Source organism: Mauremys reevesii, linkage group 10 (genome assembly GCF_016161935.1).
Source record: "Mauremys reevesii isolate NIE-2019 linkage group 10, ASM1616193v1, whole genome shotgun sequence".
In the NCBI taxonomy this organism is placed as follows: domain Eukaryota; kingdom Metazoa; phylum Chordata; order Testudines; family Geoemydidae; genus Mauremys; species Mauremys reevesii.
Window position 1 is genome coordinate 18,631,814 of NC_052632.1, and position 125,139 is coordinate 18,756,952.

At 41.2% G+C, this 125,139-nt stretch overlaps 1 protein-coding gene across 4 annotated transcripts; it reads right to left on the reverse strand.

The window, feature by feature from the left end:
• Nucleotides 1-855: 855 nt before the first annotated feature.
• On the reverse strand, nt 856-110,590 carry TRPM7 (transient receptor potential cation channel subfamily M member 7). Of its 4 annotated transcripts, none has more exons than XR_005585331.1 (44): nt 110,194-110,590; nt 77,601-77,680; nt 69,204-69,242; nt 65,130-65,328; nt 63,840-64,053; nt 63,208-63,332; nt 61,719-61,890; nt 58,959-59,133; nt 57,723-57,846; nt 56,963-57,035; nt 56,503-56,603; nt 55,598-55,732; nt 54,026-54,079; nt 51,345-51,485; nt 50,812-50,946; nt 49,918-50,198; nt 48,382-48,610; nt 46,952-47,107; nt 46,724-46,867; nt 45,916-46,044; nt 44,941-45,225; nt 43,156-43,330; nt 42,453-42,579; nt 37,095-37,279; nt 35,275-35,407; nt 33,395-34,113; nt 31,226-31,302; nt 29,515-29,574; nt 25,319-25,415; nt 24,593-24,663; nt 23,585-23,622; nt 22,315-22,340; nt 21,695-21,745; nt 21,535-21,600; nt 20,557-20,840; nt 20,147-20,229; nt 19,609-19,814; nt 18,919-18,970; nt 18,717-18,823; nt 6,709-7,455; nt 5,842-5,956; nt 2,587-2,613; nt 1,325-1,422; nt 856-932 (listed from the first exon to the last, which is right to left on the reverse strand). XR_005585331.1 is itself a non-coding variant. In XM_039490761.1 (40 exons), exons 1-40 carry the CDS (start codon nt 110,194-110,196, stop codon nt 7,325-7,327), a joined length of 6,096 nt encoding a protein of 2,031 aa, XP_039346695.1. In that variant the 5' UTR covers nt 110,197-110,590; the 3' UTR covers nt 5,958-7,324. The 4 variants fall into 4 exon arrangements, 1 of the variants encoding a protein (XP_039346695.1); XR_005585330.1 differs by having other exon boundaries at nt 32,981-34,113; XR_005585332.1 differs by lacking the exons at nt 69,204-69,242; nt 77,601-77,680; nt 110,194-110,590 and adding an exon at nt 66,944-67,174.
• Nucleotides 110,591-125,139: the final 14,549 nt, after the last annotated feature.

A 125,139-nucleotide genomic window follows, 5' to 3' on the forward strand; every position in this document is an offset into this window, starting at 1 on the left:
ACATTTACTATCTAATTCATCTGCCTACACATCTGCCAATGGATTTAGCGGTCCTAATCTGGGCCTCCTCTCTCCTCACTGTGATGGAATCCCCTTGATGACACTTCTGGTTCAGTGTAACAGCACACAGCTTTGACAGCTTAATGCATCAAGTGCTAAGTAGCAGCACTATTTTTTTAAATCTCACCTTATAAAACATCCTTTCTTCTTCAGCCTGGGACTAAGGTGTATATAGCATTTTGTGATGTATGCGTAATAAAAATAACTACTTATTGTGACTGGCCAGGAGACAATTGGAGCTAGCTGCTAAGCTGAATGCTACTGGTAGGGGTGGGAATGGCAGTGAGAAGAGCATGTGGTGTAGCTGACACTGGGAAGGAGGCTGTGCACAGGCTATGCTGGGAGGTGAAGTAGCCACCACCAAATGCTGCCGGCCGGGGAAGGAGAGAACTCTGCTGAAAGGGAGGGGAAAGCAGCCTGCAACATCTGGTTTGAGGAAATTGACTGTTCAGCTGCAACAGGGGTGTGGAACAGCAAAAGGCTTGCTTCTGCCTGGTAACATCTTTTAGGGGTGGCCACCCAGTGCTTGTCAAAAGCACTGGAATTTACTGATGGTAACCCTCCTAAAAAGGGTGGGCTGCCATTGGCTAAGGGCTGCTGACACCCATGAATGCAGGAATATGACTAACCCTTCTAGCTTCCCCCCCCCCCCAAGTCTGGGCCCTTTATCTGTGACCATATTTTTTTTTTTGGCAGTGGGTCAGTCAAGCTGCTGTCTTTCTGTGGGGTGATGCACAAGCACATTTGCTATCCGAGACCATAGTATGCAGTCTAACACCAACATTCAGAACTTACATCTTCTGAAAAAGGAAAGCCAGAGGTTTCGATCTTAGAAAATATCAGCTTGCCATTTATTTTCACTTCAAAGCTTCCTGCAAGAGAGAGATTTTCAGGTGCTATTCTAACAATGTTTGTTGGGCCCATTTCTAATTAATAATGGTCTACCTCAATTGAAACCCCACCTCCCTGCCCAATGTTTTGGGGAAAATCAACTTTTGCATGTGAAACTGAACTCTGGGTTGGATCCGGTCTTTTATACAACTAATACTTTTTCCATGTGACCATCAGCATATCTTACATGTTAACACACTAATGATGATGCAGCATTATGGCATAAACAGCAAAAAGCAAGATCAGGACTTCCCTATGATTAATATACAGTTTAACTGAAACTCCAATTGACGATCGTGCTTATACATTTTCTACACGACTTAGTAGCACTTAGTACTATTAATAAAGCCTGTGTATTATTGCAATATCTTACCTTTCCTGCCCACTTCATCTGAAATCTCCGCATCAGGAACTTGCTCCTTGATTTTCTTGGCAAGCTCCTGATAACGGGCTGCGTACCCTCATCCTCCACTATAAAACAAAAGACAATAAAGGTTGAGCATCTATAAATTGCTAATTAGCTTTAGGTTGGCAATTATGGATTAAGGATACATAGTTATATTGGAATTTCTAGCATAAATTTACCAAGTGAAATTCTGGCCCAATTGAAGTCCGTGTCAAAACTTGCATCAACTTCAGTGGGGCTAGGATTTTACCCAAGTCTTTTCTTACAGTGAGAGTATCATCTATGGTCAGTCACACTCTAGGATCAGCAATATTGCTGTGCTACTAAACAGCAACACTACTAAACTGATTTGGGAATTTCTATTGTTTATTTCTCCATGGAGACACTTCTGTAATCACAGACTGGTGATTACAAACCTGTAAATTTACCAGTAATCTGTAGGTTTAAGGTTCCTTTAATGTTGCAGGCTGATATGTGCTAACTTACCAATTAATACTGTCTTTCTCAGTTTTATTTCTTAAAACTACTTATAAATTCCCCTCCGGTAGGATTAAGTTTTATTTTTAGAGTGTGGGTGTAATTTATTTTCTTCTCTATGAAAAAAGGTGTGGTTTTAAAATAAGATAATTAACATGTGTTAAAACCCTACTGTGTTACGGCAATTTGTATTTTAACACAAACAACAGGTTTCTTGGAAACAGAGACTGCTTCATAAAAGGAGGAAATCTTAGATGTGTTTCCAAACTGGTCTTCTGGAATTTGCATATGAGCCTTCTTTTGTGGTGACCAGTTTAAGAGGTTTTCTGATTGCCTACTCCAATTCAAGAGTCATTGCTGGCTAAGTTTTCTAAATTTTTGTGATTCTAGTCTAATGGAGGCAAAGATCTGAATATAGCAAAGATGTTGCTCCTATTGCAACTTCTTGGGTAGGATATTAGGAGAGCCCAAAACTACATTGGTTATGGTTACTTTGTAATTGCCACACAAAATGCACTTTAATTTAGGGCAGTCTATTTCTGAGGTTCTCAAGAACCTCTCCCAAACAAGACATGCATGAGAAGAGTTACATAGGCAGGAATAAGATGAGACAGACAAAAACAAGGACAATACACAAAATGGGCAGAGGGAAGAGAAATGGAAAAGGGAAGGTGTTGGTTTTAAACCATGTAGGATACACCTTAAACATAATAATTAGCATTAGCAGATCTGTTAACAAGTGATGTACCTACCAACTCTGATTCATCTTCAGAACAGTTCTGCTGAGATAGTTAAGTGCTATAACTTCCATATTACAAATAGGGAAACTGAGGGAAAGAAGTGAAGTGATTTGGGAGTAAGGGGCAGAGTGGGATTTTAACTCAGGATTTCCTGACTCCCATTCTTGTTTATTCCTCCAGCCCACACTGACACCACCTAAATTTACATCAACCAAGCAGGCAACATTATAGTGCAATTCTGGAGATATGCACAAAGTGACATATTTTATTCAGCATCTGCATTCCACAAAAGAACGTATAGCCCTTTATAGAGTCAAACACACTGTTATTCATACTATATTCACACAATGACTCACGGCAGCCGCAAAAACAAGGCATAGGGAGGAGGCAGAAATTAAGAGTGATACTGAAAGTTACTGTAGATTAAAAACTTTAAAATATGATTTTGTCCCTTGTACAAACAAGCAGAAGTCTATTTTACATTCTTCTCAATGAACTGCTGAAAAATATATACTTTTTTTAAAAAAAACAGCTAATATATATATATAGATAAATCAAAATTCTCATTGGCTAGTACTAATCTGAGATACTAAAATGTACAGAACCAGCATATGTATTAATGTTAGATGTTTAACCCTATTTTGTGAAATCCAAACTAAGGCCCAGATCCAATCAATAGCATCTGGGCAGACTGCAGAGCATGGGAGCAGCAAGTCCACCTCTATGCTGAAACCGACTGTTAATTTTCCACACAAAAAACTCAAAAAGGAACAAACATTAACTATAAAAAGAGAAACAGTTGCATAATATCCAGAAGCCTCTCCAGAAGTGTCATTAGTACAATACATTTTAAAAATCTAAGTGATCTCTTACCAGTATTCAACATGCACTGTTACTCCCATGCTTTCTGTTAAAATCTCTTTTTCCTCTTGCGGTTATAAATTGTGTGGTACTGATTTAGAAACAACCAGAAAAAACTGGGTAGCTGTGGAAAAGTGCAGCCACAGGCTGAAAAACAAGTGCCGCTCCTCTCCCAGGTCACATGGCTGCTCATCGGTAGCTAGGGAACCAGCCCTCTCGGTGGACTCACCTTTTATGTACTTTCGTGACAGTGCAGTTAGATTGTTTAGCTCTGACATACATCAGCACCTAAATACTGCAAGGGAACAGTCCTTAATACCTTCCGTCACATTGGGCTGATTGTTTTATTTTAAATTAACAAGTTAATAACATTAAAAGGTTCGGGATGAAAGTGATATTGATGGCTGAGGAAGTGAGATTGCACTTTATTTTACAGGAAGTTGAGTCAACAGCAAAGAAAATGCCTAGTCATTTTATGATCACATAGTATGCAGATTAGTCCATCAGAATACTTTTTAAAAAAACAATGAAAAATATTGGAAAATCTAGCTGAATGTGTCAGCTAAAGAATATATTCTGGGGGAAATATTTCTTTAATTGTGTAAAGTCAACAACAAATGCTTCTTCAGTATGAAGATCAATTCAGGGTTCCATATTTTCATTATAAAGGAAAAGGGAAAATTTTAATACATATCTTTTAACAATAGTTTAAGAACATACTAAAATCAGTTAATTGCCATTTGTTTTCAGATGATTCAGAATAATTCTCCTGAATTCCTGGAATAGATTTTAATCTTTTATTTTAAAAAATGTAGAAACTTGTTGAAAATATGGACTTTCAGTATTGTACCTATTTCTCCTGTCTGATATTTTAAAGTATGCTGTGGATAGTTTAAAGCAGTGGTCTGAAACCTGAGGTAAAGGCACCAACTATGGTGAATTGTGAATCTGTTTTCAGAGATAAGGAAAGGATGTTGAATATTTGCTGAATCATCTATTCAGTCATGGAGAAAAAGCAAACTTTACACCCTTAAATTTAAACCTAGTCATTTTCCTAAGTTATGATCCTGATCTCTCCCCCTCTAAATTTAGCTCAAACCGAACCAATTAGCATGGAATATCATGCACGTTCCAACGGGGAGAATTAGGTTAGATAATTTGAGATTAGTGAGACAATGCATTTGGCACTTAAGAGTATTAAAAATTAAGGGCCATTCACTTTTGAAAAAGTCCTGCTATTTTTTCACCACATCTCAAACAGCTTGGGAAACAGTTGGCATTAATTTTTGTTGTTGTTGATCTCAATTAGCGCCTTAAGGAATATTTTTGAAATTGTGATTTTCTTCTTGAAATTGGAGTTGGAGCCCCAGGCCCCGCGCTTTGGGACGCAGGGTCCAAGGTGGCCTGGGGAGTTAGTGGGGGACCAGGCGCCAGCAGCAGCGAGTGACCCAGCCCCACCCTGCCAGCTCCCGGCGTCACTTGGGGGAGGGGGTAGAAGCCAGAAAGAGGTGGGGCGGGGGCTTGGAGGAAAGGGTGGAATTGGGGTGGGGAGGAGGTGGAGGGTGGGGTTGCCCCAAGCTCCACACCCTCCCTATGGACAGCCCTGTCTGGAATTATTTTATCTGGCACTTAGAAACCTGTAAATATTATGACACAAATGTGTTCTCAAGCTGGCAATGTACGTGGGGTTAGACTCACCCACAGCTCAGTACTCAAACTCTTGCAGGGAATTCCAAGTCCTGCACGTAAGTTGCAAGCTCTGTGGGGTCCTGTCCTAATGCTTTCTCTGCTCCATAGTGGAGTGGCTATCTACTGTCAGACATCAAGGTTCCAAAAGTTCAAAAATGGACTTCAAAAAATAAATTCACAAGCAAAACACTAGTTAAGTTGGTAAGAATAAAAACTCCATATTGTCAAATGTTTGTGTCTAACTCTCCTAGCCTGCAAATTTTGTGTACACACACATGGACACACATACCCACACTCGCTCAGAGTTCTATTACATTCCCCCCCCGTAGTAACTGAAATGTTTTTATAATCTTGCTTCTATCATATGTCCTTCCAGGCCCTTGATCATATTCCTGAGGAACTGTCTGTGGTAGACACTCCCTCTGAACTCTGAAAACGTCCTTATCTGGTCCATTAAAATGTTAGTTTTGTTTGGCTAAGAATATAACGAAAGACTAGATTTACAATCATACCTACTGTTCAAGCTACCCCATAATTTTATATTTATATAACTCTAATTAAGGAATGTGTTCCTAATTCTAAATAAACATTTTAATTAGCTTTAAAATGTTATACTCATGTTTATTCATTACACAAGTTATTACATAGTTGTCCAATAGGGGAGCTTTTTACACTTTCTTCAAGCTTCTGGCATTAGCCACCTTTGAACAAGGATACCTGACTAGATGGATCACTCGCCTGATCTAATATGGCAATTTCTATGCTCCTGCATAAACTCATATTCGCCCCAAGAAATCTTAAGACATCCCTTTCAGATAAGGACAGCAGAAGTCTGTAAACAAGAATAAATTTATTTTAGATTTAAAGATATACAAAATGTATACAGTATTATATCTTTAATACACTTTACCTTTCCCCCATCAACATAAAACACGATTTAAACAGCTATTGTGTTCGTGCCTTAGGTCTGTATCTATAAGATACACTACTGAATAAAAAATTTGTTCATAGAGCTTTATATTGCCCTTCAATTAAAAATTACAAATTAGTACCTATGTAACAAACAAAATAAAAATCGCAGCATGAAACTTCAGTTGGACAACAGGTTTTTCTTGTTGAATACTCAACAAGACTTGGGACAGTTAAATTACATTTTATTGGCATAAAGTTGCATTGCAATCTCCCGTACTTTACATAATGCTAATCCAACCCTAGTCTTTTTTTAAATAAGTACCACAAACAACATAACATTAAAAGATGTTTCTATACAATTTTAAATACATTTAAAAGTTCATGTGTACATTCCGCTTTGATATACTGGTTTTACGAGATTTTTGGAAGGCATGACTTCAGAAGCAGTCATTACAAGAAAAAGCACTTCCCCGACTTCGTTGTTTGTTTTTTTTTCCAACAAGGCAACTTCTTGTTTGGACCAGTATGTACTCTGTTCTACTATATGATGTACCAGTCTATCCTGGCTTTATTTGTTACTATTTGACAGTGACTTGATAAAACTGAAATGTATAAAAATAAGAAATTTCATTACACAATTAAGGCTCTATTCCATAAAAACTGGCTTCATACCTATGAAGCTGAATCCTGATTCAGGAGACAAACTCTTTATTGGAATAGATCCATTTCTGACTTCAACCTCAGCATACTGGCACGATATACACAGATCCTTTGGATCTGTTCCCTTCCAAAGGCCAGATGAAACTACATGGCATCTAATGAGATGGGACACTTCTGACAATGCTCAGGGAAACCTCTGACAATGAAGAAGGATGCAGTCTCCCATTTCTCTAGCTGGCTGACAGTAAACCAGCTGCCAAACAGACACTTTGCCTTAAAACATCCAAAAAGAAGTCCTTTTAGTCAAGAGCCTATTGCACCACAGGATTAGAGGATTAGACGAACCTCCACTGGACAAAAGCAAAACTAAAAATAACCTTCTCCGAAAAAGACACTTTAAAAACATTTCATAAATTCTTGTCATTCAACCCTTAAAATAATCAGCTGCCAGCTCATCTCTGTAGATGGTTACCACAAGTTGTTAGGTCCTTAGATTATGGACCAGACATCAAAATTCCACTTATAACACTTGGTTCTTTGTTTTCATCTCTCTTTCATCTGATTTTAGTGGAAGACAGATAATCTACAACTTAGTGACACTGTGTAATGCCAGTGTTTGCTCATGTCATTACAGCATCAAGTGAATAGAACTAGTTGATTCTGATTCTTTGGTGCAGCTTCCAGGCTGAATTGTCAATTCTGGAGAATCATCCTGAGGAAATATAATTTTGTCAGGCGTATAATCATTTCTCTTCAGATCTACATCAACAAAAGAAAAGACAACAACAAAATAAATGTTAATATTTCTTGGTTTGGTAAAATGAAAGGGCCGTTAAAATCTTTAAAAACACATTTAAACATCTAAGTATGCCAGTGTTTCCCAAACTTGGGACGTCGCTTGTTTAGGGAAAGCCCCTGGCGGGCCGGGCCGGTTTGTTTACTTGCTGCATCCACAGGTCCGGCCGATCACTGCTCCAGGCCAATGGGAGCTGCTGGAAATGGCAGCCAGTAAGTCCCTTGGCCCACGCTGCTTCCAGCAGCTCCCATTGGCCTGGAGCAGCCATTCTACTATGGAAATTTACTCCTTTTCTTGCCAATTACAGTATAGGATATTAAAAGTTTCAGGACAAGCCTAGAAGGCAGAACTGAGATTTATCGGTTGCTAAAGTTTTCTAATTACCTGTAAAAAATATACAATATAGGCAGCAGTAGTGCAATCTTCCCTTCATTGCTTTACCAACCCTAACATGGAAGGACCATGTCTAGGATTGAGGACAGTTTAGATTCCATATCCATTTAATCCAAGACCTGTCTATTGTGATAGTTGACAAAAGGAGTAAATTAGTTCCATTTATGGCTGTGGGATTTTTTTGGGATATGGTCACCACTTCAGTACAAACTAGATAAGGAACACCAACTCATTTTACGTAAGTCATCAAACTGCTATTAGGCAGTGGTAGCTTTCAGTCACTACAAACTTAGACTGGATTTGAACTGGCAAATGAGACATGAAAGACTCCATTACACTATTCTTACCCCAACCTGAATCTTTGTAGAATTAGAATACTTACGAACTAAAATAACTCCACCACCTGGTTTAAGAGGCCATAAGTTTTTGTGCTGATTTTATGCTACTTTTCCTGACTTTATATCTTCCCACAACCTTTCCCAATAATTTGTTTTTGTATGACCTGGTGTATGTACAGGTTACTTCGCTATAATTTATGTCACTCAGGGATTTGAATAATCCGCACACCTGAGCGATGTAAGTTATACTGACTTTAAGCCCTAGTTAGACAGTGCTATGTCAGCGGGACAGCTTATTGCCAACACAGCTACTGGCTTTTGCAGAGGCAGGGGTTTAAGAGCTCTCTCCCATCGGCTTAAAGCGTCTCCACCACAAAGCTCTATAGTGGCACAGCTGCATCCGTGCAACTGTGCCACTGTAAGTGCTGTAGGGTAGATGCAGCCTATGTTTATTTTCTTTTGTGTGAAATTGTTTTGCCTCAATTCTCCAGTTTAGTTCTCTAGTTTTCTATTTTTTAGATTGCCCTCAAACTTTTCAAGCCCTTGGCCACTGTGAAAATTCTTTATATTTTTTTCAAACCACTTTATAATTGAGAATTCCCATTCTTTTTTTTTTCCCTTGGAAAGTTGCAAAGAGTGTTAACACAATTTCAAGACAGTTAAGGAATTTAACATTGTTTGAGACTGACAGACAACTTAGACAGATTCAAATTTACTTGTGTTCTTAGCAGACTTATCTTGTTGGAATAAAAAAATTGTTTCACAGTGATGAAATCATAGTCATGAAATTAGCTATTAGGTTGCCAGACACTTCCTTTTACAAGACCCAAGCTGGAGCGGGAAGGGAAAGAAGAGAGTCGGTGCCCACAGAAACACATCCATCTCCAGAGCCTGAAATGGAACCCAAGATTCCTGAGTCTCACCATTCCTCTGCCATTAGCAAATATCTGTGAAACCCGCTGGCACAGGGTGTGTCTCATCCTCCTACCGCTCATCCACATGGAAGATGACAACCTGCTATTGCGATCAGTTATTCAATTACTTCCAGTGGAAGAGGTCTATGCAGTGGATCTAAAGTTTCCAATCCTGCTGATGAACCACATGGGTGTCAATATGATGCCACATGGAGACAATGGTTACTTACCCTACAGTAAATGTGTTTCTTTGAGATATTGCAGCCAATATGGATCTCCCTGTAGGTCCGCATGCACTTCTTGTGTACAAGATTGTTTTTTGAATAGCAGTGTGCTAGTGGGCCATGTGTGCCCCATGTCTCCTCATGCTCCTATACAAGGGCAAAAAGGATGGGTCAGCCATGACCCTGCCTCAGTTCTCTCATAATTCAAAGCCTGGGGTAGCAGGGGACTGCAAAAAGCATAGATGAAGGGCAGGTCATGGAATCCATGCTGATTCTTTGAGCATGTGTCAGTGTAGGAGACCAACAAGCAGCATCTCTTCAGAATGGTGGGAATGAGAAGTTTCAGCTGCATCAGCTGAATGACGACTGTAGGACTAATATCTCAAATTTAGCATCAGATCTGGCAGCTAAATCTAATGAATAATGCTTGACAAAGGTCAGTTGGTTACTCCACAATAACACCACCTTGCAGATCTCAAGAATGTGACACATTTCTGAGGGAGGCAGAGGATGTTTCTTGAGCTCTAGTGGAGTGAGCCTTGCCAATTATTAACACAACAAGATATATTGCATTATCCATTTCAATGTCTTCTGAGAGATGGCTTCACCTTTAGGAATGCCCAGCCATGGCTATAAAATAGACAGGGAAACAGTCTGCTTTAGTACATTGATAGCACCAAATCATTCAAAGTCTTGGATATATCTAGTGTGTAATTTCTTTTCTCCAGTCCAGAGTGTGACTTCATGAAGACAGGCAAGCTAATCCACTTGGTTTACATGAAATTCTGACACTATCTTCCAAATGAACTATAGGTGAGGTCCACCATGTTCCTACTGAATGTAATATAGGGAGGCTCAGCCATAGGTGCCTGAAACTCACTCTCTTGGCTGAAGTAATAGTCACTAGAAAGCCTGTCTTCAGTGTAAGTGATGCTGGGAACAGTCCAACACAAGTTTGAATGGAGGTTTCATTAGTTTCAGGAGGACCAGACTGAGGTCCCAGGCAGCAGTAGGTTCTCTGACTGGCGGGTAAACATGCAATAGTCCTTTGAGAAACTGATATTGTGGGGAGCAAAAAGACTGAACATGACTGTACTGGCAGATGGCAAGCTGAGACTGTTGTGAGGCAGACCTTAAGAGAGCTGAAATAGGCAGTTGAGAATCTGTGGTATCTAGGCCTGGACCAGATCCAGACCATGTTGGGATACCCTTTTCAAGAACCGCTTGCATTTAGATTAATACATTCTTCTGGAAGATGTCTTCCTGCTCTGTACTAAGATTTCCTGGACCTGCAGGGAGCAAGCTATGTCCATGTTACTCAGCCACCCAAATAGCCACATAGGTGCAGCAACTTCATGTCTGGATAGAGTATCTGAGTATGGTATTGTGAGATCAGGTCTGGGTAGTCTGGGAGTTGGGTTGGAGACTGGGTGCACATTTGTAGTAGGTCTGTCAACCAAAACTGTCTCAACCAATACACAGCTACAAGAATGATCATGATTCTGTCTCCTTTGATTGTGGAAATCACCCTGAGGAATCTGTGAAAAGGTACATAGAAGGCCTTGAGCCCACTGGAAGAAGGCAGGCACCAGTAACAACCTAGATTCAGAACTGCTCTGGATCAAAAGCTCTTGCACTTGGTACTGATATTGGTGATCAACAGATCTATTACCAATATCCTCCAATGTAGGAATATTTGTTTTATGATGGATTTCTGCAACGACCCCTCATAAGTGGTGACTGTTTGCTCAGGAAATCTGTTAAGGTTGTTGATGACATTCGGGAGGTGAAGGACAATCAGGGTTATCCCATGTTCATGGCACAATGTCCATTAGTTTGATGGCTTCTAGGCAGAGGGTAGATGCGCGTGCACTTCCTTGCCTGTTCATGTAGTGCATTGTGGAGGTGTTTGTCAGGATCTGCACTGAAGAGTTTTGAAGAACTGGTAGGAAGGCCACACAGGCTAGACTGATGGCTCTGAGTTCCAGGGCTTAGATGTGAAGCCCCATATCCTCTGGGGCCTAAATCTCTTCCATTTGTAGGTGATCCAGGTGGACTCCCCAGCCTGTTCCTGATGTGTCTGTTATTAAGGTCTTTGTTATGGAGGGGCTAGAGAACAGTACCCCTCCACACACATTTCCAGGTTTCGTTCACCAGCTCAGTACTGTGACATGAAGTGGGACCACCACTTTCTTGTTCATCTGGTGTCTTGTTGGAGAAAAAACTGAATTGGAACGGTTGCAGGTAAAATCTGGCAAGAAGTGTCACGTATGTGCACACCAACATATGGCCTTACAGCTCCAGACACATCCATACTGTCATAGTCAGGCTCGAGTCTATCTCACATACTAGCAACTGCATCAACAGGAACCTGTCTTTGGGAAGAACACACTTGCTGAATGGGAGTCAATCAGGGCTCTGAACTCTATCATCTGTGATGGGATGAGACACTATTTTTTGTAGTTCACTAGGAAGCCTAATTGGGTGAACAGGGAAAGGGTGAAATTTGCAGCCTCCTGCTGGGATCTGCCATGATGAACCAATTGTCCAGGTAATGATAAAAATGAATGCCTTAAAAAATAAAATAAAATAAAAAAGTGTTCTGCTACCAACTCTAGGCATTTTGTGAAGATTCTTTGTGCCATGGAAAGTCCAGATGTCAGTATCTTGTACTGGCAATAGCTGGGCCCCACTATGAATCCTAGGTACTCCCTGTGGGCCAGATGGATGGCTGTGTGGAAATATGAAATATGAATCTTGAGAGCCACAAGCCAATCTTGAGCTTGCAGATATGGAATGATGGAGGCAAGCATTACCATCCTGAATCTGAGGAAATATATATATTTGTTCAGTCTCCTCCAGTGATAAGGAGGATTCCCTGGGAAGAGACTGGAGTTGTCCCTCTATTGTCTCCTGTTCCTGTTGGCCCACATCCAGTTCCAGTGCAAGTGGTCTTCCCAGTGAAGCTGCACAATTTTTTTCTAGACATGTGGGAGGATGATCTGCTACTCAACAGATGAGAGGATGGTTCCCAGTAAGGTCAATATGGCCATAGTAGCATGCCATATGTGTATTAACCTGGTTGAGGCTGGCCAGCCCAGTGACACTCCCACACTGATACTCAACGCTGGCAACAAGTAGTATTTTAGTGATAGTGAGGAGCAAAGTATCTCCTTGTGGAAGGGCTGATATCAATCCACCTTTTTGGTAATGGCAATGTTGCTAGGGGTGATATGGATGCTTCTACAACATTACTGACTGAGCTGAGCAAGAAACTCAGATATGAGTCTATTGTTCTGCCCAAATGCCAAGGGGCTTTGTGTTTTGAAGAGTGATGTCTCAAGTCCGTCCTCCAGGAGCTACCTGCAGTCTTGGACCTATGCTTATGTTTGGACTGACTATATAAATTGGTGTCCCCTCTATGGGGTGGTGCAGGTGCTGGCTTTATTGTCTGTGGGTGGGTGAGTCTGTACAGGAGCTGGAGTTATCTGCATCAGGTCTATGGTGCCAAGGTAATCAGTGCTGGACTGCTGACATTGAAGGGGCTGGTGCCGAGATTACTGGCACCAAGATCTTGTGCACTGGTGACTTCGCTGATGTTAAGGTGGTCAGCACTGATGGTGCTGACTCCGCTCACGTACTCATCACCTTCTTTCCACTGCCTGATTCTGGAGCTTGAGGGATTACTGGTCAATACTCATTTATCTGGTCTTGCTCTAGTCATAACTATCACCTTTGGGTCTGAAGTGATCCACATGGATCACTACAGTAGATGTACTTTGAGCCTAACATACCTGAACTTGTGCATACTGGCAGAGAAAAACTTAAACACAAAGCACTTATCCAGGATATGGCTCCCTCCTAGATAGGAGAAGCATTGGCTGTGCCCATCCTTTATGGGGATCAGTCCACTGCAGGATGGGCAGGATTTGAACTCAGAGTTTGGACTGCCATGCAGTCTGGTGGTTGGCACAAAGCACCTCACCTCACCATATCGGGGGTGGAGGGAGAGGAGGAAGTTTGACAACCCTCTTGCAATCTATTTTCTTATTTTTAGAATGATCCTTATATGTGAACTGTGCAGATAAGATTTCCTCACCAGGGATCGTAGTTTTCTGTGATTAAAAAAACTGAAATTCTCTGATTAAAAAAAGGAAACATAAAAATCCTTATTTTTCCGTGATTAAAATGAAACGCTGAACTTGAGTTTCCCCAGCCATAATATATACAGCTATCAGTTAAACACAATGTTTTATTGATATACTTACAATTTTTAAACAAGTTCAAAGCCTGCCAATGCCAATCATAATAAAATAAAACTAATAGACTGATCAAGTCACAGTGCACTTTTTTACTATTGTCAATGGCCATGCTGTTTCAGCCTCGTTTTCATCTTTTCATTCAGTTTATGTTTAAGTGCTTTTAATGTGTTCTACAATTGTCTGCCTTCAAACGTAATCTACAGCCTTGCTCCATACAGTACAAAACAGCACATTACCATTAATGTGAAATTTGTCCTTGCCAAGCTCAGCAACATGGTCTTTAGAGGTGATTTTTAAAGTTTTCAGCATCTTTTTGTAACTTCAATTACTCACTTCTAGAGGCTGAAGTGAAATTTGAGATTCATTAAAACACAAACCCCTATACACCATTGAGTAACCTCTATACCAGGGGTGGGCAAACTTTTTAGCCTGAGGGCCACATTGGGGTTCCGAAACTGTATGGAGGGCCTGTAGTGTCCTAAATTGCTCCCTGTAGGAATGTGCTACTTATGGCTGCCAGTCCTGGTGCTCTGAGTGGCATGGTAAGGGGGCGGGGAGAGGATAAAGGGTATGGGGTCCCAGAAGGCAAAGCCTTCCCTACCCGGGTGTAGTGTATTAAGTTGCTCCCCATAGGAACATGCTACTTACGGTGTACTACTTACAGCTGCCAGTGCTGGTGCTTCGTAAGTAGCACATTCCTACAGGGAGCAATTTAACACACAACCCCCCCGCTCCCACTTCCTGTGGCTCTCGCAGCCATGCTGCCTGGCAGGAGTTCGCAGCCCCACACAGCGAGCTGAGGCTGTGGGTGGGGGGCCACACAGCAGGGAAGGGACTGGGTTATCCTCCCAGTCAGGGAGCTCAAGGGCCAGGCAAGACAGTTCCACGGGCCACCGTAGTTTGCCCACCTCTGCTCTATACACTGGAAACAGCTGATTGAAGTATGTTTAGCTATGTAAATTTAAAGCACATTCAAAAATAAACCACAAGAGGAGAAGGTTGCACACACTGAATAAGTAACACTGGTACTTTCACTAAAATCTAGTTAAGGCTAATATTTGATCACGGAAGTCGTGGATGTCACAGAATCTGTGACTTCCAGAGACCACTGTGACTTCAGCTTCCAGTGATTGGGAGTTGCAGGGTCCCCTGCCACCTGTGGGGGCAGGGAGCTGCGGAGTACATAAGAACGGCATACTGGGTCAGACCAAAGATCCATCGAGCCCAGTATCCTGTCTTCCAACAGTGACCAATGGCAGGTACCCCAGAGGGAATGAACAGAACAGGTAATCATCAAGTGATCCATCCCCGTCACTCATTCCCAGCTTCTGGCAAACAGAGGCTAGGGACACCATCCCTGTCCATCCTGGCTAATAGCCATTGATGGACCTTTGCTCCATGAATTTATCTAGTTCTTTTTTGAACCCTGTTATAGTCTTGGCTTTCATAACACCCTCTGGCAAGGAATTCCACAGGGTGACTGTGTGTTGTGTGAAAAAATACTTCCTTTTGTTTGTTTTAAATCTGCTGCCTATTAATTTCACTCCTAGTTCTTGTGTTATGAGGAGTAAATAACACGTCCTTATTTACTCTCTCAACATCAGTCATGATTTTATAAACCTCGAACATATCTGCCCTTAGTCATCTCTTTCCCAAGCTGAAAAGTCCCAGTCTTAGTAATCTCTCCTCATATGGAAGCTGTTCCATACCACTAATCATTTTTGTTGCGCTTTTCTGAACCTTTTCTAATTCCAATATATCTTTTTTGAGATGGAGCGACCACATCTGCAAGCAGTATTCAAGATGTGGGCGTACCATGGATTTATATAGAGCCTATATGACGGGTTTTGTCTTATTATCTACCCCTTTCTTAATGATTCCCAATATTCTGTTTGCTTTTTTGACTGCCGCTGCACATTGAGTCCACGACTCCAAGATCTCTGTCTTGAGTGGTAACAGCTAATTTAGATCCCGCCATTTTATACGTATAGTTGGGAATATGTTTTCCAATGTGAATTACTTTGCATTTATCAACACTGAATTTCATTTGCCATTTTATTGCCCAGTTTTGAGAGATCCTTTTGTAGCTCTTCGCATCTGCCTGGAAGCTTGAGCAGTTTTGTATCATCTGCAAATTTTGCCACCTTACTGTTTACCCCTTTTTCCAGATAATTTATGAATATGTTGAATAGGACTTGGCCTAGTACAGACCCCTGGGGGACAACTATTTACTGCTCTCCATTCTGAAACTGACCATTTATTCCTACCCTTTGTTTCCTATATTTTAACCAGTTACCAACCCGTAAGAGGATCTTCCCTGTTATCTCATGACAGCTTACCTTGCTTAAGAGCCTTTGGTGAGGAAACTTTTCAAAGGCTTTCTGAAAAATCTAAGTACACTATATCCACTGGATCCCCCTTGTCCACATGCTTGACGACCCCCTCAAAGAATTCTAGTAGATTGGCAAGGCATGATTTCCCTTTACAAAAACCATATTGACTCTTCCTCAACAAATTATGTTCATCTATATGTCTGACAGTTTTGTTCTTTACTATAGTTTCAACCAGTTTGCCTGGTACTGAAGTCAGGCTTATTGGCCTGCAATTGCCGGGATCATCTCTGGAGCCCTTTTTGAAAATTGGGTCTCATTAGCTATCCTCCAGTTATTTGGTATAGAAGCTGATTTAAAAGAAAGGTTATGGACTACAGTTAGTAGTTCTGCCAGTTCACATATGAGTTCCTTCAGAACTCTTGAGTGAATACCATCTGGTCCTGGTGACTTATTACTATTTAGTTTATCAATTTATTCCAAAACCTCCTCTAACGACACCTCAATCTAGGACAGTTCCTCAGATTTGTCACCTACAAAGAATGGCTCAGGTTTGGGAATCTCCCTCACATCCTCAGCCATGAAGACTGATGCAAACAATTCATTTGGTTTCTCCGCAATGACCTTATTGTCCTCGAGTGCTCCTTTAGCATCTCAATCATCCAGTGGCCCCACTGGTTGTTTAGCAGGCTTCCTGCTTCTGACATACTTAAAAAGCAATAGCAAAAAATTTGTTGAGTCTTTGGCTAGTTGTTGTTCAAATTTTTTCTTGGCCTTCCTAATAATATTTTTACACTTCATTTGCCAGAGTTTATGCTCCTTTCTAGTTTCCTCACTAGGATTTAACATCCACTTTTTAAAGGATGCTTTTCTGCCTCTCAGTGCTTTGTTGTTTAGCCACAGTGGCACTTTTTTGGTTCTTTTACTACATTTTTAAATTTTGAGTATGCAAGTTGAGCCTCTATTATGGTGTCTAAGAAGTTTCCATGCAGCTTGCAGGGATTTTATTTTTTGCAGCCGCAGCTCCTGGCCGCCGTGGGTGCTGGGGTACCCCGCAGCTCCTGGCCGCTGTGGGAACCCTGAGACCTACCGTCTGCCACTGGTGGCGGGAAACCCCATAGCCCTCAGCCACCAGAGGAACCCCCAAGCCTCTGTGGACGTCGGGGGAACCCCCTGAGCTCTCAACTGCCCAACTGCCACAGGTGACGGAACCCCTGAGCTCCTGACCACTGAGAGCCCCCAGAGCTGGGGGTGGCAGGGGTACCATGCAGCTTCCAGCCCCCACAGGCAATGGGGGACCCCCAGAGCTGCAGGCGGTATGGGGACTGTAGCAGGGTGGACCCTGCTCCTGCTGTGAGGGGTTTAAAAGTGGCCTGGCAGGGCTTGAGAGCAGTGGCTCTAAAAGCTGGGCTGATTGGGGAAGTGGCTGCAGCTGGGGCCACGCCCCAAACAGAGCAACAGGGCCTTATAAGAAGGCAGGGAAGCCAGAAGCGAGACAGTCTCTCTCTGCCTGAAGAGAGAGAGATGGGCCTGGCTGCTTAGGAGCTTGAGACTGGATACCTGAGTGAAGCAGGGCTGGGGAAAAGGCTGAGGAGCCGGGGAGCTCCAGCCTAGAAAGCCCCAGGCTGCGGCCTAGCAGTGGGCCAACAGGTACTGGGGGTTGCAGAGGGCAGCCCAGGGGTAGGCCAGGGCAGCAGGTCCAAACCCTCCTTGCCAGTGATGAGTAGGCTGATACTGCAGTCTGCCCCAGAGTGGGGGGCTAGACAATGACTGGCAGTAGCCAAATACTGAGGCAAGGTGGGGATAGAGGGTGAGGGTTCCCTAAGGAGGGGAGACCCAGAGAGAAAGGGGTTACTGCTAGGGGGCAGCACCCCATGTAAGAGGGCACCGGGTCCAGGGAGGGACACGGGGGGCCTGAAGACAGGTGGATCACCAGCCTGCAGAGGGCGCTCCAGCGCTGGACTGAGCTAACTCCCAGAAGCACCAGCAGGAGGCGCCGCAGGGGTGAGTCCAACCCATTACAGGGACCCACAGATCCCGATTTTGTCAGGAATATGGTTAGTAAAAGTCACGGACAGGTCACAGCTTCTGTGAATTTTTTCTTTTTTGCCTGTGACCTGTCCGTGACTTTTACTAAAAATATCTGGGACAAAATCTTAGCCTTCTTAATAGTTAATGTGTTTTTATTTTTTCAAAAAATGTAAAAACTAAAGATTCTCTGTAAAAATGCAAATTCTGTATTTTTCTGCATTTTTCCATGGCAAAAGGATTTCTAGGATCCCTGATCATCATCAAATAGCTTGAAAAAGAACCGGTTTAGGGTCTCTGGAGAGAGTGGGGTGGACATTCGCTGTGTTCCACCTCTCTGCCATGGGTGGCAAGAGATAACTGAGGGACAGTCCAGGCTGCCTGAGCCTTTATGCCCTTGAATGGGAGCATAAGGAGCCCTAGACACTGCTATTCAATAAAATTCACTCTTGTGCTCATGAGGTGCATTCACACCTACATTGGGATCCATGCACTGGCACATGCTTGAAGAATTTGTTTTTTTTTTTTAAACCTACGAAATAACACACACACAAACCTACATGACAAGATTACTATGGTGAAATGCTAGAATTAATGTTACTATTTTCCATATTCTTCATTCCATATTCTTCAATTCTTTAAATTTTCAACTTGTGACATAGCTACACACAATTTAATGAATAGTAAGGGTAAAAAAACCAAACAAAAAAAAACCCACAAAAAATCCCCACGTACCAGGAAGTTTAAGTTTCCTGCAGCAAGAATTGCAATGGTGCTTAGCTCTGAAGTTTTTGATTGCATCTTCTCCTAAGTTGGCAGGACCAAACACCATATCATATGACCTTTAAAATAAAGCATACATAAGCACGGTATGTATTTGTCCAAGTCAAACATTAAATACAAGTTAATTTTTCATAACAAAACCCATTAATCTTACCTTTTTTCTCCAGCTTTTATCACAGAGGGATCTGTCAAATTTTCACCCACACCTTCACACAAAATATAAGAGTTAAATTGGATACAGTATATGAATAGATTAACACTGTAAACCAGAATCCCTCAGCAGTAAGGATTTCCAAATTTGACATCAAGAACATAAATCAAGATAGAAAGTCAAAATTTATGGGATGATATACACTCCTGTACAGATGGCTCCCACCCAAGCTCTATGCACCACTTAAATCCCATTCAAGCCCTATTTTGAAAGCTTAGGTGGTTCCTGAACAGCATTGCAAGCCCCACTACTCAAGGTGAATTTTTCCCAGTGAATTTTTCCCAGAGAGAATAAGATTCCTACATCTTAGCTGTGAGTGTTTCCATGTCTGATGGACACTTGAGGATAAATTAAGATACTACAGATATGGACTGAAGATGCCAACACATAAATGTTAGCATTTTTCATTGTGCACACCTTAAGAAAGAAAATAAGAATTCAACTTTTGTCCTAAGTTTTTCCTATAGCATTGTAATGGCATATCAACTAAACCCATTGCTCATTCAAGTAAAGTGGACCAAAAATATTATGTAGTGTTATGAACACTATTCACAATCATTCATTAAGGTGCTATGGTAAAGAGAATGTAAAGAGAACTGCCCTTAATCCCTATTTCAAAATAAAGTATATTACCTTGCAGGTCAAGTACCAGCAACTCTCCTCTTGTATATTCATAAGTCCAGTGGCTGAATGCTAGCATGACCTCTTCTAGCATGTTAGTTGGAATTATTTCATCACCGTTGTTATTGTTGTATTTTCTAAATTCTCCAGTCATGCACTCCTCAACTGCAAACCACTGTCCAGCTGAGTGGCAATATAACAGGAAAACTTCCAGGAACCTTATAAAGAATATATTTAATAAATATTACCAAAACCAATAAGATAAGGCAATTATGCAGTTGCTGCCTGATAAATCTTTTGGTTTGACAAACTTATTTTTAAATCTGGCTAGGTTATAAAATACAAGTTCAGTCTAGTCCTTGTTAAGTACCAACAGGAAATATTCTTCTCGAAGGCAGTGGCTGAAGGTTTGCATGTTGACACTTCTTAAATAGTGTTTTTGCAAAGTGTACTGAATCCGAGGACACATTTTTTTCAAATAGTAATATGCATAAAAGTATACTTGGCTAGTAGAAAGTGTGCAGTGTCATGAATAATTTAACATCCTTACCTTGGGGAATATGGAATGGATTTAGGCTTCATTTGATTGAAAGCAAACGTGAGCTTCTGTGCTGCCCTCTGCTGTTGAATTTCCTACAATTGAAAGCCCATACTTCAGTACTGTATTAAATAATGTAAGGAAAATTTGGGGAATAAAATATCAGCAAGAAGGTTAATGTCTATCCTTTTACTCCCTGTCAGAAGTTGTGTACAACTATACAACTGTTTTAATTCCTTCTGTGTCAAGAGACTGAACTATTTGACACAAAATAAAAATCTATTGAACAAGAAATATTTCAATTGGCCTTTGATTTGTGTAGAACATTAGAAGCATCAAAACTTTGTTGTATACAAGTTACTGAAAATGTATTTAATATTTTTGCCTGTCAATGTCTAATAATTGTCAAGAATAAAACTTACTCTCAAACAGAGGTGCAACACTGTCTCCTCTTTGTAAATGCTTGACCAAGTATTCACAACTTCAGGAAGAAAAGATTTGATGATATAAAGATGTCCTGATTTCAGGATATCATATTCTGACCACGTGCATGCTACTTTAACGGCTCGACGTAATCCACCTCCCATCTCCTCTTTACTTAAAAATTCAATTTTAGCACAGAGTCCTAGCTGTGACCAGGAAGACATGCTGTTGTTCAAGATGCTGGGAGAACTTTCTTCAAGGCGATACACAGTGACTGGCTCACCTGTAACATCACAGTACAGAAATGTTAATTGTAATAAACTCTGAAAAGAAATACTAACAAGGCTGCAAATATTTAAATATGTTTAGACATGGATAAATCAAGATGTTAAATTGCTAATGTAATTTGGAGCTTGTAACAGATTGGAAGAACCCTCTCTAATCTCTTTCTTAAACCAGCAGGGAACCATGATGTTTTTGCTTCTCTTATTGGAATTATTAATCACTCAGTTTAAATCAAGCAAAGCATGCCTAGTTACCACAATGATGGAAACCTTATAAAATAAGCATAACAAGGCAGAAAAAAAAGTGTCAGTTTGAAGAGCTTTTCCACACAATTTACATAATGCTTTTCAGAAAAGTTTTATAACTCTGAAGACTACTAGAATTAAGTCATAGTTTCCTTTACACAAACAAGCTGCATTAGTAAAGATGTGACATCATAATATTCTATGATAATTGAAGTCTGCATTTTGTGAGTGTCTTGTAAGATACTGATACTAGACTTCTATTTATTGTCCTGTAATCTATTTTTGAAATGCTGCCAAAATGGTTGATCAAGTTTGGTCTGCCCATTCTGAATTAAAAATAATTGAGCAATTTTTTAAAGTTTGCCAGAGTTCTTAATGAACCAACATTAAACCCTCATTCTGACCTCTCTTCCACCTGGCTCCAGTTAAAAAGATTAAGCTTCTTACCTCTTGGAGGCACAGGAGTGAATGGAATGCTCTGTGATAATCTCATCAAGTTATTCCTTTCCACAGCTGTAGGGGAAAGTTATAGAAATCATGAACTCTCAGACCTAATAAAAAGAAATGTGAATTTTTAAACTTAAACTATTTGTTTTATGATACTGACCTGAGTAGTAGTAAGTGGTGTCCATGATCGGCTTGAAAGGAGAAGCAATACCTACAAATGTCAAGAAAGATAAGAGATACTGTATACTGCATGAGCATGTGTGTTAAATCTTTATACATGCAAAGAGTGCATTTCTTCTCCTTTTTGCTTCCTATGTTCTCAAAGCGAATACTGAGCTAAAAAAAAAGTTTGCTTTGCAAATCTCAGATATTACATTTAGTTCTTGAATATCTGATAAATTATGAAGCCTGTATGTGCAATATGAATGATTTTTTAAACCTTATGACAGTTATGGACTGTGTTAGTCACTTATGTCTACGACTGAGGATAACTATTTAACACTCACTTTTACACTTTCAAAAATACAAAAAAGAGCACACATTCCACATGCAGAAAACAAAGAAATAGTTCTCTCATTAATTACTGCTTTCAAAATCCATAACCTACTTTTTTTCCTAACACTAAAATAAAAGTCACTTTCTGTTTGGTTTTCACCTTCATTCATTTCCATAGCCTATCATCTTGTAATTCCTTTCTGCTACCAAATGTTAAATATATTCTCATATTAGAATATGCGGTACATGTGTTTGTTGAAAATGTTCCTCTGCTTGTTTGCTTACCATTCAAGGTATCTTCTTCAGAAGGCCTGTAAAAGAGAGAAAAAGAGAGTGTGACACACAAAAGTATTAGATGTCACTTGTAAGATAGCCACTTTTTTTAATTCTTTATGATTTTGATACAGCAGCTTAGAGTCACTTTGTGGAGCTCGAATTATTGTTTTATTACTTTACTCTACTTTTCCAAGGACAGTAGAAAGTTTCTTAATTATTAACACACACACACACACACACACGGTATTTGTATGTTGCCAAAGCCTTACTATAAACTCCTCATGTCTGACAGCATATCAACTTTTCATTTCAAGAGCTAAATCCCACAGAGGTGTTGAATTGAAAACTACCTGTTCAGTTTCTATTTCAATTATCAGATAATTAAATCTATGGCTTTATTAGACAGTTAACTAAATGGGATCAATTATTAATGAATGTAATAACTGTGTAGTTTAAGGGGAGGATTCACAATGAAAGGTAGGTTAAGGATCCAGGAAGCTAAAAATATATAGTTAAAAAACACATTCACTAACTAGTGTCAAATTAGACCATATATGCAGTGTAGTTGTAGACCTTTCAGTCCCAGGATATTTGAGGGACACAGAGATGTGACTCGAAAGCTTGTCTCTCTCACCAATAGAAGTTGGTCCAATAAAAGATGTTACCACACACCCTGTCTCTCTAAATTAGACCATTTCATTTAGGTGCACATTCTACCCTCAGATGTGCATGTGTGGCTCCACTAACTTAAATGGAACTTGTCAATGCATTTCAACGAATAAAATTGGTCATTTATTAGGAAAAAAGGCCACAGGCCAGATCTTTTATTTAACTTACATGGATACCAGTCATTCAAATAAAACAAATCATGCTTGTAAACATTTAATGAAAACATAATTTACTCGCTTTTTCACTTTATTTTGTTTAATTGTTGCTCATTGAGTTGAAAGGAGCTGCTCTCCAGTGGCATAAAAAAATTAAAAAGGCATTAATGCAAGACTATTGTAAGACTTGATCCACTGCAAAATAGTTGACTGTTTACAATATGGTGTTTCAGTACTCCCTTTGATTTTTAAAATGCCTACCATTTTCTAGTTTTTAGAGATTCCACTTCAGAGATTCATGCTCTCATATTCATTTTTAGGTCAACTAGAATGTTTCAGAACCACTGCCATAACTTAAATGCCAAAATTAAAAACCAAAGCCCTAAAGAAAGATAACAGTGCATCAGAAAATATTTGGACAATTCTACCATTACTGATTAGAAAAACTTACTTACATTTGATTGCTACTTGAAGGTCTACCTTGTAACCAATCCTTTAAATCAAAAAGAAAGAAAAAAATCACAAGTATTTTTCCCCAATACTGAAAGCAGAATGAGTTTACTTAACCTCTCTGTATAGTCTATGTTAAGAGATGAAAATAAAAGGTACTACTAGCAGTATTTCTCAGGACTGTATTGATAAAGTAGTTGAAGTGAAAGATTCAAATATAGTGGAAGGATATCATAACATACTGCAAGGATAATATATTAAGATATACAAGAACAAATAACTGATTAACACAATAGAAAAGGTGATTATATCCATTATGATTATTTAGTGGATTATTTAAACCCTTTTACTCCCAAGTGAGAACATTATTTATAAAAACAGTAAAGCAACACAAGTTAATGCTTATCCTCACAGAACTGTACTGAAAACAAATACACTAATCTTCAACTCCTTATCCTTCCTCCCACTCAAAACAGGACCTCTGCTGTTTCCTCCTGAACCTACTGGAGAACACCCCAAACTGAGCTTTACTCTTTCTATGTTGCCCATCTATTTATCTCTCTCTGTACATCACCTTGTTTCAGCTTCATACTGATTTCCTAACAGTCATATGTTCCCAGCATCCCCATGATAATTTCTGACCCACGGTTGAGTATCAGTGGGGATTCTAGTTCTGCAGGGAGCATGTGTCAAGAGATGGGGCAATGATGGACACAGTCAGATCTGGATTCCTTTCCTTTCGCTGTCTATCAAAAGCCCTCTTTGAAATCCTTCACTGAAACTCTTACTGAGCATAATTTCCTCAGAAGACAGACAGATCCAGTTTCATAGAAGTACATTTCCTTATTTTAACTAGGCAAGCAAGTTCACAGTGAATACCACAACTGGATGTCAATTGGTTTAAATATGAAGTAAGTATTAAACTGTATCTTAATAAAATGTTTTATTTTAGTTATAATTTTATAGAAATTCTTTGAGAAATTTGATAAAACTGTCAACTGGAGTATACAAACCGTAAGCAATGCAGCCTTAGAGTCTACTTGCTGAGTATCTTCAGCTGATGCTCTTCTACTTTTGTTGTGAACTAGAAAAGAAATGAATTGACAATCTTACAAGAGAATCAGACAAGTATGTGTTTACCAAAATAGAGGATGCCTTAAATCTTTCCTAACAAAGTGAGCAACTGAGCTATTTAATCTAAACCCTAATAAAAGAATTTAAACACACAAAAATTTTCTGTGTGTTACTTGGCATGTCTTCCAAAAGGACAAAAAAAAAAAAGAAGGTTTGAAACGTATATATAAAGTAAGTTTAAAAGGAAACACCCTCACGTTTAAATCTAGTCATTTGTAAATAGATGAATTAGTTTCAAGTAGTAACATCTATATCTCCTGTAATTTTTGTCATTTTAAAGTAACATTTTCCATTTTTTATAAGACATTTGATTCTCTCCTTTGTGTAACTATGTGAAAAAGTACACAAACAGGGGAACTATCTTGGAAAAAACAGTACAACTGACTAAACAAATGCACAAAGTTAAAAACCTTTAGAATATACAGAAGATTCTTCCCTATTCTCAGTTAAGAGTACTCTGGTGTTTCAGGTAATAGCAGGTTAAATGTATATTCAGAGACAAGTTTGATTTTTATGTTGAAGCACCCTTTGAAATAATGATGATTATGCATAATTTATAAAATTCAGAGATAACATTGGACTACAAGAAAAATTAGCACACTTACATTGTTCTGAATGAACTGCCAAAGAGTTTTTGTGATATTCTGTAAATCCATCACAAGAGTTAACCTGTCTTAGGTTGCCATCAGCTTGAAGACCAGTCTGTATTATAAACACATAGATTGTTATGAGTAATCATTCCTGAAGTACTTTTCCCCTCTTGCAGCTTGGCAATCTGCTCAGTGTTCAGCATATAACTGTTATCTCTCTCTCTAGTACTATCTTTCAAATTTACAGCATAAATACATTTTAAGGGTACCTTTACAGCTTGCTAAATTCACAAATACTTTCTCGTTAATTCAGTACAAATTTTAAAGATGAACACCTACTTACAGCTATCTTGATTCTAATAATTTTAGAGTAAGTAATAAAAACTAGATATATGTTTGAGGAGAAATAAAAAGAGCTACAGTAAACAAAGATAACTGAACAATGTATTAAACATCTCACACCTCTAGAAACACTACGTTCTGCTACTCATATCTGTACATATATGGTAATATTAATAGACTATTAAAGTATAATTTAATTATGGTACAATTTATAAGTTAATTAGCATTGTATTTTTCAAATTCTAACTCTGAAGATCTGTAAAATTAAACCAGGTTAAATTTTGAAAGGAAATATGAATTTAGGATTTATTACCCCTGTCATAGGTCTTCTCCCCCACTTGGAGCTGTTGGGTTCCAAGATGGGGACCTGCATGGACTCCTCTAAACTAAAATCCTAGTTTAGATCTGGTTTTCGCTGCCACCAGTTATGTTTAAAGTGGATAACACACTGCCTGTCCCCCAAGCTTCCCCTGGGAAACCCAGATTCAAACCCCTTGAATCTCACCAGAGAGAGAGAAACAGCCAGTTCCCCTCCCCTCTCTCCAGCCTGCTCCGGAGAGATTACACACCGAGTCAAATCCTTGACTCAACACAAAGAGGGACTCACCTCCCCCTCCCCTTCCCTAGTCCTGGAGAGAGATACCTTGATTCAAACTCCTTGAATCAAACAAAGAGGGATTCCCTATCCCCCCCTCCCTTTCCCCTAGTCCTTGGGAAAAATACCTTGATTCAAACTCCTTGAATCAAACAAAGAGGGATTCACTTTTTCCCCCTCCCCTTCCCCTGAAAATCCGAACAAGGGAAGAAATCAATCAAGTTTTAAAAAGAAAAGATTTTATTAAAGAAAGAAAAAAAAGTACACTCTCTCTGTATTACCAGGATGCAAAAATACAGGGTCTAACTTATAAAAACTGGAGAGACTTCCCCCTCCCTCCTCCTCAGAATAATCAGTAACAGCAACAGAAAAATAATTTCCTGCAGCAAACACACAATTGCAAATGTAGAAATCAAATTATAAGACTAATTCGCCTTTCTAATACTCACTATACTGGATAGTCGGAAATACTCCAGGAGAACTTGGAGACATGTCTGGCCTCTCTTAGATCCAAAGAGAGCACACAGAGCAAACAAGGAACACAGACAAAGCCTTCCCTCCACAGAGATTTGAAATTATCTTGTCCCTTGATTGGTCCTCTGGTCAGGTGTTCCTCAGGTTACTGAGCTTGTTAACCCTTTACAGGTAAAAGAGACTTTAACCCTTAACTATCTGTTTATGACAACCCCAGATTCTGAATATTTACTACTAAAGAAAAGTAAATTGACACTGATATTTCACTGTTGTAAATATACTGTAGCCATATGTGAAAAGTGAATTACTAGCTCCCATTGTATAATTCAGTGTTACAAATTGAAGCTAATTTTCAAAGACATCAATAAGTCATTTAAATATTCTAAGTCATCTTTTCTGGAAAGCTAGAAAATCTTAACACTACTTCTCTACCTCTAATATGACAATATAGAGGCTGCCTATGTTCAACACATTTGATTGCCCAGTAACAAGCAAAGAGAGGGTTAATGTCTACAGGCTTAAAAAAAAAAGCCAAAATGGAATGAAAAAGAATACCCACACTGGCTCTTAGTAGACCAAAGTGGAGACATTTATTTGGGTTGATTACTAGATAGCTTGGCATTGATCAATCCAACTGTTTAAATACCTTCTCCAGCAAAGACTACTAAAGTCTTGTGCTTCATCTTAAGGATGTGAGCAGTCCCACTATTCACATTACATCTTTGCAGCATCATGGCCTACGCAGGGAGTAAGTTCATCCTCAGTTTGTGCAGGTGGTAGGTTTTACAGATAATTAAATACTTTCTGAACACATGTAGAGCCACAGCCAGCCCTCAAAACAATACTCAACTTAAAGTTTTGTTTTTCTAGCAAAAATTAGAGATACAACCTAATCACAGAATATACTCATATATATTCATGCATTTCAGATCTAGAGCACACTACCAGCCACCTGAAAGCCAAAGATTACTTGAATAAAATCCACAGATCCATGATTCTAAAGAGCAGAGGCATAGAAGTTGAAAGACTGTGATTTTTCAGGCCTATGACTGTTGGGAAGTTGTAAAGCTTTTTAAAACCAGTTCTACAGCTAAGGTTGGCTTGACAAAGATGATTTCTTTCATATTCCTAAACAGAAAATTTTATGTATGCACTCAGAGAGGGAAGTGAGTATCATCCATAGCTCCAGTCTCATTGCGGTATCTAGGCTTCAATTACTATCATCATCATATCATTTGATGTCTTGCAGCCATGGCTTTGCAGTGCTTACATTACAAGTAGGAACCCATCTCCCAGTCAAGCAAAGGCTAACTATTTTAAGTGTCCTGAAAATGCTGGTATGCTTAAAAAGGCAGTCACAGTACATGTCCTGACTCTACTGATATTGGAAATGCTCAGAGCTGTCAATGTCAAGAGGTTGTTCAGTGGTGTTTGATTCCAGAAAACAGGTGTCCCTAGCTAAATTCAAGGGCCACACAGGTGCTCACCTCTCCCCAAGTCCAGGAGCTCCTCATCCCCGGCCCCAGCCCAGAGCCCGCACCCCCAGCTGGAGCCCTCCCTCCTTGCACTCCAACCCTCGGCCCCACCCTCGAGCCCCCTCCCGCACCTTGAACCCCTAATCCTCGGCTCCACCCCCAAGGCCGCACCACCAGCCCGGAGCCCTCACCCCCCCCCCCCCCCGCACCACAAATCTGAGCCCCCTTCCACACTTTGAATCCCTTGGCCCCACCCCTGCCACACATCACCTCCATATTGATGCACATAACAAAACTCATTCCACACATGGGAAAAATTAGAGGGAACATTGGTCCCTAGAGACTTGCAGCTAGAGTGTTCCAGCCGGATATGCTGAGCTGACTTTGGCGCCTTCAAAGGTGAAGAGGCAGCATTTGCCCACAGATGAATCTGCTTTATGCACTTATACAGAATCTGTTGTCTATTTCCAGGCAGCCTCTGTTATTCAATATGCCCGCAACTGCAGGCACAGAAAGTAGAAGTTGTACAACATCCAATCACCTGTGGTGCTTAAGTATCTCTAGTACTGCAGAGGACCTGCTAGCTCCCAGCTTTACAAAACTTGCTAGGTTGCTGGGCCAGCTAAAATTCTCCAATGCTCTCAACAAAAGTAAAGCCTTCAAGAGAATGTTTTCAGGAGGGAATCCTATCTAAGGGTCAGGAGTGTCAGGCACCTAACATCCTACTTGCAATTAAACATTAACTTTTAATTAGCTTGCCTGAGATTTGGCCCTGGTCAGTAAAATTTGATATTAATTTTATATCCTTTCAGATTTTTTGCTTGTATATGGCAAACAATAATTAGAAGAATTTGCTAATTTTGATTTTAAAAAAAAAGCTTAAAGAGCATAACAATTTATGAACAGTGTCAGATTAACTTCAAATTTGGTGGGGAAATTCTCGGTTGGTCATAGATCAGACCCCTATCTGAAGGGGTGTAAGGATTTGGGTTTTTTTAGGGGGGAGGAAAGGGGAAAGGAAGTGGGAGTGTTCAGAATGGAGTTATAATGGAAAGAAATTCAACCTTAACTATAGTGCAACTGCTACTAGCAATTGCAGGGAGTGGGTCTATGGACATGCAAATCAAAAAAGTGATTCACTCAGATAAGTATCAATGTGTTTCTGCTCTTTGGTGTAACCTCCACTATCTCCAAAGTTTTCCTCTTCACACAAGGGATTCTTGAGGTTCTCTCATACTTCATTTTAGAATGTCTGCATGAATGAGAGCACCAAGCGAGATGCAATAGTTCCTCAACTGTAACAAAATCAAATGCTTCCCATATACCTGATGTTTGGTTAACTCCATGCCCTCCAGAATAGCTTTCTTAAAGTCCTCTTGTTGCTCCTGTGAAAGAAAGTGAAATAATGGATTGAGTTACACAAATCAAAAGTCTTCAAGGTCACATATTGTATTAACTGAGCACTTCAGAAAAAAACTCTTTCAGAACTCCAGTTTTCTCGAAGTGTTATGGATATACACTAAACTGGAATTCTCACAACTATATATCTAAAGCCTCACCTCATCTATTTGAGAATCCGTTGACATAACTGCAAGTGGAACCCTAGTCTCTCTCTGCTACAATGAGCAAGCTGGATCTTCCACATTAATCTACAGCTACTATAAGATATCCCTCTCATATCCACCTCTTACTTTCAGTGGAAATTCAAGTTACCATATATACACATTCATAAGCTGAATATTTTTGGTAAAAAGGTGACACATCAAAGAGCAGGGGTAAGCTTATAAATGGGTCTACACCAAAATTTGATGATTTTAAAAACTCTATGGAATCATTGAATATCTAATACATTGTCGTTTTGTTTACCTGGAGCATCTGCAGGCATGGAGCCCTTCAGCTCCTTGTGGCCACGGTTTGCCGTTCCCAGCCAATGGGAGCTGCGGGAAGTGGCGTTGGGAACGGCAAACCATGGCCACTGGGAGCTGATGGGCTCCATGCCATGCTCCAGGTAAACAAAACATCCAGGCCCGCTAGCGGCTTACCCTGATGGGCCGGGAGCCAAAGTTTGTCAAGCCCTGAAATATAGGGTCGACTTATGAAAGGGTTGTACAGTTTTTGCTATTTTTACCTAACCATCTTGGGGGGGCGGGGTCAGCTTATAAACGAATGGGCTAATGAACAAGTATATACAGTATGTCTTGAGTCTTGATTATTTAAAGTGGACATTTCCAGTACCATAAACAGATGCATACTTTGTATCAGCATTCAGTGCAATCTTTTAGTAATACTCTTGGCTAGCTCAGTGCAAAGTACATCACCTATTCACGCTCTAACAGCAAGAGTCCATCACAGGGTTGGTCACAGATAACCATCTAATCTTGAAGTTAATTCAGAAGTAAGATTTTCTCCTTGGAATTAGGTGTGAACAATTTTAAAAGAAACTGTCTGCCAGAGGAAGTGAATTACACTATGTTGTCTGATTTTATAAGTTGTAAGACACAAAGACAAATCTTCAATCTTAAATACTGCAATTTGCTTTTAAATTATGAATTTCAAATTGGTAATGTTTCATTTTATAGCAATGTTGATAATGTAATAAATCAAGATTAGATGTTTTTCTAAAAGATGTAACTTCCCCAAAACAAACCCTAGAGTGTATGACCTGTATTATACAGGGGTAAGAACAGATGATCACAGCAGACCCTTCTGCCCTTGGAATCTAAATTATTATTCTAATTAAAGTCAAGTTATCATTTTTAATTTACTTTAATGGCTAGACTAATGTTGGCCTCTGTGAGGTTACATACTATCAAATCCTGTTAAATACTTACTAGTTTCATATTTTGCAGCAACAGTAGTTCCTCTATAGTTAAGGTTGCATTGTTACTGATTGTTAGTAAATTTCTTTTCATATTAGTTTTGCAAAAATCTATTCTTACATTTTCAAAAATCTTTGGTAAACTATACATGAAAAAGATGTCTATGTCCACATTAAACTACTGATTTGCAATCTAAAAATAAAAATTTCAGTCTTACCTCAATATTAGCATTTTTTTCTTTAATTTTAATCGCTGACTCCTTAAATTGTGGTAACTCCATGCTGTCTCTGTGACCTTTGACCCAGTAAATTGAAAAATATAAAATATTCAGTATCAAAGATAACACTGAAAAAATTTGGAACATGCCAGATATTGTTGTTATGATGGGGACAAACTTTAATAAACGCTGCCAGTGTTTTCATTGAGAAAGACTTATAATGAAGAACTCTGAAGTAAATGGATATAAATGATAGGTTAGTAAAGATAAGGAACTGTTGCTTTTCCTACATAAAACGGGTAGAACACCACCACAATAAAATTCATACAATTTAAAAATATTACTCCTTCAAGAAAATAAATTAGATTCGTTTCAGAAGTAACGTCGATATACCATTTTATTTGATATTCTGAGTCTCACTATTTTTACATAAATGTGAAAAGTATAGAAAAAGCAGAGTTTCCTGTGGTAGGTTTTTTAAATATACACTTCATCCTAATAGTTACAGGAAATATTTTCAGAATTCCACCAATGTGCATGGTTTTATAATGAAAACAAACATAATTGATTGACAACATATAGCTGCACCACATCTGAATTTCTATAAAACATATATATTATGGATGAAGAGTATATTCTAAATTCCAGAAGAAAAAGGACCATATAATGAAGGTACGGCTCAAGTAAAATAAGTATACTTAATACTTAACCTTATTAGTGCTGTGGTTAATTAAAGACCTGACTGAGCTATACAGTCAGATTTCAAATGTTTTGTGTTTTCTGCTTTAAAAAAAAAAACTAATAAAGTATAAAGGTTTTTCTGTATGATAATGAGCCCTGTTAATGATTACACAATTAAATAGCTTGCCAAACCCCTACAAGTCAAAAACATATTACTTTTCGAGCACCTAAGCATCATGGCATCAGAACAAAACTCTTGTCTAAATTTAAACTCAACTTTAAATAGTAAATATCACTTGGAAAATATGTTTTGGGATCCCCTACACAATTGCTTTTGCAAGATAACACTTGCACCAGTGCCTGACAGATTAAGGCTGTGATCCTCCACTTGTATTTGGGTCTAATTTAAAGTATTTGGTCTCTAATTTACGGTATTTAGTTAGTAAACCAACACCTACTTTCAAAACGAATCTGCCACTGTTTTATTAATCAAAGAGTGTCTAAAGAATCTAATAAAAACATGCACCTTTTTACTGTTATGTAAAAGTTGAAGAAGCATGTAACATTGGATTAAAAAAGAACTTTGGAAAGTTTTTAAAAATATTACTGCACTACTACAGTATTACTGTAGGTAACAGTGGTAGATCCTGGTCACAGAAGTGTTGAGGAGGATAGCATAGTAAGGATCCCTGAGCTTGACACAGATACCACAAAGATATTTATTCATGATTCCATTAGCCAAAACAAGTTTTCTGCAATTTCTCAAAAAATAGACAATATTTTTTACATGGGCAAAAAGTAGGACCTTAAAATTAGTCCTCCTACAGTTCACCTGAGCTGTAGAACTGCTAACATTAAGCAACTTATTTGTCAATAGCTGTCCAATGTTTGTCTGAAAAATATTGTCTATGTGACAGAATTATAAAGAAATGATAATTTTAAAGTTAAAAAACATCCATGCCGTTTAGAGAAAATAGAAAGGTTTAAAGCAAAATAGCAAAGCACAATGGTAGAATAAAGTCACCTGCAACCAGAATAAACCCAAAATACCATACAATTCTTGGTAAATCAAACCTTGTGGTTTCGATTTGGTCCACAGTTTTTGACGTAGTCCTGTAATGATGTTAGAACTTAAATCTCTATTTGGTGGTTCCATTGCTTGAACATGCTGGCTTTTAGAAACTTCATCTTTAACGTTCAATTTTTCATGTGAACCAACACTTGGGTCACAGTTTACTGTTGATGCTTGGTTGCTGGATGACAGAGGTAGCTTCTTTTGGATACTGTTCTCAGAGGACTGCTCATCATATGTATCAACTCTGCTTCTGCAGTTGTAATCATTAGTGTCATCTTCATCATGAATAAAACCACAATTAACGTATCCACCACTTTCAACACAAGGCTGGGTGAAAGCAAGGCAAGCAGAGCCAGAAGCAAGAGGATAAGAGCAGCTACTAATGACTTCACAATCTACTTTGTTATACTTACCCACAAATGCACCAAATTCTACGTTACTATCTCCTTCTGTAGCCTTAGATAAAATTGCTGCTTCATTGTTTGCTGTAGATTCCAACTGACTTCTGCAACTCGGCTGAGATGGAGTGCTAACAAATAATTTAGCTGTTGGGGATGTTAGACGTGGCATGCTGTTCGATGAATTGCCTAATTTTTTATTTTTATTAATGGATTTTGAGATCTCTGAACCCTGTAATCTTTGTCGAAGTTCTGGAGGAGAAACAGCACTTGGAAAAAAGGCACTGCCTGAGGAACCTGCCTCTTGAAAGTTTAGTTCTTCCCCCCTGGAAACTGGAGCTAAATCCTGACCAATTGTCTTATGTTGAATATCTCTTTCACTGTGCATAGAAATGTTACATAATAAAGCATTACTACTCTCGAGGTCTCCTTGTGGAAAAGAAGAACCAAACACATTTCCAATGTTGTGTTTTTTCCATACTGAAGATCTCAGAGAACCATCATCAATAAGGTTTTGTGCCAAATGTTTTGAAATGCTTAACTCCCGGGTAATTTCATTATGGACTTTGCTGGCTTCTGAAGCTTTTTGTGCAGTTAGTGTTTTTAGAGTATCCACAGTGAGAGCAGAGAGATCCTGTAGGTGGCCAATCTGAGAATCTAAAGAGTTCAATGACCGTTTGATGTAGTTGACTCGATCACCAACTTCTTTTATCTGAATGCACATTTGTTCAACCCTAAAAAAAAATAATGAAAAAGTAAGCTTTTTGTTCTCAAAAACTGTAAAGAAGAAACACTTTTGCTATACTTCTTTTTGCCAGTTTGAGAAAGGAAAATGTATTATTTGTAATTTTAAAGCCTTAGGGGGACTTAATTGATTTCAGTGGATTGTTGTAGAAAAAGGGATTGTGACAAAGTTCCTCCTCTACCTTGGTGGGTCCTGCGCTTATTTGGCAGATTTGCTCACCTCAGTGATCTTCCCCACAGTCTGGGTCAACTTCTCCTGTGTCTGATCAGGAGTTGAGAGGTTTGGGGGGAACCCGGGCCCACCCTCTACTCCGGGTTCCAGCCCAGGGCCCTGTGGATTGCAGCTGTCTATAGTGCCTCCTGTAACAGCTGCATGACAGCTACAACTCCCTGGGCTACTTCCCCATGGCCTCCTCCCAACACCTTCTTTATCCTCACCACAGGACCTTCCTCCTGGTGTCTGATAATGCTTGTACTCCTTAGTCCTCCAGCAGCACACTCACACTCTCAGCTCCTTGCGCCTCTTGCTCCCAGCTCCTCACACGCACTTCCTCTCCTCTGGCTCCCCACTCCCTGACTGGAGTGAGCTCCTTTTTAAACCCAGGTGCCCTGATTAGCCTTTCTTGATTGGCTGCAGGTGTTCTAATCAGCCTGGCTGCCTTAATTGGTTCTAGCAGGTTCCTGATTACTCTAGTGCAGCCCCTGCTCTGGTCACTCAGGGAACAGAAAACTACTCACCCAGTGACCAGTATATTTGCCCTCTACCAGACTCCTGTACCCCACTGGCCTGGGTCTGTCACAGGATACTTGTACATACTTAGGCAACAAGGAACAAATGTACATCAGCGAACTGCTGACAGTACTTTTGTTTAACACCCATTCCAATACATTTGAGAAGACCTCTTTAAAGAGACTATAAGTCTCTGTCTGCTATGCACTAGTAAGTGTCAGGAGCTCTTCTACAACTCAGAAATACAGACGGCATAAAACAGTCTGTAATAATTTCTATGTAGCTAAGAAAAAGTGTCATACAACATTGTCATGAATATTTTGTACAAGCAACTACATGCACTGTACCTTTTCCTGATAAAAATTTAAATAAAAACTTTGACTTATTAAAATCTGTTAAATTTCTACATTAAATTTTCTACCGTTCAAATGTGACTCGAATTCTCTCTTCACTTCCAGAGTGGAATTTATCATCTTTTTCATTGAAATACATCTCAACACACAACTCTTCAAAGTCATGAAGTTTCTTTTGGTCTTCTTCTGTTAGGAAGAGTTCTAATGAAAGAGAAAGCAACAATTCAGGAGATCAGTAGGCTATGCTACATCACAAATGCTTGAAATAAGTAGCCACATGGATCAATGATATGGGGTAAATGAGGATGCTACCTAGCTCTGTAGAGCTGGTTGAAAAATGGTTTTACCCATGGTGGAAAACTTCAACTTTTTAACAGGGGGAAAAAAGTTGAAAACTGAAAATTTTCAGCAAAAAAAACCAAACATTTTTTGGCTGGAGACCAAAATTTTCAATTAGAAAATCCCACTGAGGTTCCTCATGGGAGTTGTAGTTTGGGTGTCTCATTTTGCCATTCCCTTCTTTTGGCTGGGCTCCCTGGCTAGACTACATCTCCCACAATATACCATGGTCTCTGTCCTTGCTGAGCCACCCTGTCCACAGTGCATCATGGTAAATTCATTTTTTGTTTCTTGGGTGTTTTTGTTTTAAAAAAAAAAATTGAAGTTTTCCAAGGAAAGCAGACATTATTCATGAAAAAATGTGTTTAACTGAAAACCCACAGTTTTGATTAAAAAAAAAATCCAACTAACCCTACAAAACACCATGAAAGTAAGATGTCTTTGCAAGATTTATTTAAATCTAAATGGAATTAAATCAGAGTGTAGAAATATAGATTTGTATAAAGTCAATATTTTTAAAACTACTTTAAAACAGGAAAACTGGACCAGTTGCTTACAAGGAACTACTACTAGCAAAATGAAACAAGAGTGTGAAAAGACAGTAAATAATGAAATATATGAAAATAATCAGTAAACAGGATGGGAAGAAAAAGAAAAAAAAATTGACCCTCATCAGAAAATTGGACACACTGATAAATAGGGCAAGGGACTATTTTATTTTACCTACACAGTGTCATGCAAATAGGCAGCTATTTTCTCCAAGTTGTCCACTGCATTTACATTCAGTTTTAAAATAATGGGACTATAGTGCTCAATTTACCAATTTTGACTCCATATGCTATAACAGAAGGATTATTTTAATTGATATGGGACAGAACTGAAATCTGAAGCTTGGCATAGAATGTTACTGGTAACATGGCAGTAGAAATTGCCAGATTGAACCACAACTATTCTGTCCCATAAAACAAGACTTACAAACTAAGTTCTTTTAAGGTATTTGTTTTATCAGAGAGCTCAACCACTTTAAATTAGTTAAAATCAGTGTTTCCCAAACTTGGGACGCCACTTGTGTAGGGAAAGCCCCTGGCGGGCCGGGCCAGTTTGTGTACCTGCCGCATCCGCAGGTCCGGCCGATCGCGGCTCCCACTGGCTGCGGTTCGCTGCTCCAGGTCAATGGGAGCTGCTGGAAGCAGCGGCCAGTACGTCCGTTGGCCCACACCGCTTCCAGCAGCTCCCATTGGCCTGGAGCAGCGAACCGCGGCCAGTGGGAGCCACGATTGGCCAGACCTGCGGACGCGGCAGGTACACAAACTGGCCCGGCCCGCCAGGGGCTTTCCCTACACAAGCGGCGTCCCAAGTTTGGAAAATGATAATAAAATATACACAAGTTGCCTGCTTCATTATTAATAAATTAAACATTATATTGTGCTCTCTGTGCATTATAATGAAGAGTAGTAACCAAACAGTTATTACCACTTTCTTGATAACTTACTTTAATAACAGAAAAACAAGAAAAACTAATAATTGCTTGGATAAAATTTGTTCTTACTTGGTCCATCTGAAGTCTTGTCTTTCTTTCTTCTTTTACATATACAACAACATAAGGAAGCCATATGACTAAGAATAATAAGAGGTGGAGGCAGGACAGGTTTTTCATGGTAGGCCATAATGAAATGATAGCGCTGATACTTCCATACAATGTTTGAAATTGCCTTTACTTGTAAATACACATTGCTGAATGGGGGGAACATAAAAATGTTTTAACAAATATTTTAGAGGTTAGTTACTATCCGAAGCAATTTTACTGCCTTTTGAATTTTACGAAGGCATAAATGTAGAGAAAGGCATAGATTGAAAATACAGTTATGTACACTTTACTGAAGAAGTAACTCAAATTTTTAAATGAGAGTTAGAAGTGCATCAAGGGAAGGCTATATCAATATGGCAAGAAAGAATTATACTCCTCTCACACTCAGGTTCATTTGTGATAAACCATAACATTAACTCTGTAGTAATTTCAGATTAAAAAGACAGGAAAGTTGGCCCTATAAATGAGAGATTTCTTCTCTCTCTCTCAAAGTTTTTTTTTTTTTTTTTTTAAATAAAACCTTTGTGCATGTATTGGTTTTAATATATTATATTGCTAGGGATAAATGTGTCCTTTTTGTTACATTGCAACTAGATTGCAATTTTATCATCATTTTAGAAGACCTATTTTTAACCTATTATCTTACATCCTGATGGTAGAGTTGTTCTTTCAGCTTATAGAATATTACAGTAAAAGCTTTTATACCTGGCATGTTGGGGGAATGGTGGGTGCCAGTAAAAATTCCAGTTACTAAAAGGGAGGGAGTTTGGGTGTTGGAGGGGGTGCGGGCTCTCGGAAGGAGTTTGGGCCATGGGAGGGGGTCAGGGTGCCGGATCGGTGTGGTGCTCATCTCAGGCAGCTCCCCACAAGCAGCAACATGTCCCAGCTGTTCCTAGGCAGCTCTGTGCGCTGCCTCCACCCACAAGTGCCGCCCCCGCAGCTCCCACTGGCCACGGTTTCTGGCCAACGGGAGCCGCGGAGCCCACGCTTGGGAAAGGGGCGGTGCGCAGAGCCGTCTAGCTGCACCTCCGCCTAGGAGCTGCTGGGACATATTGCCACATGCGGTGAGCTGCCTGAAGTGAGCGTCACCCAGATCCGGCACTCCAGAACCCCTCCCATGCCCCCAACCCCCTGCTCCGAGCCCCCTCCCATGCCCAAACTCCCTCCCAGAGCCCACGCCCCAGCCCCACACTCCTCGCAGCTGTTCCTCCACCTAGGAGCAGCAGGAATATGTCACCACTTCCGGGGACCCACACAGACCGGACTATAACCTGGACTTTCAATGAAGATCAGAAATACCAGTTAATAGAGCTTTACAGTTGGTAAAGTGCTGGATAACACAGCTTTTCCTGTATTTGGGAATGGTGCTCAGGATATTAATAATCACATGATTTTGCCTATTGGTTATTTGTTTGTGTAGACTGAGCTGGAGTGATGAAGTCATCAGGATCTGACTTCATGGCCCTATGGTTGTTTTCATTCTGTTCCTTATGGACAACTCTAACCACCAAAATTCGCAACTATGTTAGCAGTCTCATAAATGCTAAGGTCTGAAGCGGTGGAGAGAACACAGCAGGGGGCATATATTTACCCTCTCATCTCTGGGATCCCTTCTGTAATGCACTAAGAATAACTCTACTGTACAAATTTAAGTATCATAACATAACTGGTGATCATTGGGAAAGGAATAGCTATCTAGTCATAGTTACAATAATTATTCACCAGTTATTTGAGGCATTAAAGAACTAGCTGCAACAGTTTTGTAACTGCAAGGCAAAAATGCACATATGTTGGCATGCATATTTGTTGTGACTGTATGTGCAAACTAGATTAAACACACAATCAGTTAAATGTTTAACTAGCCAGTTGCACATGCAATCATCCTGTCTGCATGCACAAGTGCAGTTCACGGCGTGCACACACATACAATATCCCTGTAATTTGTGCAAGTCTGGCCCCATAAACATAATCATTGCTTGTAGTAGTTACTGTGCTCTTACTACAATCTGAACCACCTAAAGCCCTTTATTTAAAAAAAAGAAAGAAATAAAACATCTAATCTTATTCCTTAAATTTGCAGCATGCAGTTTCTTAACAAGTATAAATAAAGCTCTATTTTTATGATTAAAAATACCGTCGGAACACTTATACTGAAAACTGGCATTTTCTCAGTCAATAAAGGTCTGCATTCTGTTCTTGAACTAAGATAGATGCAAAAAGCCTAAAGTCAAATAAGTTTGAAAATCTAACAAACTTTTTTTGTAATGTTAGGTATGCAGATTCAGATGTAAAGCCAGAAATGTAAAACTTGTAGAGATTTGTTTCATGTGTAGGTATAAACTAGCAATAATGATCTGTTACAGGCAAGTGTTTCTGCAAAAGTACAGCAGGATGTTATTAAGCCATACATGTTACACTTACACAAAAATGGCACTCTTTTTGCACTTTTAGTAACACAGGAACACGAAACAATGCTATTAAATCTTTGCTGAGACGTCATTGTATATTAGTAAACTTAGTATATTTGGAAAACTAATGAAGAGTAAAATTGAACTAAGCTTATAAAGTTAAATTTAATGACATTACAATTTACCATCTTTGCTTTTTATTAATTTTGATTGCTAATTAAAACTGCATTAATTTGCAACAGGTTCCCTGGTCAGTGTTAAAGTAAGAAATTTATAAGTAGGATTTTTTGTTTTAAATTTACCTTTTATTTAGTATAGATTATATTTCTTAAAGTACTACACAGGGCACCCTGCCCTGCCACCAGGTAAAAACAAAAATACAAAAGACTACATTAAAACATCAATGTAACTCTAAGACACTTCCATTATGTTTGTAGTTCACTGTGCCTTCAGATATGTCAATTTAGTGAAAGAATTACAATTTCCCTGTAACATGTTATTCAAGTTATTAGTAATATAGATTTGCTTCATGCCTCCAGATAGAGTTAGTGCAAATTGTACACCCCTGTGCCTGCAAGGCAGCTGTGCCAGCAATTTTCGCCTGTAGGCAGGACAGAATGTTGTACCTCCTGGCATTCTGTCAGAGAAGAGCAGCTTTTAAACTTCAGCCAGGATTCCACAAAACTCCTGCCAGTGGAGGATCCCAGAAAAGATACACTGAATCAGCCCATCTCCCTCACCAGACCTATATACTTTCTGCGTAAAGCTAGCTGGTTCCAGGCCCAACAGTGAAACCGGGATTGTGGAGATATTGCACTGTTGTGTATTGCCTGGTTTGTAGTTAAGGGGGGCAGGGGAAATCATTTCTCCTATTCCGCTTGGTCCCTTCCATCAGAAGGAAGTTCACTTAGGTCAAATTTCATTTTTTCAAATTAAAATGACTGGCTGAATTTAATGTGGTCTGGTATACTAACCCCCCTGATTACTGAAAATTGGAAAGTATCAGAGAGGTAGCCGTGTTAGTCTGGTTCTGTAAAAGCAGCAAAGAATCCTGTGGCACCTTATAGACTAACAGATGTTTTGCAGCATGAGCTTTCGTGGGTGAATGCCCACTTCGTCGGATGCAAGAGCGGAAATATCCAGGGGCAGGTAAATATAAGCAAGCAAGAAGCAAGCTAGAGATAACGAGGTTAGATCAATCAGGGAGGATGAGGCCCTGTTCTAGCAGTTGAGGTGTGAAAACCAAGGGAGGAGAAACTGGTTCTGTAGTTGGCAAGCCATTCACAGTCTTTGTTTAATCCTAAACTGATGGTGTCAAATTTGCAAATGAACTGAAGCTCAGCAGTTTCTCTTAGAAGTCTGGTCCTAAAGTTTTTTTGCTGGAGGATGGCCACCTTAAGATCCCAGAAGCCTCCTACTGCAAGACAAACCCAAGAAAGAAACCAACAGGACTCCACTGGCCATCACATACAGTCCCCAGCTAAAGCCCCTCCAACGCATCATCAGGGATCTACAACCCATCCTGGACAATGATCCCACACTTTCACAGGCCTTGGGTGGCAGGCCAGTCCTCGCCAACCTGAAGCATATTCTCACCAGTAACTGCACACCGCACCATAGTAACTCTAGCTCAGGAACCAATCCATGCAACAAACCTCAATGCCAACTCTGCCCACATATCTACACCAGCAACACCATCACAGGACCTAACCAGATCAGCCACACCATCACCGGTTCATTCACCTGCACATCCACCAATGTAATATATGCCATCATATGCCAGCAATGCCCTTCTGCTATGTACATCGGCCAAACTGGACAGTCTCTAAGGAAAAGGATAAATGGACACAAATCAGATATTAGGAATGGCAATATACAAAAACCTGTAGGAGAACACTTCAACCTCCCTGGACACACAATAGCAGATCTTAAGGTGGCCATCCTCCAGCAAAAAAACTTTAGGACCAGACTTCTAAGAGAAACTGCTGAGCTTCAGTTCATTTGCAAATTTGACACCATCAGTTTAGGATTAAACAAAGACTGTGAATGGCTTGCCAACTACAGAACCAGTTTCTCCTCCCTTGGTTTTCACACCTCAACTGCTAGAACAGGGCCTCATCCTCCCTGATTGATCTAACCTCGTTATCTCTAGCTTGCTTCTTGCTTGCTTATATTTACCTGCCCCTGGATATTTCCACTCCTGCATCCGACGAAGTGGGCATTCACCCACGAAAGCTCATGCTGCAAAACGTCTGTTAGTCTATAAGGTGCCACAGGATTCTTTGCTGCTTTTCTTGAAAATTGGAAGCAGGCCCACCAATCATGGATTAAGCAAGTCTTCAGTTTTAATGAGCTGTGTACTATTACAAATGCTTTTTCAAAATAGTTTTTTAATGGAGTAGAAAGATAAGCAAAATTTGATTTTAAAACGTCTCTATAGCTATCCCTAGGCAAGATCTTTATTTAAAAAAAACAAAAAACCAAAAAAATTACATTTGCACTTTGGAATAACATTCTCGATATGAAGTTATGCCAGTGGAGCAATAAACCCAAGAACGAATTTTGTTCTTTTTTATTTTTGAAAGGAGAGGAGGGGGGCAGGGCTGCAAATTCTCCTCTCCCTCTGTTGCATTTAGCCTCTCTGCAATTTTGGGCTAGACATAGTGCCTTCAGAAAGCATAGCATCACGAGCAGGGTGTATCACAAACCCTCTGCCCTAGGAGCTGGGCAGACTGTCCCTACAGTGCTGAAGAGTAATGGATCAAGATTAGCACCTGAAGAAAACACAGCCAACAAACAGCAGTGCCTTCCACTGCCATCAGGCTACCCAACTATTTTTAATTAGTTTATTCAAGTTAGATATGTACTTATCACCAGATTAACAATTATCTGAAAGTAACAATATACTTACTTGAAAAATGCAATAAGGAGATTAACCATAATAATGTACTGTACAAAGAGGTAGACAGCTTGAAGAAATGGGGTCAGCCATGTTCCAGGTCCACAGAGTTCGCGAACTGTTGAATCATTTGCACATGCTTTGGTGAGAAAACACAGAGACCATATTTTCTTTTAGAGAGGACTTTTAATACTTATAGCAGATAGAGATGCTGAAAGAATCACTCAAAGATTGTGCAATAACTAGCTTTATGCATCTATCCTGTAATTTGTTCTTTTAAAAAAATACCACTAGGAACAGTTTTTAAAAAGTTACAGGAGAGAGAGGCATCCTGTAGTTACTGAGTGGTCTTTATCAGTTAAGTAAAATGCTTTTTCAGCTCACAGAAACAAAATCTTGGCATGATGGTTGCATATGCGATAAATACAGCTCTAGGATTAGCCCAATTGGAAGACACTTCCCCTTTTGGCCAAAAAAGGAACAAAAGTTTTCATTCTAGGTCATGTTTAAGCTTTTTTCAGCATAAGCAAGACAAAGGGTTCCCTACATTTGGACATCTGGGACTTAACGGGCATACCTCAAGAAGAAAAGGTAATCCAATACTACTAACTAAATTCGTGTTTCACCAATACACCTCAGCCTATCAGCATCTGGAAAAAAATATCATTAATCCTTGAGAGTTTCCATAAATTGTTCTAAAATTGCATCATCTTACCATCAATTTCATATGCATAAACTTCACCAAAAATCATCCAGTATGGATGAAACACAATATCTCTAGCAAGAGTCCAAGATGGTGCTTCATTAGGATGGAGTATTGCCTTCCTGGGAACACCAAAACTAAGCAGTACGAGTGCCATAATCACTACAATGTAGAACATGTTGGCCACCTGTTTAAAAAAAGTTCAAGTTAAGAAAACTCAAAAAGTTTACCAAATAAAAGCTTTGGCAATTATGGTTTCAAAACACTTGTGTAATTACTCGATCTCCAAAATGTATCAATATTTAACTTTGTGTCTATCTAGATCTATATATATATATATATATAAAAACAAACAGATTTGGGGGTTAGCAAACTGAGGATAAGGATTTACCATACTTATTCCTTAAACTAAAAGGAATAAACCATACAACTAAGTTTTGCAGCAGTCTGACATGCTATTTTAATTCTTTTTATTTTTAAAGTACTGTATTAACCAGCACTGAAGTATACTCAGCTTCCATATGATTAAAGCAAGCTTTTATACAGTTATAGCAGCAAATTTCTAGTGCAAGCTTAAGGAATTTTGTGCATTTTGCAATTTTAAGCAGTTTTTGAGGAATTTATAATGGGGTTAGAGCAGGGGTAGGCAACCTGTGTCACGCGAGCTGATTTTCAGTGGCACTCTCATGCCTGGGTCCTGGCCTCTGGTCCGGGGGGGGGGGTCTACATTTTAATTTAATTTTAACTGAAGCTTCTTAAACATTTTAAAAACCTTCTTTACCTTATATACAACAATAGTTTAGTTATAGACTTAGAGAAAGAGACCTTCTAAAAACATTAAAATGTATTACTGGCACATGAAACCTTAAATTAGAGTGAATAAATGAAGACTTGGTACATCACTTCTGAAAGGTTGCAGACCCCTGTGTTAGAGGATTCAGCCAGCTAAAATTCAGCACAAGACCACAAACCTTCATCTTCGTTTTTTCCTCCCACCAAACTATTGTATGCTCTTACAGCTTGGAACGCAATTTACTGTACCCACCTTTCTTTAGGAACTTGATATACTCCTCCTCCCTCCTACACAATCTGTGAGGTTAAGCACAGTGTAGGTACAGTTTTCCCAAGCTCGGAAAATGAGTATGACACAGAAATAGAACCAGGGCATACATCTTACTCCCCTAGTTCTGATTTTATCATCCAGCAGTTCATATATCTCACAGTGAGATGTTTTTACCTCCATTATTCACTATAGCAGAGTTATTTAGATGACCTTCATAACTCCTAACACTCTGTGCAAGTTCCAGATTCTATAGAAGAGGGAATGTATTGAAAAATTCAGTTTATGCTGTCTGATCAGGAGGAAGGAAATCTGCTTTGAGACGTGATTATTTGGGGAATCTGCCTATGCACAGTTTATGACTTATATTTGAGATTATGAACATTGTATATTTATCTTTATCAAGCTGCAAGATGGAAGGACTGCTGCCTTTTCTTCAGTTCTGAGAGATGTTTGTAAAAGAAGAGCAATAATGGCACATATTCAACAAAATGGATTTTCTATATCAGAAGGGCAAATATCACAGACTATAACCAAATGTTTGGGAAGCCACTCTCATCCCCCATTGTTCCGAGGAGCCGTAAACAGATATTATATCTTAATTAACCCATTTGCACATTTTGATTTGTGGAAAATTACCTCAGTATAATGTAGCCTTTTTCTAAATAGATTCTTAAAAAATTATAAAATGGATGCAGTGAAAGAAAGAGGTATGTTTTCAATAAAACAAAACTTACCATTTTGCCAATCATCATGACATAAGGGCCAGCCTGTTGATTTACAGCTAGAATATCCAGTAATCTCACATACCAAAATATAATATTTAGACAGTATGTTATTCTTCCAGCAACAAAAACATAATTTTCTTTGTGAGTTTTGTCACCAAAGTTCCCTATTGCTCCAAATCTTAGTGCAAACCCAATGAAGAAAGTAACAATGGCAATTGTATCACTGATATTGAAGTAATCACTGAACCACACTTTAATCTTCTGATTAATTTTCCCAGCCTCTGACATAAAGATCTACATTAAGAAAAAGAAAAAAAGAAAACAGGTATCTGCAAATTTATCTCATATCAAGACCATTGAACCATTTGAACATTTTATCAGTAAACAAAATTTTTTATCAGCATGTTTGAGCATGCTTCCATGTTAAATTGATACACTCCACTATACAAATATTTAAGGACCAGATTTTTAGATTTACACATGTGATTACCACAACTGCATGTACAAACACAATTCCACATTAAAATGTATCAGTTTGATGACTAACTGGTCATTTGTGTGTACTTTTATTGAGAGTCTATGCACAATACCATGCACATTTTTTAAAATCTCAGCTCTGCTCTGAGGTTACCACTTGCAGAACAAATGTGTTTCAGGACCAATGCTGAAAGACCATTAATTTTCATATTTTTAATGGTACTTCAGTATGACTGCTTAAAATATACCACATCCAAATCCAAATCCATTAGCCTTTTTTGAGTGACAGGGGATTTGATTATTGTAGTAAATTATTTGTTATATAAAAAGGAGATATTCATAATGCCTTTAATAGGATAAAATAGCTTGAAATGCAGATAATAAGTGCACTACAATACTTTCAATCTGTATCACTTACATTATCTTTTGATAAAGATCATTTAAAGCATATCGCTCTACTTGACATTAGTGAAGTAATTTAGAACACAACTGAGATTGCAAACATACCTCACGAATCTTCTCAATAGCTGACGTAAAAATATAAGCTATAACAATCCATTCTTGAACTGATGGTATTTCTTCCATTTTTACAAGGACTACAAATGTGTAAAGCATCAGAAATCCTAAGTATGCCAACTAAAAAAAAAGCAAGTAAGCAAAAAAGTTAAGATGTGTAACTATATAAAGTTATTTTCAAGTGTGTGTAGATTATTTTTGATAATCTGATCGGATACAGTGTGCACCAAAACAGTAAGTAGGATAACTGTACTTGCTTACAGGAACAAGGGTAGTAAATGCCAATAAATGGGGAAAATATTGTATATTGGCTTTATACATCCCTCAAGAGCGAAAGAAAAAAGTAACAATAATGTAGAATAATTTAGGATGTCAAATACAAATTTGTGTAAATTATCTAAAATGAATTACACATAACTTCGTCTAAATATGTTAGACTAATGAACAATTATGTAAGGTCTGCTAAACTGGATGAGGCAAAATAATACATCAAAATAAAAGAAATCTGAGTGCTAAGTATCCATCCCGAGTTACCTTGCAGGAGAATGACATATCAGGACAAACAGGCCGTAGTGCAAGTATGATATATTTTGCACACTGTGCATGCACTAGCCAGATTCTAAGACTCCAGTGATTCTCATTTCTTAGGAAGATAGTTTTAGAAGGACAAGAGCAGTTCAACTCTGGTGTTATTTGTAACAACTGTATGCTGGCCAAAGAACCAGCCATAAAATATGGACTATTTTTTAAAAGAGTTCTTGAGCATGTCATTTTACACAGCTTTTCTTCAAAAACTCACCGTATTGAACCAGAACTTCACAATTGGCGCATGATAGAATGCATAAAACTTTCGTGTAATTGGAAGTCGCTTAGGTTTTGTTGGCATCTCCATGTCATGTTTTCCTTCAGTACTATCCAAGACCCTTACTTCTTTAAATACTTCCTAACATAAAAAGGATAAGTTATGAATTTAAGTATAGAAATACTTCTTTGTTCTTTGAGGTTTTGTTTGTTTGTTTTATGTTACCATGGGTATCTCTTCTGCTGTATTCCGGAAGTTGTTTTCACTGTCTTCCATTGTCATCTGGTGTGCATCTTGAGATTGTGGAATATGGGACATTTCTGCCTTGGTTTTATATTCCAGCATTAGTATGGTAGGGGGTAGTAAGATGCTCAGTATCACCTACAAGAATTGAAGATGAGCAATTTTAAAAGTGTATTTCCACTTAACATTAGCATATTAAAGTGTCATACATACTGGTACCCAGACTATCCCCTGTAAAAATATAATTTTATAATCCAAATTGTCCTTGTCAGGTAGTTAGTAGAAAAAAAATGGGGGTGGAGAGAGAAGATTTTTTGTTATTTATATATGTAACTTACAGGCCAGGAGTGAGCATATAAAGAATGTTTCATGAAATTCTTGGGAAAAAAAATAAATCAGTGGGTTCCAAAACTAAACATCACTGGACAGAATGTATTCCAAGATTAAATAACAGAGAGCAACAGCTTAACTGAATTCATAGGTCATTTCTTTTCCCCCTAATTTTGGCAAGAACATGGCTATGGTCTTAGAGACAGGGCATGTTTAACTATACATGCGTCAGTTTTTCTAGTCATGGTAGAAAAATAATGAAGTCTGAAACATGTATAAAAAGTACTAGATAAAATAACTGTTTATTGAAGTTAGTCCATTACAAGGCAAGAGAGGTCAACAGATAAGTTGGCATGTAAGATTTTAGTAGGTCACATAGATGATGATGCTTGCAGAGGTTTTGTATGAAAGTTGCACTTTTTGGGTGATTTTCCCTTTGTTACTCCAAATAATGGAATAAATTTTCAGTGTCATGTCCATAATAGATATGCACTCTTGCAATTGTTAATTAGAGCTGCAGGACTTATTTTAGTGCACTGTTCTGAAAACTTACACCAACTGATCCTGCAGATTTGTGTGCCAGTGTTCCACTGTATGCCCTCCATTTGTTCATCTTGGGCTTCCAAAATGAAAGCAAAAGCTTATTTCTACATCAAGTTTTACTTACTGCCTGTAGAAGGCAGAAGAATATGAAATTGTATTCTTACAGTGGATTTTCTGTTGTTAATTTTTTTCACCACTATATTTTTAGTAGTGGATTAGTATTCACAGTAATCTACATATGCCTCTGATTAAGGGCTACTTGCCTGTTTTCTGCCTTCTACATTTCTGTACCTTATTTAAAAAGATAATAGAGCATCAAAAGAAGAGTTTATAATAACATGTCCAGACTTGATTAAGTTAAAAAAGTTACAGTAGAACAGTTTCACTACATTTATTAAGGTAAATAAGGGTTACAGTGATACAAGTTTTATAGGAATAGTACTTTGTATACAACATGCTTTTCTTCCACTTCAGCATAAACACAATAAATAAGAATGCCAGCAGAATTAACACTAATGGTGAATTGTAAGGATGTTTACCTTGTACCATGAATTCTTCCTCATGTTTAGTCTTCCCATCCACATATCAGACAACAACATCTGTGTACACGTATGAGCTACGAATGGGCGGAGTCTTGAAGACACTGCTAGCTTAAGACAGGTTGAATTACTCCAGTTCTTCAGCTCATACGTTAATAACTTCATAGCCATGGTTTCATCTTGTCGGAAGGACTGTTCTAGTAGTTCAACTGCGAGTTGTCCAAACTCACTAGAAAAAGGGGAAAAAACACAAAAAATATGGGCTTACCAATTTTAGGTTCTGGAGAATTTCTTCTTTCATACACAATATCAGGGATTTTGAGGGGAGTTCCCTGCTTCCACTGCAACAACTGGGATATGTGATGGGGTATTCAATTCACACCATCCTGGAAGTGGTTAATGAGGTTAAGAGGCCAATTAACCAGTTAGACCATCTAATTCCCCTCAGATGTGGCCTAAATAATTCCCTGAATGATAGTACCCAGCTGAGAAGAAACAAGCAGGGGTACAATAAAGATAAGAAGTTGGCAGCAGAAAAGGGGGTGCAGCAAGATAGTCTGCAGTCACTCCTTGGGAGCAGGGAGGTGTAGTCAAGGCTACTGAGTTCAGTAGTCTGCAGTTACTCCCTGGGAAGAGGAAGTTTGAACTGGGACATCTAGAGAGGAGGAGGAGGAGGAGGAGGAGCAAGAAGCTGTAGTAAGGAGTCGAGGGAAAGACAGTAGGGTCTGAGGGAAAGCAGACCACAGTAGCCAGGTATAGGGTCCCGGGACTGGAACCCAGACTAGTGGAAGGGCCTAGGTTCCCCTATCAGCCACCAGGGGAAGTGGTACCATCAGGGCAATGCACAAGAAGATTGTCTTAGAACACCGGTATGGAAAGTCTTAGATATCCCAGAAGGGGAAGACTTTGTGGCTTGGCTTTCCAGCTAGGTCATTAAAACCTGAGTACCCTGAGTCACAGTGAGTGAGACAGATGGCAGGGCATACAGAAGGGGGCGTTAGACCTGAGTGGAGCTAATCTTGATTTGGGGCCACAAGGAGGAGCCCATAGTGGTGAATAGAGCACCCAGTGTCATGGTTATCCCTGGATCAAGTGATTATATCCCATATGATCCTCTTGCGCTCACATGAATTTGATGGGCTATACTGGGCATTGTTTGAATTTCAATCTGCTCTGTCAGCTGATAGGTGTGCTTACATTATCTAATGCACACGAATTCACACAGTATATATGGCTTTCCTTAAAATGTGTGAAGACTCCATATGTAATACAATGAGTTTAGGTTAAAACATCTGTCAAGGTGCTCAAAGTTCTTTTAATATAAACACCAGGTTTGCCAATAGCAATATAAGAAACGTGATGACATGCATCTTGTATTAGAATATAATTTAATCACTTTGAGAAGATCCCTTTTCTTCAAGCATGCTAAGTAATCAAGTAGCAGAAAGGGGAAAGATGTTTTCTATTCATGTCTACTTTGCTAATGTTAAAAGAAGGATTATAAAAAAAATTTAACAAAGATAAAAAGTAGATTACTTGGAGTACTGTTTCAGTTCTTCTGAGGTATCATCAACAAGGTCACTTTGTTTTGCCTCATGTGCCATTGAACGATACACCTTGCAGGCAACTAAGGCTTTAGCCATGGACTCTTCACCATGCTGCCAGAAGAAAAGGGCCATTTTCTGTCTTTTCATTAACACTGCCCAAAGTAAGAGTTCATTAAGAGGATAAGGAAAGCGTCTAGTTTCAGGATCATCAATGTCCACGACTTCATCTTTGGTTCTTTTCTTTTTTCCTTCTTCTGCACTTGTATCAATCTTAAAAACACAAAAGAAAGGTTAGAAAATTACATTTTATCAGAACAAATTTAGATTTAAAGTATTGTTGACAATGATAGAGCACCAATCACCATTTCTAGCTGCATAATATATTTGTAAGTCAGCTGGAATTTCCTTTTAAAACTCAAGTTAAATCTTGCTAATTCATGCTTACATCTGGGATACATTGCCCAAATGTTTTGCAAATTATTGGACAAAGAAGCAATGAACAAAAAGATTCCTAAGTAGGATAAAGAAACTCATTGATAACAGTTTTTTACTAACCTAGAGTCAAATCCTGCTCACTTTACTAATGCAGGTAGTTTCAATGGGTCATATTCATCTCTGTTGTAACTGAGTTCAGTGATGTTACACCAAGGATGAGTTTTTCGCCCTTAAATACCACTGCTTATAAATGATATTTAAAATAAAATAAATGCATTATTTATATACCCCTTGCAATGTGCTAAGCGTTTTACATAAAAGTATGAAGTCAGAGGATCTATTGACTATATTTTGCCACTAATTTCAGTGGGGCCAGGATTTCACCCCATGTTCTTACTTTGAAGAATTTACAATCAAAAAATGGTGAAATCTTATGACACAAACATACCTTTGGTTTGTAAGGCTGTGCAGTTTTGATGAAATGATTATGTCGCATTTTCTCTTTTTTATCTGCCCTGTTCCCAAAAGGCTCATGGCTTTTACGCAGTTGAGGAGTATTATTTGAAGGATTACGCCCAGACCGCTGGAAGTTTGGGGAAAAAAAAAAAAGATGCTAAATGTTTTTAAGTTTCTTAACACATTTGGATAAAAACACTATATGAGACAGCTATAAAAAGCCGAATGCATGACTATTTAACAGAAAAATTATGTAACTGAAATGGTTTATCATTGATTATAAATTTGATCTCCACATGGTAGCTAAAAGCCTTAAATAGTAAAATATTTTTCACATGAGTAATTCTTAATCACACAGCTAGTCCCATTGCCCTTAATGGATTCGGTCCTGTAACAAAGATTTACAAGACTGGGCTATAATTTTCACAAAGCAGTCAAGTGTTGTTTGTGTTTAGACATTTTAAAAACATGTTTTCCTAAATGTAAAGCATTTTAAGCAATTTCTCGTTATCAAACTCTACATACCCGACTGTTTCCACTGAGACTGTTGTATATGACTCTAAAGCGTTTTCGCGTATAGGTGCATCTGTAGGTTCCTCCCATCAAATATTCAATAACAAGCCCTACATCAATCAGGTTGATTTTATATCCTGGAGGAAGGTTTCCCTAGAAATAGAAAACTGCTCTTAGCTTTGCAGATATATTACAACATAGTTAAACTTATTTACAGCACTTTCACATGTATGTCAATTCTAGATAACGAGTGAGTTAAGCCTTCTATTCTAAAAGACTGTTTGAGGTTTAATATATTAAACTATTTCAAAGCAGAGTAGATTCTACTTTGTCAGGTACAGTAATTTTCCATCTGGAGGTTGTATGTGTTTTTTTGGTTTTGTAACTCAAGTGCTATTAACCTCTTTTCATTTAAACAGCCAAAATAAGTTAAAACTGAAAACCTAAGGTTTTGTGGAGGACAAAACAGAAAATACTCTTTTTAGAAAGATCGTTTTTAGAATCAAGCAGCTGCTTTCACACAACAATTCAAGCTGTCTGACTATGAGACATGACATGACATGGCCCCGACACTTTTCAACCTGTACACAACCAACCTTCTGTTTACCCAGTCCTGCAAGTTCACATACCAGATGGCATTTGCCTTAGGTGTCCAAGCTGTTGCCAGAACTTGAACACGCCTTAAACACTGACTTGATTAAGATGGCCAAACACTGTAGTGGTTGGCATTTACAACCATGGACATAAGAACAGTCATGCTGGGTCAGACCAATGGTCAATCTATCCCAGTATCCTGTCTTCAGACAGTGGCCAAAGCCAGGTGCTTCAGAGGGAATGAACAGAATAGTAATAATCAAGTGATCCATCCTATCGCCCATCCCAGCTTCTGGCAAACAGAGGCTAGGGATGCCATTGATTGACCTATCCTCCATGTGTGACCAAGACACTTTTCAGTATGTTTCATCTTTACAACACCAGAGCAGTCCCAGAACCGAATATCTTTCTCAACAGATGCCACTTGAAACACAAATCCCATCCGGTCTACCTCGGAGTAACCCTACATAGATCTCTCACATATCCTAACCATCTGAGCACAACTATGACTAAGGTGAGGTAGCATAACAACCTTCCAAACAGATTGGCTGGCACTTCACTGGGAGCAAATGCTCAAATGCTTCAATTATCTGTTTTAGCCTTCTGTTACTCTGTAGCAGAATACAATGCTCTGGTCTGGATTGATCCGTCTCACATCAAGTTGGCTGACACACAATTACACTCAACCATGTGCATTGTAACTGGGACGATTTGACCCACACCAGTACCATGGCTCCCTGTGTTAAGCAACGTCACTCCGCCACATATTCGTCATGAGGATATTATGGCCAGAATGGTTGAGAAGATGAGGGCAAACTTGATTTCTTTGACCATCCAAGAGTACACTTGTTGTTCAGGCACCAGTGTGGGCCCATTTACCCTGTCCAGATTTCTCTGTGAAACTAATGATCCAACCAGTGGACTGCAGCTGACATCAGACACTCATCTCCATGCTGCTCATGGACTCTTCTGTACTGATTTCAAAAGACCTGGGTCAATGTGCAGCCAGACTTCATACCTGGGGCCAACAAGAAGATCCCACATGCAGCTGTGGCCAAAGACAGACAATGTCACACATCACTGATGACTGCCCTCTGACCAGATTTGATGGTGGTCTGAGGGAGTGCACTCCACTGATGAGGCTGCTGCAAATGACGTTGGCAAGCTCCACATCTGACAAGAAGAATGGGAGCTCTTCCTAATAGAACATGCTCCTTGGATACTAGCTTTACTACTGGTCCAATACACAGTGACTCTGCATGCAGAACTCTTACTGAGGTCAATGGAGTTCTTCCCAAACATTTTACAAGACTGGGCCCTATTTAACTACTGGTGTAATTCAATCTCTGAGGGAAGAAAAATTGGACACTAAAAAGTACTACATACCAAGGGTAACAGACAAGGAACAGTCAGTCTTATTTTGCCCCAAACTCTCTGAAGATGGTGCTAACTTCAAATGGAAGCTGACTAACAGTTTGTAGTACTAGTATCTTCTCTTTTGGGACAGAATCTTACAGAACAAAAAACTAATCCTATTTCAGTTTCCTCTTTCATCAGGCTCAAAACTCTTTTAAACAAGGAGATGGCTGAAGAAGGTAGCTGACTAGGATGATCCTCATCCATTTTCCTTTGAATATAGCTCTAGAATACCATTTCAGCCACTACTGCTGCTGTAACAGCAGGCGAGTCTTAAGTCTTACTACAATGACCACATGGCATAAGGCCTGTGGATCTGGAGTTTTGCTTGGACTAAAATTTTATTATCCCACTGATTTTTACTTTAAGTGATTTTGAAAATTTTACCCTTGATCTTTAAATTATAGGTACACACCTACTAACTTATCACCACAGATCATCCTTCCAAAATTGTTGTGAAAATGCTTTTAGTATGGCCACAGTAATATCATCTACTTCTCAGAATCAATTCTCTAACTGTATGAGGTGCTCTTTCAAAATCTGGGTTTAAGAAACTCATATTAATTAATAAAATTAGGACTGGCTAACTGTTGTTGATATTAAAATAAACCTAAAAGTCTAAGACTTAAATTGCTAGCAAAACATCTTATTTCACAGTTGTTTGACACAAATTTAAAGCATACCTGTTTGACATCCCGAACAAGGTGAAAGAGTGTTGGGTTAGTTGGGCCTTGTTTCTTTACACACACACAAAGAAAAGAAAACACAGAATTTTGGACAGTTAAATTATAAGTGATCTTAAATACACAAGACTGACATGAGAACATGGAAGCAAAAGCAAAAACTTGATATTTGCATATTGACCTTAATGAAAGACGTTCTCTCTCTAAACTGTGAGCAACCATCAGATACAAATATTCCACCATCTAGCAATACTACGTGCTAAGCATTTCCCCTTTGTTTCTGGTTTTCCTTTCTGATCTTGTAACCCTGAGATCAGACGTGAGAGAGAGAGAGAGCGCGCGAGAGTGAGTGTGTGTGCGCGCGTATGTATCATCAGGTCAATGTACAGTAGCTCGTCTCACACAAACAGAATGGAACACCACATTAAATTTTATGTATCATTTTACTTTTTAGTTCTTTTAAACCACAGAAATCAATTCCATTCATGTTTGCAGAATTTAAAAATGAAAACAACTGAGTAAAGAATGTGTCATGTGGTAAGTTACTAAGTAAAAGTAGTTTTTACTTTGATAAAATAATCTTCATTTTCTAAACAGCCGTGTAGCATTGCTGTTAAAACATTTGCCATGCTCCATCCCAGAAGCGGCTGTATGTCAGCAGTGTATGAAATCATCTCTATACAATTCACTTAAAAGTGTGAAATGCTATATATTAAATATTTAAACACTTAAAAAATATTAATCGTTAACCATTTATTTTGCCATAGTATATTGCCTTTATATAGTATCTTTTACTTTGAGAGTGCTTTCTAAAGATAAATATTTTTCACATTTTACAGATGAGGAAACTGGGGACAGACAGACAGATTAATTGATCTGTCCAAAAAATAAAACAAAATTATTTACAGAATGGGGTGTAGAACCTGGCCTCCTAGTTCCTAATCTTTTGGTTTAATCACTAGACCACACCTCTCACTTACAGAAAAAGATTATTTTTGTGCTTTCTAAAACAAAATTCAAATTATTTATACCCTCTAATTTCCCTTGAAAGATCCAAAAGTAACTGTCATATAGTTACCATACTGTTTGTAAAAACACTCTGAAGATGTAAAGCACATTAACTGCAAAAAAGCATAAAACTTTGCTTATATGTTGCACCTACTGTTCTGTATGATCTCCTAGTGAAGTAGTTAAAAATACGGAATAAATCAGGGGTTCTCAAACTGGGGGTCGGGACCCCTCAGGGGGTCACGAGATTATTACATGGGGGGTTGTGAGCTGTCAACCTCCACCCCAAACCCCAAACTTAAAGTGTGTGTTTAATTTATTAGGGGCTTGCACTCAGAGGCTTGCTGTGTGAAAGGGGTCGCCAGTAAAAAAGTTTGAGACCCACTGGAATAAATGCCCATGAAAATAACGTTTCTAGGTAATCTTTAAAAATAAGTACGTATACAAACCAGGAGTTTTCTACCAGCTATTTTTACAATTTTTTCTAATTATGACAAGTTTACAGCTGTGACTTTATAAACTGAATACAGTATATAACATTATCTACAATTGTCATTAACTTACTGTGTTGTAAAGCTCTTCCAGCCTGGGAATTGTAAGGAACTTGTGCATGCTTACTCCATTTTCAATAAGAAGTTTCACAAATGCAACTCGATCCATCACAAGGGCATCTAACATAGCCTGTTCCAGGGATCCAACCTGAAGGGGGGGGGGAGGGGAGGGGAGGAGAAGGTGGTAAACCAATTACTTATTCAAAGACTATTACTGAGATAAATGTACCTCTACTTATCAAGCAGAACTAAATTAAAACACAGCCTCATTTATATACAGCAATAAAGTAAGGAAATAGTGAGAGGGTATTTAACAACTTTTAGCAAGTTGCTTCGAAAACAAACAAGGTCAGAACTGCCATTAGTTCCAACAATGTCCCTGTGCTTTCACTGAAAAGTACTGTAAAGTTATTTTATTAATGGAAAAAGGAAAACCAAAATCTGAACCTTAGTACCCAAGCCAATTTACAAGCCACAGACAATACAAGAAAAGAAAAATGCTGCTGTTTAATACCCAATGTATGTTTCTTCCAACTGACAGCAACAAGAATCTGTTCCACTGGCTTCTTTTTAAAGAGCTTTATAAGATCATGTAATATGAAAGCAGAAGAAGCCAATGAGTTGCGGTATCTTTAGATGTTACAGCTCCTGATAAATAAGAGAGTTAAGTTTTAATCTTTTGTACTGAATTTTTTTCCCTGGTACTTGGAACATTTAGCACATATCTAAAATTATTGGATTTATTTTTTTAAGTAAAAAAAACGAAGTAGCTAACATAGCAGCTAAATGTCCAGAAATTGCTCTCCTAAAAATGTCAGTATTCTACTATTTCTACACAATCAAAAAGTTCATTCTTCGCAATAATTTAGCTTCTGTCCTGTAAAATACCACTAAATTTAATCTAGAATATTTACATACCAGCCACTGTTGTCCATAAACAAAAACATGATTTTTGGCAATATCAACTCGGTCCCACGCCAGTGTAAGGACAAGCTGGTCAAATGCAGAAGCATTTGTACCTAAATCAAACAAACAAAGAATGTTCATTTATACTTTAAGTTGCTCATAAAATGAATCCTTATTTCAGAAGTTTTCAAAATTTAAGGTGGGATATTACACATTAAGACACCCTAAACTGTTTGAAACAAATATTTTTACCCCAAAGAAAACACACAAATATATAATATATTTTTAATTATTTAACACCATATATCCATGTCATAAGTAAGTAGCTGTAACAAAACTATTACTCACTTTAGAAAAAAATTAAACAAAAAATACATTAATATCACTGTACTATATAAACTGTTACATTTTCCCTCATATCACTAACGTGCCATTTTGGGGTTATTAAATGCCCTTAAATTTAAAACCTCACCTTTTAGCAGTGCTGTAAGTATTGCAACATCAATATCTTGATGTTCATCTGACCCAATATGGAATACGGTAATCTGTTTTATTTAAAAAAAAAAAAACCAGCATAATACTGAAATAAGTATTCAATTTCACTTTTAAAAACAGTATCTCCTCTATATTTTGTAGCTCAAGGGATAAGCCTTTCACCATAAAGAATATAAAAATCTAAAATCAGTTTGAGAACTTTGTTAGCTCATGTGTTTAAATACTGACACAAGATTGGGATTAGAGTCTGGGATGCTACTACTTGCCCTGATTCAGAAAAATACTTAAATATGTAATTAAACCCATCCTATTCAGTAAAAAAGTTAAGCAGTTTTCAAAACATCACTCCATAAGCAAAATGCCTAAATCCCATTGACTTCAATGGGACTTTATGTTTGTGCTTAAAATTAAGAATGTGCTGAATTATCCTTCTGATTAGGGAATACTTTCCTGAATCATGGTCACTAAGACTAAACATTTTACCGTAACACTGACCAAATAACATAATCAGCTGTAATCACAGTAAGCAGAATCACTTGACCAAAGGTAAGAAAAATGAACAAGAAAATTGGAGTTTGATTTTTATTTGGGACCATTCTATCTTCCCTAGTTGTTCAGAGTCCATCCCATAAAGATAAACCCTGATTGATACAAACAATCTGAGAAGAATCTAAAATTAGATCTTACAAGTGCACATGCTTGAAAATAAAAGGCTTCCTTTGCTGAAATCTACTTACAAGTTCTTTTTTTTTCATGCATTCCAACAACGTCTGAAACAGATGAACTGCTTCACTCTGACCGAAGTTAAATGTTTTTTTGATGGTTGAAATGATTTCAGGTTCTGCTCCATCAGGAATATTTCTAAGATTACAAAAACAACCAAAAGCCCATATTGTTATACATAAACTGTAAGCAAGTCAATAAATATATTTCAAATGGTCTAAAACATTCCTATCCAAAAGCTCTGGGTACAGGTAGGAGCTTTACCAATACAATTATAACAATTGTCCAAAACTAAAGTAAGTCCCCCTTCTTCCTAAGGGCCATACAAACTAAGACTTTCCCCACAATCTCCGAAACCAGCTGAGCACCTCCACCACCCAATAACCTCCAGTAAAATCCTAAGAGAACAGCTAGGCTGCGTAGCATGGCCGGATGATAAAATCTGGGCTTTGGCAGATCAACAGGACCAAAGTGAACTCAAAAATCGAACTCCCTCTCTCTGAGTATGTCCTGCCTCCTATCTTCTTCACAATTAAAACTAGCAGGCTCTTAGCTTTAGCACCTCAGCTCATCTCTACTGCCTCAGAATCACAATAGGAAAGGCGGTCTCTGACAAAAGCATTAAATATGCAGGGTCCCATTTATGTATACCTGAAAACTAACTGGAAGCCAGTGAGGCTCATGGTACACAAATGCATTGTGTTTCCTGTATGGAACATCACTTCACAAGTAGGCAGCCACATCCCACACCATCAGAATACTTTTAAGGTGGTATTTGTTTTCAAAACAAACAGTTTATACAGAATCATTTCCTCTCTCTCTTCAGTCAAGCTCTTACTATACATACAGCTCGTTAAATGAAACGGTCTGACAGCTAAAATACTTTCAAGTGGTATTTTCAGGTAGCTTGGTAACATAGTGGGACTACATTAGTCTTGTGTCTGAGAATTCTGGGTCAGTTCTGATTTCAGTCACAAGCAAAAATGAGTTTGGGCACTTCATCCTACTGTCCCCTTGGAAGCATTACAAAAGAACCACACAATTTACAAAATCGGAACAGCATGGCAGCTCAGAATTGAGGTTTACTGGTACAGCTGTGTGGGAAGTTTGGACAGAATGCATGATTGAAGTTATTGCTTGTAACCTCTGACTTTCATGAACACGAGGCTCCTACACAAGTTTTTTAATGGAAAGTGCTCTCAAACAAGTCTAGCACTATTAGTCAAAGTGTTAATCAGATGTAGGCTTACCCTCCCTCTTCTGTTTGCTTATGAACATATGCCAGTATGTCTGCTGCTCTCCCAGTTCCCTCACATACTACTACTGGCACAGGAGGACTTTCTTGAAGGTATTCCAAAACTGTGAGGATAACATTGGGACCACCTTCAAATATCAGTGCTACCACAGGGACACCCTGGCCAATTCCTACAAAAAGGTAAAAAACAAATAAGTATTGAAGCCAAAATTAATCTTCCTTTTAAAAAAATATTTCATGTTCTTTGATCTAAGCGTTACCAATATGCTGTGATGCAAGCTTTTCCAAGTTTACTTCAGGTCAACAAGTAACATGAAAAAGTTACTACATCTCACATAAAATTGCTTTGCTACAGCAGTTGAGATCATTATGATATTTGTATGTGAATATACAGCCAACAAATTACACAGTGTATGAACACATCATATTAATGCCCACAGTCTTGCCTCACAGTATTTTACACCACTTGTTAAAACAATAAGATAAGATGAAGCATAATCCTTTTCTGCATCACAAAAGCACATTGCATATTTTGTAACAAGCTAATTTTTAAAAGATTAGTAACATGAATACAGGCACTATGTTTTTAATAAAGTACGGGCTGTTTTGTCATTATATTATATATAAGGAATATGGCATGATGTAAAAACTGTCTAGAATTCTTCAGAGAGGGAAAGATGTCAAAAACCAGAACAACATTTTCAGGGCCTTCAAGTACGTTCTTATCAGTAATGGTTTCATCATCAATGGTGCAGATCAGTCTTCATGTGACTAAGGATTATGAGTAGGGCTGCAAGTCTGTCACGGAAGTCACCGATGACATGACTTTCCGAGACCTCCATAACTTCTGCCCCTAAGATTTAGTCAGGAGTATTTATAGTACAAGTCATGGATAGGTCAGGGGCCATGAATTTTTGTTTATTGCCCATGACCTGTCCATGACTTTTACTAAAAATACCCATAACTAAATCTTAGCCTTAATTATGAGGTACTAACTACAAAATATTCTTAAAGGACAGATACCGTTATGTTAATCTAATACAGGAGAGTGCAGATCAGTGCAAAATGCCTGGGCTTCCTTCCCCCAAATGGCAGTGACCCTTAATTCAAATTTTCCAGTCATCGCCTACCATGAAACTACAAGTGATCAACTTCAAAGGAGATGGATAATCAGATGAGTGAGGGCTACCAGTACTTGTGGGGCAAGACATACGACCTAGTCACTCCAAAGCCTGAAGTGATACATCCTGGCTTGATCTAGTGATGCTACACTGCCAATTCTAGAACTGGCGGGTGGCTAGTGCCAGCCCCAGAGGGCCATGAAAGAAGCCTCCTAGCTGCAGCAGGGTCAATAAGAATCCATAAGCAGTGCCCAGGGTTCAAGGCAGCAGCTGAAGCGATGTCCGGAAAGGCCAAGACATGGATTTTGCATGGGCAACTGGGTTCCTGGAAAGTGGCTTAAATTCAGGGCTTGATTTTACACACACACACACACACACACACACACACACAGGTTTAACTCATATCAGTTTAAAAAACAGTTTTGTTAAACTGGTGCCTTTTCCTGTGTGGGGGCATAGTTTAAAACTGGTTATATCGGTTTTGCTTGCACCTTTAAGTTTCCTTCGAGAGGATCTTGTGTCCACTTTGGTTCAGTTAGATCAATTTATCAGACACAGTAATGGCTGTGAAGTAGGATACATTTTTAGGAAAAAGTTAAAGAGGGGAGCTTAGCCTCAGGTGTTTCATTATACATGGAACTGGCAGCAGCACCACCTATTGGGGGCTTATAATGGGAATTGTTGGGCAACCTTTTTTGCAGTTGCTTATACCTTTGCCTAACTTCAACTGTTCACCTGACAGAGAACATTTTAGCCCGTTCACCTCAGAATGATGATGAGGGTGGTGGGAAGAGAAGAGGGTATTTCAGCCATTTCTAACAGCCTTTTCTTGCACAGATGGGCTTTGTGTGTGACGGTGTGTTTCTAATTTTCTGGATGCATGACTTGAGATTCTGCAGTCTGATTTGCAGAGGCAGGGCACTCACAATTACAAGTGAAATCAGTGGGGATTGTGTTATGTATTCCAAAAAATCAAGTCCTAAATGCCTCAAACCAGACACCAAAAATTAGCAGTTTGTTACAGATTTGGAAATATTTTGATTTATGAATATTGTATGTTGACCTAGCTATTGGGATGTTTACTATAGGAATACAGTAGAACCTCAGAGTTATGAACACCAGAGTTTCAAACTGACCAGTCAACCACACACCTCATTTGGAACCAGAAGCACACAATCAGGCAGCAGCAGAGAAAAAGCAAAAGCAAATGCAGTACAGTACTGTGTTAAAGGTAAACTACTAAAAATAAAGGGAAAGCAGCATTTTTCTTCTGGATAGTTAAGTGTCAAAGCTGTATTAAGTCAATGTTCAGTTGTAAACTTTTGAAAGAATGTTTTGTTCAGAGTTATGAACATTTCAGAGTTATGAATAATCTCCATTCACCAGGTATTTGTAACTGAGGTTCTACTTTATGTTGGTTTAGTTTAAAGCGGAGCGGTCAGGAAAAAATCCGCAGGAAAGAGACATTACAGTAGTAAGGCAACCTGGATTCTGACATTTCCTAACTTGTGAGAGCTTCACTTCACAACCTTAATAAATGTGGGGTTTTTTTTAAACCACAGTTTGTGTGCATGCAATATTTTTTAATAGAACAGAGCTACGTTAGTCATTGCCAGGACATTATGATCACTTACTTGCATGGATCCGCTGCAAATTGATAGTTTTTTCCAGTTCTCTTCGCAAGTTAACTTCTGCTCCATACTTTCCAACTGTTCCATCATCCACCAGTATGAAATGGGAATGGAGATTATTTAGGACATTTAGTTTACTTAGAGGGTTTAACAGAGTTTGATATGGAGCAACAACCTAAAAAACAACATACAACAGGCATTATTTGCCAAGTGCCAGACTGATCACCACAATTTTAGCTATTTGGTCTGGTTAAAAGTAAAAGGGACACCACTGAAAGCCAGCAGATACCTGCCAGCACACATGTCTTCACCCAGAAGCTCTGCCTATAGGCTGCATTCTTGCAGGAAAGTGGGTTACTGTACAACACAATAATTCTTCTCTAAAGTGCTATAGAGAGGAGGCCTCTAGCAAATTAAAACCCTGACTGCAGAAAAGAACAAAACAGACAGCAAAAAGTATATGCCTGAATCCATGAAGACATCTACCAAGCTCTCTGTGTTATAGCTGCAGACAAATTGAAATATCATTTTTAGAGTTGAGTCTCAAGATGTAGGAGGACAATTTTAAAAAGTAGTTTACACATTGTCTGACTTTCCACTTAAAGTTACAATAGTGCAGGGTGATTATGCAGTTATGAAGGGGGAGAAAGAACTTTCATTCTGCGTAACTCATTTTCCATCCTGCCAAAACTCTACTCAGGCAAGGGAGGGGGTGGAGAGCTCTAATCAGGGAGTGGCTCCCTCTCGGAATCCTGAGCTGCATGGTCCTGGTCCAAGCTAGAGCTGCAAGGAACTAGTCTATGTCAGGGAGAGGATCAGGCAAAAGGGTGCTCTGCTTTGCTGTGTCCATTCCCCACCTTGCTCCCCGAATCCTGTACCAAGTGTGAGGTGGGCAGCTAGCACGAGAGGCAGAAGAGCCACCTCTGCCGGTAGAGAGTTCCCCCACATGGATAGGGATGGCCACTTCCCACTGCTTTAAGTCCACTTTGCTCCCTAATTAAAAGAATGGAGAGTCCAACCCTAAATCCCTAGATACTTGAAAAAACCCCTAAAGAGTTTAGGAAGACACGTTTCATTTACTTTCCATGGGACTTGTGCTCTTATCTCTCTTTGCTACTTTTGAAGATCTCCCCGCTATGGTATTGTCAGGTTTTGTAGCTTTTTGGAAACTTTTCCATGGAATTATAATTTCTTATGCTTGTTCTCAGATCACAGCGTAAGTTTTCTGGAAATTCTGTGGCTACTCTAACCTGCTCTTTGGGGCCATACAAGTGTACAACAGTCTAATCTATTGAATTAGCATTTTGTAATTTCTTACAGCAGTACTTCTCTGTAAATCACAACAGATGTCCCTATATCTCCCAGAGCAAAGATAGAAGTATCCCAGTATCATAAAAGACAGCGAGACCGCAAACCTGAGCAGATTATGAAAACACAAATACAAAAGATCATGCAGTTAAAAGTTATTTCAACTGGATAAACCCATTCTTACATCTCTTCCAACAAGGTCATTTCTGTTTTCAATCACTCCCCATGGAGCTATCCCAATAGTGCAAATCTTTCGAGATGATCTGGAAGCATGTTCTCTCAGGGCATCACCAACATGTTTTGCAACACCTGTTCATACACAAGAAAACATTCTGTATATTGAAAATACACCTTATTAGCATTAACCTCCCCAATTACTGTGAAGATTAGAGAACTCCTTTAGTTGATAGCATAAAGGAAGACCTACTGTGCACAAAACATACATTAACAGTAACAGAGTACTGAGAATTTCTAGTAACTTTACAACATATATGCCAGCCAGTCTTCTACACTGACAAGTCGCACTATAATACTGCATATTTTGAAGCAACATACACTTTTTGCACAATTTACATGTTCTATATTATTACATAATATCACAAGATAAAATTCATAAACATTCATTTGTTTAACTGTAAAGTCAGTCAAACTTCAGACAGTATTTTAGAGATACAAATGTTTTGTTCCTCCGACTAGACAGTCATTCTGGAATCTGCTTACCTTTATTTAAGAACTAGAATGTGGGTAAACTGTGCACGAGTCTGTACTGTTATTTGAAGATTTATATTATATAAAATTTATACTTTATTTATTTACCTGTGTTCACTCCTCCAGTTATAATCCAGGCACCTGTTGTTACGGCAGCTTTAATAAGACCTTTGCCAAGCAATTGTTTAATGCGTGGATGAAGTTCAAATTTCTGCATCCCCCCATGTACAGAGATAACAAGTCTGGGCAGCTCCATTTGCCATTCTTTAAGAAGAAGTTGTAGAATGGCTTCAGGCTTAGTGTCATATGACAATCGCACATACTAAGACCAAAAAAAAAAAAAAAAAAGTTGTGAGGGTTAGTAAGTTCCTATAATAAACCATTACATAATTGATAAGGAAGATCCATGAGAACAAATACTACTGAATACTGAAAAATATGAATCTGTCATACTTAATGAACAATGGATTATAAGACCCAGTACAAGTATTTGCAGGTTCTCAAAAAATTCAAGTAGACAATGGCAATAAGATTTTGAAGCATTTACAAAAGCTATAGGTAGGTTACATGTAGGCCCATCACAATAACACTGTGTTCTACAAAACTTTTGTGACAATTTCACGAGCATTTCTAAATTTGAGGATATTAATGAAAATCTATAATATTGCCAAAATATGACCAGTTCAATTGCTGAGGCTGAGTGTATTTTCTGTCTGTATATCCCACGTAAAAAGATATTTCAACTGTGAAAAAAAAATACAACCATTCTCTCCCCCCTCACCCTCCACCCATTACGCCCACGTCCTCCAAAGAGGAGGTGGGGGTAATGGAGTTAAGAATGATGCTATGTCCCTAACATAGGCCATACAGGGAAGAGGGGGCAAATGGGCAGAAGTGAAACCTTACTCAGACTAGTTCCCAGATGGCAGGGGTCCACACTAACACCACCATCACCACAATTGGTACTAATTAGTTGGCAGTCTCAGCAGAGGTGCCAAATAACAAAAGGACATGGAGACTGAACTATTTTTTACACTCCTAGAAGTGGTTCCTCCAGGACAGGGTTGAGATACATTGCAAGCCAGGGAGAGGGAAACTTGCAGTGCTGTTATCCACGCTGTAGCTGTTTCTGTGGGTAAATGGAGTACTTCAGTCTCCATGGACTTTCAATCCAGCACAAGCATTAACCGAAGAAATTTAGCAGAACACCACTGGACTGAAGAGAAGTCAAAATTTGGGATAATAGGACTCCTATTGATAGTAGGGAGGCTACTATCTCACAACACAGGAATAGGCATTTCATCTTCTTGCCAAACCTTTCATTTCAAGATTTAAATGGAGTATCCAAACATCTTTGCCAATGGGTCAAGGGAAGGGGAAAAAGTCTTTTGTACATACCTTTGCTCTGCACGAATGAGAGCCACCTTGAAAGTTAATGACACCATAAGCATCAGTTGAACTCTGTTCTGTGTGTTTTTCCACTGACCAGTCTTCTATTTCTTGATTAAAATTTTCACCCAGTTTGACATCTGTATATTTCATGGCAAGACTTGCAGTAAAGCAAGCATGTTGCCTGACCAAGCGACCACAGCAGCACCTGTTTACGATTATATATTACATTTTATTTTTACATTTGTAGTCATTAATCTCATTGTACTTGGAGGCATGGAGTAATTAAAGGGGACAAATATTTTTACAGCAGAGTTAGCGGGAAAAAGTTAGAATGTCCACGCCTATAAATGAACTATCTGAACCTCAGTTACACCTTTCTAGGGTTATGTCTACATTAGCATGTTTGTCAGTAAAACTTTTGTTGATCGGAGTGTGAAAAAAGCACCTCCCAACCAACAAACATTTCATCGACATAAGTGCCATTGTGAACAGCGCTATGTCGGTGGGACAGCATCTCCCACTGACATAGGTACCGTTTGGGGTGGTTTAATTATGCTGGCAGGAGAGCTCTCTCTCGCCAGCATAGAGCCACTACACTAGAAACCTTACAGTGGCACAGCTGCAGCGGTACAGCTGTGCCACTCTAATGTCTGTAGTGCAGAATGATAAAGTATAGGAAAACCTTTGGATGAGTAACTCCTATCAAAAGACTGTCAGGCTGATGTAATCAAACCTGGCAAGAGATTTTGGCACTTAGTACTAATTCCCCACCTCTTTTCTTTAGCTTTCCAAAGACAAAAGTTCCCATAACATTCAGAGCAAAGTTATACAGATGATTCATAATTATGTCAAATACTGATGGCTCTTATTCAAAGCTAAAGAGTGCAGTGAACTGGAAGCTAAAACACATTAAGAGTAGCCAGCAGACTAGCAGTGTCCAGAAAGGAAAAAGTAACTTAAATAATCAAACCTAAGTATTTTAGGTAGGGCTGGTAGCGCTGCCCATTATTAAGGCTGCCCAACACTTTCCATTATAAGACCCTGTTTCCAGTTGCCTATATCTTTGCCACATTAATCATTTGGACTGAAATTTTACATGCCAGCTGAAAGATTCAGCCAAAAGACTCAGCCATTTCCAATAATGGAACCCCAAACTCCTAAGTCTCAGCATTCCTCTGCTGTCAGGAAATATCTGTGAAACCCAATGGCAAAATGTGTGTCTCATCCCCCTCTAGTGCTCGTCCGCAGAGAACCACAATCAACTACTGCTCTCCGTTACTATGTTAACTCAAATGGCAGAGTTCTGTGCTGTGGAACCAAAAGCTCCAAACCTGTTGATGAAACTTCAGTCTCAATATACCACCACATCATGGAATTTGTTTTTTTAATTCACTTTTATCAAAACCTAGGCAATTACACACAAAAAACTACGTGAAAAGAACATTGTTAAGGTTGCAAAGTCAAGCATTCAACAGTTAGAAAATGCCAGAAATAAAGGTTGCCTTGTGTGCAGGGCCATCCCTAGGGAGGTCCAGGGCAGAAGTGACAGATCTGTCTCCTCTGGGACCAACCACACTGGCCAATCGCACCGGCCCGCAGGGCCTCCCAAAGCGCGTGGCCTGGAGCAGTTGCCCCGATTCGCCTACCCAAGGGACAGCTCTGCTTGTATGTATGCATTATGATAGAGTCTTTAATTATGTAATCAGATACTATTTTTTTCCCCCACACGACCCCTGCCTCATTCAGTGCACAGGATAGACCTGCTCTGGGAATGAACCAGATTGTGTAATGAAAGAGACTGTTGTCTTTAGGACCCTTACCTTATTTGTGGCAGAAGTTGAATGAGGCAGGAGATGGCAAGAAGACAGAGGATGGCCTCAAGGTTAAGGCAATTGAATGCTGCCCTGGCAAACTAGATTCTATCCCTGTCTCTTCCACAGTGTTCTTATGTGATGCTATTCAAGTCGCTTGAACAAAACTTTTCATGGGTGGCCACTAATGGTGTGTTCCTCATTTTCTGGGTACCTGATTTGATACCCTCAGGTCTAATCTGCGGAAGTGCTGAACACTCACAGCTGCAACTGAAGTCAATGGGATTTTTGCTTTCAACGTACAATGCTATGTAATGGTAAGTACTCTGAACAAAACAAAACAAAAAAAATTCAGGTCCTAGTCATCTCAACTTTGTCACCAAGAATTAGTGAAAGCTTTTCACCTTGTTCTCTGTGCTTCAGCTCCCCACTGAAAATGGAAATACCACCACCTGACCTCACAGGGGGGTTGCAAAAAGAAATTGACACCCTTGAAGCACTCAGACACTGTAGTGATGAGCACCATAGAAGAGCCCATGAGGAAATTAATAATTCTGTTTTCAGAGAAGGGTTTGAATAGCATGTTGTAACATAAGAACAGTCATACTCAGTCAGACGAAAGATCCATCTAGCGCAGTATCCTGTCTTCCGACAATGGCCAATGCCAGGTGCCCAACAGGGAATGACAGAACAGGTAATCATCAAGTGATCCATCCCCTGTCGCCCATTCCCAGCTTTTGAAAAACAGAGGCTAGGGACACCATTCCTGTCCATCTTGGCTAATAGCCATTGATGGACCTATCCTCCATGAACTTATCTAGTTCTTTTTTGAACCCTGTTATAGTCTTGGCCTTCACATCATCCTCTGGCAAGGAGTTCCACAGGTTGACTGTACAGTGTATGAAAAAATACTTCCCTTTGTTTGTTTTAAACCTGCTGCCTATTAATTTCATTTGGTGATCCCTAGTTCTTGTGTTATGAGAAGGAGTAAATAACACTTCCTTATTTACTTTCTCCTCACCAGTCATGATTTTATAGACCTCTATCATATCCCCCCTTAATTGTCTCTTTTCCAAGTTGAAAAGTCGCAGTTTTATTAATCTCTACTCACATGGCAGCAGTTTCATATCACTAATCATTTTTGTTGCCCTTTTCTGAACCTTTTCCAATTCCAATATAACAACATACAGTAGTAAAGAGGGTTGAGGCCACATGTTGTGCAACAAAGATTGAACAAAATATCAAATAGCTGCTCCTAAAGTGAGCACAATCCATTGTGTACACTGAATGAAAAAGGGAAAAAATAAATAAATATGATCATGTAATTAAAGACTGCATCATAATGCATATGCATACAGTGGCTTTAATTCTGGTATTCCCTAACCATTGAGGGTTTGACTTTCCAACCTTAATAATGTTTTTAATGAAATTTTATACAATAAAATGAGGGCCCTACCAAATTCATGCTACATTTTGGTCAATTTCATGGTCATAGGATTTTAAAAATAATAAATTTCATGATTTCAGCTATTTAAAATTGAAATGTCATGGTGTTGTATTTGTAAGGGTCCTGACCCAAAAAGGAGTTGTAGGGGGTTCACAAGGTACGAGGGGCTGCAGTACTGCTACCCTTACTTCTGCACTGTTGCTGAGTTGGCGCTGCTTTCAGAGCTGGGCAGCTGGAGAGTGGCAGCTGCTGGCTGGGAGCCCAGTTCGGAAGGCAGAGCCACCACCAGCAGCAGCATAAAAGTAAAGATGGCATAGTATGGCATTGCCACCCTTACTTCTGCACTGCTGCCTGCAGAGCTGGGCCCTCAGTCAGCAGCTGTCACTCTCCGGCCACCCCCCTCTGATGGCAGCAATGCAGAAGTAAGGGTGGCAATACTCCGCCCCCTCCCCTCCAAAATAACCTTGTGACCTGACCTTAAATTGGGTCAGGATCCCCAGTTTAAGAAACGCTAGTCTCCCCCGTTAAATCTGTGTAGTATAGGGTAAAAGCACACAGAACGCCAGACTTCGGGAGGGAGGCCAGATTTCATAGTCTGTGATGCATTTTTCATGGCCGCGAATTTGGTAGGGCCCTATCCATACTGCATACAGCTTCCATAGAATTCTGTATATTTTACACAATCTTCTATTTCTAGTCTTTTGCTGGCTGGTCATTTTGTAATATTAAAATTCTTTTTTAAAATGTTACAATAAGTCTCTGAATAAATATTTAACAAGCCAAAGTCATAATAATTATCACTAAAAATAAAGAGCTGCTTACCTGACAAGTTGTTGACAAATCTGACATCCTGGAAGGCATCTATGAAGAAGAATACACAAGTAAACACAAGTTTAACATTTTTTGTACACTTCATATGTATACAGAACAAATATTATTGAACAAAAAAAATAGATCTATAATGATACAGAAAATGTGTACTTAACCTTTCACCAAATATATACGTTTCAAACTTTTCTTCATTTATTTCTCCGATTAACATTAATATAGAAAGCATGGCAACACATGGATGGTTAGCACAAAAAAAAAATATGCTCCGCATCTATTTGTTAAGCTACAAAGGTCAACTTCTATTCAAAAAGTTTCTACCTGCACTCATTGAAACAATTATAAACAAACTGAGACCTTGTCTACATTACAGTTTCGTTGACAAAACAGACGAGTGTACAAACAACAAATGCTCCTCTGCTGATTTAATTCTCCTGCTACGCTGACATAATAAAACCACCTTGATAAGCCGCATAAAGCTTTTTGCAACAAAGTTAGAGCAACACAATGTCGGTGTAGACCAGGGGAGGGCAAAACTTTCAATCCGGCCCACGGGATTGCCAGCCCTGTGACGCAGCGGGACTAAGGCAGGCTCCCTGCCTGCCTGGGGCCTGCACCGCTCCCAAAAGCGGCTGGCACCACATCCCTGCAGCCCCTGGGGGATGGAAGGCGGCAGAGAGGTCCGTGCGCTGCCCTTGCCTGCAGGCATCGCCCCCTGCAGCTCCCATTGGCTCGGAACAGGGAATTGTGGCCAATGGGAGCTTTGGGAGTGGTATCCACAGGTGAGGGCAGCACGCGGCGGAGCCTCCTGCCCCACCCCACCCCCAGGTGCCACTGCTGGACCAGCTGGCCACTTCCAGGAGCAGCACGGGGCCGGGGCCGGGCCGGCAGGGAGCTTGCCTTAGCCCCTCTGCACTCCACTGCCACCCTGGAGCTGCTCGAGGTAAGCAGTGCAGGGCCAGAGTCTGCACCCCAACCGTCTGCCCTGAGCCTCCTAACCCCCTGCCTTGAGCCCTCTGCCACACCCCTCCTGCACCCCAACCCCCTGCCATACCCCAACCCCTTGCCCCAGTCTTGCATTCGTATGCCCTGCATACAATTTCTCCATCCAGATGTGGCCCTCGGGCCAAAAAGTTTGCCCACCCCTGGTGTAGAAGCTGCACTTGCTTATGTTTCCCTAAGTGGCCTCTAGGAGGTGTTCTAAAATGCCCATCATGACTGCTCTGCTAAGCAGTTTCTATTCTGCTGCCCTGTAGACAGGTACACAGGCATGCACCCCTCTCCCTTTAAAGCCCTAGGAATTTTTGAAATTCCATTTCCTGTTTACTCAGCTTGGACAGCTCATGTCGCATCTTCCCAGCTGACCGTGCCAGCTTTCCACAGCAAACGGGCTCCCACGTGGCGTACGCCAGAGTTGCTGGATCTGTGGGGAGAGGAGGCTGTGCAGTTGCGGCTCGTAGAAACGTTGACACCTACAAGCAGATTGCTCGTGGCATGGATGAGAAGGGGCACAAAAGGGACATGCTACAGTGCCGTGCTAAGATAACGGAGCTGAGACAGGCTACCAGAAGGCAAAGGAGGCCAACCGTCACTCTGGTGTAGCACCAAAAATATGCCACAAGGAGCTATATGCTATCCTCAGTGGTAACCCCACCTCCACTGCCAAGAGCCCTGTGGATACTTCGGGGGGACTGAAGGCGGTGCCCAGCAGAGTCAACCCTGAGAACAAAGTGGTGGATGAGGGGGGTGAATTGGAGGAGGATGTGCAACAGGCTCGTTTGGTGGTGTAGCAAGCCAGGACCTCTTTCTGACTCCAGAGGGGTCTAGCTAGTCCCAGAAGCAGTCCGGCAAAGGCGTGCCTGAAGCAGGAGAGGGGAGCTCCAGTAAGTACTCATTTTTCTTTGATAATGCATGGTTACATGAGGTAGAGGTGTCTTATTTTGTTACATGGTGCATGTGGGAGAAGGGATCAAAATTAACACTACTAGGTACTATTTGCTTCTGCTTCGCATTTCACTGTGCAGCTACATAATAGGGGTACTGTGGAAAAGTTTGTTAATGCACACCAAGATCTCCTAAGAATCCTCCATAGAGAGCTCTAGGAAACTTTCCTGCAGCTACTCAGCAATCCTCTGCCAAAGGTGCCTTGGCAGAGCTGCTTTGTTTCTTCCTCCGTTGTAGGAAATTTTGGCGCACACCAATCGGCAATTACTTCTGGAGGAATCAAAGCATCACTCAGGCGAGCAGCATATGGTACCGATCTGAAGTGACACATATGTAGGAGATGTACCCTTGCGTCTTAAGTTACCCTCAATGGTATGATTTCAGCTTCGATTGCCCCCCACCCGTGGAAAACGGTGCTAGTATTCAGAATAGTGTCTCAGGACCCTTGTATTGATCCCCTTCTGAAATCACCCAGATCCTTTGTCCTGTCTTGCACCTTCTTCCCCCGCACATCCTCCAAGCCAAACTCACCATGTTTAGTGCTCTGACTGTGCTGCGTGCTTAATAAGGGAAAGTGAGAAAGAGGTATACGTAACTTTTATGATTTAAGACTGAGTGCACATACAATAATTACTCTGCGTATTGTTTCTCTTGCTTCTGCAGATGTGCCCTTGAGGGCCAGCTCCTACAAACCAGCTGAGCACCTCCATCAGATAAGAAGGTAAATGAGGAAAAGTAAGGAGGACATGTTTCGGGAATTGCTGCAATCATCAGATCAGACCAATAGCAAGCACGGAACATTGAGATAGACAAATGAGAAACTAGAGGAGAGGAGACAGAGTCAAGAGTGGGTAACAAAGTTCATGGAGGACCAAACAGAGATCCTGAGGTCCCTGATTGCTCTGCAGGCAGAACATATGAGTGCTCAACTCCCACTTACTCCTGGGGGAATTCTGCATCACTAAGCGTGCACAGAATTAATGTCCCCCGCAGATTTCTTTGCTTCCCCGCAGAAAAACTACTTCTAATGGGAAGCAAAAGGAATGCACAAGAGTGGTCATGTACGCCTCCCTGACAGCACAGGCAGGTTGGTTCGGGCGCCTGGAGCAGCTGGAAGAGACATAAATGAGATGGTGACGGGCAGTCATGCATGTGTGAGAGAGAGAGAGAAGCTCTGTCCCTCTTGCTCACTATTGCAGCACGCTTGGCATGGAGGGGCAGGGCTTTGGGGTGTTTCTGAAGAGGTAGAGTTGGGGCAGGCTCTGTCCCCTCAGAGCAAAATGTACCAGCCTGCCTGCTTAGTAATTGTTCCGATTGTCTTAGTGAATTCCTCCAGGAGAGTAAAACAGGTGTAAAACTTTTAAGGCTCCTTACACAATTCTGGCAATGTAAAAGGACATGTGGCCTTATAAATGCTAAGATTACTTTAGTGATTAGAACTGATCTAAATTTTTGGACTGAAAAAATTTCCTATCAAAATATGCTCCATGAACTGTTTGCTACTGACCTTTCTGGAGATGGTCAGTAGCCAATATAAATTATGGGTTTCATTCCCCAGCTTCACTTGCCTATGATGTAACACTGAGCATATGACTGCATATATTTGTTGACTAATCATTAGAAATAAGGGGTGAAACCTAGCTACATTACTATAAGGCAAAGCAGGTTGGGGATTTCCTCCAGTGCTTCCCACTTCCATTCTCCATCCATTGTATTGTAGTTTAAATAAATCACCAAAATAACTGAAACCAGCATGATTATATTGGATTAGTTTGACAAATAAAACATGGAATTTTGCAGATTTTTAAAATATCGTGCACAGAATTTTTAGGTGCAGAATTCCCCCAGGAATATCCTCCTGCAGCCCGTACAGAACTGTATTCCTTGCCCTCCCCAAACTTTCCACACACATTCCTCCCACATTCCTGATCCATAGCAGTACCCCTTGCACTCCACTGCAAGTGACATTTTCCATAATGACAGCTAGCCTTTCTGAAGTGAGGCTCTCGCAGCTACATGTGAGTGCTGTTCACTGTCAGGTCTCTTGTAAGAAATATTAATCTGTGTATTAACTTTAATAAAAATTGAGTCTTACAAAAACAGTGATTCTTTCTTTGTGACTTAGACAGGATGGTTGCAACAGAAATTCAGACAGTGGGAACTGCCACATTTGCAGACTACAATTAATGCTCAGGCAGAAATCATTACAGGGGTCATTCAAGGTGGCAAGTAAACAATGCCTGGCTTAATTCATTACAGAAAGACATTACTGGGGCTCATTGTCAAAATGCTGCTTCAAAGCCTCCCTGATTCAAATAGCCCCCCATCAAGTCCCTCTAGTAACCCTGCTGTCTGGCTGCTCAAAATCAGGAACCTGGCAATCCACCTCATCACTCCACCCCTGGGGAAACTTTTCTCTCCTGGCTTCATAAATGTTATGCAGTGCACTGAGGTCTAACCTGCCAAAAAGGCAGTGCCAGCAATCCTTTAATCTGCCAAAGACACATTCTGTACCTGCTGAGCCTGTTATCGAAGTGCTCCTGGTTGCTGTCAAGGTTTCAGGTGTATGGATTCTTGAACCACAGGAATAAGGGGTAGGTTGGGTCTCCCAGGATCACTATGGACATTTCCACATCCTCTATTGGAAAGTCCCTACTTACAGCTTTCTGTACAGGCCAGGGTTCGTGAAGATGCATATGTCACGCAACTTCCCCGACCACCTTGTGTTGATGTCAGTGACATGACCCTGGTGATCCACCAGCTCCTGCAGTAGCATAAAGAAGTAGCCCTTTCTCTTGATGAACTCTGTCGCAAGATGGTTTGGGGCCAAAATTGGGATGTGCGCGCCATCTGCAGCCCTGCCGCATTTAGGGAATCTCATTGCCGCAACGACATTCACTATTTCCTGCACATTGCCCAGAGTCACAGTCTTTCATAGCAGAAGGCGATTCATGGCCCTGCACACTTGCATAACTGCAACCCCCGGTGGACTTCCCAACTCCAAACTGATTCATGACTGACTGGTAGCAGTCTGGAGTTGCCCGCTTCCACACAGCAATCACTACCACATTTTCCACCATCTGGCACCAGAGGGCAGGGGCGAGCTCCACATACAGTTCAAAGAAGGTGGCTTTGCACATACGGAAGTTCTGCAGCCACTGCTCATCATCCCATACCTGCATCACAATCTGATCCGACCACTCAGTGCTTATTTCCCTAGCCCAATAGGGACGGTCCACCTTGTGCTGCTGCTCTGTAAATGCCAAATCAATCTTGAATTGTTTCTTTCCATGGCACACAGTAGTGCAGGCAGCATAGATTCCTGTTCAGATTAGCAATTTATGAAATACTGAAGGTCAGCTGCATTGTGTTCATAATACTTATCAAAGACTGGTGAGCAGTGCAGGATCCATGCTTTCAGGCAGAGAGGGCAGGCACAAAGTTTACAGGGCCAGTTGAAAACAGTGAAAAATTCAGTCAGAAGTCCTTGGAATTATGGGATAGAGAAAACTGCATCAGAGAGGCGGTGATTTCGCCCCCGTGATGCACTGAGATACATTCCTAGAACTCCTAATGGGAGGTGGAAGCGATTTGCACGGGGGGATAGCTACCAGTGGTACATACACATCTACCCCAATATAACGCGACCCGATATAACACAAATTCAAATATAACGTGGTAAAGCAGTGCTCGGGGGCGGGGCAGGGCTGCACACTCTGGCGGATCAAAGCAAGTTTGATATAACGCGGTTTCACCTATAACACGGTAAGATTTTTTGGCTCCCGAGGACAGCGTTATATCGGGGTAGAGGTGTACTCTCTTTGTCAGTGCTAGAGCATCTCCTGTGGACAAGTTCTACCGACACAAGGAGCATTGTGCGAAAATGCACAAGCAATGTAATTACAGCGGTTTATGATCATTGATGTAACTTAAGTCGACTTAACTCTGTAGTGTAGACATAGCCTAAATTATTATTTTTATGCCCTGATTCATCAAAGTACTTAAGCACATGCATAGTCCTACTGAAGTTAAATAATGGTCTTTAATCACCATTAACTTCAATGGGATTATTCACACTGTTTCAGGTTAAATCCATGCTTAAATGCTTGGTAAACTGGGGTCTTAAACTAGACAGTATGAAGCTTTTATATTTTTCTTCAACTCTTGTGGGGGAGAGGGGGTAATATGCTGTCTTTTTCTTTGACTCCATAGTTTAAATACTGTGCCATCTCCCCCTCAGAGTTGATCCTTCTCATTCCTGTGTCTTGTTAGGATTTTTTGCTTTGGGGTGAAGGTTATTTTTCCCTGCATGTGCATAAGGCTAAGCTGAGTCCTAATGAACTTATACGATGTTCTATTAATGCAAATAATTCATTGTGAAAAGATGCAGAAATTCTAATTCCATCTCCTTCCAAATCTCATTTTACACATCTTTTCCTTTGTCTTTGCCTCTTACTTTCCCCTTCTGTATTGCATGACAGTTTTCTGTAACTTGCATCATAAACAATTAACTGATCTGTATTATTCAAATCCATAATAATTTTTGGTATAATTGTACAAAAATATATTATCTACAATAAAATTATATTGCATATTCACATTTTATAATTATGCTGAAAATAAATTAAAGCACATAGCAAGCTCTTTAAATTGTTATTTTAGCCTTTTTTGAAGCTACATTAAGTTATAAATCTTCTAGATATTTAATATGAAACTAGATTTCGATAATTGACAAATTAGGTTTTTAACTATAGATCACAACTTATACTAAGCAAAATTATTCTGCAAAACGTCTAAAAATCTTTTTTTCTCTTCTGTATTTGATTCCTTCATGCATATTTGAGGAACTACAGTAAGATAAAATCTAAGGAATGGATTGGCCAAATGTGAAACTTCATTTGTAGGCTACAAATGGATTAAACTTAAAAAGACAAGTGTTGAAAGACTATTTTGTTCCCTGGGAAATGCTCTGGAAATTTTAACAGCTTCCTAATTACTCTGCTTGCATTTGCAAGTTTTCCATGTGTTTCAATTGGATCGTGGCAGTAAATTCTAAAACCTTCTCAGGGTCCTATGGTTTCAAGGAATTTAATGAATCATTTGTGATACATTTCACAGACTAGAGCTCAGACCAGATCTTTATTCTGCCTGAAACAAATTCTCAAAATAAACTAATATTAGTCTGAATTTAGCAAAGTTATACAAGTGTTCTACGTGCAGGACTTGAACTAGCAGGTTTATGGATCTGAAAAGCAGAAGCTTAATTCTAAAAGTCATGTGAACCTGTGTAACACTTAACTTGGGGCTGTAGAGGCAGTTAAATTGCAACTAGTATTTCTAATTTTAGCAATTTTTTTAATTGCCATGTAACGAAGTAACAATAGATTTAATCTCTTTTGTGATTGGAGGTGGGTTTTTATATACAGATATATCAGCAAGATGCTACAACATGTAGAATCCTGCTAATTTATATCTGAATGACTTCTAGAACCAGTGAAATCCACAAACTAACTAGATGCTTGAGAGGTCATATTTCTAAGTTGACTGCACATTTTAATTTCACATCATCTTGTTCGGGTATTGTGAAAGACTAAGTTAAAAGCAGTATTTAATCAGTTTTATTACACCCTGTATTGTTTCATATGCCTAAAGTCAGGTCTCTTCTTACTCAATGCTTACTAAGCAAAATACTAATATTTGCAGATTTTCATCATACTTAATGCCCTCCATAGTTGTAACCATTTTCAATGCCTTTTCTGACCTTTCCTCATCTTTTTTCATTGAGGTTTTTTCCCCCCAAAGGTTTTGAATGATGAGGATGGAGTGGACGGGGAGGAAGTATCACATGCCACATCCTGATATCAGAATCGAGTTTTCTGAAAACACAACTTTCCTCCACCTTTGAGTCTGTATGGCCATTGCCAATTTTGGCTCTCTTGGTTTTCTCTCTTTTCTCTTTCCATTGAATTCTTCATCTCTTTCTGCATCACATTCTCACATCTATTTCTCCCTATCTCCTTAATGTCAACTCTTCAGCATGAAAGGGAATGTATTTCTTGCAGGCTCACAGTCTTCCTTCCTCTACCAGTCTCTGTATGATGTGCATCTTTACAGTGCTTTCTGATCTAAAGAAACGTGCAACAAGAAGCACTGTAGATAGTTATGCCCACTACAGGGACTAATAGAAAAATTAAGAAGCAACATACTCAAATGAATAGGCATCTGTGGTATGTTTAGAGACTTTCAATAAAGTCAGAGAAGCCTTACAGACACAGTTGCGATGCTTAGGCACTAAGGAGTGAACTAAAGGCAGAAAGTTTCATTTTATATAGATAAAAAAATTAAGTTTACATGAATGTTTTAAGAACAGCAGTTGCTGTACCAATCTATTTTATACCAATTTAATTAAGAAGTACTAAGAAAGCCATGCATAAAATTTCTAATTACCTGTGAGGGTCCTTTGAACTTGGTATAATATATACACATTCCCTCTTGGTGAAAGTGTTTTCTATCCAGGATTTCTGGGACTGTAAAAACAAGAGTTATACAAGAATTATCATCATATTGTAAAATTATCATATAAATCACTGTCAATATTCTTTAAAAAAAAAGAACAGTATGATACAATAGCCAAAAGTAGGCATTAAAGAAATATAATTCCCCATTTAAATATATTTCTATTTTTCATTGATGAAAGCATATATCTGCAGTATTGGCAAGGACAAACTGTAAGGCCAAGATATTCAAAAGCAAGAATTATTTTGAATGCCCATGTGAAGAGGTTTGATTTTAAATAAGAGCTTTCTCTCTGAAAATCAGGCTCTTTAAAGTGCCTCATGTTGCGCACCTAAAATTTGAAGCAACCAGAATCACTAGTCACTTCTTATGTATTGGGGTAGCTGTGTTAGTCTGTATACACAAAAACAACAAGGAGTCCAGTGGCACCTTAAAGACTAGTCACTTTTTAAAAGTCTAAATGTTTTGATTAACTACATTCTGAAGTTAGTTTTGCAACAGTCAGGTACTTATGATGAAAAAAAATAAAATGATGTAACAAAAGAAGAAATATCCACTAGTGAAAAACAGATTGCAACTACAGGTAATTTGGCCTAAATTATTGTCTGCTGCTAAAAGCTCTATCAAACTGCATTAACAAACATCAAAAGAAAGACAAAAGATTATAAACTGTTATATTTTAATGGTTACATAAAATGAATAGGTTATACTTTTGAAAAATCAGATAAGTGCACTTACACAGAATTTTCATGAAACTCTTTACTGTATATTCCGGATGGCATGAGTACTTTGCACTTAACGATAGCATGCATTTTCAATCTCTCACACACACACAAAATATGCAAATTGAGATGCAAGAAAATGCAAGCAAACGTTCTGAAATAGTTCACTGAAGTGTGACCAAAATAGTTGCTATGTGGTATTTTGAAGTTACAAAATATTCACTATTTATTTCATGAAGCTAGCTGGAAATTTATATCACTGTTTCACTAATGTTTTATCTATTCTATTATAAAGTGTCAGTGCAAAAAAGTGGTTTTTTTTAAAAACAGGTGTGTAGTGGGGCAGTCACCCCACTCCATTTTGGAAGGGGTTAAACCCAGCTCTGGGAAAGGGCAGCCCTGAGGAGCCAATCAGGCTCTGGGAAACCCAAAAGGGACTATGGGAGGTGCAGTGAGACCTCCAAAAGGAGGTAGGGCAGATGGCAAGGGAGCAGCTGGCCCTGATAAGACTCCTGAGAGGGGAGTTCAAGAAGAGTCATTGAGAGCGTGAGGGGAGGCCCTGGGCAGAGTGCAGGGCTTGTTACACCTGTGGGAGGCGGGGACATTTGAAAGGAGAGACTGTCCCTACTGGGTTTGGGGCATGGAACCTATAAATACTCTTATTTACCACACTATAACAGAGAGAAAAAACATACTTTTGACAAACTCTATATCCTGCTTGATTGATAAAAAGCAGTATTTCATCATGCCAACATGGAATTCTTCAGAATTAGTGAACAAAATGTCTGGAATACTTTCCACATAAAAGCTTTCCTATTCCACAAGATTCCTTAACAAAAATTAGTATTAATAAGTAATCTGTATAAAAAAGTTTACACAATACAGCAAATTATATGTTTAATATGACCATATATTTTAAGACTACCAAAAATTTTGTTTGTTGCTATTTGTTTACTAGTTTTCTGAAGTACACAGCTGGATTCCAGTTTATTCTGCTTGACCTTTCATTTACTAATGATGTTACATATTGCTGCAGGCTTTCAAACTCTTAAATAAAACTATAACAAAATTGTTAAAGATTCTTCCCCAAGAACATTAGAGGATTAAGCAGTCTGTGCATTTATTTTTTAGTAAACTGCAGATTACGTATTTTTGGAATGAATGTAAATTACTACTTTCAATATAGAAAATGCTTCCCAGTGTCAAGCACATAAAACATATTTAACATAATTTATTTATACAGAAAACATATTTAACTAAATATAGGGTGAACAAGTGTCTGGTTTTCGACCAGAACCCCCAGTCAAAAAGGGACCCTGGCAGCTCTGGTCAGCACCAAAGTCCGGTCAGTGGTGCTGCAGAGACAAAGCAGGTTAGTCCCTTCCTATCCTGGGAGGGTTAGTCCCTTCCTATCCTGGCGCTGCACCTCGGAAGCGGCCAGCAGGTCTGGCTCCTAGGCAGGGGGGGCCACAGGGCTCTGCACACTGACCCCAACCCAAGCACCGGTTCCGCACTCCCATTGGGAACCGCAGCCATTGGGAGCTGCAGGGTCTGTGCCTGCGGGTGGGAGCAGTGTGCAGAACCGCCTGCTGTGCCTCTGCCTAGGAACACAGAGTCGGCACAGGCAGGAAGCCTGTTTTAGCCCCCCTGCTGCACCGCTGACCGGGAGCCCCCAGAGGTAAGATCACACTCCAACCCCGAGCCCGCGCCCCACCCACTGCCCAAAACCTGGAGTCCCCTCCTGCACCCTCAAACCCCTCATCCCAAGCCCCACCCCAGAGCCTCCACCCCCAGACAGAGCTCTCACTCCCCCTGCACCCCAACCTCCTGCCTCAACCCGCAGCCACCTCCAACACCTTGAACCCCCCAACCCCACCCCAGAGCCCACTCCCCCAGATGGAGCCATCACCCCCTCCTGCCGCACTCTGCATGTGCCTTGATACACACTGACAGTTCATTAGTGCTCTTTGATCTAGTCCTGTTTCAAAGATGACTAGACCTAATTGCATTAACAAACTATTATCGAGTAAGGCTGCCAGTTTGTCACAGAGGTCCTGGAAGTCACAGATTCCGTGACTTTCTGGGACCTCTGTGACTTTTGCAGCGGACAGTGTGGCTGGCCCAGGGGCTGCCTAACTCATGCAGCCTCTTGGCCAGCCACACTTGCCGCTGGTGGGGCAGTCCCAGGCCACTGTGCCCCACTCCCCCAGCAGCAGCAGGAGGTTTGAGTGTGGGAGAGCGCTCAGGGCGGCGCTTACCTTGGGGGGCTCCCTGGAAGCAGCAACATCCCTCGGCTCCTACACAGAGGTGTGGTCAGGTGGCTCTGCATACTGCTTCCGCCCACAGGCACTGCCCCCACAGCTCCCATTGGCCACGGTTCCTGGCAAATGGGAGCTGTGGAGCTAGCTCTCGCGGCAAAAGCAGCAATATGACCAGGCCTCCACCTAGGAGCCGCAGGGGCATGTCGCCACTTCCAGGAGCCACACAGAGCTGCTGGATAGGGAGCCTGCCAGCCCCAGCAAACCCCCACCCCCAACCAGCACAAGCAGAGATCCTGGACCACCCTCCCCTTCCCCAAACATCTGGGCCGTCCCCTGACACACACACCCCCGGCCCAAGATTTAGTCAGGGGTATATAGTAGGGCTGCCAAGCGATTAAAAAATATATATAAATCATTCTGTTAAACAATAATAGGAGACCATTTAAATATTTTTGGATGTTTTCTACATTTTTAAATATATTGATTTCGTTTACAACACAGAATATAAAGTGAGTACCGTACACTTTGTATTTTTTTATTACAAATATTTGCACTGTAAAAAAATAAACACCAATTCACCTAATACAAGTACTGTAGTGCAATCTCTATCAGCGAAGTTGAACTTACAAATGTAGAATTATGTACCAAAAAAAACCCTGCATTCAAAAATAAAACAATGTAAAACATCAGGGCTTTGAATCCAAAGCAGTGTGGACTGAAGCATGTTCATTTTCATTATGTGAGTCAGATGCCAACAGCAGAAGGCTGATTTTCTTTTTTGGTGGTTTGGGTTCTATAGTTTCCATATCAGTGTGTTGCTCTTCTCAGACTTCTGAAAACATGCGCTGTACCTCGTCGCTCTCAGATTTTGGAAGGCACTTCAGATTCTTAAATCTTAGGTCGAGTGCTGTAGCTATCTTTAGAAATTTCACATTGGCATCTTCTTTAAATTTTGTCAAATTTGCAGTGAAAGTGTTCTTAAAACGAACATGTGCTGGGTCATCATCCGAGACTGCTAGAACATGAAATATATGCAGAATGTGGGTAAAACAGAGCAGGAGACATACAATTCTCCCCCAATGAGTTCAGTCACAAATTTAAACAACACTTTTTTTTTTTTCCCAAACGAGCATTATCCAGCATGGAAGTTTCTCCTCTGGAACAATGGCTGAAGCATGAAGAGGCACATGAATCTTTAGCGCATCTGGCATGTACATATCTTGCAAAGCCAGCTACAATAGTGCCATGCGAACACCTGTTCTCACTTTCAGGTGACATTGTAAACAAGAAGCGGGCAGCATTATCTCCTGCAAATGTAAACTCACTTGTTTCTCTCAGCGATTGGCTGAACAAGAAGTAGGATTGAGTGGACTTGTAGGCTCTCAAGTTTTACTTTTTGTTTTTGAGTGCAGTTATGTAACAAACTACATTCATAAGTTGCACTTTCATGATAAAGAGATTACACTACAGTACTTGTATGAGGTGAATTGAAAAAATACTATTTCTTTTGATTGCAAATATTTGCACTGTAAAAATGATAATCAAAAATATAAAGTAAGCACTGTACACTTTGTATTGTGTTGTAATTGAAATTTATATATCTGAACATATAGAAAAACATCCAAAAACATTAAACAATAGAATACCAATTGAAATTAATCAGTGCGATTAATCACGATTAATTTTTTTAATCGCAATTGTTTTGAATTAATCGTGTGAGTTAACTGTGAGTATATAGGTCAAGTCATGGACAGGTCAGGGGCCAAGAATTTGCAAGCTGATCTGTATCTGTTCTGTACAGAGTGTTTTTTAAAAGTATCGAGTAGCTTGGCTCTCCATAACTACAGTTCACAAGTTACTACTTTATCTATACTCACGTATTTCCACTATTTACGAGATGTTGTCTGATCTAAGAAAGCAGTTTTCATTAGCCAAACATGTGCTATATCACGGGACTAAACCGTGATCCCTGCCCAGTTGACTGTAACACATCATGTACACCAGACTCCTGGAGCAATAGCCGAAAGGCAGAAATTCCGAATAAATCTCTATCTCCCCATCACCATTTATATCCAATGAACCTCATTACAAAAATGAACAGCCAGTTCAGACATACAAAGCAGCTTATTAGTCTTACATTGTATTTCTCTCCTCTGTTCACAAAAAGAAAAAGAAAAGAAAACACTTCATACACTGTCAGCAAATTCCAGACAAAAATTTAACAGTATTCTAAGTACTTAGGTACCAAGGACAAGGTAGTAAAAATCCTGTTGTCTGGCAGAAGTAGCCTAACTCATCCTTAGTCCAAGTTAACCACAAAGTGTTCAATGTGGCTGTCACAATATAAGAGAAACCATTTTTAAACAAAAAAGTTTTATATTACGGGACAACTTATTTGGTTTGTTAGGAGGATAGTTTTACTTCCCAGGGACAATTCAAACCTTTTACGTTTTATTAAAAAAAAAAAAGAAAAGAAAAGAAATCTCACACTGTGGACCACCACCCACTCCAAAAAGGAAAACATCGTTTCACATTAGTCATGTTATAAGAGTTAGAAAGTCAGAGTTTTGTTTGTTTAGCTGTGGAGAAGGGAAGTAGCTAGAAGGAAGAAAGGGAAGGTAGGAAGTTTGATACTATATATTTTCTAAAGTTGTTCAAAAGTCTTGGCTCCAGCAAACCCCACCAGACATTTAATTCACTTGCTTTCATTGCAATTTTAAACTGCATACCTCTATAACTACCAGCTTTTAGACAGGACAAAAAGTCAGTCAGCTACTTTACAAGATATATTTAAAATCTCTCCCCAAATTTACTGCTGAAGGACAGCACAAGTGTCCAAGAAGCACCACCAAAAAATTAGTTTTCAAAGTGTCATTAAACCAGACAAAACCTTGTTATAAATACCTACAATTCAAATGGATGTGTCTAATACTAGAAAAAGCTGTTAACCAGTGACACCATCATTATATGATACTGTATTTATACACAGTGCTTCAGTGTAACCATACTGTAAAACCATCATACTTTGTTTCCAGAGAGTGGTGGGGTTCACTGCCTGAATAAATATCAACTATGCATGATTAGATAACAAATACCTCACTAACTCACCTAAAAACAAATGTGTAATATACACTCAGCACTACTGGCTCAAGTCTCTATTTTAAGAGATGTGGTTCATTTGACTGTTTCATTGATCAAGGCTCAACCTTTTAAACACTTTTTCCTTATTCTGAAGACAAGTACTATGCAGATGAACAAACATATACCGGTACCTGTCAGCAGCAAAGAGTACAAATAATTCATGTATAGATAGAATATAGAAAAATCTCCATGCCATGTACATAAATCATTCAGTTAAAATAAATAAAAATCAGTTAACTGATCCTATGTTTTATTTCATAATAGAAATGATGCAAAGGGCATCACATTTTGAAGGAAGGCACATTGGCAGAAATAAGTGAAGAATAGAGATAATAGCAGAATACTGCAACTCTGGATCTTTCACAGTCATACTCAAACAATTGTTAGACCATATTGAAAATATGGGTTGTAGTCAATATCTGGTGAAAGATCACATGAAGTATGACTGTTTTGTGTTATTTCCAGCACCAGTGAATTTCATTTAATGAGTATGTACGCACACACAGGGTTATGTGTCAGTTAAATTTGCTCTACACTTTATACTTTGTTCTTTAAATGAAGTTAAGGTTTCCAACAGTACATTTCCTCTGCCAAAGGCACACGCCTCATTACTAGCACACATCCATCACATACCACAATCTGAACTTTGCCCTAGTAGGGATGCCAGCCTTCCAGTGCCCCCTAACCCAAAATAAGTCCACCCACCTCTACCACAAACCAGACCAGACTCCTTCCCCCTCCAACCTCACTGTCCCATCCAAACATGCACAAGTTTACAAGGTTTTGCAGGTTTGGCAATGGGGTGCTGGAAGCCTACCAACACTACTTGGGTAGAGCTATGTTTGTGGTCTGCAGTGTATGGTGATTATGCTGGTGTTAAGGTGTCTCTCTCTGTGGAAGGGAATAAATCAAACTGAAGTTGACAGCCCTAACTTTTAATTTCCTTGCTTTTTAGCTTTGTATGAGGATGTGATGTGTTTGTTTTTTTTTTTAATTTCCCCAACTCTTTACTAGTTATTTCTTTTATACAGAACAGAACCATTGGCCTCATCTACACAAGAAAATTGTACCAGCTTTACGTTAAAACAATCGTTTTTTTTTTTACAAGTGTCACATTTTAAGTTAAACCGGTGCCACTTTCGTGTTTAGACAAGACTTTTATCCAAGAACCCAACTGGTTCAGGAGCAAATGAAGATTCTGTCCTGCATAAAAGAAGCCATTGCTATGTTGAAGACTCCGTTCTTCATTAAACTGTACACAATTGGCTTAAGACCTCTGCTCATGAATCAGCAGACCAGTGCAGCTGTTTTTTCACATAAAAATATTTTCCATCAAAAAACGGCCTTGCTCCTGAAACAGAATTTTCACAATTAGGTTTTTTTCAATGTTCTCATTAAAAAGTCATTTTAAGAAAGAAAAAAAAAAGAAAATATTCAACCTGTTCTACTGTTCAACTGATTCACAGGCAGAGCTCACTCCAAATCAACAATTTAACCAAGACCAGGATCTTCAACATCACAACGGCTCCTTTAAACACAGAAAAGAATCTTTGTCAAAGCAACAGTGAATGGTTTGTTGACAAACCTGTTCTTCAGAAAACTGTTAAGGCCGGTTCAGGAGATTTGGTGATGAACAGTTTCACAGAGATCCTGGCCTTTGACAAAAGTAACCATTATTTTGTCAAACATTTTCTCTGATGAAATACCCAAGAGCCACTTGACTTTAAGAAATATACATCAGAAGGCAGTTTTATATTAATCTCCTAAACCATTTTAAAAATCTTCTGCTACTGCATTAGTGAGCTGAAGTAGCTGTTGTGGAAAGTATTCTCCAGTTAATCACAGTGCATAAAATTCAGTTGTGACTAGGGCTGTCGATTAATCGCAGTCAACTCATGTGATTAACTAAAAGAATTGTGATAAAAATGAATCACAATTAATTGCAGTTTTAATCACACTGTTAAATAGAATACCAACTGAAATTTATTAAATATTTTGGATGTTTTTCTACATTTTTACATACACCTCTATCTCGAGGTAATGCTGTCCTCGGGAGCCAAAAAAATCTTACCGCGTTATAGATGAAACCGCGTTATATTGAACTTGATTTGATCCGCCACAGCGCGCAGCCCCGCCCCCCGGAGCACTGCTTTACCGCGTTATATCCGAATTCATGTTATATTGGGTGGCATTATAATCGGGGTAGAGGTGTATATTGTATTCTATGTTGTAATTGAAACCCAAGTAAATATAAATATTCGCACTGTAAAAATGGAGAAATAGTATTTTTCAATTCACCTCATACAAGTACTGTAGTGTAAGCTCTATCATGAAAGTGAAATTTACAAATGTAGATTTTTTTTTCCTTACATAACTGCACTCAAAAACAGTGTAAAACTTCAGAGCCTACAAGTCCACTCAGTCCTACTTCTTGCTCAGCCAATCGCTCAGACACACAAGTTTGTTTGTATTTACAGGAAAGAATGCTGCCCTCTTCTTGTTTACAATGTCACCTGAAAGTGAGAATAGGCATTTGCTTCACACTTTTGTAGCCGGTATTTCATAGAATATCAGGGTTGGAAGGGACCTCAGGAGGTCACCTAGTCCAACCCCCTGCTCAAAGCAGGACCAATCTCCAGATAGATTTTTACCCCAGTTCCCTAAATGGAATCCCTCAAGGATTGAACTCACAACCCTGGGTATTGCAAGATATTTACGTGCCAGATATGCTACACATTCGTATGCCCTTTCATGCTTTGGCCACCATTCCAAAGGACATGCGAGGACATGCTTCCATGATGATGGCACTCATTAAAAAATAATGCGTTTATTAAATTTGTTACTGAACTACTTGGGGGAGAATTGTATGTTCCCTGCTCTGTTTTACCTGCATTCTGCCATATATTTCATGTTATAGCAGTCTCGGATGATGACCCAGCACATGTTGTTCATTTTAAGAACGCTTTCACTGCAGCTCTGAAAAAACGCAAAGAAGGTACCAATGTGATATTTCTAAAGATAGCTACAGCACTTGACCCAAGGTTTAAGAATCTGAAGTGCCTTCCAAAATCTGAGAGGGATGAGCTACAGCGCATGTTTTCAGAAGTCTGAAAAGAGCAACACTCCGATGCGGAAACTGCAGAACCCAAACCACCAAAAAAGAAAATCAACCTTCTGCTGTTGGCACCTGACTCACATAATGAAAATTAACATGCTTCGATCTGCCCTGCTTTGGACTGTGATCGAACAGAACCCATCATTAGCATGGACCAATGTGCCCTGGAATGGTGGTTGAAGCATGAAGGGACATATGAAGCTTTAGCATATCTGGCATTTAAATATCTTGTGACGCTGGCTACAAAGATTTGCTCTCACTTTCAGATGACACTGTAAACAAGAAGCAGGCAACATTATCTTTTGAAAATGTAAACAAACTTGTTTGTATGAGCGATTGGCTGAACAACAAGTAGGACTGATTGGACTTGTAAGCCCTGAGGTTTTACATTTGAATGCAGGAGTTTTTTTGTACATAATTCTACATTTGTAAGTTCAACTTTGCTGATAAAGAGATTGCACTACAGTACTTCTATTAGGTGAATTGAAAAATAGTATTTTTTTTACAGTGCAAATATTTGTAAATAAAAAAATACAAAGTGTACAGTGCTCACTTTATATTCTGTGTTGTAATAGAAATCAATATATTTGAAAATGTAGAAAATATCCAAAATATTTAAATAAATGGTATTCAATTATTGTTTAACAGCGCAATTAATCACGATTAATTTTTTAATCGCTTGACAGCCTTAGTTGTGACACATGACGTGATTAATTTTATTTACAAGTTTTACAGTTTGTAGTTTAAGATTGAAGGGGGGGGAAAAATCAGACTCAGTGAATTTTTGATCCAATTTTTAATTGGACTAGAATTAAAACTATCCCAGCTATTATTTTTATATTCCTCAAAATTAAAAGTTTAACTTAGACTGTGTGCAGATCTGGGGTAGATCCACTGCATTTTTCATTTATGAGACTGAACTTCCACTTGAAGTTAAAAACAGAATGCAACCTTAACTATGGCATTGCAATGGCTCCACCATAGTGAGAAGAGTCATGCTCCCAATATTAATCTTAATGAGTATGCGACCCGTTAAATAGTTGTAGGGAACTAAAGTTTTAAAAGATGTTTATAGATCGCTTTCATAATTGAGCTCACACTATGAGTGAAGACTTTCTGGGGTCACACAAAGTAAGTTGTTCGATGATTCCAGAAGGACAAGTGTTGGATGAGCAAAATTCCAAAATGGCCATTAATTTGGGGGGTTTTTGTTTTGTTTTGTTTTTAAAAAGTCCAAAATGTCAAGGTTAAATGATCAAAAACTTAAGTATAGTAACTAACAGCTTCATTAAAAATGAAGAGCCCTTTAAGATTTCTCAGCAAGTTAAATGATAGCAGCTACAGAATTGCTTCTCTAAGGCTAATGACTTCCCTAAAACTGAGTTTTGTTTGCTATGTTTTTACCTTTTATTTCAGAGGGCATGTCTACACTATGAATTTTTGCCGACACAAGTTACAATCGGCATAAAGCTGCTGCAGTTGGTATATCACTTGCGCGCATGCATACTTTGCTCCTTGCTTCGACACTGTGCATACACACGGCAGTGAATGTGTCAATGCATGGTGCAGGTATCCCAGAGTGCAACCACCACCATCCAACACACTGTATTTTGGGAATTTTTGGCAATGAATGGTACGACAGAAACAAGTCATGCAGGAATGATAAGTAGCAAAGGGTCAAATTCCCATCATGCAATTCTCTCCATTCCCTAATGTAATCTATATCCCATAATTTTCACAACTTTTTTTAGAAATCCCACAAACCCACACAGCTTTCTTTACTGTCCTTCATTTCTGTCAGAATTATGGAGCCTGCTCAGGTCTGCACTCTCATCACAAACACTGCAGGCACAGGATGCACATTCCTTCAGTATTTGCAGAGTTGTATGAAGAAACAAATCAGCATGGAACATGACAATTTCTTGGAGAGCAAATTGCTGTGGGACATTGCCGGAACCAATTCAAGGTTGTTGGCAGTGTTCATGGAGCGGCTGCAGATGTTGGAGTGCTGCTTCTGGGTCCCAGAAATGAACCCTGACTGGTGGGATTGCATCATAATGCAAGCTTGGGATGACAAGAAGGTGGCTGCAAAAACTTTCAGACGTGAAAGACCATATTCCTAGATCTGTGTGCTCAGCTCACCCCAATCCTCCAGCATAGGGACACCAACATTAGAGCTGCACCAACAGTGGAGAAGCGAGTGGCAATTGAACTGTGGAAAGTTGCAACGCTGGATTGTTACCAGTCAGTAGGAAGTCATTTTGGAGTTGGAAAATCCACTGTGGAGGCTATCATTATGCGAGCATTCAGGGCTGTTAATCTCCTGCTACATGGGACTGGGACTCTCAGCAATGTGCAGGACAGAACAGATTGATTTGCCATAATGGGTTTCCTTAATTGCAGTGCAGCAATAGATGCCAGACATATCCCTATTTTGACACCAGACTGCTTTGCCACAGAGTACATTAACAGAAAAAGTTATTTTCTATGGTTATGCAAGTGTTGGAGGATCACCTGGAACACTTCACCAACATCAATTTTGGCTGGGAAGGTGCATGGACATTTGCATCTTTAAGAACAAAGGACTGTTCAGAAAGCTACAAGCAGGGACTCTCTTTCCCAACCAGCGGATTACCATCGGCAATATTAAAATTGTTAAAAGTGACCTAGCCTAACCCTTGCTCCCCTGGCTCATGAAATTGTACACTGGCCACCTCGACAGCACCAAGAAAAGATTCAACTACTGGTTCAGCAGGTGCAGAATAACAACTGAATGTGCTTTTGGTAGACTGAAGGGATGCTGTCATCGTTTATTCACAAGATTGAGATGCTTTTTTTCCTCCTCTGAGATCCAATGGTTATAGCTGCCTGCTGTGTCCCACATATCATCTGTAAAGCAAAGGGGGAAAAGTTGCCGCCAGAGCAGAGGGCAGAGGTGGATCAGCTATCTGCTGAGTTTCAACAGCCAGACACAAATGCTATAAGAAGAGCTCAACGTGGAGTTATACAGTTCAGGGAGGCTTCAAAAGACCACTTAAACAGTGAGCCACAGTAATGCATTGTGATGTACTGTGCTCGACCTGGACCTACTGTTTTGGGACCTGTTAGGAATTGTGTGGTGCTTGATGCACATTATGAATATAACACTGTCACTGCACCTATTAATTTTGTGGTGCTTGCTGTATATTTATGATTAGTACACTGTTTGTCCCTGATCCTATGAGCTGAGTCACACTGTACAGTAACAAGTAAGGGGGTGCTTTCTGAACTGCTAAGCACTCTGCAGCATATGTTGTGAAGTAGTAATGATGGCTCAGGTATTCCTAGCGTGTTGAACCTCGCAAGGCTGCAACAGCAGCAGATAAAACACACAGAGATACCATTGTCAGTATAATCACAACAGAAAGTTACAGTTAAGATTCACAACTCCCTTCCCTTGCTCCCCTACATTTTAAACAAGACATGCTTATTGACATTTCTGCTTCAGAGTGCACGTGCATGGTGTCACTCACAGGACTAGTGAATATGGCCTGCCAGGGATGAGAAAAATGAGGAAGGAACTGTTCAGTTGCATGAACTATGAGTATAGGGCAATGGCATTGCACCATTTTCTGCAGACAGTGGGATTTTAGCCCATCTCTCACTTATGAAGGTAACAAAGGTAAAGAGCCCAGCTGCTGCTGGCATCCTGAAGCTGCCTGGAACCATATGCTGCTAACTTCTGCAGACACCATTGCAGAGCACAGGGTATCAATGACTGGCATGGGAAAGCATCCAGCCATGGAGGAAGAAATAAGGCTGCCATCCCTAGAAACTTTCAGGAGAGATTGCAGAGTACCTCCATGAAAGTTTCATAGAGCTCTCTCAGGAGGATTCAAGAGACATTCCTGTATATGTAAACAAACTGCTCCACATGCCCTCCCCCTTTGCCTAACTCTACACAGGAACAAAAAGCAAACAATGAAATGAAAGGTCAATAGCTGTGTCCTGTTAACTTGGGGGTGCCATCAATACATCAGTGTAATGGGAAATACAATTACACACTTACCCAAGGTTTCTTCCCTTGCATTGGGTTCACCCATGCTCAAATACCAGAATGTACTGGACTATGGCAGAATCTCAAACAGGTCCTAGATTGTGGCATTAGAGGATCCCCCGTGCTGCCCCCCAGGTCACGTTTCCCCATTCTCCTCCACCTTCTCCTCATCCTTGCTCTTCATGCCAGGGGCCTGTGACTCAAGCTCCTTGGAGGTATCCACAGTGGTCTGAAGGGTAGTACTGGGCTTTCCACAAAATGGAGCTCTTTATAAAAGCAGCAAGCCTGTGCCTCAGCACTGGATCAACTGTTGGCCTCCCTGGCCTTCTGAAGTGCCTGATGCAGTTGCTTCACTTTCACACGGCACTGCTGTTGTTTCCCTGTCATATTCCTTCTCTTGCATCCCCTATGCAATCTACTCATAGATATCCACATTTCTATGGCTGGTCTGTAGCTGTGCTTGCACAACCTCTTTTCCCCACAGGTCCAGGAGATCCAATGTCTCCTGTCTACTCCAAGCTGGAGAGCATCTGGAGCATGTAATCAGCATGGTCACCTGGGCACACAACAATGGAGAACTGCTAGGTGGCCTCTGTGACCTCTGAGCAGAGGAGTTCACAATTGTGACCAGAGCAGTCAGTGTTGGGCATTGTGGAACAGCTGTTGGAGTACTGCTAGGGTCAACCTAAGGGCTTGGCTACACTTACAAATTTGCAGCGCTGCAGCAGGGTGTGAAAACACACCCTCTGCAGCGCTGCAAATTGCAGCACTACAAAGCGCCAGTGTAGTCAAAGCCCCAGCGCTGGGAGCCGCGCTCCCAGCGCTGTCCGTTATTCCCCACAGGGAGGTGGAGTACGGACAGCGCTGGGAGAGTTTTCTCCCAGCGCTGGCGCTTTGACTACACTTAGCGCTTCAAAGCGCTGCCACGGCAGCGCTTTGAAATGCAAGTGTAGCCAAAGCCTTTGTTACGCAGCTCGGGGAAGTGGCGTAACGGGTCACGGTATGTTGGCGGGTGACAAATGTAAGTGTAGACACGTGCTCAACTAAGTCAATGCAAGGCGGCTTACCTTGACCTAACTTGGTAGCGTAGGCCACACAAGACCCTTGATCATCAATAATAAAAGTGGAGTGGTGGGGAAGCAAAAAAGGAAAAATTAAGTTTTTGACCACTCAATTTCTTATCTCCAGATTACCAATAGAAAGTATTAAGTTAAAAAAATTCAGACTTTACAATAATTCTTTTGCAAATTTTATAAGGGCTCCTGGATCAAATTCAATCCTCTCATTTATGACTTCTAGGCTCTCCATGTCTTACTCTTTATTATTATAGTAATATCTAGAGGCCCAGGATCAGGGATCAAGACCCATTGTGCTAAGCACTGTAAAGACACAAAGTAACACACATTCCTTGCCCCAAAGAGCTCACAATCTTCATTTGTGACAAAATTGATTAAACAGATTAAAGGGGAGGATGATGTAACAATGAAACAAGTAAATTTTGCCTGATAAACAGTAGTCACACTTTACCATCTATTTAGCCATAATCCTTACCTCTCAACTCTACACTCCCGTACTTTTTGCTCAACCCAATCTGTTTGACTATACCCTTCATATTCATTTCCTACTGCCTCCTCTGTGCCCTCTTTCATTTACTGTATCACTCCCTGAGTAGCCTTCCTGCTTGTGTCTGCCTTGCTTCTACACTCGTAAGTCCTTTTTCAAAACCCACCTGTTCAATGAGGCTTTCAGTCATAAGTTTCAACTAAAACCCCAAAATTATGTAACCTTCATGACATGGGCACTACACTTCCTACATCCTCACCCCAACTGCTATTATCTTCTATTTCCATCCTCATCTTCTCTTAACCCCAGTGCTCTGTTCTTGCAGTCTACTTTTGTCCTGGTCTTAATTTTGGCCCCAATCCAGCAAAGATTTAAGCATGTCCTTAACTTTACACATTGCCACTCACAGTGCGTAAAGGTATGGACATGCTTAAATCTTTGTAGAACTGAGGTTTTAATGTATAAACTTTTTACCACAGGGACTCCATTTTTGTTTTGTAGAATGTCATTCACGTCTACAGTGCTAATTAATAATGGACATGGTCTGTCGAAACACTAGTAATAGAAGAGCAAGTTGTAGGAGTTAACTTAGTCCAACTTTAGTTAGACTCAGCGGGTTCCATTTGCAGATTTATTTCCTTTCCTTTTTTTTTCCCCTTTTCTTTTTTTTAAATGTCACAAAAGCCTTCTCTATCTCCACAGTGAGGAATTTGGTGTCTGCTGACTTGAGCAGATTAACAACTGTCAACAAGGGAATGGAAATAGAAACGTGTTATCATTAAGTCATTAATGTTTGGCATGCCTATCACAAGAGCACTATTTGAATACTTCTGAAGCTATAAATGTAAAATACCTAATATTCATCCTCTGATGCTCATGTCTAAGTTACTGCAAGTTAGATTCAGTTCCTCCACTTATCTGCTATGACCCAAGTTCTACATTTCTCACAGTAGAGTTGATATCAGCAACTGCTAAATAGTTCTCTGCTTACAGTGCACTACCAGAGATCCCCATGGTCCTAATTTCCGGTTTCAGATGGCACACTACACTTATTTTCTTTCAAGTGTATTTTCTAAACCTCTGCACATTCTAAAGGATTTAACGTTAAAAGCACATCTAAAACAGCTGATTATAGGCCATGACAGATATGCCAATGAATATTTGGCTTGCAACTGGAGGTGGGCACCTAACTCACTAAAGTGCTTTTGAAATCCCACCATCTGTTTCTAAAGGGGACAAACCCCTGGCAATTTTTCTTCTTCTTCTTTATTGGATTTCTCATAAGGATAATTGAGATTAGGTACAAGATTATCTAAACAAGCATTTGTATGGCTATCATGACTTGCAATTAGCTGTTTGAAATCTGCTTTTAAAATTAACTTTCCCATTCAGAAATAATTTTGAAAGTCTTACGCACTGTATTGTCCTCTTCTCCTCTTAAAAACAGACATTACCTTAAAAGTAAATTTACAGCCCTAGCAATAAAACCCATATAACACATGCCGTACTGCATGTAGCTCATATAACACATGCCATACTGCATGTAGCTCAATGCCATTCATTTGATCCTCAAGCCAAGACTATAGCTGCTAGGCACACCCCTACTTTGACTGTGCAGTCTGTCAAGTACTGTGATAGGAAGTGATGCATAATCCCCTCAAGTAATGCATAATCCCCTCATAGCACTGACATTCAGGTAGAATGCAAAGTGTAGGTGAATTAATTCCTGACTGCTGATATAAATCTAGGAGCAACTAGCACTAATTTATAGTAAAATAAGAGAATCCCTGTTGGTGCTACTTTTATCCACTCCTTTATTTCTGGCTGCTATGGAACTGTAAATCCCCAAGCTGAATATCCAGTTTCACACTCAGAGAAAACAAAACTCTTTTCAAAGGTAACTCTCCTGAAATGAGACATCACCTGACTCACCAAATGAGCCATGATCAGCTAAAAGACTGAGGTCGTCCAATGGACAAAAAATAACTTAGGCTGGCAGGAGAGTTAAAATATCTCATAAATAAAGACAGACCAGCACAGGAAGGAGATTCTTGCGTATTAAATATATATATATATATTTATGGAAGTCATGTTTAACTAAAAACCAATATCCCAACTGACTATCCACTTCCTGAAGACAGAAAAACAAGTGAAGAGCTCAGGCAGTTCTGAAGAACTTATAACTTCTCTCTCAACTCTGTTTCTTTGTCAGTTGCATAGAAATAAAACTATCATCTTGCTAAACAGATAGCAATAAAAAGACAAAATAACTTGACACCTCCTGGAACAAACTCTGACTCAGGGACCCCAGATTACCACAGATCTTGCCTGCCATTCCCAGTGGTACCCGAAGCAGCAGATCCTGCGGTGGGGCTGGCTAGGGTTGGCTCCCGGCTCCATGTGTTGTAATTGCCAGGGTTGCAGTAACGTTCAGATTTGACAAGGCCCGCTAATGCGGGAGCCAGCCAGGCCAAATTTATGAGAGTGGCATTGCAATCTGGTGGATGGGGTTGCAGCACCACTTACTCAAAACTGGCCCAGTCAGCACCTTCATATCATGATGGAGGAGTGGCTGGGCCAAACCTGAGTGGTGCTGTGACCCTTGTGCCAGTTTGCAATGCCCAGAGAAGGGAGCGGACCCCAGACAGCCATGTGGGGCTGGAGCTACAGCTGAGTGTGGAGCAGGCTTGCTTTGCAACCAACTCAGGGGTCAGGATCCAACCCATACTCCCTTGGTCCTCTCTTCCACCTACCCGTGTGGGCAGGTCTCAACACACACACACCCCAGGCGTCCCATCTCCACCACCCAGGGGTGCGTGCCATGGAAAAAATTTCTGGGGGTGCCCCTAGTTATGCCTGTATTGGACAACTGTCTGCCCTGGCAGCATACAAAAGTACAGCAGCTGGCCTATGTGCTGGTACTGATACCCCATGGCTACCCCCACTTTTGTCCCTACTCACCCCCTCCCCAGCCCAGGGGCTACCACTGCACTATGGGAGTGCCAAGGAAAAGTGAGAAAGATGCGCTTGTTACTTATTTGGATCAAGAGTGTAAGTGCACTGACAAAAATACCTCTGTCTTTTGTTTCTTTAGCAGCTGCAGGTGTGCCCTTGATAGTCTCCCACACAGCAGTGGAGTACCTGACTCGGACAAGGAAAAGAAACTGGAGAAGTAAGGCAGACATGTTCAAGGAGGTGCTGCTGTCATCTGGTGCTTCAGATTGTAAGCAAAGAGCATGGAGGGAGGCATCAGTGAGAAATTGCAGAGGGATAGTCAGGATAGGAAATGGGCAGGAACAGATGATAACGCTGCCCAGGGAGCAAACAGACATGTAGTCCCTCATTGAACCCAAGGGTGAACATATCCATGCCCACCTCCCCCTGCAGCCAATACAGAACTGCCTTCCTGCACCTTCCCACAGTCCCCCTCGCCCCACATTCCTTATTTCCTCAGGGGGCTGAGCAGTACCCCAGGCTCTCCACCTCATGGGACAATTCGCACAATGACCGCTGGACATACACCCAGCTCTAAGAGTCTCATTGGCAAATGTGCATGTGAATTTCCTGTTCCTTCCCCTATAAAGATAAACTTCATACAGACAGGGAAAATATGTTATTAATACATAAATAAGTTTGCATGGGTGTGGAATAAAAATGAACTTATGGAAAGTGAATGAATCTTTATTATGCTCCAACATATGGTGACTACTGCAAACGTTCAAAGAAACCATTACAAGGAAACCATTACAAGGTTCATACTACTACATATTGCAAAAGAAACCAAAACCCAAAACCCTGGCTAAACACATAACAACATACATTACTAGGGTCCATTGTTAAAATGCTCCTTTCAAAGCTCCCTGATCCAAATAGCTCCCCGTTGAGCCCCTCTTAAAGCCCAGGTATCTGGCTGCTCAAAAGCAGCAGACAGCCACTCCACCTCCACCCCTGGAGAAACTTCTCCCTCTTTGATTCATATATATGAAGGGCACAGCAGGCAGCTATAACCATGAGGATATTTTTCTCACTGAGGTCTAACCTGCTGAGAAGACAGTGCCAGAGCCCCTTTAAGCAGCCAAGGGCACATTCAACAGTCATTCTGCACCTGCTGAGCCTGTTGTTGAAGCACTCCTTGCTGCTGTCAAGGTGGCAGGTGTAAGGCTTCAGGAACCACAGGAACAAGGGAAGGCTGGGTCTCCCAGGACCACCATTGACATTTCCACATCCACAATGGTAATCCTCTGGTCTGGAAAGAAAGTCCTTGCTTGAAGCTTTCCGTACAGGCCTGCGATACTAAAGATGCGTGCGGCATGCACTTTCTCTGACCAGCCTGCATTGATGTCGGTGAAACAACCCCAGTGATCCACTAGCGCTTGCAATGCCATAGAAAAGTAGCCCATTCTGTTAATATACTCCATCACAAGGTGGTCTGGGGCCAAAATGGGAACAGGCATGCCATCTATAGCTCCACTCCATTCATTATTTTACACACATGGCCCAGAGTCACAGTCCTTGGTAGCAGGAAGCAATTAATGGTCCTGCTCACTTGTATCACTGCAACCCCCATGGTGGATTTCCCCACTCCAAACTGATTTGTGACTGATCGGTAGCAGTCTGGCATTGCCAACTTCCAAACAGAGATCGCCACTCACTTCTCCACTGTTAATGGAGCTCTCGTTTCAGTGTTCCTGAGCTAGAGAGCTGGGGTGAGCGCCACACACAGTTCCAGGAAAGCGGCTTTGCACGTCCAAAAGTTCTGCAGCCACTGCTTGTCATCCCATACCTGCATAATGATGCAATCCCACCACTCAGTCCTTGTTTCTCAAGCCCAGAGCAGACGGTCCACCATGTGCAGCTGTTCCAGGAATGCCAGCAGCAATCTTGAATTGTTTCAGTCCATGGCACGCAGCAGGGCAGACACCAGCATCAAAGTCTCAGCTCATAAAACACAATACTGCAGAATCAGGCAGCCATGTATCATGGGACACTGAGCCTACCACCATGAGGCATTGCAAACCCTTCCCAGAACACCACAGCAGACGATGGCCCCTTGCACAGTGGAATAGCTACCCATGGTGCACTGCTCTCTGTGTCGATGCAAGAGTTGCTAATGTGGATGTAGTCTGCAGACATAAGGAACGTAGCATGGATATGCACCGGCAATTTAATTACAGCAGTGGCAGTATGTCAAAGTAACTTAAGTCAACTTAAATTTGTAATGCAGACATGCCCAAAGTTTCAACATGGTATAAGTACCATAACTTTGACTTAATGATTAGTCTACTTGCTAACAGGTGTCAGGTAAAGTTTTCAAGGGCTGAAAATTAAGTAGTTAATTTTAATACATTCCTCTCCATCCCTCCCTAAACCTGGCTTCAATATTTACTCCTGAGGGAATTCTGCGCCAAAAAATTATGTGCACAGTATTTTAAAATTCTGCAAAATTCTGCTAATTTTATTTGTCAGTGTGGCTCCAGCATTGCAGTGGGGAGCACAGGCCACTGACTGCATTGAAGTGGAAGATCACCATGAAGCCCCCACCTCCCTGGTACAGGGATTCGGCAGTGAGGCTGGACCTGACCTTGACAGTGGAAGGGCTGGGCCTGCCCAGAAACACCCTGAGGCCCATCCCCTCTGCGCCAGGTGCACTAGGTATGGGTGGGAAGGCTCAGCCCAGCAGGATCCAAGTGAGGAGGGGCTTAGTGTGGGGGGAATCTAGGTGTGGGGTGAGAGATTTCTGTGTGGGGAAACCTGGGTATGGATGGCTCAGTAGGAGAGCTGTATGCACAGGGGCTCGCTGGGGGGCTCCAGGTGCAGGGGCAGTGGGACTCTGTAGGGGATCCAGGTGAAGGTGGTTGGGGCTGAGCAGGAGGGGTCTGGGTGTGCAGGGGCTCAGTGGGGAGGTTCAGGTGCTGGGGCTTGATGGGGTGGGGGTCCAGGTACAGCTGGTTGGGGATCAATGGAGTGGGGCTGTGGGGGGGCTCGTCAGAGGGGGGGCTCGTCAGAGTGAGAGTTTGACGGGCCTGGTTAATTGGGGAGCCCCAGCTGCTGCCGATGGGATGCTGCATGCTGGGCTCCCCCTTTCCCGCGCGAATCTCCTATCCTCCTCCCCTCACTCCCACATTCCCTCCCCCTGCCCTATTCCACTCTCTTCTTTTTCCCCACCCTCTCATCCCCACTTCCCTCATTTCCTTCCCACCCTTACTCAGCCTCACCCTAGGCACTCATTGTTGCACAGAAAACAGGAAGGCTCCCAGCACACAGAAGGAGAGCACTGTGGACCAAGCACTGGGACCAAGGAGGCGGCATTCAGCTGCAGTCAGTGGAGCCAAGAGGCAGGCTCCTTCAGCTGGGCAGCTCTGCACTTGCAGAAATGGGGGGGGGGGGGGAGGGGCAGTGGCACGTAACCCTGTGTGCCCTCTCACCTGTGTTTTGTGGGGGGGAGGGTTGTCTCCCTCCAAACTGCACCCATAGTCATCCCCCAGCCAGGGCCGGCTCTACTGTTTTCGCCGCCCCAAGAAGCGTGCCAAATTGCTGCCCCTGATGGCGGGGGCAGTCCGTGTGCCGTTAGGGCGGCACGCGCGTTTCCGCGGTGGCGGCAATTTGGCAGCAGGAGAAGACAGAAGCTGTGCCGCCGCGGACAGCTGAACATAGAACCTGCCGCCGAATTGCTGCCACCACGGGAACACGTGAGCCGCCCTAACGGCACACGGACTGCCCTCGCCGTCCACGGTGGCAATTGGGCACGCTGCTTGAGGGCACAAAACACACGGACTGCTGCCCCTTGCAGATTGCTGCCCCAAGCACCTGCTTGGGATGCTTGTGCCTGGAGCAGGCCCTGCCCCCCGCACAGCTTCCCTTTGCTTCCCTGCTGTTTTCTGCAGGGAAGCACAGGAATTCTGCAGGGGGGGCATTTTCTACAGGTGCGCAGTCATGCAGAATCCTCCCAGGAGTAATATTGGAGAAAGTGAGAGTAACCAAGTAAGGGAGAAAAAAAAAAAATCTTACAAAACTCCGTATCATAAAAGTACTTCTTCCAAGTAGTTTTCAAACTTGCACACTACACCTCTACCTCGATATAACGCTGCCCTCGGGAGCCAAAAAAATCTTACCGCCTTATAGGTGAAACCGCGTTATATCGAACTTGCTTTGATCCACCGGAGTGCACAGCCCTGCCTCCCCAGAGCACTGCTTTACCGCATTATATCCAAATTCATGTTATATCAGGTCGCATTATATCGGGGTAGAGGTGTATGTATTTAATAGGCCCATTGATTATATCACATTATGTACTTGTTCAAAAGAAGTTCACGTGACATAAAATATCAGCTTACTGCCTTTATTAGTTAGACAATCTGTTAAAGAAAAGGACATAGAAGAATAGTCATAAGAACAACAGCCCTTTCACACTTTTAAAATTACTAATGTTATTACCATCCTCTTCTCAGAAAGGCATGCAATGGAGTATTATGTATATGTTCACTTACCTGTGTGTTTCCTAAGGCAGCAGCAAATGAGATTTAATGAACAAATATAAAAACAAGACTTCCACAGAACAAAACAGACTGTTTTGATATCTACAACTGAAAAACTTTATGAATGTTTACTTAAAAACTGACAGATTCATCCTGGACATTTCATAATATATACATAGAGTATGGTTTTTAAACTTAGAGGAACTGTAAAGTTACCAGAGCTACATTTTTCTAGAGAGATGTATGTCAACAGAACAGAGTTTGGATCAAAGCTCCCCACACACATACACCCTGCTGCCACTCCCCTCCCACCCCCACGCAGAGTTGGATACAGGAATACAGTTAGTCCCATTCACACTACAATTTTTAGTCATGAGATCTATTCAGGTCATCTGGCACCATTAGATGTAATATAGTCAGGTCAAAAATTAAACAGGGTGGCACCATGCATATTAAGGAGGAATGGAAGAGAAGCGAGAACAACAAAGGTAGACCAGCCAAACAAGCTAATTATAGAACATCAGAGGGGAATAAGAGGGTAAAGAGTTCATCATGTCTTTTCTATGTGAGGGAGGCACTAGCTATGCTAGATAGAGTGAAACTGCTTCTGGCACAATAAGGGCTGCTCTGGTGACCTAACAGAGTTGAAAACTGCACTGGGGTTTAATGCAATGTACTTCTGCAATGCCCACTTTCCTCTAGCCACACCCTCCAAGCCTGAAGCATTTGGGAGGAGTAGGAGCATCTGTGCAACAGGAGATCCTCTCCACATTAGAGTAATGCTCCCAATGCTGAACAGAGCAGCTGTTTGGCCAAATTCCAGTTCAAAACCCAATTTTATACACTAAGGATAAAGTGTCAATAAGGATAAAGTATTCATATTTTATATATGATAGCTGTATCTATAAAGGTTGTGTAAATATTTTTGTCCAAAGTCTGGACGTTTTGTAGACAGCAAGAGCTAGCTAAGGACAAGTTTCCTATTAGGACAGCTACAGAGATTATTGTTTATAAGGGCAAGAATTCCAGTTTTAAATTCCTGTGTTTTTCAAGAAGTGCAGATTTGACAAGAAGTGATTCTCTCCTTGTAGTATTTGCACAATGATTTGTTTTTAAAGGAAGAAAAAAGCAGATCTTGGATTTCAGCTGTCAAGCATACAAGAAATCTTAAAAATTCATCAAGCACATACAAGCAGACTATACAATGAGAGCAGCAGCAAGTTCCTCCATCACCTCTAGATGTATTTTGGCATTAATACCAAACAAGATAGAAGTATTACAGGAGTGACTGAAGAAAATCTAGAAGCCGAGGAAACAACCAACCTTTTGGGCAGGGAAAGGTAAGAAGAACTACTGCATGATATAAAATTCAAGCTATCACACTTGCCATTTTGACTGAGTTAGGTGAACATATCTTTTCTACTGTGAAAAAGTGCATATTTACCATATTAAACCATGACTGTGCAGTGTTCATGGAGAAAGGCATTACCGCAGTTATCCTACCTATAGCTATAATTGAAAAGAAATTTACATGAATAAATTCCTGCTTGTGTCACAAATCGCAAGAATGTGATGTTATGTTACCCTTAGAAAAGAAAGAGAGAACGAAAGAGAAAGAAGGCAGGCTACTTTAAAATTGCAGCAAGTGGTATCAGTTTGTCCTTTATTTAGGACAGTGGTTCTCAGACTGGGGGTCAGGACCCCATAGGGGGTCACAAGGTTATTATATGGGGGGGGGGTCGCAAGCTATCAGCCTCCACCCCAAATCCTGCTTTGCCTCTAGCATTTATAATGGTGTTAAATATATTAAAAAGTGTTTTTAATTTATAGGGGTGGGGGTCACATTCAGAGGCTTGCTATGTGAAAGGAGTCACCAGTACAAAAGTTTGAGAACCACTGATTTAGGACTTATAAATGATCTAGTCTTTAAGGGAAAACTTTTGAAATTATATTGGTACATATTTCAATGATATTATTCCCTAAATAAAATTAACACGCAAGTAATGTATAATTTTTCCAGACCTAATTCATAATTTGACACAGTTTCAGTAACATGCAAGAGGCAACTGTTACTGCTACTACAGCAGTTTATGTATGTTAGGTCCTACACCCTGAGAAAACTTACTCACATAAGAAAAGTTACATGCGCACGCGCGCACACACACACACATACTTTTTCCTCCACTGGTTTCATTCACAGAAAACCTTGTCTAGTTTTGACATAGTATCAGTGTCTTAAATAATTTTAATATTTTTGTATATAAAAACAGCAAAAACCAGAAAATGCTACCTAGAATAAAAGGTCACAGTTTAATGCGATTTCACTGGGAAGACAGAGGTAGACAAATATAATTAAAAAAATATTTTAAAAAGTGTTTTAATCTCAGTACATTATTATTATTATTATTAATGTAAATAGAGTATTCTCAAAATTTTAAGAAAGCATTCTAGTTTTCAGAGCTGGAACTGGAACCCTGGACCACTAGTTCCAATAAATATAGGCCTCCATTACTTGAGACAGTTAACAGACCTCCTATCAGCCATGTTGGCACCCATACTTTTTTCATGCTGTTGCCAATCAGCAGAGGGCACCATGCTCACAAACTGTGCCCAATCCTTTTCCTACTGAAATCAACATCAAATAAAACAAGAAAACCTCATATTTAAGTCAATGGAAGCAGGACTGGACTCAAAACTATCCACAACTACAACCTATTTTTTTCACATATATACAGTGTGCAAGTTGACAACATTTGAGTATGCAAAAAGTTTGAAAGGGTAGTAAGCTTTTTTAAAACAAAGGTCAGTCATTTTCAAATTAGGGATTTTTTTTAAGTGACTTGAAACAAGTCAAACTTTGCAGAAACATTGTCAGAGTAAAACTGGCAGTTTACAGGCCATACCAGTCTTGGGGATAAAATAGGATTTTATAATGGAACCTGGCTGCTCAGCATGGATGCCAAGACCCTGAGTAAGTTAAGATTTCCTGTAGATCTATAGAAATAGATCTACAAACACACACTTTAAAACTGTGTAAACCCCTCTGATCATGCAGTGAATTCAAACCCCTAAACAAAGAAGGCATGCTACTAGTTCTACAAAGGTGCTATTCACACTACTAGAAGTATGTCAGCACCTTCATAAACATCTGTATTTTTCAAAGTTAACCAGAAAGTAAATCAACTAGCGATTTTGTGTGTATATTTCTGTTGATATCCAAACCCAGTACCCGCTTTTTCCTAATGAGTAGGCAACAGAATCAGTTCTGCTATTTTAAGATTGTAGAGGCCTTTTTGTACACCTGTTTTAAAAACATTCAGTTTAAACATTAAAAAGATGGGAGAGAATAAACCATAGCAAAATCACCTTGAATGTACACTGTACCTATATTTCCATAAAGTATTATCATGGTAGCACGTGACCTAATTAAAGTGCACAGGATGCTGGAACTAATCCAAGTGAACCCTTTGTTTTATCTGAGCTATAAAGTATGATTCTCCAACCACAATTACAGATTTAGTCAAGAGAGTAACATCTATTCTGGTCCATCTGGTATATAATGCACGTTTTATAGCCTCATGCGAGAGACTGGGGTAGGGGATTAAAATAAAAGCTACATAATAATGCCAAGCTCCTGTGACAAACCAGTAAGACCCATGCCTATGGTGTACATTTTTGCATAGTGATGTTAGTCAAAAATCATGAGTCATATTTAGAAATTCCTTGATTTTTCAATTTATTACCTTAACATTATTTAAAACAGTTTGTATTTGGGGGATGGAGGAATTAAGAACAGATACTGATAAGCAGGAAATAATCAGTTTCTTGTCAGTTTACACCTAAATTCACTCTTCCAAATAAATAAATGCAAGGCTAGTGTACACAAAGACCCAAACCGTTGTTAATTTATATAGAACAGTGGTTCTCAAACTGTGGGTCGGGACTTGGACTTAGACTTGCTGGCTTAGACTTGTTACAGCCCAGGGCTGAAGCCTGAGCCCCACTGCTCAAGGGCTTCAGCCCTGGGTGGCAGAGCTCAGGTTACAGGCCCTCTGCCTGGGGCCGAAACCCTTGGACTTCAGCTTTGCCCCTCATCCCCTTTCCAGAGTGGTGGGGCTCTGGCTTTACCCCTCCCCCCCCAAAGACAGCGGGGGTCAGGCTTTGGTCCCCCCTCCTGGGGTTGTGTATTAATTTTTGTTGTCAGAAAGGGGTCGCAGTGCAATGAAGATTGAGAACCCCTGATATAGAACTTTTTACTTCACAAACTAATTATAAATCAAAATAATGTGTCACTCGGGAGGGGGCGGGGGGGTGAGCGATGTAGCTTACATTGACCTAGCGCAGTGTCTACACCATGCTATGTAGATGGGAGATGCTCTCCTGCCAACTTAGCTTCTACCTCTCAGGGAGGTAGAGTACTGAAGTTGACAGAAGAGGATTCGTCTAATGACTTCTCTCGTCTTCACCAGACCCACTAAATCTCCAATTTAGAGGGCTAGGGTAGACAAGCCCTAAGAGACAAACAAGTGGGCTGAGCTGGGGCGCAATGGAGACAAGGTAAAAAATACAACAGGATGTGCATAATTCTCAGCCATTCAGCAGCAGTGATCACAACTTTCCATCTGCCCAGTTGCTACCTCATTTGAATTTCTGTATGTATTAGAGCTGAATTTTAGAAGGGAGCTGAAGCAGATTAGGGTGGCAGGTTCTTGGATTTTGACTGGGAGATTTTCCCTGCTCATGAGGCGCACGCTAAGACTAAGTGCATAAGTGCTTGTCAGAAAAATAGGTGGTCAAGGCTGGCATCTTTAGCAGAGCAAAACTATGAGTCAACCTTGCCATAACACAACAGGCTGGATAGAAAGGAGAAGTTTATGTTTGGTACAGTGGAGGAGGGTAGCCAATGAAAGGACTTGGGAGGAGGATCATCACAGCAACAAGCCAAGAAGATTATTTTAGCAGTTACATTTTGAATGGACTTGTGGGGAGGCAAGGTTGCAGGCATCCAAGCCAGAGAAAAAGTCTACAGTGGTAAAGGAACAAGACGCACAGATGTAGTTTGCTGCCTGATATTCAATTTATCTACTCAAAAGTTGGCTGCCTAGATTTGAACCAGCAGTCCTAAGGCAAATAAGTATTTTTAACATACTTCAGCATTTACCTAGATACCCAAACCACTTAAATGTGTGCCATCCTGAAATATGTTACTAAGCAAAGAGTTGCAAAATTACTTAATATTCACGTTATTCTAAATACACTAAATATTCAATAATGTTTCAAATTATTTTAATACATGAGAGGTACAAATATAAAAGCCGAATCAAAGCCCCCCCACAAAAAAAAAAAAAAAAGATAGTGTACAGTGAAAGTTTTTTTTTTTAATTATTTCAAACACTGGTCACTGCAAGATTGGCAAAAACATATTCCGGCATTGCGTCTTGTTTAGTTTTCTTGCTGTCGACCAGAAAATAGGATAGCTTTCCTAAGTAGCATTAGCTACACCTTTTCTTGTAATTTTAAGCAGATATCCACTCCACTGCTCAACTCTCCCTTAAAAGAGAATTATTTAAACTGGAAATTTGATACATTATCTCAAAGACAATAAGTTATTCTGGACAACATGCACTATTTTACTGCCAACTTGCATTACTAACTCTACTTCAGACTTGCCCCCACCCAAAAAAAGTTAATGTTTCACCAGATCAATACAGCATGCAAATACTATAATAAAAGTAGACACCACTGAAGCAAAGAAGAGATTTCAAAATAAAGAAATCCATCAGTAAAATATGTCCTTTTTTGGGTAAAATATACTAAAGGATCATTTCCTTGCCGTCCGCTTTCAAATTTTAAAGCAGAATTCACAAATACCAAACCTCTCTGTTAAATACTGAATTTTCAAATTTAGTATCAGCATCTTGTAGTCACAATCTAAACTATATTCAAACATTGCTTAAAGGGACACAGTCAGAGTCTAAGTGTTCTTCCTTCCCACTGATTTTTTTTATCTCTCTCTCTCTCTCTCTCTCTCTCTCTCTCTATATATATATATATATATATATATATATATATATATAATCTCTCTGTCTGTCTTTCCATCAGGGAGAAAGAAACAAAACTAACTACAGTAGAACCTCAGAGTTATGAGCAACAGAGTTTCAAACTGACAAGTCGACCACACACCTCATCTGGAACCAGAAATACGCAATAAGGCAGCAGAGACAAAAAACAGTACAGTACTGTGTTAAATGTAAGTACTAAAAAAATAAAGGGAAAGCAGCATTTTTCTCTGCATAATAAAGTTTCAAAGCTATATTAAGTCAATGTTCAGGTGTAAACTTTTGAAAGAACAATCATAATGTTTTGTTCAGTTACAAACAACCACCATTCCCGAGGTGTAAGTAACTCTGAGGTTCTACTGTATATAAAGTGCTGTCACAAATTGCCTATAAATTGTAAACAAACTGAATATACAGAGGGTTTGTTTTTTTTTAAAAACCACACTTCTTAGCAAGCCACAGGTGCAATTTGCAACAGAGGTACAATGTTTTCAAACAAATATGGTCATCAAGCTGATGGTTTTTTGTTTTTATTAAAATAAAACAACCATTAATAATCTTACCCTGTGAAACAAATAGGTGTGGGACATTCGTTTTAAATAATGTGGAATTGGATTATTCCGTGTTATTTCTTTGTGCTCAGTAAATAAACTATGCATCCTCTGTCTTTGCCACAAAAAGTTTACAATCTAAAGTGACAACACAATGAAGGGAAAACAAAACAGTAGAGTGGGGAAGGAGAGAAAGTAAACACAGCAAAAAGAGTACATAATTACTCAACAAAAGGGTACGTATGAACTCCTTATACGGTTAGCTCCCAGGTTCAATACCCACAGGCTAGATGTAACCCAAAAACAAACCTCTACTCCTCAAGCCAAAGGACCAGGTCTGTTAACTGAGGCTATGTCTACACTGCAGCTTATGTCAGCATAATGTATGTCACTTAGAGGTGTGAATAAACTACCCCCACAGCGACGTAATTTACATTGACAGCTACCGCCACTCAGAGGGGCTGGAGTAGCTAAGCCAACAGAAAAGCTCCCTCCCAGCAGCTTAGAGCAGCTACATTAGAGAGCTTACAACAGTGCAGCTGTAAGCTCTCTAGTGTAGCTGTAGCCTACGAAAATAACAAGATTCAACACCTCTCTCTTTATATCTATGTGTCTAGTCTCTCTACTAGAGGGGCACAAGAAGCCACATTGTGTTAGCATTACAATATAGGTGGGTTTAAGAAGGACACTGAAGGAGAAGAGGGATGCGGATTTGGGCCTACTGCATCAGTTTAAGGAAGGGAAGGCATAGAAAAAACAGTAGAGATGATTGTGGGAGAAGCAGATGAATGGGGCATCCAGGTTTGTTATCATTAGTGGAGCAGAGAAGTCAGGGCCAACATGATAAGAAACAAAGTTGGATAAGCAGACAGAGGGAATTATGCAGAGCCTCAAAGACCAGGACAAGAAGCTTAAACTGAAATGTGATAGACTAGACCAGCGGTCCCCAACCTTTTCGTCTGGTGGGCGCCAGACAAAGGACCATGGCGGCGGTCGAGCATCTGCCGAAATGCTGCCGAATTTCAGCGGCATTTTGGCAGCGATGCCTCTTATCCTCTTTCGGCGGATGCTCAACTGCTGGCCAGGATGCGGGCGCATTTAGATGCGCCCGCTGGCACCGCGTTCGGGACCGCTGGACTAGACAGAGCCAGTGGAGAGATCCATAGAGGGAGGAGAATTACATGGTCAGATTTTAAAATAAACATTTTCACTTACACTACTTTGTCATATCTCCCTGCTGAATGAGAAGTCACATTTTAAAATGCCTTCAGACGTTTCCAGTTTAATGAGAATTATGAAAACAAGAACAGCAGAAGATAAAAGGAGCAGATGAACATCCAACCCGAAGCCTGCTAATACAACAAAATAGCTTTCCCCCCCCCACAACAGATTAGAAAGTGTCCCAAACTGAAACAAATTTAACTGAAAACATTTAAGCACTTGAATAACTGTAGTCATAAAGTAAACATATTGATTTATAACTTACTCACTAATTTAAGTGTTTTCATGATCAGGGCCTAAATACATACTAAGTTTTTCTAGTATTAACGCTTGAGAAATTTAAAATATTCTATAAAGGATTTGGCTGTTTAAGAACATCTTTAATTTAGCGCAAAATAATTTTTTTAATAAAACATTCTGTGCAAATTAACTTGTAAAATGATTTTTTCTGAATATAATGAAAGATTTGACAAACTCCAACGAAAGCAGAAGGTACAAGATACTATAATGTAGCTACTACACTGCCACAAAATAAATAAGTCTGCTAATGCTAATTCAACCCAGAAACCTGTGACAGTTAAGGATCAATTTGCAGTACAGTCACAGTATATAACAGGAATAACAAATACAGGATGAAACTTTGTCATGCAATCTCTCAACTCATCAAATCTAGGTCCCAATATTTAAAAAGGAGAAAGTCTAATTTTCAGCATCTGCCCTAGAATTTCTAAGTACTAGGAAGAGAGGCATAACATTTGTGTATAGAAATGTACAATATACTAGGTGAGAATCAACATGGTTTCACACAATAAGTCATGTCATAAAACATTTTTTTAAATTAAAAACATTGGTCTAGATAGTGGTAAACAACAGATTTAATACTCTATTTGGATTTTCGGAATGCTTTTGAAATAGTTCCACATGATGGATTACTGTATCAACTCTAAGTATCAGCTATGCAATTAACCGATTAGTAATTACAAACAAAAGGTTAAAATTAAAATTGTGTAGTCTTTCCAGAAAGCTGTGAGTAGCAATATCTTACTAGAGTGCAGGTCCTAATATAGAGCCCTGTATTTTTTATTATTTACATAAAGTTATGACATGTAAGAATTAAATAGGGAGGAAAAATTAAAATGGAAGAATGGTTAAGTCTCAGAAAGATATAGCTGTGTACAAAATAATTCTGATTAACTAGGCAAATGATTAAAGGGGTACATTATTAAAGATCGTGTGTCACAATGAAGTAATATTCTTGAATACAAACAAGATCCAAAATAAGCAGTTTAAGCAAAAGAGAAAGGGGGTTGAACTGATAGACCCAAGATTCATATTCTTAGTACGGTATGCAGCAATAATACAATGTTGGCTTATATCAAGAGGAACACGTGATTAGGCTTGGCAGAAATCATTTTTTATAATTACCAGACATTATCAATGTTTATGTTTAAGATTTTTTATTAAAAGTTTCAAATTTGCAAAATTATGGATGGGTTTTAAGCATTTTTTTCAATTTATAGCTATTTAAGTTTTCACAGTTGCAACAAACGGGGGGGCAGAAAATAATTATTTACTGACAGTAGATGTTAAGATTTAAGAAGTTAAAGCTTTAGAACCTTTACAAACACGAACTGTCAACATCCCATGTTAAAATATACAAATCAAACTCTAAGATGATCTCAAGCAGCATTTTTCTTTCGATTACTATTGATGAAAATGTTTTTCACTGTGGGGGGGGGGGGGAATGGTGAAATTGACGCTTACTGGTAAGAATCAAAGCCTTCCAAGCCTACATACGATAAATGCCGAAAAATACTGTGCAATGGCAAGCTCTTGCCTATCTAAAGTATGACGCCACCTGGATTACTTAGTCCCGAGAGAGGCTAACGAGACAACACAAATACTGAAAACCAGCCGAGGGTTATTCTGACACCAAACTCGCTCTGGTGGAGGGCGCAGGGCAGCCCAGAAGGGCGCAGGGTTAAGGGAGACACCATCAGCTCCAGGGAAGGTGCAGGCCCCTCTCGGAGAGCTGTGCGCCCCGCAGGGCGAGCTGACAGCCGGGCGCATCACGGCGGAAACACCTGAGCCCGCTCCCCGCCCCCCCCGTGTCACTAGCGCGCATCTGACAGCGCGTTGTGAGGCGTCACTACCCCTCCCCCCATGCTGAACAGCCCCGGGAGCAGGGGGGGGGCGCGCCATGGGCTAGCCCCGTGCCCCGCTCCGCCAAGGGGGCGGGCGGGAGCGGCCCTGCCGGGCTCGGAGCAGCCGGCTAGGACCGGTTCGCCCCAAGCCGGCGGGGACCGGTTCGCCCCAAGCCGGCGGGCCCACCGCGGTTCCCGGGGCCGAGTCGGGACAAGCCCAGCCCCCCGCCCCTCACCATTCTCCTCAGGGTCGGGCTGGGTCTCGGCGCCGGCTGTGGCTCTCCTCGGGCCGGGCTGCTCCTGCTCGTGCTTCGGCGGTGGCGGGGCCTGTCTCCATCTATCGGGGCTGAGCTCGGCGGCTGCGGGGCGCTGGGCAGGGAGGGGCCGGGAGAGGACAGCGCTCCAGGGACGACGAGGAGAGCGGGGCGGCTCGAGCTCGGCTCTGCTCCGGGACCCAACGCTGGCGGCGGTGGCGGTCTTGGCCCGGCGGCTCCTTCTCATAATTGTGCGACTCCCCTAGGCCGAGGGCAGCAGCGCCGCCGCGTCAGCGCGCACCGCCCCCGGGGCGGAGGGAGACGCACGGGGGGGGAGACGCCGGCTTCCCTCCCTCTCTGCGCCAGAGCTGCTGCTGGTCCCCCCGGGTCTCTTCGCGGCCCCCTACGCCCCTGCCCGGCCCCTCCGCTCGCCCCTTCCTCTCCGCACTGCGCCCCCTGCCCGGGCCGCAGGGCTAAGGTCGGCTCGGGCCAGGGTCACCGGAGGGACAAAGACCCACCATGAGGGAAACGCTGCCGCAGCAAATCTGCGCCGCTGGGAGGCTGCCCTGCCGCGTGACTCACTCCCCTGGCGCTCGCAGCCAACGTCGCTAATTTCCGCTGGGCACCGCGGGCTTTGGGACTAGACTGGGGGTCATTTGAAAGACGCGCCCCGGCTCCAAGACGGAAAAGGTTATTCTGTGCGCGCCGCGGAGACAGCTGGAGATGTCCCCAGGCAGCCGCCTCTGCCCAAGTCAAGGGCTGCGGTGGCCCTTGGGTCACAGCGAATTGGTATAAAGTGGAGGATCGTAGCCCACCTCTTGTCGTCACTACCAAGAGGGGTTTTCCAGCAGAGAGGACAGATCCCAGCATCTGATTGTGGCATGTTGATCTGAGTGTGTCGTGCACAGTTATTTGCTGCTGTGTATGGGATGAGGAATAACAGAATAAGAATCCTGTAGCACCTTATAGACTAACAGATGTTTTGGAGCATGAGCTTTCATCCGACAAAGTGGGTATTCACCCACGAAAGCTCATGCTCCAAAACGTCTGTTAGTCTATAAGGTGCCACAGTTTTTTTTGCTGCTTTAACAGATCCAGACTAACACAGCTACCCCTCTGATACTTAACAGAATAAGAGATATTTAACAGATCAGCTGTTCCATCCCACAGAATTGACATTGCTTGGCCTGAAACACTCAGAAGTGCCCCTTGTTAGTGCAGGTGCCTAAAGCCAGCTGTAGTGAGCTCTCTCATTGGGGGAAAAAAGCCTACAGGGACAGTCCAGCAGGCTTGTATCTTACTCTGCTCCTGGAAAGATCAGATGTCAGATCCCATGTTTCCCCAGGAGCAAGAACTAGCTCTCAACTGCTGGAGTGAGGAAATGTCTTGCATCAGCCTTAGCAACTTAACTTACCCAATACAGCATAGCTGGGTCTCAAAGAAGCATTTTAAAACTAAAAAGAAGCTTTTAAAGCTAGCACAGGGATTTGCCAGTTCTTCAACATGGCAACAGTAGGCCCCTTTCAAAGTTTGTTAGAAACCAGTTTAACTGGAACCATATTATTCAAAGGCAAGTCGCTTAACTCCGTTCCTGCTGGGGGCCTACAATGCCTATCTCTTAAAATGTTTAAGATTTTTCATGCAAAAACAGTACAGGCTTTGGGGAATGGGTGAGAAGTTTTAGGGCTGATCCCTTGAGGCATCAGTGGCATGCAGAAAGTAGCTGTTCTCAACTCTATTGAAGTTGCTGGGAAATGAGGGTGTTTAGCACCTCAAGGAAGTGGTCAGTACATCAAAGAATCATGCTCTAACTGCTGTGTTTCTCAATGTTGATACAGGTGCCTCCATAAAAACCGGTCACTAATATGCACCCAGAAGTTCATAAAACACAGTACAGTTGATGTATTTCAAAAATGAGCTATGGTATTCAACTTATTTAAATTATGTTTTAAAAAATCTAGTAATCACTGAAGCTTTCCCTGCAGGTTACATCCATATGCTTGGATAAGGGAGAGAATTAGTCATTAACACCATGTTAAAGTGTATGTCACGTGTGTTGGACAAAATTTGCAGAAAAATGTATAGTTGGAACTGATCGCTTTTGTCAGTAATAAGCCCAGTCCCATTTATGTTGTAAACTCCTCAGGGCAGGAACCTTGTCTTATAGACAAAAAATAAAACTAGCACACTTTGGAATCTATGCCATTATTTTAAAATATAGCAGAATTTTATTATAGATTTTCATGGTAAATCCTCTGTAACAAATCTCAATCTGGAATAATCTTCAGTTTGTTTCCAGAAGATAGCAAAAAGGGTGTTTTCAGTTAAGAAATTAATCCTGCTGCCCTGAACATAACAAATACTAATGGTCTAGCAAAACCTCACTCTCCAAAAACAAATTTCTAGCATTACTGTTTTGTTAACTACTGACTCTTACCTAATCCACACATTTGCAGTACTTTTCTTCCAGTGACAAAAAGCAGTCTGGAGGCAAATCACAGTGTCAAGAACAAAATTGATTTACTAGGCCCAGTGCAAAAACACTGAAGTTATTACAGCAGTAGGGGGAGGAGGGGAATCTCAGACTGAGTTGCAGCTAGCCGAGGACCAGATTTTGCCACCTTTATGTACAATGTGTGGTACATTCAAATCAGTGTGACTCAGCATGAGTAAGGATAGAAGATTTGGACCCTAAACACTTAAGCATACCTAAATGTAGCAGAAAACACAAATCAAAATACTTTTTCAGGAAACTGATTCATATTCCATGAGAAACAAGCTATGATGTAATTACATGGAACTGATCTGCAGATATTTCCTTGCATTGACACTCTTGTAGGAAGGTAATGATTTTTCCATTTAAAGTTCCAGTAACAGAGACAAATATCTGTGAGATTAGCAGTGGATAGCATTGTGACAAATCCAGGGGCTGCAAGCAACAGACAAATTTCTGTAACAGTCACACAAATGGATAGCTGGAACTAACATTCTGGTCCTTCAGCTTCCAAGTCACACATCTCTGCAGGTTGAACTGAAGGATAATCAACTACTAACAGGAGCAGTAGGTCTGATCCTCTCTGTGGGCCAGCCACTTTAGAACATTACTTGTTCCTACATGCCAAGCTAGCACATAATGCTGCACCAAGAACTGGTAGCAAGTTGCAACAGATCTGAATACAAGAAATGGAAGATTGCACCACCTCAGCTCTTTAGTGCTACCTCCCCAGCAGAGAAAGCTGGGTGACGCTGACAAGAATGGTGTCCATTTTATTGTAACCAATATGCTGGGTGGGAAAGCACAAAGGGTAGCAGCAGAGGCAATCTTCCAGAGGAATTTCAAGGGTTTTCCATGCGGAAAAGCAGCAAGAAGGTGGAATTCCCACCAATGTGAGATTCCCACCAATGCTGTAAGTACTTTTGACACAAAGTGCCTCTATTCTGTCTCCTCCTCCTCTTCATCTCTCTCTCATCTCCACAGGTTATACCAATCAAGATTACCAAGTTTTGGTGATGATGATTAGGTCACACTCCTCTTCATAAAGTATCATTTTGGACTAGTCTGGCTTATTTCCCATGCTTATAGCAGTGTAACATAGACTCTTGGGGCTTGATTTAAAATGCTGAAACCCTCAATTCCATCTAAATGCAAAAGAGGCTCAGGGAGTTCAGCACCTCTGAAAATCAAGCCCTTAATCTATGCACATCCATTTATTTACTCCTTGCTCTTTTCCACCTTAATCACTTCATTAGCCAGAGAGTATTTAGTATGAATGAATGCACTCCCTTTGTCAGCCTAACAAATCTAGACAGCTTTAGCCCAGGAGACTGGCATCTCATGCTGACTTGAAGACAATACAGTCTTCTCTCTCTGCAGAAGGTACAGGTATTTCAACGTGCTGTAAAGCCAAAAGAATGAAGAGGTAGGTAGCTGGAGGCCAAACTAGAACATTGATGAGACATTCCTGTACAAGCTATCATTTTAGGAGAACATATCTTGAGGCCAGGAATAAACCACATCTTTTTCCTACTGATTCTGCAAACTTGCAATTAGATTGACAATCTAGCCCTTTGCTAGTTAAACAGTTTGTGATCAGCCGAGAGTAAGACGGGGCAGCTGCTGCTGGAGCAGCCTGAGAGGGAGATTGTAACTAAAGGAGTCAAGTCTCCCTTTCTGTTTCACCATTGCTCCGCGGAAGCAGGGTCACCATTTGTGCGAGGTAGGGGAATAGCGTCTCCGCAGAACCTACTACTCTCCATGCCATGGAACAGATGGTATGAGGCGCAAGGAAGTACCTTGCCTCCTTTAATCCTTTGAGTTTACAAGCAGGATAGCTCAGTAATCAGTAGAGTTAGTCACCTAGAAAGAGTCAATTGTTCATAGATCATATATGAAATCTTTTGTTTTTTATCCCTGATACTCAGACTTCTTTTTTAGATGCAGGTGGGGAGGAGAAATACATTTTCAGGTGTTAAAGTAAACTTCAGAATGCCTTAGAAGGTTACACATTTACTAGTTCTAATTAAGGGTTAATGGCTTTCCAACCACAATGCTCGTTAATTTTAGACACCATTTTTTTCTTCCACATGAGATGTCCATTGTCAGCTGTCACCTGTGAATAAAGGGAAACTAGTTAAACATCATTTTATATTCCACTAAATTCCACGTCCTTTAGCTGATGCAGTCTACTCTTATCATTAAATTCAAAACAGATGCTTTATTCCTTTTAAATTAAGGTCTTTTTTATCTCATTCTTACATTTGAAAAGCAAACGAACAACCTCTCACTGACTGTTTATTCTGAGAAATTGTTTATTTTGTAATTCACCACAGCTACTAGCGAAGCTGAAATATAGCATCACAGAGATCTAATACTTGCCATAGATTTAGGAATCTCATGCCTACTAGGATTTACATCTCACTAAACCAGTTGTAACTTGAATTCATTGCAATAACAAGTGCTAAGAGATAATAAGGAGGCTCTTTAAGAATGCTCCTTGCCCCAGTAATGCAATATAATCAGTAACAGAGCAAGCATACAATATTTGGAAAAAGTTGCTTAACTGCTCTCATTAGCATGCAGAAGAAATACCGAGTTTCCCATTGAAAGACAAATGTAAATTCTTTCTTACAATAAAAGAAGTGGGTAATTCATGGGGAAGTCTGGTTTTGGATGCATGACCAGTTTATACTTAGTGATCCAATGGATGTACATTTCAAGTTGTTGAAAATATGTGCTGGTATGCAAGCAGTTAAGCCAAATACAATTGCTAACTGATAAGGAAATCAGGTTAATATCCCAACCAAGGTCAAATAGAGTCTGTGTAGAAACATTTTTTCCCCTTATTAGAGTCATTGATGGCAGAAAAGGGTAATTAACGAACCTCATTTACTTAACAAGGTGGAGTTTCCAAGCCTTCTCCCCCAAGCACATATTTGTCTCTCTCATTTTATAGGTTAGTCACTTTACAATATGGTTTTTATAGGGCACATGGCTCAGTTTCTAGACGGATACACACATAGAAGGATCATTCTGTGATCTTCAGCTAATTCAGAATCTGACTATTTCCATTGTAATTCACTTCAGTTACTTTGAGCCTTTTTCAAAGAAGTGTCTGTGAACAACATTCTATCTTTCAATAGTGATATATTGGAAAGGTTCCTCTAAAGAGTCCTGCACTTAGGACAGAAGAATCCCATGCACTGCTACAGACGAGGGACCAAGTGGTTAGGCAGCAGTTCTGCAGAAAAGGACCTAGGGGTTACAGTGGATGAGAAGCTGGATATGAGTCAACAGTGTGCCCTTGTTACCAAGAAGGCTAACGGCATTTTGGGCTGTAAAAGTAGGAGCATTACCAGCAGATCAAGGGACGTAATCATTCCCCTCTATTCGACATTGGTGAGGCCTCATCTGGTGTACTGTGTCCAGTTTTGGGCCCCACATTACAAGAAGGATGTGGAAAAATTGGAAAGAGTCCAGCGAAGGGCAACAAAAATGATTAGGGGGCTGGAGCACATGATTTATGAGGAGAGGCTGAGGGAAGTGGGATTATTTAGTCTGCAGAAGAGAAGAATGAGGGGGGATTTGAGAGCTGCTTTCAACTACCTGAAAGGAGGTTCCAAAGAGGATGGATCTAGACTGTTTTCAGTGGTAGCAGATGACAGAACAAGGAGTAATGGTCTCAAGTTGCAGTGGGGGAGGTTTTAGATTGGATATTAGGAAACACTTTTTCACTAGGAGGGTGGTGAAGCACTGGAATAGGTTACCTAGAGAGGTGAGAGGAATCTCCTTCCTTAGAGGTTTTTAAGGTCAGGCTTGACAAAGCCCTGGGTGGGATGATTTAGATGAGGACTGGTCCTGCTTTGAGCAGGGGGTTGGACTAGATGACCTCCTGAAGTTCCTTCCAACCCTGATATTCTATGAACTTACACGTAACTATTCACAATCCCCAAAGAGCTATTACAGTGGCTGGGGATTGTCAGAACAGTAGGACACTCTGACCATATCCCTTTTTCAGGAAAAGGTCCTGCTCCGGGGGCCAAAAAGAGGAACAGTTGCTAGAGTTATTCTATACCTATAACTTTATTAGGTAGGTGATTCTCCTTACATTGGGCCGGAACCTTAACTGGTGTAAGCATAGCTCCACTGAAGTTAGTGAAGTTACACTGATTTACACTAGGTAAGAATCTGGCACATTATAGTTTAATTATACTTTAAAGTGCTTGCCATATTGGTTAGTGGGTGGGACTTGGGAGTTCTCAGCTTTGTTGCCAATGTTGTTTGCCCAGCTACAGGTTTCTTTTGTTGTTGTTTTTTTTGCACAAGGTTGGTTCATTAACAAGGTAGCAACACATCTTTTCACATCATAACAGTTGCAGCTTCACAACAGAAAAAAGACAAGCTTGATTTTTCAAAGTGAAAATCTAGAATGTGTAGAATATTGCAGAATGCAGCAAAAATCACATGACCCAGGATTTTTTTCCATTCCTAGGGTTTCCTCTTATTCCTGGAATTGAGGCAGGGTTTTAAAAGAGATTTTTCTCAAATTTTCCACAAAATACACCTTCCCTTATGGATCAAACATAGACTATTTCAGCAAGTTACTATATGGCAAGTTGACGTCAATGGAGCCAGGTTTCACCCTCAAAGTATATTGGCTGTTACACAGTTTTAAAACTCCTAATTAGCTATTTCATTTATATTTATACCAGCTGACTCGAGAGATACACACCTTGTTTTCAGGAGGTCTCAAGGATTCAGCAATCTCTATCTTGCACTAACAAACATACTTTAAGACAGCAAACATAATTAGTGTATGAACAAAGGGTTGGTTTTTAAAATCCTTTTAAGGAACAATGTTTCAGAGATGTATATTTGAGAAACAGATTATAATAGCTATGAGATTGTTAATGACAGTGTAGAGAAAATTATGAATATTTAAAGTTAACTAGCATGTCTTAATATCTATTTTAAAAAGTCACATACTACTGATTTAGACCCCAATCTTGCAAACACTTAACACAAGATTAAGTCTAAGCAATGGGACTACTTACATCAGGGGTGGGCAGACTATGGCCCGGGGTCCACATCTGGCCCTCCATATGTTTTAATCCAACCCTCAAGCTCCCGCTGGGGAGCGGGGTCTAGGGCTTGTCCCGCTCTGGCGCTTCAGCTGGGGAGTGGGGTTGGGGGCTTGCCCCACTCCGCATGGCTCCTGGAAGCAGTGGCATGTCCCCTCTCTGGCTCCTACACATAGGGGCAGCCAAGGGGCTCCACAGGCTGTCCCCGCCCCAAGCGCCACCCCTGCAGCTCCCATTGGCCGGGAACTGCGGACAATGGGAGCTGCAGGGGCAGCTGGCTGCACCTCCACATTGAAGCCAAATGGGAGACATGCCGCTGCTTCTGGGAGCTGCTTGAGGTAAGCACCGCCTGGAGCCTGCAGCCCTGACCCTCCCCCATACTCTAACCCCCTGCCCCAGCCCTAATCCCCCTCCTGCCCTCAAACCCCTCGGTCCCAGCCCAGAGCACCATCCTACAGCCCCAACTCCTCATCCCCAGACCCACTCCAGAGCCTGCACCCCGAGCCGGAGCCCTCACCCCCATCCGTATCCCAACCTCCAATTTCGTGAGCATTCATGGCCCGCCATACAATTTCCATACCCAGATGTCACCCTCGGGCCCAAGTTTGCCCATCCCGACTTACATACATAAGGTTAAGCGTATGTGGAAATGTTTGCCTTCAATATGAGATGCAGAAAACATTACATTTGAACAAAAATGAAAATTGCTATTAAAAGAATTATAAAGATATTTCTTCACAGCGGAATTAACTCAAGTGTTGCCCCTATTCCCCCTTCTGCCCACCCACAAAACCCTCTCACCCACATTTAGTGGTGCTTTCAACCCAGGCTAGCTGACTCAGCCCCCCAAGTGCTGTATTCACTCTGGCTGTTAATCCACACACTTTGTAGTGTGGGCTCAGTTTAACCACTTGAGCGCTGATAGTCCTCCAGTGCTCAGAAGCACAGATAAGTTCTCCCACAATTCACTAGGAAACAATTATAGATCAGCTCAGCTTACTGCAGTAGTAAGAACCATGAGATATCCCGTCAGTAGTCTTCATGACATACATGGGCAAGTTCAACATTTCTCAGTTATATCCTAATACTTTCAAACAAAAACACCCCAGGCATATATTAAAGGACACTAAAAATTCAACACCTTGACATGGTTTAAATGTACAATATACATTAATTAAATGGCTTTTACTTGGGTCAAATCTCTGTGACAAAAGTAACTTTCATACTTTTGTCTCATAGGAGTACCACAAGGATTTCTTTGTCAGTCTATATTCCATTTATGTGAATCAGTGAAAAAGGGGAAACACCTCTCTGTGTTTTGCTCTCTTGTTCCTCAGTTAGTTCCTTATTATTATTGATTTGCACTACAGTGATAGCTATGGGGCCCCACATTCTAGGCACTGGATAAACGCAGAGTAGGACAGTCCCTGTCCTGAACTGCTCACTATTTCATATAAGACAAGACACAACGTGGGTATAACTAAGAGTGGGAAGGAGGGAGGAAGAACAAAGGAAGCTAGTTTCTTTGTCAGTGCTGAAGCTTCTTCTCTTATTATGCATATCTTTGCAGCTCAGGTAAGAAAATATTTTTTACTCTCTTGTGTGATTGTGTATAACTTTAAAAAAAAAAGGCAGCACAAAGGAGAAATACCTGGTTTCTGGTTTTCTGCAGCTGATAGCCATAAATCCATAAGGGTGAGTTGGTTTTGCGAGATGTCAAATCACCACCTTCTGATAGCACTCTCAAGGGAAAGAATCTTACCTTGTCTCTCACGCTAATCAGAATAAACCATAACAGAGCTTCGAAATATAACATAAATAAAGTGAAAAATGTATTATTGGTGGGGTTTTAAGTGTACCAAAATCAGGAAAGTCGGTTACAGTTCCTACTGGAAGAGTAACTCAGGCTTCTCTTGTATTTGTAACATGTTTATTGTGTTACTTTATATGACATTAACCTTTATGCCAAAAATATATGTATGTCTAATGTGGCTGCATTTCAGCTGCTGAGAGAAAAAACGGTTACTTATCTTTGTAACTGTTGTTCTTCGAGATGTGTTGCTCATATCCATTCCAGTTAGGTGTGTGCGCGCTGCGTGCACTTTCGTCGGAAGACTTTTACCCTAGCAACTCCAGTGGGTCGGCTGAGCACCCCCTGGAGTGGCGCCATAATGGCACCGCATATATACCTCAGCCGACCCACCCGACCCTCAGTTCCTTCTTGCCGGCTACTCCGACAGTGGGGAAGGAGGGCGGGTGTGGAATGGATATGAGCAACACATCTCGAAGAACAACAGTTACAAAGGTAAGTAACCGTTTTTTCTTTTTCGAGTGATTGCTCATATCCATTCCTGTTAGGTGAATCCCAAGCCTTACCTAGGCGGTGGGGTCGGAGTGAGACGTGGCGGAGTGTAATACCTCAGAGCCAAAGGCTGCGTCACCTCTCGACTGTTGGACCAGGACGTAGTGTGAGGCAAAAGTATGGACGGATGACCAGGTCGCCGCTCTGCATATTTCTTGTATGGGTACTTGCGCGAGAAAGGCAGCGGAGGATGCCTGGGCCCTGGTAGAGTGGGCGGTGAGATGGCCCAAGGGGACATTAGCCAAGTTATAGCAGGTGCGAATGCACTCTGTGAGCCACGAGGAGATTCGCTGCGATGAGACAGGAAGACCTCGCATCCGGTCAGCAATTGCCACAAACAGTTGCGGGGATTTGCGGAACGGTCTTGTCCGGTCAATATAGAAAGCCAACGCTCTGCGAACATCGAGGGAGTGAAGTCGTTGTTCTCTTGGAGATGCGTGAGGCTTCGGAAAGAAAACTGGCAGGAAGATATCCTGGTTAACGTGGAAGGCGGACACTACCTTCGGGAGAAACGCCGGATGTGGGCGGAGCTGTACCTTATCCTTATGGAAAACAGTGTATGGAGGGTCCGCCATGAGCGCCTTGAGCTCAGAGACTCGTCTGGCAGATGTGATAGCCACGAGAAAAAACGTCTTCCATGAGAGGTACAGCAAGGAGCAGGTGGCCAGCAGCTCAAAGGGCAGAGACATGAGCCTGTTGAGGACCAGATTGAGGTCCCAGGTGGGAATCGGATGACGAACCGGGGGGTAAAGACGATCAAGGCCCTTTCTGAAGCGAGTAGTCAGCGGGTGAGAAAACAGGGTATATCCGCCTTCACCGGGGTGGAAAGCGGAGATGGCCGCTAAGTGCACTTTAATGGAGGACAGCGCAAGACCTTGTTGTTTTAGCGACCAGAGATAGTCCAAGATCATCGGAAGTGGGAGTTCCGAAGGAATAGCGTCCCGCGCTTGAGCCCAGCAAGCGAAGCGCTTCCACTTGGCCAGGTAGGTAGATAGAGTGGAAGGCTTTCTGCTGCTCAATCAGACGTGCTGCACGGGAGCAGAGCAGCGCAACTCCGTCTGGTCTAGCCACTGAGGAGCCACGCCGTGAGGTGGAGGGACGGCAGGTCCGGGTGACGGAGAGTGCCGTGATCTTGTGTTATCAGATCGGGATGAAGTGGCAGAGAAATGAGGCTGGCTATCGACAGACTGAGCAGCGTGGTGAACCAGTGTTGCCTGGGCCACGCTGGCGCAATTAAGATGAGACGCGCCTTGTCCCGTCGGAGCTTCAGCAGGACCTTGTGTATGAGGGGAAACAGAGGAAAGGCGTAGTACAGGTGACGAGTCCATGGAAGGAGAAACCCGTCCGACAGAGAGCCCGGTGCCAGACCTTGAAAGGAGCAAAACTTCTGGCATTTGCGGTTCAATCGGGACGCAAACAAGTCTATGTGGGGAAATCCCCACTGTTGGAAAATGGAATGAGCGATGTCTGCTCTCAGCGACCACTCGTGGCAGAGAAAGGACCTGCTCAGGCGATCCGCGATGGTGTTCCTGACGCCAGGAAGGAATGACGCTACTAGATGCATCGAGTGGGCTATGCAGAATTCCCACAGTAGCATCGCCTCGTCGCAGAGGGGGGATGAGCGGGTCCCGCCTTGCTTATTGATATAGTACATGGCCGTTGTGTTGTCCGTAAAGACTGAGACACAACGGCTGTGGAGGCGAGTCTGGAACACTTGGCAGGCGAGGCGTACTGCCCGGAGCTCCCTGACGTTGATGTGCATGTTTAATTCCTGCCGCGACCAAAGACCTTGAGTCTGAAGATCGCCGAGATGGGCTCCCCATCCAAGGGACGAGGCGTCCGTTGTCAGAGACAGGGAAGGTTGAGGAGCCTGGAATGGGACGCCCGCACATACGTTGGACGGGGTCAGCCACCAATCCAGGGATTGAAGGACACCCGCTGGGATGGTGAGTATGGTATCCAGGGGGTTCCTGTGTGGGTGGTACCTGGAATGGAGCCACAGCTGAAGCGGGCGGAGGCGGAGTCTGGCAAACGGGGTGACATGTGTGCAAGCCGCCATATGACCGAGGAGGTGGAGGCAAGCACGGGCCGAGGTCATGCGAGAGGCCTGAAGGTCGCGGATCAGCTGCGTAAGGGCCTGGAACCGAACCTGCGGAAGGAAGGCTCTCGCTAGTGCGGAGTCCAGGGTCGCGCCAATAAAATCCAACCTCTGAGTTGGAACTAAGGTGGACTTCTCTACGTTGAGAAGTAGGCCTAGGCGCGTGAATAAGTCCTTGGCCTCTGTGACATGTTGCTGGACCGTGGCCTGCGAGTCCCCCCTGATGAGCCAGTCGTCCAGGTATGGAAAAACACAGATGCCGCGTCGATGGAGGTGGGCGGCGACAACGGCCATGCACTTTGTGAACACCCTTGGGACCGTGGACAGGCCGAAGGGGAGTACCGCAAACTGGAAGTGTAGGTGAGTGATTGTGAAACGGAGGAAGCGTCTGTGCGGTGGGAAGATTGCGATATGAAAATAAGCGTCCTTCATATCGAGGGCGGCATACCAGTCTCCTGACTCCAAAGTAGGGGTAATGACCCCGAGGGATACCATGCGGAACTTCAACTTTAGCATGTATGCGTTGAGTCCTCGCAGGTTGAGAATGGGTCAGAGGCCTCCTTTGGACTTGGGAATCAAAAAATATCGGGAATAAAACCCTTTGCCCCGTTCCGCGTCCGGAACCCTCTCGACCGCTCTGATGGCTAGGAGCGAGTGCACCTCCTGTAAGAGGAGTTGCTCGTGAGAGGGGTCCCTGAAGAGGGACCGGGAAGGAGGGTGGGAAGGTGGAGGTGAAACGAATTGGAGTTGGTAACCACGTTCCACCGTGCGCAGGACCCAGACATCGGTGGTTAGCCGGGCCCACGCCGGGAGGAAATAGGAAAGGCGGTCGGAAAAAAGGAGGGAGGAAGTGGGAGGAAGAACTGGTATGTCGTCCCCGGGCGCATCTTCAAAAAGATGGTTTAGGCCCTGGCGGTTTAGAGGGGGCTCGCCCTTGGGATGGTTGGTTGCCGGGCCGTCGCCCACGGCCGGCACGACCCCGCCGTCGACCAGAGTCTTGCCTGTAGCGAGGCATATAGTAAGGGCGGTTAAATTGGGGACGGAACGGACGCCTCTGGGTAGCTGGGGTATGCATCCCCAAAGTGCGGATGATAACCCTGTTATCCTTTAGATTTTGAAGCTTGGAGTCCGTCTTTTCTGAGAAGAGCTCCTTCGAATCAAAAGGAAGGTCTTGAATGGTATATTGAACCTCAGGGGGAAGCGTCGAACTCTGGAGCCAAGAGATCCGGCGCATGGTTACGCCCGAGGCTACAGTACATGCCGCCGAGTCAGCTGCGTCTAAGGAGGCCTGCAAGGAGGTGCGTGCTACCTTTTTGCCTTCTTCTACAAAGGCCGCAAACTCCTGTCGGGAATCCTGAGGCAGGAGCTCTTTATATTTTTCTACCTCAGCCCAAGTGTCATGGCCGTAGCGGCTGAGCAAGGCCTGCTGGTTAGCCACACGGATCTGTAGGGCACCGGCAGAGTAGACCTTGCGACCAAGCAAGTCCATGCGCTTGGCCTCCTTCGAGTTAGGAGCCGGGCCCTGTTGGCCATTGCGCTCTTTGTCGTTGACCGACTGCACTACTAAAGACGAGGGGGCAGGGTGCACATACAAATGTTCGTATCCCCTGGAAGGGACCATGTATCTGCGTTCCACCCCTCGGGCCGTGGGCGCAATAGACGACGGAGTCTGCCACAAGGTATCAGCGTTCACCTGGATAGTCCTTATGAAGGGTAGAGCTATGCGGGTTGGAGCGTCCGTGGACAAAATGGTCACTATCGGATCACTGACTTCCGATACCTCCTCAGCCTGGAGATCCATTTGCAGTGCCACGCTGCGAAGGAGCTCTTGGTATGCTCTTAAGTCAATTGGCGGGGGACCCGCTGACGACGAGCCTGCCACCGCCTCATCTGGGGGAGAGGAGGAGGAAGAAGTGCCAGGCAGAATGGCATCGTGGTCAACATCCGGCTCCTGTAAGGGTTCTTGCCCCAGAGGTTCCTGGGCAGGCTGAGCGCCTTCGTCCGCACCGGATGGTACCTCAGTGTCGACTGGGGGGCGGCTTACGGTAGCCTCTGGGACGCGTGTCTCCTGCGATACAGTGCGCATAGGAGGCACAGGAGGGCCTTGGCTTTGGTGGTAGGCCCAAGGAGTCCAATAACCCCACTGATTTGGGTCCTGGTCCGCAGGATGGGATTGCCGGAAAACTCCCATAGGGACCTGAGAGTCGTGGTCATCGACATAGTAGCTGTCGGCGTGTGAGGATGCCGAAGCGTGTCGAGAGGGCCAAAGAGGAGCAGATAAGCCTTCTGCCGAAGTGCCTACCGATCTCAGTTGCCGCCTTTGTGGTGAACGGTGCCGGGAGGCCTCTCGGTACCGAGAGCAGGAGCGAGAATGGGACCTGCGACCGGTGCGGTGCCGGGAGGTCGAGCGGGATCTCCACGATCGGTGCCGGGAGCGACTCCGTGAGTAGCGGCGGCCATAGCGGTACCGGGAACTGGACCGGTGCCGGGAGTGACGGGTCGGAGATCTAGAGTCCGACCGGTGCCGCGAGTCCGACTGGTGCCGCGTGGTCGAGCGGTGCCGGGACTGCGAGCGGCGGTGCGATCGACGGCCGGATCGAGATCGGCGCCGAGAGCGGGATCGGCGTCGAGAACGGGAACGGGTTCGGTGCCGGTCAGCATCGGTGCCAGCAGGTGGCCTGAACATGGACGGCTTGCCCATAGAGCGGGGCGCCCGCACCGGCGGTGCCGGGGGCGGTGGCATAACCGGTTCTGTCAGTGCAATGAGGTCCCGTGCCGCCTCGAAGGTCTCAGGCGTTGATGGCAGTGGCATCTCAACCGCGGCCGGAGCCGGGGAGGCTACAGGTGCCGGGCTCGACGGCCTCTCGGGGGCCAGAGTCGCCGGTGCCGG

What these genes read in the sequence shown, in the direction of transcription:
- TRPM7 (XM_039490761.1), bottom strand. An exon ending in TGGAGTTAACCAAACATCAG is followed by an intron (nt 25,416 to 29,514) that starts GTATATGGGAAG and finishes TTTATAATACAG; the next exon opens with ACTGGTCTTCAAGCTGATGG. An exon ending in TGTTGCACCTCTGTTTGAGA is followed by an intron (nt 20,230 to 20,556) that starts GTAAGTTTTATT and finishes TTTCAATTGTAG; the next exon opens with GAAATTCAACAGCAGAGGGC.